The sequence below is a fragment of the Uloborus diversus genome, chromosome 8 (genome assembly GCF_026930045.1).
Source record: "Uloborus diversus isolate 005 chromosome 8, Udiv.v.3.1, whole genome shotgun sequence".
Lineage (NCBI taxonomy): Eukaryota > Metazoa > Arthropoda > Arachnida > Araneae > Uloboridae > Uloborus > Uloborus diversus.
The window spans coordinates 138,572,232-138,716,410 of NC_072738.1; the positions used below are offsets into that span (position 1 = coordinate 138,572,232).

Here is a 144,179-nt window from a genome sequence, read left to right on the forward strand (position 1 = left end):
AAATTCGATGCGGTTTTTTTTCTATTCCAATTTTAAGAACAAAATTATCATAAGATGGGCGAGTAAATTCTGAAATTATTATAATGTGGAACCGTAACTTGGGCACCATACATTATTTGTAAATATACAGGCGAACCAAAGGACCTTTTAATTTTTCTATTACGGGCAAAGCCGTGCGACCTACCACTAGTATATAATATTTTGAAATAGACTATTGTGAGCTGCGTACTCAAAATGTAGATTGGGGCAAAAAATGTTTTTATTTGAATTAGGAAACCTCTCATTGGAAAGAGTATTAACAATAAAGATATGAATCATATCGCATAGTGTTGAAATAAACTAGTACACAAACAGATGAAAAAAAAAAAGATTGTCATTGTAATGTATAGCATGGAGCACAGGAGAGGCAGTAGGGACATGATTCTTAAATTTGTCAAAGTGAAAGATGTTAATGGGTTAAATTTTTGCACAGAAAGCAGAACAAGGGGTCATTGTTTTAAGCTATTCAATTCTCATGCTAACCCACAAATTAGGAAAAACTACTACTTTAGAAGGGCTATGGGCACTTGGAACAGCTTACCGGAAGAGGCAGTGATGCGCAAGAGGGTGGATTGCTTTAAGAGAGTCATTGATCTTCATTGGGGACTAATGTATTGTCGAGGACCAGCCCCAGAGTCAGTTCCTGGTCTTAACATTTGTATTTGTAATAAAAGTAAAGAAAGTGGTAACTGGTGAAAGATGTACAGAAGTTATTCCTAAGATTTATACTTCAATTGTATGTATACTACAATTTGGAATATTAGTACAGTTGGTTCTCTGTTTAACGATGCTCTATTCAACGACTCTCTATACTTAAAGATGATTTATCACTGTCCTAAATGCTCCACTGTAGTTTCAGAAGCTTTCTATTAAAAGACACATTCTACTTAAGGACAATTTTATGTGGTCCCTTGAAAGTCGTTAAATAGAGAACCAACTGTATTAGTTATCATTTGTTAGCTTGAAAATAGTCAACATGTATAGACAAAAAAAAAAAAAAACTCAGCAACATTAGGAAATTGATTACACTTTCAGGAGATTGGGGTCAAATAATTTGACAAATGATCAATCTTAATCTGTTGAAAATAAGTATGATCAAAAAATTCAAGTAACACAGTTCTTATAAGTCTGCTCAGCTTTCATCTACTTTATCTGTATTAAAGGAGAATGTTTCAAGATAATATGCACAGGGAACCAACCATTCACGTCTATGTTTATCATAAAATAAATATAATCAACAGGCACCTTATGTGTTCATAAACAAGGAAAAAATTGTTTGTCAAGCAAAATAAAAAATTTTTACTAGTTCAAATTAACATTTTAACTTAAAAGTTAAAAAATATAACACTATACATATTTGCATCACTTACAGGCCAAAAATTATCTTTAGGATTGATCTGTTGCTTTTTTCGGCCACTATCTTGAAATCGATTGAGCTCTTGTTTTAAACCTAGTACAGCACTGAAGAATGAACCAAACTGAAAGAGAGAATAATAATTGAAAGTCAAACATATAAGTTATGCTTTCAAAAAGCTGAATAAAATGCTAGTAGGAACACAATAAAAAGATTTCAGCAGTTTTCGTTAAAGTCATGTAAATTAAAACCCACTAACTAAAATAACTACCATAAATAAGTAAGTATGATAAAATATTGTGGGAAATTAATTCATTTGCCACTTTTTTCTTACATTAATCACCCACTTAAAATATTATGAGTCTCTTACAATAATAACAGTTTTTAATGAAAATTATAAAGATACATAGGAACAGAATAATACAAAAACGTGCATGAAAACCACCTACCTTAGTAGCAGTGATATTAGAATTTCTAGCAGAGCCATACTGAAAGGGAAAAAAATTTTAAAAAATCCTTTTTAACAAAATGATTATTAATGTTAAATAAATATAAGAAATAAATACAATTTACAAGTGTTTTTTTTTTTTTTTTTTTCTGGTTGCTGAAACAAAACACTTACTTCATCAGGAATCTGTGGTGAACTATTAAATCCGTGTTTCACATTTAGGGCAGTTAGTTCATCCTAAAGGGGAAAAATATTTTTATGCATCAGGATTATTAAATTCAGATATGGATAGCATTTTTTGGAATATTTTATAAAATACAGCTAGGAGATGAAACATTCAAAGCTATGTCTAGGTTTGAACATGAGCACATTGAATATCTAATGGGTTAAATTTTTTTATGGAGAGGACATTTTTTAAGTTATTTGAATCTCAAGCAAAACTGGAGGTTAGGGCAAATTACTACTTCATTAGGGTTGGAAATAGAAAATTTTCTTACTCCAACACAAATTCCCACGCAGCAAAGCCGTAGCTAGCAGGAAGGGGGGGGGGGGGGAGGTATTACATGAAATACACTTGTAGAGATGTAAAAGTGTAGGTATCTGAGTATTCTGCCGTGCTAAGCACAGATGTGGTATCTGCAGTAGAGCTCAAAATGAGAAATTGATGATCAAAGTCTTACATCTCGTTTCTTTGATTTATGACTTAATTAAATGCTCAATTTGCGGTAGTTGTTTCGTAAATAACTTATCTAAAAACCGTAAGAGAGTATTTTTGTAAACATTTTAATTTAAAATTAATAAATGTAGCTACGACAAATTTTATTTTCAAAACCTTTTCATATACTAAGCTATTTTCACCGTAAGTGACAATTACTAGGCATTTTTAGGGGTATCTGCACAGATACGACAAAAATAGCTTAGTAAAACGTGCTCAATGTATCATTAAATAAAACTGAAAACATCTGCTTTCTTTAGACTTAGCTGTTTCGCTTTATTTTGTTAATGCAAATCTTTTGTTAATACAAAAATCTAACATAATCTACCTTCTGAAAGACACCATTTTCAAAACTCCGGACAGTTAAAACTGTAATCCATAACAATTTTCTGTTTTTTATATTCAAAGAATGTGTTTTCTTTATAACGTTTTATTTTTTAGATTCATTTTTAGCGAGCATGAAGATAATTTTGACAGCAGACGATACTTAAATAAAAATATTACTGGCCGTAGAATGAAATGCGTTTTTTTTTTTTGCATGAAAGAATTAGATATGAATATTTCACATGCATTTCATTTTTTAGAATTTGCATTTTAAATAAACATTCAAATAGCAAAAGCTGAATATTTACTTTAACAATTATGCAAAGTTGTATTAGTTTTTATTATCAACCTGTATCAACTGTTCAACAGTAAACTAATTTCAATATTCTGTGTTACAATAAACTGCTACATTATAAAATATGCTGCTTTACTAAGGTATAAAAGTCGTATCTACAAAAAATACTAAGGAAAAAAGTGGTAACTGCGCAGATACCACTTTAAAGGCTTAGTATTTGTCACTTACGTTCAAATTGCCTTAGCAAACTCCACAAACTGTGCAGTTACGACTTTTTTCTTAAAGCTTTTTTTAATATTTCGCGTTCACAAATCGCCAAAAAACTTGACATTTAGGTAAATTAAATTACTATCAACCACCTGATGATAATAACTCAATTTTGATAAAATGTGTAGATACCACATCTGTGCTTAGCACGGCAGTATTGTATCTCATAAAATTTGAATATAGTGATGGATATTAAGAACTGAGCAATCACTCAGATTAACAGTGTCCAGTTTGAAGAACAAAAAAGTTTAGGCATAGAAAAAATCTACTGCTACTTGTCTTCCAATCTCAGGGGTATCCATGTAGGGAGATCGAGGTCATGCCAAAAATTGCGGCATTGAAAGTTTTTGATGGTGTTGTTGTGAGGGATAATTTCTCCTTTCTTGGGGAAGGGAGGGGGTTGTCTTGCTTTGGGGAGGTGGGCTTTGCGATATTTAGGAGGGTGCACCTTTGCTCTTAGAGGAGTGGACACCCCTGCCAACAAGGATGAATACAAGGGATTGTCGATGGGAGCGATCACTCCTCCCTTGAGGGACAATTATAAAAATATATGACCGACAATTTTTCCGAATTGAAGTCCTAAAACGTAAGTGTAGAACATCTTTGATGATGTTAAGGAAAGGAATGCGGTTCAAATCTTACTGTTCAGAATTGATGTTTTAAGGCAGTTTTAGACTATCTTTGGCGATGTTAGGAGGAGGAATCTGGAGGTCTTCCCTACAAAATTTTGCAAAATTTAAGTCTTAAAAACGTGATTTTAGATATTTCAAATAGTGTTAGGGAAAATGATGGGTTCAGTGATTCTTTTAATATTTTTTCAAAACTGAAGGTTCAAAAAGTGCTACTTTAGACAAACTTTGGGGATGTTAGGTGCAGGGGGTTTTGAAAAATTCCTTCGGAATTACTACAAAATTGAAGTTTTAAAACGAAGATTTAGACTTTTCATGAAGGTTTGGGGACTGCCTTCTTATCCAGATCTCAATATTTTAGTTGTCACAAGATGAAATGCTGTATTAAGAGGAAAGTTAAAAAATTAACAACATCCTCCTTGAAACATTTCTAGATCTGTCCTTGCCTGCCAATCTAGATCCTGCTTAGGATCACAAAGATGGCAGAACCAGAAGTTTTAAGTCATTTGAAACCTGAGACAAATTTTAAAATTAAGAAAAATAGTATTTCAAAAAGGTAATTTGACAGAGGCTGAACTTTATACAGCCAGCTCTCTCAAGTTTGAAGTTTACAAGTGAAGCAAGAATTGGGTGGATCTTAGAATCGTGCAGATTTTAGTTGGTTCCTTCAAACATTTATATTGTAAAATTTGTTTTCTTTCAAAAAAGCAACTTATAAATAAATACATTACAATTACATTGTTATACAGTAGATCCTCCTTTTACATAGGGGTTATGTTCCATGGAAATGCCGCTTAAATTAAGACTTAATAGTAGTGTTAAAATAGGGGTTAGGTTCCACAGATAAAAAAATTTTATTCTAGTGATGACTAATTTTGTAATAAGTATATTTTGTACTTATATTGATACATATTATTTCGATAGAAGGTTGCGTGTTCATATCACGTCTGGGTCACCAATTTGTTGAAGATGGTAAAATTATTACACTACTGGCCATTAAAATTGCTATACCAGGAAGAAATGCAGACAACAAAATAATGATATTTATTGGACACATATATTATGTTGGAAATAACAAATGATTAAATTTTCAAGAAATTTGGGTGAATAGATCCTGAGAAATTAGTACTCGAAACCACCACCTCTGGCAGCAATAACAGCACTTATATGCCTGTGCATTGAGGCATACTGAGATTGGATGGTATGTACAGGTACAGACACCCATGCAGCTTCAACACAATGCCAGTTTCTGGACCATAGTGGCTGATGTTTGCTGACGAGTCAGTTGTTCAGCAACCATTGAACAAACATTTTCCATTGGTGAGAGATCTGGAGTACGTGCTGTTCAGGGCATCAGTCAAACATTTTCCGTATCGAGGAAAGTCTGCACATTACTGGCTACATGCGGTTGTGCATTACCCTGCTGAAATATCGAGTTTTGTAGGGCTTGAATAAAACATAGTGCTACGGGTCCTAACACATCAGAAATGTAACGCCGATTGTTCATAGTGCCGTCAATGCGAACAAAAGGGGATCGAGATGTGTATCCAATATCACCCCATACCATCACGCCAAGGAATGGGGCACTATGACGATCACAATTGCACGCTGCCAGTGTGCGTTCACCACAATGCCGCCAAACAAAGATGCGACCATCATGATGTTGTACAGAACCTAAATTCATCCCAAAAAATGACGTCTCGCCATGGGTACACACAGGTTCGTCTCTGATCACACCACTGAATGCGCTCCTGTTTGTGATGCAGGTTAATGGTAGCTGAAACCATGGTCTCCGAGCCGACAGTTCATGCTGCTGTAAACGTCACCGAAATGTTCGTGCAGACACTTGTTGTCTTGCAAACAACCCCATTTCTTGATTCAGGGCTGGGCAATTCTTTGAGAAACAGGACATGGGTAGCAAAAACTAAAATAGCTCGAATTTTTATCAAATTTTGGAGATTTGTAGCAAAAAGTATACACTTTTCATTTATTAGTATTTTTTTTACATTTATGGTTTTTGTAATACCAGACAGACAAGTTTAAACAGGCATCCAGAAGGGTGCAGTTTACATAAATACATATTGAGCAAACAGTTTAAGCTCATGCATAATAAAATATGCTTAATTTTTACTTGTTTGTTATCTGCTCAATACCAAAGAGATTACTTTTAGTAGAAATATTGTTGAAATTAAAAATATATATGTTCTAATTGTATTTATTAATAAATTATAATGATGGGAATTTTTAATGTAATTCCGTTACCATAATGATATTAAAGTTTTCCTTATTCTAAGAATAATGTAGTTAAAAACTAGATGTTCTGTTTTTTCTTAGTGGCACACTGAAGAAGTAAAGTGATGCAAAAAAATTTGTAATATGTTTTTAATTAGTGGTAAAATTAACGGTAAAGGAATTACAAAATAGGTAACGGAATTACGGTAACGGAATTACATTGAACTTTTTTATGCATTAATTAACTCCAGGTAGTTGTAATGTCATATATGTAAACAAATTTAGTTCATTTCTTGTTGTGGTTAAGTTTTTTTGTATCTGAAATAATTATTCAGTTTCATTTGTTCTTTCAAAAATAAAAATAAAACGGACATTATAAGTTGTGCAAACATAAAACTATATTTAGTTTAATATACAACTGCTTCTTGGGAAGTAAAATAAAGAACTAAACTTTAAAAAGTTAAGCTGTTTTAATAAAAAGTTGTTGCAAAACAACTCAACTTGTTTGTTTTTGTTTTGCAATAAAAAGAACACGCATGTTTTTTTAACAAGGTGAGCTTTGCCTGGATGTTGTTCTTAGTTATACAGTGTTTCAATTCTAAGTAAGTTTAGTATTATATTTTGTAAATCACAATAACTTGAAAATGACTTTAACTGCTAAGGAAAAGATGAAGAGGTACAGAGAAAAATTAAAAAGTAATCCTGAAAAATTGAAAGAATAAAATTTAAAGACAGACAAAGAAAGAAAATGGCAAAATTGAGAATGGGTAAGAAGAAATTGGCTAGTGAAAGAGTGAAAAACAATGCGTGTTCAAGAGCACAGAATGAGAAAGAAAAAATCTTCAGAAAATGACACAAACAATCCCAGTTCAGCAAAAATGTCTGTGACAAATTTGATGACACCTCAGTCAATAGGAGAAGCAAAACAGCGTGTCAAGATGCATTTACCAAGATCTCCAAGGAAAAAAATTATTGTAATAAAAGAACTTGCCTCTGATGTTGGATTACTTTGTAAGCAAAGGGAGACAAAACAAACAAATACTCTTGCATTAAGTTCTGAAATCAAAAGTAAAGTAAAAATGTTTTTTCTTGAAACATCATGGGTTTGTCCTGGGAAAAAAGACTATGTAACTGTACAAAATGATAAAAAGAAAATGAAAATGCAAAAACAATTCATGCTTTCAACTTTAAAAGAAGCACATAGTATGTTCCTGCAGCAAAATAATGATGTGAAAATAAGTTTTTCAAAATTTGCAATGTTACGCCCAAAGCAAGTTTTGCTACAGCAGGATGTTCCTCACAATACTTGCTTATGTAAGTACCACGAAAATGTAAGGTTGTTATTACTTGCTTTAGAAAAAGTTTTACCTCAAGTCCCAGTATCATTCAAAGAATTTTGTTCTGTTATTACTTGCAATCAAGACAATGAAAAATGTATGCTCTCTGAATGTAACAATTGCCCTCAGCTTTCCTTTATTAAAGCCTGTGATGCTTTTGAGGAAGTCAAAGATTTAAAAATAGAATGGTATCAGTGGACAACAGATAATGCCAAAGTGCTTAAGACAGTTGAAAACGGGACTGTTGAGAACTGCTTTGCTGCATTAGAAGAACAAGTGCCAAATTTTCTCCGTCACACATACATTAAGAGGAGACAAGCAAAATCTTTCAAATTTCAGAAACTAGATGTCCAAAACAACAGCTCCAAAGTAATTATCCAGGTTGATTTTGCAGAGAATTTTACAACAATAAATCAAAATGAGATTCAATCTTCTTATTGGTCCCACAATCAAGTTACTCTGTTTACTGTTTGTGCTTGGGAAGCAGAAAATGTACACTCCTTTGTTATCGTGTCCGATTATATGTCCCATGACAAATATGCAGTAATAACATTTTTAAAAATAATAATTAAGGAACTAGAAGTTAGACATAAACAACAATATGATGAGTTAGTATTTTTTTCCGATGGAGCATCAAGTCAATTCAAGCAGAAGTACTTGCTTTGTGCTCTCACCCATCTGAAGAGAAACATCGCTTGGGAGTTTTTCGCCACGAGCCATGGTAAGGGTGCTGTTGATGGGATTGGTGGGATTGTTAAAAGAACTGTGTCAACCGCAGTATTGTCCAAAGAAGAGCAAGTACAAAGTGCTGCAGATTTTTATCGTGTAGCTAAAGCAAAATGTGAAAAAATTACCGTGTTATACTGTGAAACAAAGGAAATAGAAAAAAATATGCAAGAGTATAATAAAATATGGGAAAATATTTTACCCATTCCTAATGTGCGTAATGTGCATTATGCTAAAGCTATGAGCGAAGGTGTCATGGAAATAAAAAATATGTCGCTTTCAAGTGATTATACCATATCACAATTTTAATCCCAAACGTTTCTGTGAGCCGACGAGTGAACTTAATCTACCAATTTGTAATGGCCAGTGAGTCTTAGTTAAATATACGCCTGCTTCTTCAAGCAAAAAAAAAAGGAAACTATACATCATTACGTAGGACAAGTGATGACCACAAAATCTTCTGGGCTACTTGTAAAATTTGTAAAGCGAAATGGGGACACTTTCATCTGGCCTTCACAAGATGACTATGATAATATTCAAGAAAAAGATGTTTTGATGACAATTTCTGAACCACAAATGGATCGCAGGGGTCATTTATCCTTCACAAATGATCAGTTTGTAAAATTATACAATGTAAAGTAAAATGTAATCAATATTTATGCTGCATATTTCTCATTAAAAATAAAATTCTGAATTAAAAAGTAAAAGCTTAATAAGATGTAATTCCGTTACTGTTGATGTAATTCCGTTACTTCCATTTAAATTCCAAATAAAAATATTAACTAATGAGTATATTTTCAACGACAAATATTTTTTATAATATCACATGTGGTCAATTGAACCACAGAAAAAATAAATAAAATCATGTTTTGAATTCACAGTAATTCAAGTTTGACTTAGCATCACTTTTAACTTTGTCTTTTTTCTGTAATTCCGTTACCAAGTATTAAAAAAATTCTAAAAAATGTATGGATTGTTTGTGAACTATTTCAAATGCAAATTTTGTTTACTGTGCATACACTTGTTATGCATGCATAGTATGATAAATTAAAAAAAATAATAACTTAGTCTAATTCCAATCAAAACTTATAAATTTGCTCTGATGTGTAATTCCGTTACCAAAGAATTGCCCGGCTCGTGACGTGGCTGTACAATCCATTAAGGTCATGCAGATAACATGCCTGTCCTCTCAGACGCTAGTGAATACTAGCCGTTGGGAACCAGCACGGCGATCTGTATTACCTTCCTGATCCCATCGAATTCATATTCTACTAACCGTCATTGGATCTCGACCGACGTGAGCAGCAACATAGAATAAACCGCAATCCCGGTAGGCTACAACTCGACCTCTATCAAAGGCCACTAGACCCAAAAAGCTTGGTGGCCACCAGTGTGGGAGAGGAGTTTTTACTACTTTCATGAAAAAACAAATAAATAGAATTTTACAGAATTACATTTTAAAAGCTATAAACATGCTTTTTTTTTTTCAAAATAAATAGAAAAATAAATCAATGAAAAGTTGGCGAAAAAACTGCATTTTAGATGAAATTTACAAAAAATACAATTTTGCTGATAAAATTTCACTTTTCTAGAAAATAACTATTTTTTTTAGACATAATTTCTGGCCCTTATTATGCTTTTTTCAGTAGTTTGCACTGAGATGGCATCCAATTCTGCTTTCTGGAAACTTAGGCAATTAAATTGTGTGCTTCCATTTTACTAACGACCAAACATGGCGAGATAATTTAAGATATGAAAGTAATTTTAATAATTAAAAACCCTCAAAAAACAATAATTTCGATGAAAGAGTCAGTTTTTAGCACATTAGCGTCTAAAGCAATATGGATTAAATAATATTCTGAAGATAAAATTTGAAGGGAAAAACTTTGCATTTTTCAAGAAAATAATTCATTATCCAGGATTGGGGGGGGGGGGGATACAGCACATTTTGTGGAACGTTCAATAGTTTGCATTGTATTGCAATACACATCCAATTCTATTTTTGGAAACTTAGGCACTTAAAGAATCTTGTCTACTTCCATCTTGGAAGTGACCGAATATGGCAACTGCGCTAAAAATATAGATTTAGGTTTTTGAATTTGTAGCATAAAAATAATTATAAAATGTAAAATCCTCATTAAACATCAATTTAATTGAACCGTTATAGCTATTAGCACATTACCGTCCAATGCAATAAGGATAAAATGAAATTTTGAATACAAAATTTTTCATTTCTTAAGAAAACTGTTTTAAATAAAAATATATAAATAAATGAAATGCTTTACAGCAAATTTTGCATCATTTTCATTAGTTTGCATTTGAATAAACATCAAATTCTGCTTTGTTTTTGCAAACTTAACCACGTAAGTACTTTGCTTACTTCCATCGCGTGAGTGACCAAATATGGCGTCTATGTTTCAAACGTAACTGAAAAGTATTGCCGTTCTGGTCAAAAAACGATCTTCCTTGATATGTTTATCCTCAGGTGCATGCTTCCAAAGCGATTTATTTTCTTCCACCCTCTTGAGTTTGTGCATAATTCCTGTTCATCCCAAGATTTTTTTTTTAAAGAACAACAGTGGGTGAAATGGCGACTGAGGACGTATTTTTAGGTCGCCACTTTTTCAAACTAGGTCGCCACATGGCGAGCGGCGACTGTGAATCTTGACCTTTACGGTATCCTCAATGGTTTTGCCACCTTTAAAAGCTTTTCTTCTAACTAATTCTGCATTATGTGAGTTTAATAACTTTACTTTTGGAAAGATGCATTCATGAATTGGAACCAATTGCATGAAATGTCTGCAGTGGGCCAGTGGTTCAAGCTCGATTATTAGCTCGCCAAAATGCAGTTATTATGTGTAATTTTGCAATCTCAGGAGTTAGGATTTTGAAAGAGAAGAAAATTTCATTTGTTGTATTGCCACATCAAATAAAGGTGTCAAATCTTAAACTGTGTATAATTAAAACCACATAAAATAAACCCTTGTAAAACGAGGGTCTACAGCATTTACATTTTAGAAGCAATTTTGCACATTTCTATGCAGCGGGGAAAAACTTCTTATTATCCAAGAACCACACCTGATATCAAAACGAATCTTTAGAGAGGGCTGGTATAACACTCAAATATAGTTAAGTTTTTTCTACATAATATCAGAAAGAAAATTACAAAATAAGAATTACTGTTATCATTACAATGAGCTTATTTTTCAAAATTTTTATACATTTTTAATTGTTGTTTTCTGCATAGAGCTTTTTTTTAATGAATCATTTTTTTTAACTTGTTCTTTTGAATGCTTTCAGATGCATCCACTCATATGAATAGGAGAAATCAAAAATTTGAAATGGTGTTTAAAACCATAGATAACTGATTGATGTGACAGTAAAAAGTAAACATTTAAATTTAAAAAAATGAAATTAAAAAAAAATAACAATAACAGCTATCATACAACTAACAAACAAAAATAAAAATATCAAACAGCATTCCTATTTGTTAAAATCAACCCTAAAATTAATTCTTTAGATAAAAATTATTGTGGGTTACTCCATCCCTGAAAGTCACTTTTTTAATCTTGGCAACTATATTTGATACAATATTATTGCTGCCATGTTTGGTCAAAATTATATAGAAACTACTTTTTAGGGGATATCATACATTATTTTGTCTTTTTAACACATATGAGCAAAACAAGCCTCTAAAAAAATTTTAAAAATCATTAAAAATAAAATAATCAGCTAAATTTAAAAAAAAAAAAGTTATCAAACACAACATAAAAAAAAAAACCCTATCAAAATAATTTGCCAAAATTAACTTTTAATACTTCATTTTACATGCCAAATTATCAGCTAAATACATGAAATACACCGCCAGCTCAGTCAATTCCAGCCGAGGACTGCAGTTTCGAACGAATTGCACGAAACTGCAGTCCTTGGCTGGAATTGACTGAGCTGGCGGTGTATTTCATGTATTTCCGCCTTACCCCTGGCTATAGGGCAGTAACTTACTGAATATCAGCGAAATGCTCATACATTGAGTCATAAACAAATATTATTAGTTCCTTTAAAATATAAAATTTAGAAAAAGTGGACCAAATATGCGAAGATGCACAAGTAATTTTTCAATTTTTGTGAAGGCAAAATATAAACAAGTCACCATGCCAAGTGATACCTCTGTAGTAGCTAGTAGTTAGTCTAAAAATAAAATAAATTAAATATAAAGATGCTTTAGATGTTACCAAATAAAATGCTGAATTAAATATAAGTCAACTTTGGATATATCAGGGGCAAGAAGATAATAAATACTCTTAAGATATTTGTTAATTTTACGAAAATACAAGTTTTTTTTTTTTTTTACTTTTCCGTGAGACGAGAAAGTTTAATGCTACCAAGTTAGAAACAGAGAATGTTGAAATAAATAACAATTGAAGGAGCATATTGAGATATTGGTTTGGACAAAAAAAATATTTGCCCTCATGTTTCCTTTATTGAGATATAAGGGCTATTCATTAATTACGTAAGGATGATTTTGGGAAATTTCGACCCCCCTCCCCTTATGTAAGGGTAAGTACGATTTTTCAAAGCCCCCTCCCCCCACCTATCTTACGTAAGTTTTCATTTCCTTTTTAAAAAAAAATAACGAATCTCACATCAGTGAAATCGTTATTAAATTCCCTATTATTAATTATTTTTTAAAAACCTTTTTGTGCCAAGAAATATTTACCAAAAGGAATCTAGATGGCATGTTTTATCAACAAATATTTTTTGCATATAAGGCGATACTAATTAAAAATAGTACATGCCATACACAGTGCGATTCTTTTATTATATTTTACACTATTCATTCTTTGAAAAACAAGTAAAAATCAGCTCATCCTAACATGTTTTTAATAAGTTTTTTACCTTCCAGTAGCCCATAAAATATGATCCCTGCTAAACCACTTGACTGCGTGATATCTTATATAAAATATCGACTTGGAAAATATTATGTAAGAATGGATCTGACCTCCCCCCCTCAAGTAAGGGTACATAGAGATTTTTCCACCCACCCCCCCCTCTCCCTCAGGACCCTTAGGTAATTAATGAATGGCTCCTAAGGTCTTCAAATCAGCTGAAACTTAAAGAAGCTTTGTAAAACTTCCGCCGATTTCTAAACCTCAAATTTCGATAATTGTGACACAAGGGAAGATAATTTAAGCATTCAAAAACATGCTTTACTGATACCCTTTTGAATGCTACTTATAAAAAAAAATCATTATAATACACTATTGTATGATTTCCCTTCCCAGAAGCTTACTGCTTAATAGAATTTATTCCTTACTACAAGAGAAGAAATATTGCACCAAATATAGCACTCATGCTGTGCTGGCAATATTCAATCAATCTTGCAAAATAACTGACATTCATAAAGTGCGCAATTTACAAATAAAAATTGGCTTTAATTCATTGTGAGAAAATTATTGATAGTTTTAGTGTTATTTTCACTTTAAAAATATATAGAAGCTCTGTCTAAAAAATTTTTTAAAATAAGAGTGGGGCTTTAAAAATGTTCAACTGTTAATAAACTGCCTGTCGAAGAATTGTCTAATCCGGCTATGTATGTCTATGTCATCAATGTATGTGTGTGGAAATCATATAAATATTAATTTAACAATTTGAGATACATTTTAATAAAATCATTGTTCAACAATGACCCTGATCAACAATTAATTTTCATTTGAATGCTTACATTACATTTTGGCATGAAAATAGTTATAAACAATTATAAATCATATTCTAATTACTTTGTAACATTGGAACAAATTTTACCCGATGCAGAAAAATCAGGGGCTTTTATCGATATATAATTCTAATTTTTGCGAGCATTTTTTGTCCTCATATTAGTGTTTATTGAAAAATATTGATTAAAATTAGAATAAACTAATAATTATTAGTTACTTAATCAGATCGAATATGGTATTGTCATTGGGTTTGAGGTCGCACGAAAATTTTTAAAAGAATCTGATTGAAGGAAGTGGGTGAAATTGGAGTTAGCAAGATACATAGGATGCGAAGTTAATAAAAAGTGTGTTAAAAATGAGCTTTAATGCATTGTGAGAAAATTACTGATAGTTTTCCCATTATTTTAACTTTAAAAAAAGTAGCCTCTGTCTAAAAAATTAACTAAATAATAAACTGTGCCAAGAGGATCCATTCCAGATTTGTGATCCATGAGATTTTCCCCCCTCCGGACAAGACTACCATTAATACATCCTAAAAGGCATTTATTCACAATTGGAAATCTAGCAAGGAAAGAAAAGTTTAGAAAAAGTAGGATAAAATTCAAGATTTTAATCAATTTAGTTGGATATGCACAGTACGATGTCATAATTTTGTAAAGAAGTAACACATCTTTGGTGATAATTAGAATGTCAACAAATGATGAAAATAAAATCATGTTTTTGATGAGAGCAAATAGTGTCAGAATGAGGTGAGCTTTATGATTGATCGTTTTAGAATTCAAAAAACGATTTCAAAACTCAGCGTATTTTCATGACACTACAGTATAAAACACATTCGGCGATCGCAGTTTTAAGAGTATACAGATGTTTTGGTTACATTAAATCTCTTCCAGTACCTCTTTTTGTTTAGGATCTTGGGGATAGACGTCCGGCGGTCCCAACTTGGCTCTTTTTAGAGGCCTTTTTTCGAAAAGCCAAGAAGACACAGCCATTCTGTCAAATTAATTAAAATATAGGGTATAAATTTTATAACCAATACTTGGTGGTGGCCATTTTTAATGGAAGTCACAGTTACAGTTACTAAGTTGAGAACATTTAAATACTGCAGTATGTGGCTTATCCTTTGTACAATTTTAATGGACAGTATTCACCTGACGTCACTGCGGGTCAAGATCGTCACTGCAGTGTATTGTGGGAACTGTAGCAGACGAAAATCCGGTTCTACAGCGTTTAATAACACTTGCTTTTGTGCGGCTTATAAACTCTTCTTTCTATTTGAAAATGAGAGATTTTTTAAGTTTTTAACTAAGAAACACATTGTAAAAGAATGATTAACAGTTCATTTGATACGAAATACTATCGTTATTATCGTATTTTCATGAGTCTAAAAGCCTCTTTGGTTCCTTATCAGAAGCATGATGAAAACTCGAACTGGAAAAAGATTAGAACCTAGTGAATGGCTAGGAACGCGATAGCTCAAGGCAGGGCTCCGAGTTCGGAGCCACCCGACGACGCCACCAAAATACTCACATAGGCTACATTCGGAAACAGACACCGGTCGCACCGGTGCCACGGCTAGCGTTCGGAAACGATCGATTCGCAGTACGTTTTCAATCAGGTACTCAACCATTTCGACCGCTTGCGGTGGCACCGGTGCGACCGGTGCCTGTTTCCGAATGTACCCATAGAGTACGCGTTGGGCATGTGCTCATTTAGCAGTAAGTCAAAGTCCTGAGGTCAGTCGCAAGCAGGTACGATGAGGACGGAGTTGGAGACTTTCCCTCCCTTTTACAGCATAGAACTTTGGAACAGCTTACCGGAAGAGGTGGTAATGAGCAAGGGAATAGATAGTTTTAAGAGGGCCATTGATCTTCACTTGGGATTGCAAATTGACTAGGACCAGCCTAACTGGGCCCAGAGCCTGTTGCTGGTCGTCACTTTTGTATTTGTATTGTAACTGTAGAGGTGGTGCTGCTATCTATCGTGATTAAAGTCTGACTCCTCCTCAATCGGGAGCTTCAATTTAACAAGAACCGTTCTACTTGCCTAGAATCTATGCTCACTACGCGTTTGGGGTTTATGGCATTAATAGCAACAATAGTAATAAAATTTATTTTCCTGCTCGAGTTGTATCGTAGACCGTTTTTTACTGATTCCGTAAGATAAAGTGTTAGAAAATAAACTCCTATAGAGTCAGATTTAGACTCGAAAAAAATTGGAGGAGGGTTGTACACAGTACCGATCCTAAGATAAAAAACAAAAGCTCCAAGACTACAGCCCAACCACGGATTGTATGGAATTGGCAAACGTCCAGTTAAGGCGAATCTATCTGGAAAAGGGGAAAAGGTAAAAATTTGATGCGCGTGTTCAGCTTATTTGAATGTGACTCTGATTAATTTAGAGGCTAACATACATCTGCAAAAGCTGACATTCCTAAAAATTTATAGATGCGTCCACTTCCGCCTGCAAACCGGATGTTTGCCTTATTTCCATACAACCCGTGGTCAGACAGTATCAAGGTTGAATTGGCATGGATTCTACCTTAAGATTATTTATTGGGAAACAATTTCAGAAATAAAGTATTTATATGTTTTATAAACTCTTAAATTAACTTAGGATGTCAACCCTATATGGATGGGTTTCACTCGAGCTGGGCAGCCCCCTAGTAAGAAATCTGTTGAACTTGAAAGGAAGCTTTTTTTAGCCTCCAAATTTGAAAGCACCAAATTTAATAGACGTCTATTTTGCTCAACATTACAGGGGAACAAATTAATCCTTTTTTAAAATTAAAAAAATGACATTTTTGGGTGGTCTTACTTCAAAAATCACAACTGTTTGAAAATTTGATTTTCAAATTGAATTTCTAAGGTTGTACGCATCCCTTGTTTGCAATAAAGTACGATAAAATTTCATAAAAGGAATTAATATTTTAATCTCTGTCGATCATTTTCCTTCCCACTCCGCCACAGTGCAGGGAACCACACAAATAGTTACACTGTAAAAAAATTCCGAAACGTTACTGAGTATTTCCGTGTCACGTTTCGCGATTTCAATGGTTTTTATCCACTTCCTGGAAATATCAAGTATCATTGTCAAAAAGTTTCCTGAATTGCTACAAGTTATCTGAATGCAGACTCCTCTCTGTTGTAAAAAAATATGCTTAGCTTCCAGTTTAAAGATTAACTGAGATTATTTATAAGGCGTATCGGCTTCAGTTCTGTTGCGGCACGTCTATGCCGATTAAATACCCCAAAGGGAGCGAATCAGTACGGACTACGTAGCTTTACAAGAATTGCAATCAAGTGAAATACTTACTTGCAACTCTGTCTTAGCTTTGGCCATGTTTGCTATACTGCATTCAGATAAGGAGCTGGAATTGTCTTGATAACTCAGGAAGGTGCCCAGCTGTTATGTTATGCCCACCTAAGATTACTCTGAAGTTCCAGAGACGCGACTGGCATTAAACGGAAAGATTTCTGGATTTTTCAGGAAGGTTACTGAATTTCAGCGGAAAATGTTCCTGGTTTTTGCAAGATATGTTACTGGAAAAAATTGGGCACATCAGCTGCCTATTAATTTCCAAGAATGTTTCTGAATCGTTTTTACAGTGTAGATAATGAAATAAATAAATAAATATTTCAAATGTATTAAAAAATAGGTAGAAAGTGAAAGAGTATATTGAGATATATTTTGACGCAAAAATGATTTTCCCTCATTATTGAGATGTAAGGACTTAAAATCTGCCGAAATTTTCCGAAAAGTGCCAAATTTCAATCTGCAAAGCGTGTGAAAGATATCTTCCCATTAGTCACCCAACCGGGCTTATTTGGCGACTTTTCTCAAAATTTTGGCAGACTTTCAGACTTTATGTTTCGATAACGGGGACATGGGGACAAATAATTTATGCGTCCAAAAACTTGATTTACACTTTTTTAGTGCGGCAAGAGCGATTTTTAGATAGCAAGTGCGGGCTGAAAGTGCTCATTCTCAACCTATCACCCCTTTTTGAAATGGGATCTGTCCTGAATGGTAATCTTTGCTTTCGAGAACGGACAGTACTATGCTCTTTTGATTTTTACTTTCTTCTATATCTAATATATAGAAGAAAGTATTGGATTCGTGCAAATTTTCGAATTTTGACGGATTCGAACGTTTTGAGGTGTGCTGAGTCCATTTCGACTATTTCTGGAAAATGTCTGTATGTGTGTGTGTGTGTGTGTGTGTGTGTGTGTGTGTGTATGTGTGTCACGTCTGTGTGTGACCAGTTTTTTGTGGCCGCTCTACAGCAAAAAACTACCGCATGAAATTGAACTAAATTTGGTACACATATGTGCCCCTATGTGAACTTGTGCCCATTGGTTTTTGGCGCGAATTCCTCCAAGGGGGTGGAGCAATGGGACGTTTTTTGAGTTACGCGTACTTGCTATTCCTCAGGAAGTAACTGGCGGAATCAAACAAAATTTAGTACACATGTTGCCCCTAACAGGAGCAGGTGCTGATTTAATTTTGGTGTCAGTAGCTCAAACGAGGGTTGAGTTATAGAACGTTTTTTGTCGTCAATTGTGACTGCTGTATCTCAAGAAATAACGAACGGAATCAAACAAAAATTTTTAGACAAGTAGCCCTTAGTGGGTATAAGAGCTGATTTTATTTTGGTGTCAACAGCTAAAAAGGGGGGTAGCGCAATCGCCCGCTCTTTTTTTCCATTGTGAGTGCCCTATCTCAAGAAGTAATGCTACGTTCAAGTTGAAATTTGGAATATATGTGAATCCATACGTAAACAGGCTTTGGTCCAATTTTGACGCCAATCGCTCCAAGCGGTGTTGATTTTTTTTTTTTTGAGCAATCACGATTGCTTATTGCTTTCATTTGACTGTCCTTGATGTTACGGTTCCTTTTTCAGCTTGGACCAGGGCTGCAGCACCACCGTCCACCGGCGGCGGCGCGGCTGGTCCTGAGCACTGTCCACCGGAATCCATTTTTGCTGGGCGGTGGCGTCCATGTCCTACACACGCATGGTCATATACACTCCCCTACGTGCGCACGCCTTTACACACATACACACGCCTACGTGCACACACGTAAGCCTACACACACAACTATACACACGTGACCACCCAGGAGGAGGGACATGCTTGGGGGGGGGGGAGCCGTTTCTAGAAACAATAACTCTAATCAGTAGGGTCTTGTCGCAACTCGTGATTGCGAAAAAACATAATTTGAATTCAAAGTTTTCGGAATTCAAATTAGAATTAATTGGGGGGAAGTAGGTCACAGATTTTTATTTATTTATTTATTTTTTGCGAATAAAAATAGCTTTATTAATGCAACAATAAGAAAGATAAATCGTAATAGATTGTCGTCTGCGTATTTCTCGTGATTTTAATTGTATGGAAATGATAGGAAATATTATCTCAATGATTTAAAAATTTTAACTGTTGCCATCTTATGTTTGTTAACAAATAAAATATTTGTAATTAATTCAAGCAAGGCTTTTAAAATAACTTTCAATTTTCGCTCTTTGCTTTGCTTTTGCAATAATTCAGACATTGGGATGGTCGTCAAGTTTTTGCATGTGTAATTTTGTTTTTGTTAGGAATATTGCTTCTTCGTCAAGCATGGGGAGGGATCAGAAAAAGGAAAAATATAGAAGAAAGTTTCGTGATGGCCACAACATACTAGTTTTGATTGTTTTCATCATTACACTATCGTACAGTTTCCTGCTGAGAGCAAGCTCTGACGGCATTTCTTTCACTTTGTGGTGTAGAGAAATATTTGAAAGGTATGTGTCCGTGTCCCTACTCCCAAGGACGTTATAGCTGAAATTTTAGTTGAATCAGATGAAAAAAATAATGAAGTGGTCAATGGTAACGACGAAGGTGAAGAATTTTAAGCGGATCCACCCCCAGCATGCTTGATGTCTTTTGAATGGGCATCAAGTATTTTTTCAGCAGAGGGATCTAGATTTACGATGAAAATGACGTTGCTTTTTGAGCCATGATTGGTCACTGAAAAGTAATAGCACAAGAAAGAGACAGTAAGGCAATTCTAAGCAAATTAACTAACTTCATCTGAACTAGAGGAGACTGAACAGTGAAAGAATCCTATTTTAGCGCAATTACGAAAAATTCGTCGCACCCTTAAAAAAATTGTACCATTTGGCCCATGACTCTGATGCAAGTAGATATTATTATTATTACTATTTTTAAATGGGAGATTTTTTATTCTTTTGCATCAGTTCTTCTTTTGGGGGAGGGGGGAGGGGAATTGAAGTGATAATAAAGTGCCCCAACCCAGTGAACAACCTCAACCAGTGGGCATCACATCATTTTCTAATCGTTTTCTTTCCAGAAATGTATAGAATTAAGTTACTACCGCCAATGTATATTTGAAAAAGGCTTTGAAACCCTTTTATTCATCAAAAAAAAAAAAAGCGAACTGTTTATTTTCTGGAGGGTGCTGATTCACTCGTCGGTCTACCCGACACGAAAAATTGAAAAAAAAAAAAAAAAAAAACTGAAGTACTGTCCAATATTTTAACGCGAAACCTTACTTGAATTTGCGCATGCGAAAGGTCTCTTCTGATTTTATCAAAACAGGGGTGATAGCAAGAAGGAAGTAACGATCAAGCAAAAACTGAATGCATCGGGAAGTGCGCTTCCTTAAACCATCACCCCTTTTTCAATTGGAACCGTTCGCAGCTGCTAGTCACGGAGTTCGAGAACAGACAGTAATTTCGCGTGAATGTTTATTATTTTTTTCACGAATCTGTTTTTTCGAGAACTTGGACACAACGAGCTACTGTTGATGTAACCTTCGCTCTCATTACAAGCGAGTTCGACTGAACAGTCTGCTCACAGTTGCCATGATATTGGTTAAACGTCCAAATAAGGCGAGTTTATTTGAATGAGGGGGGCAAAGTAAAAATTTGATAAGCGTGTTTCGTTCATTTCAACGTGACTGAGCTTAATTTAGATGCTAACACACATCTGCAAAAGCTGGCTTCCCTGAAAACTAGTTAGACACCTCCATTTCCCTCTTCAAACCTGATGTTAGCCTTTCCATCTCATCGGTGGTCAGACAGTAATTGAAGTGAGTATTGTTCCACGCTTGGTCTTTTTAATTGAACTTTCTAAATAGAAGTACATCCACGGATCTCACACGCATAAAAATGACATTAATATTTGCCGACAGGTGTTTTAAATGCGAACAGGTTTCAAGCATAGTGAGAAATCTCTAATCAATTTTTTCACTTTTTAAATTTAATTTAAAGTGTTCCGTTGCAGTTTTATATCTTAATAGCAGCACGCACACGGCGATGCCCGAGCTAAGAATTTAAAGGAAGTCTGTTGAATTAAAAAAAAAAAAAAAAAAAAAAGCCCCCCCCCCCCCCCCCCTTAGCCGCCCGGTATGAAATGATCATTTATTTTAAACTTAAATGCGTGCACACCTTTTCAACAAATCTATTAAAGTATCTTTGGAATTTAGAACTATTCGCCAAAACACACAAAAAGAGATTAACGTCGCTTTAAAAGTCAAAATGATCCTTCAAGTTCATCGCTTAACACGCCAAGCAGCCACGCTACCATAACCTTGCCATTTAGCGAGTGAAGCGGTTTTGTTTCTGCAATTTCAATTTAAAATGTTTCGCCAAATAAACAATTCGCAACTCCAATCAATAGGGGGCACTGCAGCCACTGTCTAGTCTAATGGCGGATGAAAATTATCAGTAGTTTAGACCACCGAAAGTTACTTAATAAACTTCACGATACAAACTCTCTCAATGAAATGAAAAGATTGCGAAATGTACCGTCTTATAATCACAATAACAAAGTCAATAAAAATTAATCAAAAGGTGTAAAATAAAAAATTATTAAATAAAAACCAAAAACCAGACTACGTAAAAACCAAAAAAAAAAAAAAAATAATAATAATAATAAGAAAAATGTATAAGCCCAGTAATCCAGTAGTTTAGAATGTTATTAAGTACTATTGAGTAACTACACTATTGAAATAGTTTTATAATCGTACACACATGAGACAAATCATAAATTCAAAAACAGAATAGAAGCATCAACAGTCGGGGCCCATTCAAATGTTACGGGGTTCCTTGATTCAGAAAGGAATGGGCCCCGACTGTTGATGCTTCTATTCTGCTTTTGAATTTATGATTTGTCTCATATGTGTACGATTATAAAACTATTTCAATAGTGTAGTTATTCAGTAGTACTTAATAATTTTTTGTGTAAAAACACCAGAAGAATATGCGTGCAATCAACATGTACTTTTAATTTATTAAAGAAAGAAAAAAACTTTAATGGAATATGCAAAATTAAAATTAAAACATTACAAAAATTCTTTTATGATTAAAAAATTAAAACAAATATCGAAGGTAAAACTTTGCTTGGAGACCTTATTTCGGGCAGAGTCGTCGCAAGGGCAAAAAACTGTTGTAAGTATGGGGGGGGGGGGTCTTTGTTGCCCCTTATTGTTTTCAAACGTATTTTTAAGTACAGAGAGGTTTTAGCTTCTGATTTAGGGAGGAGAAGGGAGTCATTACTAGATTACTAGATCTAGATCTAAGTATTTACGCAGTATACTAAGTATTTACAAATTACTAAGTACAGAATGCAGTTTTAGACGATCTTTCGCAATGTTAGGTGAAGGGGGAGGAGAGTTTTGGAAGCTCTCTCCCGGCTATTTTTTGCAATTGAAACTAAAAATACAATTGTAGATTAATCATCATCATCATCACTTTCAACCATTTTCAATCCACTGCTGGATGAAGGTCTTTTCCAACTGCTTCCAAATTTTTCTGTTTGTTGCTTGGGATTTCCATTTGATGCCTGCCAATTTTCGAATTTCATCATTCCATCTCGTTTGCGGGCGTTTTCTTGGTCGTTTCACAATTTTAGACTACCTTCAACTATTTTAGGGAGAGCAAGCTACGGAGGGTTCTCCCCCCAAAAAATTTCAGAATTAAAGTCCAAAACACGCAGCTTCAGACGATTTTAAGTGACTCGTGCCCTCTCCGAAAACTTATCAAAATTGAAGCTCCAAAATCGCAATCTTTTTATCAATTTTCTACGAGAAAACCATTTAATTATTTCACTTAAAAATTATAATATTTTTCGTAATAATTTTTTGCTCCCCTTTTGCAGTTGCGCCCCTATCACTTTCACCAACCCCAGACATGCCACTGATAGGCTACTCCCTTCTCCTTCTACCAAACATCAAAATACCGTTTGAAAAAGGATGAAAAAAAAGGAGTAATTTGAAAGGATGAAAACAAGTACACTTTGCAGCCAAGAATTATTATAAATTTTAGACTCGTTTGTCGATTACCTAAAAAATAAATTGAACGATATACGCGTGAATCACCGTTTATACGTTTCTCTTATATACGTTTTTAAAATTTGCCCCTGCAAAGTCTAATATACATTAACCTATACCTATTATACGTTTTTTCGTTTGTACGCTTTTTTCATATAGTCCCTTCAAAAACGTATAAACGGTGCTTCACTGCCGAAATTTCGAATCTGGTATATAGTCTTCCAATCAAGGTTTTGTATACCGAAAGCAAATTGGAAACAAATAATAAATTGAAAATTAAAAAAATAATTAAAAAAAAAAAAAAAAACTAAATCGGCGAATGTGCGACTAATGACTGTTGTAAATTCCTTGGAAATGAGTCTCCAATTTATTTCTTTTTATTCCTTTATTACTTTTTTTATGTTCTTCACTTTTAAGCAAATACGCAGTAAACACAAATAAAAAGAGAATATTTTTGTTACTTGCGACATTTACTGCGAAGTGCAAGGAAAATACAGCATTATGTTTCTTCAGCTGTATTCTAAGAAGGCTGCTTAATTTCCATCTCGTAAAATGTCATTGTACTTTTCACTAAGCTGACGTCTCTTCATAAAAATGCAATACTCTGTAGCATTCGTAAGTAGTGTTTAGTCTTTTATTTCTAGTATGAGTTTACAGTAGACCCTCGTTTTACGCAGGTTTATTTTACGCGGTTTCGACTATACGCGGTTTAAGATTTGACACCTTTATTTTATTTTACGCGGATGAGTTTCGGATTTACGCGGATGCGGCAATGCAAACAGATAAAATTTTCCCCTCTTTCAAAATCCGAACTCCTACAGATTGCAGATTACGAGCAATCAACTGCATTTTGGCGTGCTAAAATCGAGCTTGGGCCACTGGAGACATTTTGTGCAATTGGTTCCACAGTTCTTTCCATAAGTAAAGTTATTAAACTCACACAGTTCAGAACTCACTGGAAAAACAACTTTTAAGAGTGACAAAGGAGGCTAAAACCAACGAGGATATCGACGTCGCTGACGTTCAACCAAAAACGTTCACATTGAAAATTTTGAGCCATTCCTAAACAATAGAAATGATATTTCTGATTTGTTAGTGAAGGAAGATTCTATCATGGAAATGACGCAAGTGATTAATGCTCTACAAAGAATTACAGAGAAAACTTCTTAATAATTGCCAAAGACTATCATAGCCAGCTCCTCTTTATGAACGGGACACGAAATTAATTTATGTTTTCTTTATGCATGTTGTGCATAAAAGTCGATATAAGTACACATTAAACTTATTATACAATTAGTCATCGCTAGAAGGAAGTATTTTGTTATCTACGGAACCAAACCCCTATTTCAACACTAGTATTAGGTCTCAATTTACGCGGTTTCGATTTACGCGGCATTTCCGTGGAACGTAAGAACGTAACCCCCGCGTAAAACAAGGGTCTACTGTACTAAATACTTTCACAAATAAACTTAATGTAAACTAAATAAATTCTGCACCGAATATTAGAAGGTCTAAATCAATATTTAATATGTTAATAACAAGATTTTTATCATTTAATGATAGCAAAAATAATTTTAAACTTATAACAACATATTATAATATGAGTTACAATTTTTGAAAATTGCCTGTAGTATCATATGCTTTAATCTTTGACGGTGTTTTTTTTTTTTTTTTTGACTCTAATAGACTACATATCTTACTACATAGTTAAAATATCACCAGATAGGTGGCGTTGAAAGTTGAGTATCATTTAACATTGCCCCGCCATTTCATTTTGCCCTACATTTCCCTACTTTTACTTCAGAAAAAATAGTTAAAAATAAAAAAAAGCTAAACTCTAACAGATTATTTTTAGAAATATATGAAACTTAATTTTGGACCTTATATTGGAATTATTAGTTCCTTTCAACGCTCTAACGCAGCGGCTCCCTACCTGGGGGCTGGGGGGGGGGTGCCTCCCTAGTTGGGCATAGAAAAGTTTCAAGGGAAGCGAGAGTGTATGAAAGACAGAATAAAACGTAAAACGAAAAAGTAATTAACTCAAATTTTCGGTCACATGTGAATATTAAATAACAGTGCCAGCTCTCACATGTTGAGAAAGTGACTGATGTGCAGGTGCACACCAGACTCCTCTAGATCCAAGATTACATCCAAAAAAATTCTATTTCTCAACTTCTCGAATTTCTTATGTTCTAAATACAATATGTTCAAAATTAAGTTTAATGTAGCAATGTTGAATTTTGTGCATAAAATTATCAAGATTTTTACTCAATGACTTGCTTCAGTCATCTTAATCAGTTTCCTATTCTACTATAACAAAATTAACATATAAGGGGGGGGGGGGGGGTAGACTCGTTATTTTAGAACGTCAAGGGTGGTCAATTTCCCCCTCCCGGCTTTGAAAAATGAAAGTTTTTACATACAAAAAAGTGTGGTTTTTGTTGTTTTCCGCAAAATTTGCATTGCTCCCCCCCCCCCCTTCAGGAAAAAATCAAAATGTTCGAGCTATAGTATAGTATTTCGTATAGTAGGGGGGCGGCGGTTACATCAGCCTATAAAACTAAAATAATTCTATATAAAACATTGATAAGACTTGTTGTCCTGTATGGGAGTGAATGTTGGGCTCTCAACAGAGTAGAAGAAGAGCTTTTATTAATTTTTGAGAGAAAAATTTTAAGAAAGATTTTTGGACCAATGAAACAAGATAACTGTTGGAGCTTGTTTATGGCTCCTATGGTTATAATTGTCTTATAACCATGAAATCTACAAAAAGTATGGTGAACCTATCTTAAAGGCGTCTCGCATTATGTGGCTGGACCACATATTTCGATATGCAGATGCGTTCCCCACAAAAAGAGTCCCCTTCTCTAACATTGAAGGAAAACGCCGAAGAGGGAGACCCCCTGTCAGGTGGCTGGATGGGGTAGAAAAGGACTTAAAAGTACAGTGCAGAACCTTTTATCCGGGAACCAAAAAACCGGGAAACCAGAAAACCGGCAACCTTTTGCCGATTTTCCCGCCATTTTTTTAAAACTATGCATTTTCGGCAATTTTTGAAAAACTAAGCATTTTTTTTTTTTTTCAAATACCTAAAAGAAAATGAGCGGTTTCTTAATAAAAACCATATTACTTATCTATAACTCGGGAAAATGTTTACAAAAATGAACTTCAAAGGGTTGTCTTTAACGCAGGGGGAAAATTTCCGGAATATTTTCTTGAACTAAAAAGTACACACGTAAGTCTGAAATTTTTCTGTTTTATTCCAATTGAAAACTAAAGAAATGAATATTGTCACATTATAATGCAATATTTTATTGAATGGCCTATAATTGAAACCGTTTAGAGCGGAAGTGACGTCGCAAAAGCGCGTGAAACGCCGCAATTCTCGAATTTTCCGGATAGTTGATGGTGGAATCTAGAAATCGTTTAAAACGAAACTGTAATAAGGCTACAGGAACTCATAAGTTAAATTTCAATTGGTATTAACTTAATGCAAAAGCAATAGTTATCAATAATCGCTAACGCCAAACCTTTACAAAAACGTGAAAAAAAAAAAAAACGCTTTTATGAAAACAAATTCTCTCATACACTATAGTAGAAGAATCGCACATTTACGTTCAAAAACTTGTTTCTTGCCCTTCCCTTCATTCTCTTTCATTTTAAAACACCGAAAATTGGTGTTTTTCTTTCCTTTTCAAAATGAGTGTGAGGTTCTCAGGTCTTATTAAATAACTTAAGGTTTTTGGTGTTTAAATTATTCTTTCACCAGTAGTTTTTAATGTTTCGATATTGATAAGCATTTCTGAACTGTTTTATTCTTATTTTAATACGTATTGCTATTAATTATAGTAATTTAATTATTATAAACAATCGGCCAAAAGCTCTTTTTAGCGACCCAGAAAACCGGGAAATTCAGATATCCGGGATAGCTATGGTCCCGAACTTCCCGGATAATTGGTTCTCTACTCTGTAGTAAGAGTGAACCGATGGAGAGCCATTGCACGGGATAGGGCTAGGTGGGACGGTCTTCAAGAGACGGTCGTGGCCTGCAAGAGGCTGCTACTTTAGAGCAGGAATCAAAATGGAGGGAGTAAGTCCAATCATTGGCTTAGCAAAAGCTGACCCAAGGACCCCAAGTCACGCGACTCAACAACGACGAATGGTTGGCACGTTTTGAGTGAAGCAAGAGAAAGAAACCTGATTTTTTCCCATGCTTTGCTTTAAATTATATCACGTGACTTGGGGTGTGAGTTTCATGAAAGAAGGTCTTCACTCTCTCCATTTTATCTCTTCTCAATGGCTGCTACCTGTCATGGAGAAAGTTTTTTAAGTCTATACATTGAGTTATTTAAGACCAGGACGGGTTTTAAACACTTTTTTCTCATGAGTTCAAGTAGCCCCTGGAGTCTCAAGTTAAGTAGCCCCACTTTACGGTACCAATGAACTTATAATAAGTAAAGAGAGGGGGCGAGGGGGAGGGGCGGAATGCATAATCAAAACTTTAATTTGTTCAATAAATTGTTTTCTTCTCTTACAGATGTTTACATAATATAAAACCAATTGCAAAATTTTATAATCTGTTTTCGATTAAATCCTAATTCCAACTGATAATTAAGTATTCCAAGCATGATAAGAAGCACGGAGATTTTACCAGTATCTGCGCTTTGAATTCTATTTTGGTTACAGTCATTGTAAACTTCCGTGCAATACAACACATAATAATGGTGATAGCTCTTAATTTACAAGAATGATATTTTTTTTTGAGCAATCACGATTGCTTATTGCTTTTATTTGACTGTTTTGATGTGCTATCATTTTATTTTCCCGCCAGCACCCTCTGCAGCATCACCTTCGACCGGCTCCTCTCGATGCTGCTCTTCTAGCGAAAACCGTCTCCAGGTTGCGACACAAACACACATGCCTACACACACATACACATACCTCCTACACACAAAACACATACCCCCCCCCCACACACATAAACACACATGCCTACACAAACACACACACACACACATTCGTGATTGCGAAAAACATAATTTGAACTCAAGAGGTCAAAATTCAAATAATTTTTTCTTTCTTTCTTTTTTTTTTTTTTTTTGTATTAACCAAAAAGGTATACGCCCAAAATGTCGCGGTCAAAATGTCGCGGCCAAAATGTCGCCGTCCCAAAATGCCGCCGGTCCAAAATGTCGCTGGTCCAAAATGTCGCCGGCCCAAAATGTCGCCAGTCCAAAATGTCGCCAGTCCACAATGTCGCCGGCCCAAAATGTCGCCGGCCCAAAATGTCGCCAGTCCAAAATGTCGCCGGTCCAAAATGTCGCCGACCCAAAATGTCGCCAGTCCAAAATGTCGCCGGTCCAAAATGTCGCCGGTCCAAAATGTCGCCGGTCCAAAATTCGCTAGTTCAATTGGTACGAAAAATTTAAATGTACGTCGATGCTTTTCAGCATAAAAAATGCGAAAGAATATTAATTGCCCTTCAAAGTAAGTTCCTTCGAAAAATCCAAACGTTTTCTTCTGTCTTGATTCGTAAACATCAGACAAATTCCAGAAAATTAATAGTTTTCAGAAAAACATACGTTTTTCTGTATACTATTACAAACGTAAACATGCGAAAGGATGCTGCAACGGAATTCTCTTTCTCGTTTAATCTGATTAATAATAATACTCAAGATGTAACGCAAAGGATCAAGATGTAACGCAAGGATTCAGACAAAAAATTGGTATGGAAGTAAAACTAAACTGTCCTAAACGCGAATGAAAGAATAATGAGGCGCAATGTGAATACGGCAAGAGAATAGGCGGTTTGTATTTTTTGGAGTAACGAAGTAAAAACAAATAACTCCTTCACTCTAGCATATTATTACGGTAGCGACAGGTCAGCCATTTAGGGGATCAGGCGGAATAGCCTCCGACTTTGATTTTTTTTTTTATATATATACAAGTGGAAGTGGTTTTTATAGCAATCCTATGAAATTTGCATTGGTTATATGCCCGTTATCCTCCCTCTCCAGTTTCACTGGAAAAATTCGAAATCACGGGTCCGAGTGGAAATAAAGTAGAAAAGCATCTTAATGAAATTTAATTTTCTCATAGATTTATTATCATCACCCTAGGAACTGTAAAAAAAAAAAAAAAAACAACTGTACGTTTTCAGTAAGATATACGTTGGTTAAAGTAAGATCAAAACTATTCTGAGACTTTTTCTGGAAATGAAACTGAAGAAGTTTAACAAGACTGCTCGAGACCTTCCTCTGAGAGGACATTTGTATGTCCTTTGCGACCGGGATTTAGGGACAGGAAAACAAATGTTTAACAGAGATGACAGATTATTGCCGTGGGAACTCCCATCTCTTATGAGTAAAATTCTGAAATTACGTCGAAATGTTCACCGTCAAATCTTTTGAAATCAATGAAACCCATAACTGCTAAAAAAGATGTCTTTCACTCAGATTTTTGAAAAACGACTCTACGCGATGACAAATATTTTCAATTCGCAACATTCACGAAATTTATATATTCAATAGAACATCAAGAGACAATTTCAGAACAGGTATTTTATTGAAGGTTTTCAAGAGGATACTTTCATGCTTGCGAAGTAGCGCTTGTCAGCTAATCACATTTTCCAATTTTAAGTAGAAAAGAAAAAAATTTCATAATGTATGGTGAAATAACTGATATCAATGAGATTATTCAGATCAATTTTGACCTAGACTTATTTTTAAAATGAGTTTCAAAAAGTAATAGATCCAGCTCAATATAGCTTGGTGATTCAGAAAGAAAAGAATATTGATAATAATAATAATAAACAAATAAGTTTTTCTCTCTCAGAAAAAATTGCTATTTTAATTAGTGAATTTTTACTACGCAAAATTGTATAAGAATGCAAACTCAGTTTTTATTTAACACCCACGTTAGTTAAAGTGCTACAAAAATGAGAGGAATACACGGCTAATTTAGATTTTATTGATATCTTGCTCAACTTCTCATATTTAAATTCAGTATATTTTTCATTGTTTATTTAATTACACTGACTTACGTAAACGATTACGAAACAACTTAGAACGAAAATAAGGCTTGTTTTCGTTTAATTTCACTTGTATGCTACATTTTTGTATGAATCCTCGCATTACTTCTTGAGATATAGCAGTCACATAAAACGATAAAAATTATTCGGCGATCCATCCTTTTGGGATGACTAAAGCCAAAAATAAATGAGCAACTCGCCCTTTAAGATATACCTGCAGACCGAATTTTGTCTTAACCCTTGTACAGTAGACCCTCGTTTTACGCGGGTGTTATGTTCCACGGAAATGCTGCGTAAATCGAAACCGCGTAAATTGAGACCTAATATTAGTGTCAAAATAGGGATTAGGTTCCGTAGATAAAAAAATACTTCATTCTAGTGATGACTAATTGTATAATAAGTTTAATGTGTACTTATATCGATTTTTATGCATAATGTGCATAAAGAAAACAAACTAATTTCGTGTTCTGTTTATGAAGAAGAGCTGGCTATGATAGTCTTTTGGTAGTCATTAAGAATTTTTCCTCTAATTCTTTGCGGAGCATTAACGCATCCACGATCACTTGCGTCATTTCCTTGATAAAATCTTCCTTTACTAACAAATCAGAAAAAAAGATCATTTCTATTGTCTACGAATGGTTCAAAATCTTCAATGTGAGCGTTTTTGGTTGTGTGTCACCGGAGTCGGTATCCTCGTTGGTTTTGACCTCCTTTGTCACTCCTAAAAGCTCTTCTTCCAGTGAGTTCTGAACTGTGTGAGTTTAATCACTTTACTTCTGATGGAAAAAGCTCTAGAACCAATCGCATAAAATGTCTCCAAGGACCCAAGTTCGATTATTAGCACGCCAAAATGCGTTAGTTACGAGTAATCTGCAATCTATAGGAGCTTGGGTTTTGAAAGAGAGGAAAATGTTACCTGTTTGCATTGCCGCATCAGCGTAAAACCAAAACTCATCTGCTTAATAAACCCGCTGAAAACGAGGGTCTACTGTATTACTTTTTGAGATATATCAGTCACAGATAATAAAAAAGAAAGGAAAGAAAACATTCGATTGCTCCACCCTCTGGTGTTATTGGCCCCAAAATCTGTCCCCCTGCTGCTTCCTAACATTTTATTTGATTCCGTTCATCATTTTTTGAGCAATGACAGTCACGCATATCGATGAAAACGTTCAGTTACTCCACTGTCTTGAACGAATTGACGCAAAGAAACCACGCAGCCCTAAATCATATATGGGTACTTGCGGGTATCGTTCGAATTCTTACTACAGGTTTTGACGCAGAATGGCCCCAAAAAATCGGTCACATACAAACGCACACTATTCTTGAAGAAAAGTTTAAAATAATTTATCGAACGTCAGAACTGAACGCCGTCAGAACGTTTTACAGTTGGTAGATAGCGAGTAACAAGAAATAAGATAACGTAACGCTTGTAGGGCTCGACCGATGGCATTTTTTGGCCGATGGGCCGATGCCGATTGTTGGCCGATTGTTCAAAGATGGCCGATGGCCGATGGCCGATAGTTTTCCTCCAAATGGCCGATTGCCGATGGCCGATGCCGTTGGCCGATGGCAAAAAAATAAAAAAAGAATAAAAAGATTAATTTGAATTCTGATATTTTTAATTCAAATCATGTTTTTCGCAATCACGAGTTGCGACAGGACCCTACTTATTGGAATTATTGTTTTCAGAAACTGTTCCTGTCCCCCCAAACCTGCCCTTCTCCTGGGCGGTTACGTGTGTATAGTTGTGTGTGTGTGTGTGTGTGTAGGTGCGCATGCATATGTAGGCTTGTGTGTGCGTAGACCTGTGCACACACGTAGGCGTGTATGTCTCTCTGTGTGTAGGTGCTTGTGCATGTGTAGGCTCGTTTGTGCATAGACTTGTGTATGCACATAGGCGTGTGTGTGTGTGTGTGTGTGTGAGAGCGTGTGTAGGACATGGACGCCACTGACCAGGAGAAGCGGATTTCGGGGGACATTGCTCAGGATCGGAGGAGCCACGCCTGCAGAGGACAGTGGGCGGGAGTGCGGCAGAGGGAAGCGGGGGGGGGGGGGGGGGGGAATAAAATCAGCCTAACGTCAAGGACAGTCAAATGAAAACAATAAGCAATCGTGATTGCTCAAAAAATCTAACAGAAATAAATTGATAAGATTGTCAGGGATTTGAAGGATCATTTAAACAAGTATAAGAAATACGCAAAATGACATTTCTTAGATAAAATAAATAATCGCTAAATATTTAAGAAATGCTTGAAACGACGAGGGTGGGTTTGGGGGGACACCCTCTGATTTTGGAGTAACTCACAACATTAAACTTCGGCCCCAACTTCAGTCTCATTTTTTTAGTACAGAACCGCTACCACCAACGCCTCGGAAGAGTTTCTGAATTTACTTCAGCACTTCCGAAGAAAAAATTCAAAAGTGCCTTTGATTTCCGAATTATGTCACCATTTAAAACGTCTTTAATCAATTTCTTACATTAACCCCTTCAGACCTGGTGTCCGGTATACAGGACATACTTTTAAACAGCTGCTAATCATTTAATAATTGATTTAATTAGTTGATTTTTTTTTTTGTAGTTGACTCTTTACATTCTACTTATTATAATTTGAAGTAATTTTTCGTTTTTGGGTTGACAACACTGACATATAAGGATTGAGAGATAGAGAGTGGCTCATTTTTCCAACAATGGATTTTCATTTGAAAAGCGAGGTTTTTTCCTGATTTTTTTTAAAAATATACAATCTTTAATTAATAGTTTCAAACGCTTATATTATGTTTTATAATTATTTGTAGAACATTTTATAATGAAGTTTATTTGGTATTTTATCGTTTTTGTATATGAAATATTGATTTCAAAAATATAAGTCAGGAATATTGGACGTGCCATAACTTTTAATTTTTCTCTTACAAACTCAAAATTTTGTCATTAAGATACCCTTTACCATAGTACACTGTGTACGAAATATCAACATTTTTGGTCCAATATTTCATAATTCCGACTGAAGGGGTTAATGCTCTAAATTCTTCCTAAACAATATATAAAGCTTGAAAAAAAAATCTCTAATTTTAAGAATGGTGTTAGTTTTAAACAACTAAGAAGTACAAACTATAGTTTAATTTCAGAAATTGAGGGAGTGGGAGGAGGGGCACGCAAGTGTTCTCGGAAATACAAAAAATAGTCATAAAAATAGAGTTCAAAACAATCATAAACATTGAGCAGAAAAACCCTTTTAAAACTTGCACCCGAGTTTGTTTTGACGTGCAGTGGCGGATTTAAAAAATAGCAAATGTTGCAATTGCGCGAGAGGCCCATAACCATAGGGGCACCGTAGGAGTTACAAAAATGCTTATGATAAATGTTTTACAACTTCTGTGATAGGGAAATAGGGACCCAAAATGTATTTCGACGGGCCCCAAACTTGTAGCTCCGCCGAAGCGATACAGAAAAGACTGCATTACTGTGATTCATATTACAAATATCGAAAAATTAAAAATTACCGTCGGTTTAACGGGAGTCTAACAAAATGAAACTAAACCGGTTTCGCCATCTCATATTTTTTCCATGGCCTCCAATTCGGCAATACATCACCAAATGATCGTCAGTCTGAGACGCTATATTAATTTTCCATTGAAATAAGTAATTAATAGCCACAAAAAATGAGTAAATAGGCTTTTTAGAACACCCGATCGAAAACAAAAAGGGAAGTGCTCAACTGGAACGTACGCACATCCCATATGCGAAAATTTAGCCTTCTGCAGCTTACCATTTTTGAGTTATGAGTTATGAGAGATACATACATACATCCAGCCGCAAGAAACAACGCAATAATTAACTTGTTTGGTACCTGAATGCAGTATTAAAAACTCTTTCAGGGGTGATTAAAATAGAAATTCATGCTGAAATTTAAGTAGACAATTTTATATGAAAACAATAACTCCCTTTACTTTGTATTAAAAAGTAAAACAACAAAGGTCCTTTTTTTTCAAATACATCGGCCAATTCCATCGGCTTTTCGATGTTTTTTAAGTCCGATGGGCCGATGTTTCCTGCAAGTTAGCATCGGCCGCCGATGCCGATGCCGATGGCTAAATTGTTGAACCATCGGCGCCGATGCATCGGCCAGGCCGATGCATCGGTCGAGTCCTTACGCTTGTATTCTATTTGTTTGCTGAAAAACAGCCGAGAGTTGCGAATCAAAACGGAATAATCTTTTTAGAATTTATCAAGAAACTCAGTTAGTCCAGTCCCATTTTTAACGGAGACATTCATTAAAGGCAGTAATCATTTATTCTGCAAATTTGGTGTTAAACAGCATTTTTGTACATTTGCATTTTTCTTACCAACTGAATGAGCGAATTTTGGATCTACGACATTTTGGACAGGCGACATTTTGGCCCGGCGACATTTTGGTTCGGCGACATTTTGAACAGGCGACATTTTGGCCCGGCGACATTTTGAACAGGCGACATTTTGAACCGGCGACATTTCGGCCTGGCGACATTTTGGATCGGCAATATTTTGGCCCGGCGACATTTTGGACAGGCGACATTTTGGACCGGCGACATTTTGGACCGGCGACATTTTGGGCCGGCGACATTTTGGCCTGGCGACATTTTGGACAAGCGACATTTTGGACCGGCGACATTTTGTCCCGCGACATTGCGGTGGCGACATTTTGACCCCAAACCAAAAAAAAAGCTTCAAAGCATTCCATTAAAGAAAGAAATTGCTACTGAAACTTTCGTTTTAATATAAGTGTATTGTGCATAAAAAAAAGAGTAACTTGTATTTACTTTTAATCTACTCTAATTATTGCAAGTTTGTATGCTTGAATTTGGACACAATTTTGAACAAGCATACAGTAAAAACAAAAGCTTTTGAAAACGCTTTTGAACTGATTTTGAACTGATGAGTTAGTTTGAATGAAATAAAAGCTTCGAAAAACTGTATTATTTGAATAAACTGAAGTATCCGAAATTCCCAAATATATGCTTGCTTAAGCACAGTCTTGAAATTAGTATGATTAATTTAATATCAAAATTAACTTTTATAAGATTAATTTCAAGATTAATTTCGTAAATTTACAATGGGGTTGTTTAAATTTTAAAAGTATTTTTTCGTTTCTGAATTATCATAACCTGAAAACGCGGTAGACAACAAGCGTAAACATTCAGCGGACCAGTTTAATGCATACCAAAGTACATCGCTTGTGACTTCATAAAGACCACTCCTTGTTTGAAGAATCGGACATTTAAAAAATTAATTAAAAATTAAATGTTGGGAAAATGAAAGTATTTTCTGGGTCCATGTTTTTTTTTGAGCAATCACTATTGCTTATTGCTTTCATTTGACTGTTTTTGGCGTGCTATCATTTTATTTTCCCACCGCCACCCTCCACACCATCACCGTCGACCGGCTCCTCACGATGCTGCTCCTATAGCGAAAGCCCTCTCCAGGTTGCATCCATGTCCTACACACACGCGCATACATACACAACCGCACACACACACGCACACACACATACACACACATGCACATACACCTACACACACATATACCTACACACACATATACCTACACACATACACAAACACATACACACACGCATACATACAGACACCTACACATACACACACACTAAAAAGTCGCCCGTCATGGTATGACGGTGAAAATTGCTTCTACATTTGAACGAAGCCATTGCCTGTTTGGTAATATTTTCATAGTTCTTTGAAATTATAACCCTAACTCCAGAGGATTAAACCTAAACTCCAGTAGGTAGCGTTCATTGTTGACCGTTTCTTCGTTTCTTCATTCCCCTGAAATGACAGTCTTACCAGTAAAACAGTTAAGTGACCGGATTGAGTGCAGCCTTGTCATGATAAATCCTTTCCTTGCATGTTAAACATTACCAAAACATATATCAAATTATCATGCCGTGGCGTGAGTTTCATTGTTGAAACACGCGCGTTACTCAATCATCGGCTATTATTTATATGAGGATTCTTTTTGCCAACAATTAAAAAGCAGAAGTAGTTAGCTGGTATTCTGGCATTATCACAAAGAAAATAACTTAAGAAACAGTCTTTAAAAAAGTCACGTCAAAGAAGTTGTGAAAGGATGTCTATTTCCCACACTCCTAAACAATATTTGTCATTCGAAAGAATTTTTTTCCCTGCACCAGACTAAACTTGTTCTAATTTTCTGAATTAATTACAACAGCAGACACAAAATTTTATGTTTCAGCGAAATCCTTAGCTAAAATCAACGTAATCCAAGAGCTGAAGCGCTAAAGGTTACTGGAGACGACAAACTTGAAAAGGACTTTTCAAACGTACGAAACGGTCGCTTTGCCATGCACACGACATCCCTTAGCGTTTATAGCTATGAAACTCGGTACATGTTAGTTTGGAATCATTGGAGGGGTGCTCTTTGAAGCGCTCGGTTTTATTAAAAAATAACTTTGTTAATCGTACTTTCATCAAGTTTTTCTTTTCTTCGGGTGGGGGAGCGTGATTTTAATATTGTTCTTATTGTAATGAGCTCTTTAGTTAAATTTATAACTTTCGAAATTTAATGGTTATTCCCACTGAAATGGTGTCAAAAAGTTAAAAAAAAAAAAAAAACTTGAATTTTAACATTTTGAATTTAAATTATGTTTTTCGCAATCACGAGTGTGTATATATGTAGGCGTGTGTGTTTGCGTGGGTATGTGTGTGAGTGTGTATGTGTGTGTAGGCGTGTGTGTTTGTGTCTGTGTACAGGCATGAGTGTGTGGGTGTGTCTATGTGTGTATATGTAGGCGTGCGTGTTTGTATGGGTATGTGTGTGTATGTGTAGGTGCGTGTATGTATGCGTGTGTGTTTGTGTAGGTATGTGTGTGAGTGTGTATGTGTGTAGGCGTGTGTGTTTGTGTCTGTGTACAGGCATGAGTGTGTGGGTGGGTCTGTGTGTGTATATGTAGGCGTGTGTGTTTGTATGGGTATGTGTGTGTATATGTGTGCTTGCGTGCGTGTGTGTAGGATATGGACGCACCCTGAAGACGGTTCTCGCTAGAGGAGCAGCATCGGGAGGAGCCGGTCGACGGTGGTGCTGCAGAGGGAGGCGGGGGGAAAATAAAATCAGAGCGTAACGCCAAGGACAGTCAAGTGAGAACAATAAGCAATGTGATTGCTCAAAGAAAAAACGTTCTTAGGTCAATCAAGAACTTGACAGCACAAGAGAGGGGACACATTGATATTGCAGTACATTTCAAAAACATATTTAACATTTTCTCTAATTATGACTATCAAATGCTCAAATTGAAGTTGCTTTTTCTTAAGCAACTTTACTATTTACCAAGGACGCTCAGAGCTTCAACTTTTGGGAAGGCGAACTTTTTAATTTGCCAAATGGAACTAAAAAATTGCCGAATGAAAAAGTACGAGTTGCATATACAAGTACATGGAATGAAAAGGGACATTCGGGTAGTTAAAAATTTCAAATTGTTCCCAAATTAGCCGAGTCGTCTGACGAAAATAAACGAGTATTTTTGAGTGGTCACAGTAACCTCCCGTGACCTTCTATTAGGGTGCTCCTGAGAAGAATGGTATATAATGACCTTAAGTAAGAAACTCATATTGATACGCTCTAGCACAACCAGAATTTACCTTCTGGGAAGAAGTGGTGGGTGCGTAACAGAACTTAAATGTGGATATATTGCTATATTGCCATATAAAGATCTTCATTACATGTCGCACCAGTGACGCAACTCACAATTCGCGAAAAGAGTTATATTGATTTAAACTAAACTACTTATATTGATTGAACAATGTTGACTAAAAACTAACTATTGATTTAAAACCTAAATTTAATGCTCTTTCTTGCCACAAAACTCGCTCAAAATTATCTGAAATAACTAAGGTAAACACACCAATAGTGGTCAGTGCTTAATAGTGCTTCAGTAGTGGCCATTTCAAGGTTTATATATGAAAAAATAGGATTGCAGGTTTCCTAATAGATTCAAACTGCACGTTTGATGCACTTTTGAATCCATTGGGAGACCTGGAATCCCATTTTTTCTAATATAAACCTTGAAGTGGCCACTATACAGAACACGGGCCACTACTGATGTGTTTACCTTAGTGAATGGCGGCGTAAAAACAATATAATCAATAGTGGTATATCATTAACATTTCAAAATTTAGAAGAACCATTTTCTAACATTTTAAGTGTTCATTGTTAATAAGATAACAAATTTTAGATAACAAAAACTAATAGTAAACCTCACCGCATAACCTTTTTGCGGTGAAAATATGATTTGAGACTAAATCACCTAAAAGTACTAATGAGTAAAACCTTGGTTTTCTCCTCAGTGCTGTTTTTTTTAAAAAAATTGAGTCACTTTCTTTGCCTGGGTGCGATGTATGCAAACTAACGTTTATGTTGACCCCCCCCCCCCATCTCTATGTGTCTGTCCATATGCAGCAAATTGAAGAAAAAAATGCTCGTATCAGCAAGAAAACAAATACTACACATAGACCTTTTCCTTCAGTACACATAAACCCACTGCCAAAAATACACCATCTCCCATTTCTCACTTATCTGACTTCAACTGAACCCGTCCGTATCGGTAATCATGTCACAAACCGAACAGCTGAAAATGGTTATTTCTTCACAGGGCTCTACGCAGAATTATCAATTTCTTTTCCCCTCTGCTTTTGTTTATATCAGTGCTAACGCCCAATTACCTATCAAAAACAATCCGAACGTCGTCGGCTTTTCATGGCCAAAGTCTGCTAATTCGTTCTTTCTGGCGCAATTTCAGATCCTTTCGAGATTAGGTGGTTCGTAATTCGGAATCCGTTCACTTCTGGGGAAGAATGTTTGCCGGATGTTTTGTATTTACCGATGCAAAATGCTGTTTTTAGTGCGACCGCAGACAAAGGGGATTACTCTTACGTGTTGTGAAAAGTGAAATTTTAAATATAATATTTTGTGTGTGTTTTGTTGCCATGTCCAGAATGAAAGCCAGAAGCGATCCCCAAGTAAGTGCATATTTTCCTTCCTCTTGATTGTTTTCATTAGAAACTTTAATGTCATTTGTTATGCTTGTCGATTGTTTGTCTATTAATCGATTCCCATACACAGGGGGCGAGGGGCGCCCTTTTGGGAAGTCACGCGAGGTCGCTGTGACCTCCCAAAAATTTCCTTATTCGACAAATTCTGTCTGAAGATTCGGAAAATTTCGAGACATAATTAAGAAATTGCAATTTTAAAACGCCCGAATGTCCCTTTTAGATAGATGTACGTATAGATGTACGTATTAATGAATACATTTATTTTATTATTCGGCAAAATTTGGAGTTCCATTTGGCAAATTGAGAATTTTCCCCCACCGAAAAGTTAAGTTCGGGTTACTCCTGCTCATGCAAAGGTTTTTACTGCAATTCTTTCTTATTAAATTATTGTAAATGAAATAAAAGCAATAAATCAGTATGAAATGAATACGTACCTTTTTGCAACAAAGTAGCAATAGCAAACAACATATGTTAAGCACAAATTAACAAATTGATGGCAGACACAAGTTGTAAGGGGGGGGGGGGTCTTGAAACTTAGAATCACGTGTGTGTAATTAGTTTATCAATTTGTGTGTGACACACCTTCGTTGCTTACTATTATTACGAATAAATTAGAAAGTTGAAAAGCTATTAAACGTGCATTTAATTCTAAATTTGCTTCTAATTTAAGTATAAAATCATGTAGAAAACAAATTGAAAGCTATTTTAGATTTCAAAACGCAACGATTGGGGAGATTTCCAGAAGTTAGAGTGAATCTCTTTGAACCTTAAGCAATAAGATTATGTTCATACACACACGCGCGTATTTTTAACGCATCTACAAGCGTATTTCATGTATTGAAAATTGGAAATAAGTCTGAAAGTTTAATTTAGTGTAATTTCAATCTTAGTATTTATTTTCAATAAAAATTTAGCATCGTGTAATAGAAAAAAAAAATTGGATTTTTTAAGATGATACATTTGAATGTTTTACTTTTAAAACATAAGGTGCAAAACACTCTCAATCAATATATTGCCCATATGACTACTTTTATGGTGGTTCCTCAGTAGGAGTATATCCATTACTTGAAATTAAAATAATAATAATAATAATTTTTTAAAAACATAGCTCTATGCACACTCATATAAGGAATGTTGCTTACGGGTGATTTTCAAATGCAGTGACACATTTTGGTTCGAAACACTTTGAAAATTTTGTTGTTATAAACATTAAAATTTTCCTATGGATAAATTCCTTACAATTTATAGCAATCAAAAAAGATAATTAGTTGTGACTTAATTTGCCTAGATTTTAGAAAGTGCAAAAAACTTCTTGGCAAGTCACCTTTTTCTCATGAGTGTTACTTTTATTAAACATTGTAATTTCCTTTCTAAAAATAAATAATCTAATAAATTCTGATGAAACTATCTTAAATACTCAGTAATAAGTCAAAATGATATAAATATTTATTTATTTAAGAAATTTCAAGTATTTGGATAGCTGTTTTTCTCATGAGTGTTACTTTGTTTCCTAAATAAAGAGTAAATTTTACGATAAAATCATATTAAATTAAGCATGAAATGTTTTCACTGCAATTACGATGAACATCTAAACAATTTCAGTATTGAAATCAATTTTTAAAGATTAAAGGAAAAGTTTATTAATACAAATGATGAATTTTAGCTATAGGGTCATTCCATAGTGACGAACGTAACATTCAGACACTCTGTTTTGTTGCATATCACGAGTTTAAAACGTCTAATAATCAGTTACTTGTGGTTTTGTAGAATTTTGTGAAAGAATAAAACTTATGTGTAAAATTCATGAAATAAGTCACAGTATAATTAACATAAATCGGTTTTTGAAACTAAATTACTGTAGTGTGACGAACGTAACATTTTTACAACCTTGAATTTGCTACATGAAATTCAGCTCTCAATTCCTCTAAAGTTTAGGTAGATATTATAGTAAAAACAGTGCAATGCATTATTTTCATTCCTTAACTTTATTTTTCATGCAGAATTATACTAATTTTTCTTATAATATAACAAAAATGAATATCTCATCAAAATATGACGTGTGACGAACGTAACATTGAAGAGCATAACTCTGAAGTTACGTTCGTCACGCTGATGACTCGTGTAGTTTTTTAGACCGTAGTGTGGCTAAATATTAATTAATAAGCAAGCACTGACACTTTGTCTTAAAAGTAACACTTATATCAAAAAATTTTCAACATGGATTAAATAAATGCTTTTTTATTGGCTATGTGGAAAATTTATTTTTTTCTCCTTTGTTTTGAAGTGAAACTTTTTATGCGAGAGCTTTGCTTTTCTGATCCCCAACATTTTTGTGTGACGGAAGTAACGTAGTTGTTTTTTTAATTGTTTCCAAAAAAAGAAAAATGATAGTGTTTAAATTTAATTTTTTAAATAAAATTGACGATTTAATTTCAAGGCTTAAGTAAGCATATATTTGTGGATTTTAGTCACTTTAAACGTTTCAAATAATGCAGGTTTTAGAGGATTTCTTTGATTCAAGTTCAAGGGCGTAATCCACATTGCTAAGGTTTAGCCTTGAATTTAGTTTATTAACTTTTATTATCAAAATTAACTCTATTATTACTATTATTTTTTACTGTTTTTGGCAACAGCTAAAAGATGGAGTTTGAGTAATTTTTAGTTTTCTCACTGTTTATAATCTATTTTCTTCATTAAAATATACAATCATACTGTGAAGATGCCTAAGTCAGACGCAGAAAGAACAAGAGCTTGGCGTGACAGAAAACGTACGGGTGAAATGGTAGTTTAGAATGTAAAAATAAGAAAACCTAAAACTTTTTTTTTCCAGAAAGCTATCAAGAAATGTAATCTTCTTTACGAAAACAATATCCATTGTAAGGATTGTTTTTTCAAGAAAGGAACTTTTTGACTTTCATTTCTGCCACAGTAATTCCAATATTATTATTATTATTTAGCAAGATAACATTTAAAAGCATATTTTTTCCTGGGACTACATGGAAGAGCGTGCTTTTTAAATCTTTCCGTAAACTTAAGTTAGCATGTTGAGAAAGGCGAAGTTGCATTGTTTCACAACTCTATACAAAGCTAGTTTACTAGCTTCTTCACAATCGATTCTCATCTCCTGACTCCTAACTTCTCATTTTTGATTCCTCAGTCTTCTTGATTTTTTTTATCGTTGTGTGTGTGTGTGTGTTTTTTCTTGTGCCGTAATATTCGCATACGCTCTGCTGCTTTTTTTCTCTCGTCATTTTCTCTTTATTTACCTGCCATTCTTACTCTCTGCTTTAACCCCCCCTCTCTCTCTCTCTCTTTTTTTTTTTTTGAGCTGCCGATTTTTCCATAAAATGCAACTTAAGAAAATTCCACAAATATGTGTTGAAAATCAAGTTAATTGTTGCAAAAGTTAGAAAATTTTATACAGTGACATTGAAAAAAAAAAAAAAAACAACTATTTCCAAATGTACATGTCATTCATTTTTTATTGAACTAAACGTTTGAAGGATGCAGTGTTTGTTTCAAGCGATTGCGCTCGTCACAATCAATATGTTATACAAATACAAATACAAAAGTGACGACCAGCAACAGGCGCTGGGCCGAGCTAGACTGGTCCTAGTCAATTTACAATCCCCAGTGAAGATCAATGGCCCTCTTAAAACTATCTACTCCCTTGCTCATTACCACCTCTTCCGGTAAACTGTTCCAAGGTTCTACTACCCTGCTAAAATAATAATTTTTCCTAACATCCATGTTGGCCTGAGATTTAAATAGCTTAAAACAATGACCCCTTGTCCTGTTTTCAGTGCTAAACTTCAGCCCCGTAACATCTTTCATTTTAATAAATTTAAACAACTGAATCATGTCCCCTCGGTCTCTTCTTTGCTCAAGACTGTACATTTTTAGCCTTCTAAGCCTGGAATCATAGTCTAAGTGAGAAAGTCCATTTATTAGCCTTGTAGCTCGCCTTTGAACCCTTTCCAATACATTAATGTCTTTCTTAAGATAAGGAGACCAAAACTGAACAGCATACTCCAAATGAGGTCTTACCAAACTTCTATATAAGGGCAGAAGAACTTCTTTAGATTTGTTTGAAATAGATCTATTGATAAACCCAAGCATCTTATTGGCCTTGTTACTAGCAATGCTGCACTGTTGGCTAAACTTTAAATCCTGACTTATTAAGACCCCCAGATCAGTAACTTTGTCTGCCTGACTAATGACTGAACCTTGCAAATAACAACTTGTACACTTATTTCCATGCCCTAAATGTAGCACTTGACATTTCCCAACATTAACAGCCATACCCCATTTATCAGCCCACTCCGTAATATGATCTAGATCCTCTTGCAGCTGTTTTGCTTGTTCTTCATTTTCTACAGTCCCCATAACTTTGACATCATCAGCAAAACAATTCATGTTCCCAGAAATATTTTTGTGAATATCGTTCATAAAAACAATGAACAAAACAGGCCCTAACACTGATCCTTGAGGAACCCCGCTTAAAACCTCACTCCAATTAGAATAATTTCCCCTTACAACTACCCTTTGTTTCCTTCCGGTCAGCCAGTTTTTTACTCAAATGAAAGTTTTCCCTCCTATTCCTATATCAGCTAATTTGCTAAGTAGAGCAACATGCGGTACTTTATCCAAAGGTTTTTGAAAATCAATGTAAAAAACATCTACAGGCTTCTTATTGTCCAAAGTCATGGTAACTTTGTCATAGAAATGTAATAAATTAGTTGCACAAGATTTACTTTTCCTGAAACCGTACTGAAAACTAGTCAATAGATTATTAGTCTCTAGAAAATTTACTATCTTAATTTTTATCAATGTTTCAAAAATTTTGCAAACCACCGAAGTTAGACTCACAGGTCTATAATTTCCCGCACTCCCTTTAGATCCATTCTTGAAGAGCGGTGTAATGTTAGCCAGCTTCCAGTCCTCTGGCACTGTCCCCGAGTTATAAGAAGCACTGAAAATATTTACGATTACATCTGCTAATTCCTCCGCACATTCAACTAAAATTTTTGGATAAATATTATCAGGTCCCGGAGCCTTAGTCTCTTTAATTTTTTTCAAATGAAGTAAAACGTCATCCCTGGAAAATACAAAGTCCTCAAGCTGTACTATAGCTTGTGTCTTGTTGGTGTCAAGTGTTGAGATACAGTTATCGTTAAAAACACTCGAAAAAAAATTATTAAGAACATTAGCAATATCACTATCGTCCTGAATTAAAATTCCGTGCTCATCAACCAGTGGCCCAATATGACTATTTCGAACTTTCCCCGAATTAGCGTATGCAAAAAACCTCTTGGGATTCCTGTTTATGTTATCTGCCAGTCTTTGCTCCAACTCTCTTTTCTGAATCCGTACCAAATACTTAAATTTACGCCTTGCCTTACAATATTGGAGCCTATCTGCACTGTGACCAGTTTCTCTAAACCTACGAAAAGCAGCTTGCTTGTAAACGTTCGTTACGTTCGTCACGCTGATAGCTAATTGTGTAAATAATTTAATGAAAATTCAACATTTTAAATACATTCTAGGAAGCTCTTGGGAAGAAAATAAAGCAAAATTTTTCTTTTTATAATCATATAAAAAGTGTGGATGGGACAATACGACGTTTTATGACAAACGTAACAGGCCGTTTAGCAGAGAATTCAAATTAGGCTCAACGAGGGAAAAAAAAAAAAATGAAAGAAATTAAAGAAACTGAAATGTCAAAATGTAAGCAATAACTGAAAAAAAAATATTTACATCGAATGTATGCGTAAAAAATGACAGGTCGCGTTTCTTGAATGCTTTATGGTTAAAATTTACATGTTGTTGTTGAAGGTCTTCAAGCAGTAATTATTCTACGCACGGCATCCATCTTGAAAAACCTTTTACGAGATTCGAAAATTAAGAATATTATCTCTAAAATGATGTATAACACATTAATATTGATTGAGTTTGAAATTTTGGCCTGCAGGTTAACATTTTCGTGGAATGACCCTATAGTAACACTCTTGAAAGACGGTAACACTCATTGTAGAGTTTTGGCTGTAATTCCTCTGAAATATTTAGTTATTTTAGAGTTTTTTCCTAAACAACGCGCACAAATTTCATTTTTGCAAACATTAGCTTTGTGTCAGTGTTCACTCTTCAATTTTTTAAAAATGCGAATTAATTATATTTATACGTGTGAAAAAAAAATGTTTCTTCGATAAAGGTATGAGTTATATGAAGGTAATACAATATCCCCATAACTATGGATCTACTCATTATTTGGGGCTCTTTTATCATGAGTGTTACTCCCTTCTCATGAATATTACCTGTTCGAAGTAACACTCATGAGATTTATAGACGAACTAGCAAAAATACCCGGCGTTGCCTGGGTCAGTAATAATTATTAGAAAAAATCGTTACTTGCTTTTGTTTTCTGTTTTAAGTAAAAGAATTTAAAACACATCTTTTTGACGTGATTAAAAATAGAGTTTCTTCCTTACCCATAAAACTAAAATAGCAATAAGTATAAAAACAAAGTAGTATTGATTTAGAAACGAAAGCACTATATTTAAGCATATACAAATTTAAAAAACATGAAATTAATCTTCTCATGTTTAAAAAGATTAATCTGTTGATACTTTTTTTTTTTTAACATGGAGTCTAAAACCTTCTCTGTATGGCTAATGAAGTACGAAGTGATTAAAAAAAAGTAGCTGCGCTCGTAATCCCCTTATACTTGCTTTAGTTATTTCGGGAAATTTCAATCATTGTGGCTCTTGGTGCGATTTTACCGAATTTGCGAAAGTCGTTTCGAGGTATCTTCGATGATGCTCCCCCATTCTTTCCTTACTTTGTAAAACGATATGATATTAATTTTCGTTACAGAGATATCGTCGCCAGATGCTGAGACATTTTTGGTCACCATAAAATGGCGCTAAACAGTTTCATCCGAAATGTTACCAAAATAAGTAATAAAATTTGGTGATTGTTTGAAATTGTGCAAAAAGGAAAATTAATGGAAGTTTTTGTGCTGTTTATGGATTTGCCTAATTTAGTTGCTGGATTATTTAACACAGTAAAAAAAGTCTTTTGAAAATTCTTTGATTGGCGATATTTTGTTTACATGGTGAAAGCTGAGAAACATTATGACGTAGTCTTCGGCTTCAAAAACAGCAACGTTGAAAAAACTGCCAAATGCATCAGCTACGGAAATCTTTCTGCAAAAATTTTGGCGATCTGCTGGTTGTTTGGATAATGAGTAAGTGTTCAATTAGCATAAATAATAATAAAAACCATTAATTACTTTAAAGTTCCGTTTAAATGGAAAATCATCAGCCAAATCATGTATTATTTGCCAATCTTGTGCAAAAATCTTACTTCAAGATTTGACTTGAGAAAAGCCTTGAACAATCACGAAAAGCAAAGAAAGTCAACAATACAACAATTGTCGCTATCGACAGGGAGTTGAGATGATACACTAAATACTGTATTGAGTTGAGGAAAGCCTTCGAACATGGATCTAAAAAGCTCATAACTCGTTTTTTATTCTACTTAGAAATTTCGAACAGGTGCCATCTTCAGCAGAAAAATCAGAGCTTTCGATGGACATATAATGTAAATATGTGCAAGTATTTATTCATCCCAATATTAGAGAATTTATACAAAAATTGTGTTCTATTGCCCCCCTAAGGGGGTTTTGCCCCCCATAACGGGACGAAAACTACCCTATGTGTTATTCTGATGCATAAGCTATATTATTGTAAAGTTTCATCAAAATCCGTTCAATAGTTTTTGCGTGAAAGAGTAACAAACATCCATACATCCATCCATACATCCATACATCCATCCATACAGACAAACTTTCGCATATATAATATTAGTAAGATTCTTCGCTAAAATAAATTCTGTCGGTGTTTTGGTAAATTTAACTAGGTCTCTTGTTTCCTTTAAAAAAAAAATACATTACTGCCTAACTTTATGCTTCTATACTTTAAATATATTACAAAGTAAACGGGTGACACTCATGAAGGATGATACTCTTCACCTTGAATTGTACATCTCAATATACAACATATAAGGAATAAATATATCCGTTTTCAGACTTGCACATTCTAAGAAGAAACAAATGTGCCTTCTCTAACTACGATAAAGAAATATTTTGCACATAAAAAATATTTAACTCCCTGGGGTAACACTCATGAGTTGCACTTAAGGACAAAAACTGCCTTGACATTTTAAAATGTTACACGAACAATTTAATAAAATCTATTTCAGCTGTGTTGGACTAACAAATATTACTTCTTATTTTAATGCACAAAAAATAAAAAAGCTGATTGAAAGCGTACAAAAAAGAAAGAAAACGCGTGAAAAGTTTATACGAATTTTCTAGTTAGGACAAGGAAATTTCTATTACTAGCTAACTAAGGAAATAGAAAAGGCTTATTAATTTACATCCATGAAAGGCACTGAATACAATGAATTTAAAGTAAAACAATGCCTCACTACATGTTTACACAATGCCAATATATATATATACTAGTGGTACCCGCACGGCTTTGCCCGTAATAGAAAATTAAAAGGTCTTTTGGTTTGCCTGTATATTTACAAATATAATGTATGGTGAATTTTCTCGTCAATTGGCTTGTACCCATGTTACGGTTCCACGTTATGATAATTTCGTTATTTACTCGTTCATCTTACGATATTTTTGTTCTTAAAATTGGATTGGAAAAAGAACCACAACGAATTTTCGAAAAATCGCTTCGAGGTGCACACCCTCATGGTACAAACTAACTTTGTGCCAAATTTCATGAAAATCGACCGAACGGTCTGGGCGCTATGCGCGTCACAGAGATCCTGACAGACAGAGGGACATTCAGCTTTATTATTAGTAATAATAATAATAATAATAATATATATATATATATATATATATATATATATATATATATATATATATATATATATATATATATATATATATATATATTAGGGTGGTCCTTATTTTTGAAGTTGCAGATATTTTACGCGACGCCCCCTCAATTTGTTCCATTGTACAAATAAATGATCCTTTCAAAATTTAAAGTCAATCCATGAATATTAACACGTGCCCCTAGGGCCCCCTTTTTTGAGTTTCGAAGAAAAAATTGCGGATTTTCTCATTTTTAGTAAAAATATTCTAACATTTTATGTTTAAAGTAATTTTGAACCTCAATAGGTGCTGCTACTTCCAGATCGACCATTCTCTCATTTTCATTCTGTAAAATTTAACATGTTACAGAGAATAAAATGTACACCAATGGCCTTGGGTCAAGCGTACCGCTCTTCTGCGCTTGTTCCATCCAAGCGGCAGGGGAACGTTTCTTCCCATCAAGATGGACACGAGGGATTCTATAGTCCATTAATGAATGACCTTGGCCATTAATGAACGATCTTTGACAACAACAAATTGCCTCCTCTAGGCTTTGGGGGTGTTGATTTACAAAATTCCCTGTGTATGTAATAGGTGTGTCAAATAGAGTCGCAAGGTTTCAATGCTATAAATATAAGTAATTGCAATTATATTTTAATTCGCTGTTCTTTAGTTATAAACATACCTAAATGCTTATGCAATTTTTAATTTTTAAAATATAAATTTCGAAAAATCCTTGATTACTGCTAACATAAAAATATACTGTATTTTCCATAGCTAAAATATAAATAAAAAATTATCCAGACCGGAACGAAGTAGAAATCTATACTTTAAATTAATTTTCTTCTATTTCAGTACATATTCTTTTATTATCATCATATTCTTGCGATTCACAAGACTTAGAAACCGAAATGGGTATCTATCCTAACCTGTTGAACTTTTGTTTTCTCCAGCTGGTTTACCACAATGCAAAAAAGCTTGACAACTATTGATATCTGCTCGCCTTTCATCACTGTTAGACAAATGCCATATTAGGGTTAAAGATGTTGTTCATTTATTTACAACCTATGTAGATGCAATAAGTTTAAATCCAAATGACCTAGTGATTAATCGTACATTCCTTAAGAGAGCAAAAGAAAATCTTCGAGAGGTAAATTTAAATTTCATGAATTTAAGTTTAGATTTTGTAGTTATTCACTGGGATACAAAGTTACATCCAGATGTAACTGGATAAAGAACGCCGACAGGATTACCGTGATAGCTTCAGGTCTAATATTGAACAGCTACTCGGAATTCCTTAGATGTTTCTTCAGTTGTATATGATATCTTAGATGAAAGTTCTTTATTGCTAACTGTTCTAGCTGTAGTGTTTGATACAACTATTTGCAATACCAACCGTATAAATTGTGCATGCAATTTTTTACAGCAAAAACTGAACGTTGATATATTACATTTGAATTGCCATTATCATGCACTTGAAATCGTACTGCAGAGTGTGTCCTTAAAGAAGTTCTTGCCTTTCTTATTTCTAGATCAGATATTCAATTATTTAAGCGCTTCAAAATTTTGTGGAAAGATCTCCACCATTCAGAACTTATAACATTTCAATCAAGTACACATACCACTTAAATTCAAAAAATAACGAAGTGGATGACATATTATTGTTCGTAAAAAGCGGAATTGAGAAAGATTACAGATAATTCTCATAACTTGTAATAATATTTCCTGGTGAATTTCCTCCTACAGGGATATGTTTTCGGCAACCTGGAGCTTATTCCTGAGCCACATGTGTGGCAAAAGGAACTTTTGTTTGAAAATTTTTATGTTTAGGAAACAATTTAAATTGAACTTACATGAAAAGAAAGCCCTTTAATGCTGTTTTACAAAGCTGTTTTACAATTAAATGCTGTATGAAGATATGGTTTTTCGCAGCAACCCAATCGAGGCTCCTTTGAATAAAATAATATGTCTGAAAAACTAGCAGCGTACAAAATGACGACAAACATGTTGCAGAAGCAGTGATTGGAAAATTCATAAATCACTTATGTATTTATGGGATAAACTAGTAGCTTTGTCCGAATTGGATGAAGGAATTAACTTTGAATGTAGGAAAAGACTAGTCCAAAAAATGCTTGTGATGAGGAAGACGTGTCTGATGACTGTTTAACAAATTTCAGATAACAGTAGCTGATTTAGAATACTTTCTTAGTAAAGCTCTTCCTCTTTATAGAATCAATTACGAGTCAATAAAATTGTTTCATAAGTTGCAAATACTAAAAGATTTTTTTCTATTTGATCCGGATTCACGACAAAATGTTTAAGCTATTTAAAGGGAAGAGAGATTGTTAAAATACTGAAAATTGTGAATGATACACCTGAAAGAGGAGCACAATATTAATCGAAGAATTTCGCAACTAATTTATCAAATATGAGTCACAAAGCAATTTATTTTACAGACCGTCCAAGACTATCGGGAAAAAATACACACTATCGAGACACATTGAGGTACGATTAAGGAAAGTTTCTAAAGCATTATTTCATTCTTATTCAAAGTAAAATCTTTAGATGATATAAAGTAATTAAAAAGGTTAATTTTAGTGCTACCTCACTGGAAAAATATTTTGCAAACCTAGGAGAAACGATGTACTGGGTCTGAAGTAAAAACTCGGAAGATTTGTGAGAAAATTATCAAAAGTGTTAAAGTTCAACGGCCTAGGGGCACGTGTTATTATTGACCGATCGAGTTCAAATTTTACACACGTTACTTTTTTATTATAGTGTCACAAAACTAGGGGGCGTCACTTGCTGAATTCCGAAAAAAAAATTTCGCATATAAATAAGGACCACCCTAATATATATATATACATATATATCAACATTAAATTGAACGGAAAAAGCCTGGACACCAAATTGTCAATCGTTTTGAAAATCATCCTTACATATCGTCGGTTGAGTACTGCAACTAGTTAACTGCAAATTTTGAAAAAAAAAAAAAAAAAAAAAAAAATAGAATGCTTCAGTTTTGCTGAAAATTTTGTTCGAAAAAATCCAGAAATCTTCCTATTCAAATACAATATTATAAATACTTGTTAAATGACATTTAAATCGAGTATTCACATTAACCCAAAAATATGAACAAACATTCTTTTGTAGAGTTTTCCTTAAAGCAGTACAGTCAAGTACCCATACTTGGGACAGTTTTGAACTTCTACCTTTAGTAGTATATCAATCATATGTTTTCCATTCGACCGAAGTACTCTATTTTTAGGATGTGCCTTTATACTTCACCTCAGGACAAGGTATAGATGTGTTATGTCCTTAAAAGATTTAAAAAAAAATCATTGTCCCATGTTAGGGATCTCCATCCCTAACTTGGGACACTTAACATTTTGATCTTTCTTTCATGTATATAGCAATAGATATTAGTTTGGGACACCAATTGTTATTTTAAAGAAGTTTATTTTACAACTTAATGAAGAAAAAATATCATTAGATAGAAATAATATAATCTTGTAAACGTTCAAAGATTTCAGAATGTACACTGTGGTTGGATGACATGGCGTATTGCCATCCATAAAAACATAATTAAACTAATTCGCGGCTTAAATTTTCGGGCACCCGAAAATAGCGAAAATTAAAGCGTCGCAAAAGTATATGCTCTTGCAGTAGTTAGCGATCAAAAGTTAATGAAGTGACATGTTTTGCAGGGGTGCCCACCTGGGGGGGGAGGGGGGAAAGGGTCATGGCCCAGACTGCGCCATTAAAATTTTTATGGGGGTTGTTTTGATGGGTATTTTTCTCATTTGGGGGGGGGCTCTTGCTTTTTGGGGGGAACTCCGCGATATTGAGGGGGGTGCGTCCTTGCTGTTAGGGAGGGCACCCATGTGTTTTGGAACTAATCTAAGAAAGCTTTGCGCTTGCATTTGTTCTGTGTTCTTTTCGGGTATTTCTGATAAAATTTTGTAAAGAGAAGCAAATTTGTTCAAAACTCGTACTTCTTAATGAAATATTTGTTTCCTATCCGATTAAACTGTTGAATAATGACAGATAACGATTGTTTTCCTTGCATTGTCAAAACGAGATAAACACGGTAGAAATGGAGATAATTGTAAAAAGATAATTATGTAGCTCTCTGAAGCGAAGCTTCTATATGTACAACAAGGATATTTTTAATTCGCACGTAATGGCTGCATTGTAAAATGATAGAAGCATGGATCTTAACATTTACACGATTCCAGAGAGATCTTCGGTTTCGGTAAGAACCATTTATTTTTAAAATAACGTTTTTATAGAACATTAAATAAATGAAATGATATAAAATAAGTACTATTTAATAAAATGTGTATGTACGAAAAGTTCAGAACATTATAACAACGTTAAAAATACACAAAATAGCAGTACGAACTGTAAATCCCTGTTTCGGGATTATAAGGAACCCCCTTTCAGTTCGAAAAAATGAGTTAATGGAAGTAAATATCTTTTGTCATTGGTTTTTCATTCACAAGCTCTTTTTTTTTTTTTTTTTTTTTTGCATTGAAAAAAATTATTGCAGCCTCGAAACTCGTGTCTGCAATTCCCATTGCTATCAGCGAGAACGGCATGCAATGTCGTTTTTGCACTTTATTTCTTCCAAGCTTTTGATCTTCTAAGAAAATACGCTAACTGTCCTCCATTATAAGTTTTAACCCTATTTAGTTTATAATTACAGATAGGTATTTTGTCCGTAATTTCTTATTTAAAGGCAGTTTATTAAAATATTGTGTTTCAGTAAAGTTTCACTAGATGTTTATTTCAAAATATACTAGTACTTTACTATGTTGTTTTGCTGTCGTTAATTTCCATTTGGTAAAAACTAAGTTATACAAATTATGCTTTAAATATTAATATTTTAAAGTGTTATTTTTAATAACATACATGAGGTGTCACGTGCGGCACAAAATGACCGTTTTCCGGGGATTGTCCCTCAAGTACAATCTATACAATTAACATCTGTGCGCGTCTGTTTGTGTGTGTGCCTGTAACCCTATCTCCTCTGAGCTGACAATGGTTACCAAATGAATGCGGTATCGTTGGATATTGGACACCCAGGGGAAGCCATTCCGTCCTGTCTCACCCCTCTAAACCTTAAGCGGCCGGAAATCAAGTTCTGAGGATATCCAGGGCTGTCCTGACATCCCTGAAATCATCGATTGTCACCCGCCGCAGGCGGCATTGAGCCACCACAGTTGGTAAACGGGGGTTGGCGAGCGAAGCCAGTGGAGGCAGAGTCCTCTTTTAATAGCAAAAGAAACTAACTTCAGGGCTTTTGATTTACTACCCCAAAATTTACTAATATTTTTACAGCTCAAAATATTACTAGATTGTTACACTTCGGCAGTACTGTTAGTGAATTTTTGCCTTGATTGCTCGATCATAGGCAAATGCAATATAACGAGTGCCAGCTTGCGAGGTTCCTAAGAAAATGGCGACTCGTTCTTCCGGGTTTTCCTGCAGACCAGTAGTATAAATATACCGTTTTAGTGGCGCTATGTATGAAATAACTAACTTAACTAGCGCTAGATCATTTAATGCCTCAGAAAATTATTTGTATTCCTTTCTCTGTCTTTAGCTCGCGACCGAGCGTTCCAGCCCCCAGTTTTCGGGCGTGGAGATCCGGGACCGAATCATGATGTCCCTGACGGAGGACGACTTCCAACGGAAGTCGACGTACGGCAGCATCCAGGACGAGAGGAGGACGTCGTGCTGCTTCGCCGGGGACCATTTCCTCACCTCCAACAGCCAGGAGTTCGTGCGACGAAGTCTCAGCATGGACAGCGTTGTCCACGTCGACGTGAGTACCACCTGTCTCAGTATTTTATCGAATACATGGATGGGAGGGCGCCGTGGTTGGAAAAACTACATTTTTTTTGTAGCGAACTACAACTACTTTTTTCAAAATGTAGCAGCTGTAAACTACTTTTGAAATGTAGTCGCTACTTTGCTACTTTTTAAAAAATAAAAATAAATAAAAATATATACAGTGGCTCCCAAAAGTCTTCGTACACCTACGACTTTCAACGAAATAGGCCCCAATCCATTGGTTAGAATTAATATTTCGGAATAGGTATTTAATTATAAGATCTATGATCAACTTTTAACAAAACTACATGAAAAGTTTTTGAAAAATATTAAAACTTAATTTTTAAAAAATCGAAAACCAAAAAGTGCCGGAAATTTTATCTCACAAAAGTCTTCGTACACTTTATAAAATGTCTATATATTATTGAATAATCTAACTTTTTATTAGGTTATTAATTAGTAAAATATCATACAGTATTCATAACACCTTTTAAACGTCTGGGAATAGATTTTATTCTTTTTCTTTCCTTTTTTTGCGTAATTTCGGAGTAAGTGTTCAACCACACTTCGAGTCTTACTGTTTCTAGCTCTATTTTCGTTTTAAAGCCGTATTTTCGTAATCTAACCTCCAGATATCTCTAAATACGTTACATTAAGTTCAAATCTGGAGATTGAGGGGTATTTTCTAAACTTTAGGACAATTTTCGAAGCACTAGACGCAAACTTTGAAAACCGTGTGCTTCTTATCGTTATTTTGATAAAAAACAAAGTTGTTTCCAATAACCAAATTTTTGGCTAAGAGTTCAAAATTGGGTTTTAAAATATTTACAGCATGATTCATTATTTCATCAAAAAATTCCAAGCCACCAAGTCCTGAAGCTGATATGCACCCTCACACTAAAACACCTCCACCGTCCTGATTAACTGATCCAACTAAGTTCTTAAGATTAAGTCCCTATTTTTTTCTTATACTTACAATTATACAACAATTTAACCAAAAATGTTGAATTCATTTTTATCTGTAAGTAAGACGTAATTCTAAAACGCTTTGAGCTTATTTATCATTGATTTTGAGACGAAAAGCGTAAGTTTTCTGTTTTTCGTACGGGACCAAGAAAATTTCTGCGGGAAGAGGTCCCATTCAATACAGCTAATCAGAAAACTTGGCGAAAAATTTTAGGTGAAAATTAAACGTAAAGTGTTTCTTTTAACTCTGTTGAAACTTTTACAGCACTCAAATGCGTATTTTTCATAATTTTTTTAACTTTAAATCTCCGATCACGTTTTGTCAACTTTGCCGGTTGACCTTTTCTTACCTTGTTTTCGGTCCGATTCCTTTCTTTAAAGCATTTTATCAAGCACTTTACTATACAAACAAAAAAATTAACTAATCTAGAGACATTTTAATCCAATTTACCACTACTGTGGGCAAAAAAATCAAATTTTGTATTTTTTTTGCGGTTTTTTTACGAATACCAGCGATTTTATAGTAATAAGCACAATATTAAGGAATAAATAAACAAAAAATTAAAGCCAAATGACTTATAAGGGTCAACACAATGCAAAAACATTAATAAAACGGCATATGATAATTTTAATCATGAATTTATTCGAAAATATTCGATCTATACGATGACTTTTGTGGCGTGTTATTTCTTTGTCTCTTCGTTTTTTAACCCATTACAAAAAGAAGATCCGTCAATATTTTTAAGAAACCAATGGGTTGGATTTAGAATGACATAGGAATGATTTGAAAAAATATTGGACTTCATATTCGAATTCAGTTTCCAGTTATTTTGGTTTTACTAAAAAATTTCAAAGTGTACGAAAACTTTTGGGAGCCACTGTACATACATACCGTTTGAGGCGAATATTGGGGAAATGTGAAAGTTTTTATGCCAAACAAACTTAGGGTATCAAACAGATAGAACGTATGACGTCAAAATAATGCATCTAAGGTAAGCTCGTACTTTTCAGTCTTACGAATCTGATTGGTGTAAGTTTTACTCGCGTTAAGACTTGCATCAGTAAGATTCTTTGAAAACGCGTTTTATTTTTTTTTTTTTTTGAAACTTTATTCAAAAGTAGTTTCTAGAAATCGTTACAAACTACTTTTTTTAGAAGCGAACTACACGCTATTTAAAAAGTAGTGCGCTACACTACAAACTACTAAAAAATGTAGCTACTACAGTAGCGTCGCTATTTGTAGCGCGCTACTTCCAACCACTGGGAGGGCGCATTTCTAATGCGGCGATGTGAAAGTCGTTTGATAGTCATATAAAAGTACCTGCTGCGTGATGAAGCATCAAAATACATTCTCAAAAATGTACACTAGAACCTCGTTTATCCAATCCCCCTTTATCCGCATCTCCGGTTAATCCGAATGAAATTTCTCGTATAAAAAAATGTAATCACTTAAATATTAATTTGATTTATGATACAGTCGACTTTGCTTATAACGAGCACAAAGGAACCGCTTTACATATTTGCTCGCTTTAACCGAGTGCTTGTAAAAAGCGAGTTCGTGAAAAAAATTATAAAAATTCATCATACTTGCTTTTTTTTTCTTCTTTATAATCACTGTACAGTACCAAAGCAATTGGTTACTTTGCTTTGAACTGTCTGAATGTCTTTTTCTTATGTCATTGTTTTTGGGGAATACACATATGCACACATAATACGATTTTAAGAAATTTTCTTTGCTTCACAAAATTAAAATTGTCATCGCTTGTCAACTGACTTTGGAATGTTAAAGTCAATAAAAGCTAAAAGTCAATAAAAATTGCATGAATCAAAAAAATATTGCTCACTTTGAGCGGAGTTTGCTCTTAAAAGCGAGTTATGCTTCCATAGACTTAACATTGTACTAACCAAGTAGTTCTGATTTTCTCGCTAAATCCGGGTTCTCTTTAAAACAGGTCTCGCTATAAGCGAGTTCGACTGTAGTAAGAACGGAACCAAGCCGAACATTGTTTTAATTTTTATTAAATGCACAACTCCTACATAGATCGTACAATAAATTATCTTAATCTAACAACATGGAGAACTGAAGAACTATAACAACTCCAAACATATGTACTTATTCGGTCAACTTTTCATCATCTGGCAAAATTTGGAATTCTCTCTGGCAAAAGAATCATTATTTGGGCAAAATTTGGAGCTCCATTCGGAAGATTCCAGAATTTCTACCCTCCAAAAAAATCTAGTTTGGAGCACCCGTGCTTTGGAGCGTCAGGCCGACACCACTGCAGCGCAACTATAAATGATAAAATGTTTATACGAAACAATCCTGTGTGATTTTGTTACAAAGCAATGTTTTTAACTGTAATAAATTATAAATCTATTATTTAAGAAACTAGAAACTCGCCCATCAAGGTATGAGGGGTAAAAATTTCTTCTCTTACTCTACATTTCAACGAAGCAATTACCTGTTTGGAGATATTTTGATACTTGAAATTTGAATCCAAACTCCAGTGAATTAACCCTAAACTCCTGTAGGTAGCGTTCATAGTTGACCGCTTTTTCATTTTCTTCATTTCCCTGAAATGACAGTCGGTACCGGATCGAGTTCAGCCTTGTCAAAATAAAACCTTTTCCTGCATGTTAAACATTACCAAAATATATTATCAAATGATCATGCCGTGACGCGAGTTTCATTGTTGAAACACGCGAGTTACGATTCAAGAACTTTCGAAATTGAGCATTTAGTATTTAAGAGTGAAGTCATCGCAAGTTGCCGTAATTTAGGAATGTCAGTTGACACGTCACAACTGTCACTTTTTTAAAGCTTAATTTATATATACAGTGGCTCCCAAAAGCGTTCGTACACCTTGAAATTTTGTAGTAAAACCAAAATAACGCAAAACTGAATTCGAATATGAAGTCCAATTTTTTTTCACACCATTCCTATGCCATTCTAAATAAAACCCAGTAGTTTTTTTTCAAAATATTGAAAGATTTTATTCTTGAAATTTGTCAAAAAACGAAGAGACAGAGAAAAAATACGTCACAAAAGTCATCGTACACTGAAATAGTTTCGAATAAATTCATGATTAAAATTATCATATGTGGTTTTTTTTTATTATTTTTGCATTGTAATGACACTCTAAAGTCATTTGTCTTTAATTTTTTGTTTATTTATTTCCTAATATTCTGCTTATTATTTTAAAATGGCAGGTATGCGCAGAAAACAACAAACGCGATGCGAAATTTGGTTTTTTCCCCTCACAGTAGCCGTAAATTGGTTTGAAATGTCTCTAAATTAGTTAATTTATACCATTCTATAGTAAAGTGCTTGATAAAATGCTTTAAAGACAAGAATCGGATCTAAAACAAGGTAAGAAAAGGTCAACTGGCAAAGTTAACAAAGCGTGATCGGAGGTTTACAGTTTAAAAAAAATATGAAAAATACACATTTGAGTACTGAAAACGTTTCTGCAGAATTGAATGAAACATTTTACATTTAATTTTCACCTAAAATTAATCGCTAAGTTCTCTGATTAGCTGGATTAAAGGGGACCTCTTCCCGCAGAAATTTTCTTGTTCGTGCAAAAAACAGTAAGCTTACCTTTCCGTCGTAAAATCAAAGATAAATAAGCTCAAAACGTTTTGGAACAACGTCTTACTTATGGATGACAATAAGTTCAACATTTTGGGTTAAATTGTTGTATAATTGTACATAGAAGAAAAAATGAGGAATTTAACCTTAAGAACTTAGTTGGATCAGTTAATCAGGACAGTGAAGGTGTTCTTGTGTGAGGGTGCATATCAACATCAGGCCTAGGAAATTTTAAATTTTTTGATGAAATAATGAATCATGCTGTTAATTTAAATATTTCAAAAAATAATTTCAAACTATTAGCCCAAAATTTGGTAATAGGAAACAATTTTGTTTTTTTTTTCAAGATGACGACAAGAAGCACACGTTTGCGTTTGGTGCCTCAAAATTTGAACTTAATCTTAGAAATATCTCCTCAATCGCCAGATTTAAACTTAATGGAACATATTTGGAGATATCTGGTGGCTAGATTACGAAAATACAACATTGAAACGAAAAGCGAACTAGAAACAGTAAGACTCGAAGTACGGCTGGACACTTACTCAGAAATTGCACAGAAAAAGCAAGAAAAAACAAATGAAATCTATTTCCAGGCGTTTAAAAGCTGTTGTTGATACTGCATGATATTCTACTAAATAATGACTTAGTAAAATGTTAGATTATTTACTAATTTTTTTGACATTTCTTCAAAGTGTAAGAAGACTTTTGTGAGATAAAATTTCCGGCACTTTTTGGTTTTTAATTTTTCAAAAATTAAGTTTTAATGTTTTATTAAAAATTTTCATATAGTTCTGTTAAAAATAGATCACAGATCTTATATTAAAATACCTATTCCGAAATATTAATTCTAACCAATTGAGAATGTTCTGTTTCATTGAAAGTCGTAGGTGTACGAACACTTTTGGGAGCCACTGTATATCAAATGATGTCACTGTCTCATATTGCCTTTGTATTTTACTAATTTTACACTTTATTAATTGTAGAATTTACTTTTCTCTTGATTCGTTTCCAGATTTCGGACATTAATGGAGAAGGAGATATTTCTTACGTCCCCCTCTCTCTAAGAAAGTGCAAGAAAACTGTCATCGCACCCTATTCCTTTATTTTATCTTTCGTAAGTACTAGTTTAATTCGATTTTAACTATAGTGAGTCCGTCTTTTTATTTACTTTAATTATACTTGGCCTGATTGTCACGGAAAAATCTGAGGCCTACTTTTGCTAATATCTCAGCAACTAGACCACTTAGAGGCTTCGGAATTTCACTAAATGATTTTCTTAATCTTAAGTTACAACTTAACACTAAAAAATAAAATTCTAAAATAAAATTTTGTTTGAAAATGAAAAACTTTGAAATACCAGAATTAAAAAAAAATTACTAAGCACTTTTCATAGTGCACTCAAATAGACAAAATAACTTTTCTGGGTCGGAAAGGACAATTTGAGTATTCCTGTAGTTTTCAATTATTCCAAGAAAAAGACTTCACTAACGAAGAAAAGTGCGCCCAAGTCATTTCAAACCAAACTTTCCCATTAAGAAAAATATGCGTATTTCAACACTCAAATTTATGGTCGAAAGCTAGATAATGATAAAACATTCTCTACATGACTTGATCCGCACTTTTCTTCGTTTGTGAAGCCTTTTTCTTGGAATAATCGGAAACTACAGGAATACTCAAATTGTCCTTTCTGACCCAGAAAAGATATTTTGTCCATCTGAGTGCATTATGAAAAGTGCTTAGGATTTTTTAAAAATTCTGTCATTAAGGTCTTTTATTATACTTGGCCTAATTGCCACGGAAAAATCTGAGACCTACTTTTGCTTATATCTCAGAAACTAGACCACTTAAAGACTTCGGGATTTCACTAAATGACTTGCTTAATCTTAAGGTACAACTTCACGCTGAAAAATTAAAATTCTAAAATAAAATTATTATTTCGTTTAAGATGGGAAACAGTGAAATTCATGTAATTTTCCCATTAAGTATTTAAATATAAAAACCATTGTTACCTTGCCAAAGTCATTTCAAACCAAACTTTTCAAATAAGAAAAATATGCATGTTTCAACACTCAAAATTATGATTGAAAGCTAGATAATGATAAGAAATTCTCTTCATGCCTTAGACGCACATTTCTTCGTTTGTGGTGTCATTTTCTTGGAATTTTCGGAAACTACAGGAATTTTTAAATTGTCCTTGATGACCCAGAAAAATTATTTTGTCCTTTCGAGTGCATAATGAAAAGTGCTTAGTATTTTTTTAAAAATTCTGTTATTTCAGCGATTAATCTGTGGATATTTAATTTGCTAAATATCAAAGATGTAAGCAATGAAAGTTAAACATTGACCACGGAATGGATATGGTCCATTTCATTTTTGCGTTTTGCGTATTATTTACATTCTTGCAAGTGTTAATGAATGGCGTTATAGAGTTAAAGTATAGCGTTTGTCTAATAATAACTAACATCTGTACCCATAATGAACACCCATAAGTTTTACACGCTATTTTATGAGAAGAACGGTGAGGATTGTAAATTTGAGATTTCAAATATTCCCATGGGGTGTCCAATAGGAATTACATTAAGAAAATACGATTGAAAAAGGTTTTTCTTCCAAATGGAAATGGGGTTGTTTCCTTCATTCAAAAGTAGTACTTTTAGTCATTGCAATTGAGAGAATAAGCAAAAGAAATAACATGGACCCAGAAAATACTTTCATTTTCCCAACAGTTATATTTTAATTAATTTTTTAAAATGTCCGATTTTTCAAACAAGGCGTGGTCTAGATGACGCCACAAATGATGCTTTTTGGCTCATCTTTGTACCGCGTTTTCACGCTATGATAATAAAGAAGATTTTTTATATGAAAAGACGGAGTTTACATGCAGTAAAAATATAGTCCAGCTCATGATAGTTGGCATTTGTCTTCAGATGCGTCTACGCAAAAAGCGATTGATAAAAAGAGAAGCAAAGGGTTGCAAAAATCAAGCTTAGTTGGAACAAGTTTTCCTCGTGAAGTATCTTGGTTTGCAATTTTGCAAGTGACTAGCAGGGTCAGTTGGGATAGATAGAACAAGAATAGACATCCCGATCTAAACGGGAGATATATGCTGCTTCCGTTTACAGAGCACCACTAAGGTAGAAGTTCGATTTAGTTCAGACAGCACACGATAGATGGAAGCACCTTCTATCAATATTTCGACAATTTTCATCCGAACCAAAAGCAGGACAACTCCTGGTTCAGCACCGTCAGAAATATTGATTCACTTGGAGAACTTTAAGACTATGACAATTTAACGTGCCCCAACCATAACTAGAGAACACAAATGACTTTAAAGTATATTTAATCTAGCGAATTTCAACGGAAATAGAACTTAATATTTGCGGGAGGGGCCGATTACATATGAGTTTAGGACAAATTTTATTTCAAAATTGTCTTTTAGTGCAAAATTTCGTTGCACCACATAAATCAACACACAATGAGGTTGACTCATGCTAGGAACGCCACTGCCATTTTCTTACTTTCCTATTTTTGAAATCCGCCGGCCCATTTTGTACCATCCTGTATTTCAGTGTTTCCCTGCTTCGTGGGCTCACGTGAACGACGTTTTTCTGCATTAATTTCGATTTCAGAAACACTTTGTGTCTTCCAGATTGGTTGGCGGCCGTGGTGTCAAGATTCATTGAGCAGGAGGAGTCGCTTCTGGAAGTACTTCAACTGCGTCTATCCTATCGTTGTGGTGCTATTTATTGTGTGTCATTATGTCTTTCAAGTGTTGGGTTGTCAGGGGAAATTCAACATTCACTTGGATGTGCAGGTAATTGGATTTAAAAAGTTTTTTTTTTTTTTTTTTCGCTTTTATTGATTTTAAGTTTGATGCAAAATAATTTTTTTTTTTTTTCAAGTTTTATACTTAGTTTTCAAAGAAACATTTAAAAAACACAGAAGATTGAATAATTTAAATGTAAAGAAAATGATTTTCCTAATCGCATGTTAGTTAACATCAGAGCCCGATCGTTCTGATATTGGACATGGAGCAGTATTCTATTTCAGGGCCCCTCTAGGACCCGACTAAGATTTTTAAACACACTGGGTATAAAATTCATTTTGTGCCTCCCTTCGTATTCCCGATTATTCTATATAATGAAGCTATACTTCCGTATTAACTCAACCGCACAAAATTTGGTGGCACCTCATATCACGTAATATCATACATTTAAAAAGTAGAAGAGATGTAGTATACAATAATTATATAAGATGTGGTTAAACTTTGCCCGTTGTAGTAAACTGAAAACATCGATTTTGTATAACTCTTAATAGTAAATACAGATGAAATTTGGAGGGGGTTTTGGGATTTGCAAAGAGATCAAATTTTAAAGGGAATTTTTATCAACAAATAAGAGATTTTTTCCTTGTCTTGGCAGTTATTAAAATATCAATGATATCATTGCCTTCTAGATTCTGAGTGAAATCATTACTTATTTCTAATTAGCATGATAAATTAAGGGGATTTTGAGCTCCTTGAAATTTATGAGGAGGGGCCTGTCCCCTACCTGCCCTAAAGCCCTCGATCCGTCTCTTAAGTGGCGACACGCTCCAGCGTCCGCCATTTTGTGTCGTTCCGCAACTTTCTCCCTATCTGAATAGTAGAAAAATACAGTTTCGCTCATTGAAAAGTATCTATTTATCAACGAATGTTTACAGATTTTTAATCGTAACTTATGTAACTGAGAATAAACACACAAAAATGTTGAATTTTACCTTAGTAAAATATTTTTTTATTTTTTATTATTAAACCGAATATTAGTAAAAAGGTGTTTTGAAGAAATGTTCGACCATTTTTAAGAGTAATTTCTTTTTTTCCCCAATATAGACCTTCTGAGTTACAAATTACTTGAAGTGTTTTAAATATGTGTTTTATTATTAGAAAGTTGGTGTAGTAGGACCAGGGGCAGATACAGAAAAATCTCCCGGAGGGGGCCCGGGAAATTGAATAGCACCTCCTCCTTCCCCCTGCCACATACGATGTTTCATAACAAAGTTTTCATTACTTTATTTTAAAATGTCTTTTTTTTTTAAATTTTTTTAGGATCCCTTATAAACTAATGATCCACCTCTAAGTACATACATATTATGTACCAATATACTTTGAATGTGGACGTAAACATCTTTATCGTTTCAAGCCAATTAAATATTAAACCATAATAATGTTACCGAAATGCTATACAATTAGCGGTTTTAATTTTAGACAATGTCGTAATGATCATAACACGAGGGCAAGGTTATTCAATAAAAAAATATACCCATACCTCATTTGAGTTTTTAATATTATTTTATAGTGTTTTAACTATAAAATATTATTTAATTAAGAAAATCATAGCTATTAAACATATAAGTTTTACTGAAAAATTCAGGACAATTTCTGTGTGGATTTCAAAGCAGTTGCTTATTGTTCTTGAAGCCATGATACAGTTGAGATAACATATTCATATTACATACTGCCTCCATTAATATCATGGTTTTCTCAAGAAACTACGATATGATTTCTTTCATTTTGCATTTTTTATAAGCTTAAAAAAAAAAGCTATTATTTAGCAAATAGCTTCCTGGATCAAAATAATTCTTTTAGGCACGCCTGCACACCTTTTGAAGAATGTTAGTTATTGATTCCATCAAAGAAAAATTAATGGACGAACCGCGATATTACGTTCCCTTGAATTCAAAACCAGCGAGTTAAATGTATAAATGTATTCTGCCACTCTAGGATTCCAGTATGATTTCTTTAGCAAACAAAAATGCTATTATTCAAAATATGCTCTATGTGCGTTTTGTGTTCTGTTTAATTAACTATATAAAAAATGCTATGGAGAAGTCGATTAAAAAATAGTGAATAAAATAGTTAAATAAATTCATCCTTTTGGGAGGGGCATGGGCCTCCTGCCCCCCCCCCCCTAAATCCACTACTGAGTAGAGCAGTAGTGAGCTAAATTAATTATGTCATACATTATTTGTGGGAAACAGTTTGAACTTATTCAAGCAAAGCAGTATCATTTATATTTCTAATGTGTGTAGTTTTCTTATGGAAAATTATTCACTTCTAAAAATTGCAAAATTTCTTTTTGTTTTAACTAATAAGGTTTTATTTTCGGCAGGACTCTTCCATGTTTTTTTTCTTTCTTTTTTTACATTTTACCAACATTTTCTTGCTTCTCATGACGATTTTACATTTAAAAATGCCTTTCATTTAAACCTGATTTTGAAGGATGCTACTAGTTCTTAAAAATTCAACGAACTGATAATAAAATGTAACCAGTTTTAAATCAATATTAAAATAATAATAATAATTGAATTATTTGATACCAATAGGAATTCAAATAAAAGAGTGCAGATTACATCTGTGACGATTTGTTATAAATAGCAATAATGAATTTATAAATTAAGATACTGAGATAAATCATATATATATATATATATATATATATATATATATATATATATATATATATATATATATATATATATATATATATATATATATATATATATATATATATTTATTAAAAAGGTTTTTCATCAAAATAAAAGTTAAACGAAAACAGATTTTTTCTGGGCAAAAAAAGAAAAAAAAGTCACGTAATTATATAAATTGGCTTGAGTTACATGTTACTATAATCTCAAAAACGCTTAATTTTTTTTTTAATGAATAATTTCATACTTTTAATATCTTAATTTTTTTGCGCAAAATAGATAAATAATTAACTTAGCAACACACTGAAACTCATGGCTATGACACAATTAAAAGCGAAACGACGTGTTCTTAAAATAATTTCGCTACAGTTATTGAGACATTTTGAGACTAACTAAACAATAGAAAATTTACATTAAAAATAAATAAAATAATTAGTATATTTAAATTTTGACGGATTTGTTATCTTAAACTCAGAAAAATCAGTTTTAAAATCAGGGCAAATATTTTACTACTGCTATCAATTTATTAGGCGCCGTTACATAGTTGAGCTTTACAAAATTTGAAGGAATTATTTATGATGATTTTAGTGAATGTCCTTATTATCCGATGAAAATTTACAAACCATCAGACAGTTTCATGAAAAGTAAAAAATATTACAATTTCAACAAGAGTTTCAAAAAGTATCTGAAATTGCACAGCAGTATTGATGAAAATATTTAAAATACATAAATAATCTTTCAATGTATTTCGATATAGTAATTTTGAACTGTTAGAACATCTTAATGCACTACACCAAGGCATCTTCTCATTAAAGATAGCGTTTGATGAAAAATACGAATAGCAAAGAGAAAATATCTAGTATTCCGCACAGTGAAATCACACAGGCAACGACACAAAATGGCGGACTGAACCCACGTGATTGCCAGCCTCCAATCGCAGTCGAAAGCGGCGCGCAGTGCATGGATCAAAGTGTGTCGCCCCTTAAGAGACGGATCGAGGGCTTTAACCTGCCCCTGCGGTAATCAGGCTCTGGTTAACATCATGTTCTGAAAAATTCTCTGAGTAATTTTTGAACTGTATAATGTCGGCAGCAAGAGGGCAGGGCTGCGGAGTCGGAAGAAAAAAAACCGATTCTCAAACTCCGGGAACTTTAGAACCTTCGACTCCTGCTCCGACTCCGCAAGCACTGACAGAGTTTTGGACTTGGGAAAATGACCGACTCCGACTCTAGAAAACAATAGAGTAATTTCACATCTCTCACCGTTGAAAGGGGGTAAATATTAAATCGAGAAAAAAAATTCTTCTGAAAATTTTAATCTTTTTCTCAATCAAAGTTACTTCAGATCCTATATTTACATTGTTGTTTTGTTTTCTTTTGATATGTACAACCTATTACAATCGGGCACAATTTGGCGCCATCTTAAGTTTCAATGTATTATTTATCACGATAATACAGTATATTGTCCTGTAAGCCAGTGGTTCCCAAAGTGCGTGCCGCGGCACCATAGGGGTACCGCAGAGAGAGGCGAATGGTGCCGCGAAGTGACCACTGTATCAATATATTTACATAAAACGAGCTGATGTGTGCATCACATGACTTCCTTTTACGCCAATTTAATGATAATAGTACCTTGGAGTAGCAAAGAAAGACTTTATATATTTTTACCCCAAGTTTGTTGCAAACTGAAGCAAAAAAAACATTTGATACAGATTAATTTTCCCAATATTGGACATTGTAATGTGATTCAATCAACCAAAAGAGGAGGTGTAAGACTAGACCCCACTAGGAGTCTACGAGCCAAATTTCAACTTCCTAGGACATACCGTTTTTGAATTATGCGAGATACATACGCACGTACATACGGATGTCACGAGAAAACTCGTTGTAATTAATTCGGGGATCGTCAAAATGGATATTGCGGGTGTCTATACGTTCTTAGGCACATATCCACCTGTGGTCGGATTGAAAAAAACTCAATATTCATTCGGGGGCGAGCAAAATGGAAATTAAGGCCGTTTTTTGGGTGAAAATGTTTTCGCGAATACAATACTTCCTTTACTTTGTAAAAGGAAGTATTGTAAAAGGAAGTACTTATTTGTAAAAGGAAGTACTTTGTAAAAGGATGGACAGCGGTGCCGTGGAAAAAATTTAATTCTTCAAAGGATGACGCGAAACGGAAAAATTTGGGAACCCCTGATAAATGACATCGCAAAATTTGATCTGATTGCAATAATGCGTAAGCACAAAAATATTTTATTTCTTCCTTCACTACACAATATAAGCAAAGAAGTGAAATTTAGCACCATAAAAAGATGTCCAGTGTATTCCAGAGTCATAGTCGGTTGTTGGGCATTCAAATCAGTATGAAAGAAATGCGTTGAAACTGAATCAGTGTATGAGAAGTGGGTCATTTACAAATCCGGTAGATGAGGAAATATTTTGGTTTTGATGCATGGTTCAAGCACGTTTTGCTCATACAGAACCCAACACTTTCATTAAAAGTACAGAAAAAAAAGTTCTAATTTGGTTTATAGTGTTATTTCTCTATTCGAAGTTAAGAATGCAAGATATACAACATTTCAGTTATATCTTGGTTTGGAGTGACTGAGCTGGCGGTGTATTTCATGTATTCCAGTTAATTATATCTCAGTGCACAGTTCTGTTTTTTTTTTTTTTTTTTTTTTTTTTTTCCTTTTTTTTTTTTTTTTTTTTTTTTTTTTTTTTTTTTTTTTTTTTTAGCCGTCGAAACCTCCTCCCACACCCAAGGAATTCAACATGGAGGGCAATTGTACATGGGGCTTGGTGACCTTCGCCTGCCATGCCAAATACGTGATGGCTGCCGTGGAGGTGGCCGCCACGGCGCAGAAATCGAAATATTGCCAGCACATCATCCCAACGTATATAGTGCCCAGTTGCGTGCACTTCTTGGCCTACGCCTATGGACTTTATCATTTTCGGCTCGTAAAATGCGAGCAACTTTACTCTTTAATGGAGAGGGTAAGTAATGTCAAAGCTTATATTTTTGAATGAGACGGAAAAAGAAATTGTAAACCTAATGGCACAGTAACTGAAATGAGTCCTTAGGGACTGTCTATAAATGCCTTCACACATTTTTTTTTCTTCAATATTTTTGACCCCCTCAACCCCTTTGTCACCCTAGATACTACCCCGTCTCCTTGTTTGTCACATGTCACACTATCTTCCTTAAACATGTTCTTATGAAAAATGTGTGACGTGGCACTTTTGGTTCCTTCCTCTTCCTTGTCAAATTCACAATTTTGCGAACCTATACAGCTACTAATATAACTTTTTTAAAGTACACTAAAACCTGCGAAGTTGACCACCCTTGTAGGTTGACCACCTGTCTAAGTTGACCGCTTTTTTCAGGCACGGAATCAGCCTTTATCATATAAATCAACCTTTGTAAGTTGACCACCTGTTTAAGTTGACCACTAAAGTAGTTCACCGCGAGCGGTCAACTTACATAGGTTTCACTGTATCAGTTAAGTCATGCCTAAAATAAAGCTTGATTCTAGCAATAAATCACTTAATTGAAATGTTACGGCTCAGCGAGATCCCCTAAACCTCTCTTAAATAATTGAGACAGACTGAATATTCATATACTTGATTATACCAGTTTTAAATAAAACAGAAATGATTGCTAAGTTGTCCCGTCAAAAATAGTTGGTAGCAGACGAATATTTCTCAATTGATGGGGAATAATTATTATCGGTATAATTTTAGATAAAATAATGTATAAACCTTATTACCAGGGTTGGCAAGGTTTTGGACACTACGGTAAAAACCACGGTAAAAACCCTGGTTTTTACCGTCCTGTCCAAAACCCTTGTGTCCAAAACTGTCCGAAAGTGTCCAAAACTATATTTTTAGAAAAATTGTATTCTGTGAGAAAACATCAAAAACAGAATAAAATTTATCAAAGTAATGTTTTATATTGAACATTTATTCAATGGAGAACATTGAATTTTTTTTTATGCAGCTGATTTTAATCTAGTCACATAAGAAGTAGAATTCTTGATTAAAATTTCAATTTGTATGCATTAGTTTATTATTATTATTATTATTATTTTGATAATAGTAAACAAATGTCCCTATGTTTATGCATGTGTGCAAATGAAAGCAGGGTTAGCAAGGTTTTTACCATTCTGTTCAAAACCCTTGAGTCCGAAAGCGTCCAAAACTATTTTTTGAGAAACTATATTTTGTAGAAAACAATAAAAAACAGAAAAAAAGTGTAAAAATCATTATTTTTGACTATTTAATATTTATTCAATGTGAACATTCAAGTATAAATACATATGTAAGTTATTTATGTAAAGAATTTTAATCTAGTTATGTAGAAATTAAATTCTTCATTAAAAATTTCATTTTGTATGCAGAAGTGTTCAAAATATAGTGCAATAATTGACTTAAATGCAATAAATTACAATTGTTTGTAGTTACAGAATGTAACTATATTAAAAATATGAACAAAGAAAAGAATAGCACAAGTTATAGAAGTGTTTAATCGTTGATTTCTTGTTCTGTAATCTATGATTTGAAAAACAATTTTCGTTAAAACATCATGTAAAATTTATTTTCAAAAAACCATTTAAAAAATAAAGCTTTTTTTTTTTGGCACCTAAATATTTCATATTTAAGAACATTCCTTTGAGTTATAAATGGAACTAAAATTAGCTGTCTTGGTAGTGTTTTGAATTTCCTCTCATAACTCTACCAACTGTTACATATAAGGAAGTTTTTAGTAATATTATTGCCAATTTTTTAAATAAAATATTTTTTTAATGACAAATAATGGAGAAAATATTATAAAATACTCATTAATTAAGCCTCAATAATGTCAGTATTTATGCATTACAAACATTGCAGTAAATACGGATTGATTAGATTACACCCCTTTAGCTTTAGCATAGTTTTGGACAGTTTAAGACAGTTTTGGACACTTTTAGATAGTTTTAGACGGTAAAAACCACCTGTCCTGTCCTAAACCAGTTTTGAACAGTCCAAAACCCAACCCTGCTTATTACATATATGATACATTCTCTTTATCATTTTACATCCTAAGATTTCTGAAAATATGTTAGCATCTTAACTTTCAAATGCATGTCCCATCCCTCGCTTACGTAATGGAAAAATGGGGGATTATATTGCTTTATATTTTAATTTTTTAACTAATAGTGTAATAATTTCAACAATTATCTATTTTTAAACAAACTAAATGCCTTAATTTGTAGTTCTGAAAACTAATATGGTGTAGCATTAGTTGATGGTGGTGGAAAGTAATTTGTAAGAAATACTTTTGTTCAAATTGTGCCATCCTTCCTCACTCTTCCCTACAATGATTCTCAGTATTTTTGATAATAAATGAATTAACTGATCGAAATCGGCAGTAAGTTACTGCCACTAACACAATGCTAAGTCAGAAGTACATGTAATTCACCAGACAGCGCGGCTATCACATTCAAATAGTATAGTTTCACCCTTGTTAGTACTCATCAGTCTATCTTCTATCTAGCCGACCTTATAGCCGAGCTGGACCAGCACGGTTGTTCAAATTCCAGACTGATGAGTTCTAACAAGAACGACACTGCAGACTCTGGATAAAATGATCGAATCAGTCTACCTTCTATTTAGCCGACCTTATAGCCGAGCTGGACTAGCACGGTTGCTCAAATTCCAGACTGATGAGTTCTAACAAGAACGACACTGCAGACTCTGGATAAAATGATCGAATCAGTCTACCTTCTATCTAGCCGATCTCATAGCCGAGCTGGACTAGCACGGTTGCTCAAATTCCAGACTGATGAGTTCTAACAAGAACGACACTGCAGACTCTGGATAAAATGATCGAATCAGTCTACCTTCTATCTAGCCGACCTTATAGCCGAGCTAGACCAGCACGGTTGCTCAAATTCCAGACTGATGAGTTCTAACAAGAACGACACTGCAGACTCTGGATAAAATGATCGAATCAGTCTACCTTCTATCTAGCCGACCTTATAGTCGAGTTGGACCAGCACGGTTGCTCAAATTCCAGATTGATGAGTTCTAACAAGAACGACACTGCAGACTCTGATAACCAGGCTGTCTGGTACATTGCATGTAGTTCTGCCTCACCCCTGTGTTAAGGACAGTAACTTACTGCCATATATCCCCAAGCTTTGCTTTCAACTTTCTAGTTGAACAACACCACGCTGCGGACACTCGCTGGTGATATAAATCTACTTTATCTACCAGTTTGTTGGTGCTCTCAGCTTCAATGAGCTGACATCTGCCTTCAGCTCGATTATTAACTATTCCAGACTGATGAGCTCTAACAAGAACGAGACTACAGTCTCTGGATGTGATAACCGGGCTGTCTGGTATATTTGCATGCTGATCGAAGTTGGTTTGAAATGCTTGTTCTTTTACTTATTATTTTTTCTTTACCCCCAGGTGTTTTTACAAACCCACTCTACTCACGGTCTTCAGAACGCATTAGTGCGAAATTCAAGGTAATTTTCCACATTTATATATAATTAAGAGTTTTTACTAATTATCAATATTTTATTTTGTAAGCCAATGAAATAATGCTTTATTTTGATGACAATGTTTAAAATCTTTTTCTCCAAACCAAAATTAATATGTTACATCTTTTAAAGATTATTAAATTTTATCGAATAATAATCATAACTATACAATTGCAAAGAAAAATATGCTGATTTTTTCCTCAACAATATTAGGTTAGAAAACGAATCCGCATTTTTAAATACGTATCTAGACCATGTCGCCCTCCGGAAACTGAAGTAACACAGTTCTCAAATGTTAAAAAATGTACTAATTATGGATTTGCAACTTAAATTTGCTTCTCTTTCTTGCCACAAAACTTACATGAAGTGTGAGTTTACATAAATGGTGCGTGATGGCGTATGAACTGTAATCAGCAGTGGAAGATCATCAAAAATTCTCAATTTAGAAGAACAGTTTTCCAACTTTAACAAAACACTTTTAATTTAAACTATAAAAATCAACCTGTAAAATATAACGTAATAAATGTTTTGTGCTCATTGTATGTGTATACATATAAATAAAAAAAAGAATGCATGCGTATGTATGTTTGTTCCCTGTACAAACCTACAGTATCCGTCGGATCTCGACCAAATTTGGCAGGGAGCTACTTGGGCACCCAAGAAGGAACATACGGAGGGGGAGGGGGGGGGGGGGGTAAAAGCCAAAAAAGTGCCGAACCGTTCGAGTTTTAATTTCAGAACCCAAAAATGGCATTAAATAGCTATTTCTATCCGAAATAATTATCCGATTGTCCTGATTTCAGTCTCATTCGAAAGCTCATGAAAAATAACCCTGGAGAATTTCCAAAAAACCAAGGCTGTAAAATCACAAGGAGAAAAGTTATAAGAATTTTTAACCAGAGGAAGAGCAATATTGAATCGTAAGTATATCGTCTGCCACGAGCTCAGTTTTAATTAGTGTGAATAAAATCATTGAGAAAAAGGATCTGTTGACATTTGTTTCTCGAGTGTGAACAAATAAAATTCTTCATTTTGCTTTGAGGCTTTTACTGCAGTCGGGGAATTAAAATTTTTTCCTTTCCCTTCGAGAAAATGTACAGATTTTTTTTTTTTTTTTTTTTTCGTTTTGTTTTCAAGTCTGGTTGTTGAACACACATAATTTCTATTTTCGAGGTAGACCGTGCAATGCAAAGTCGGTCGTTGCAGCTTCTATTGCCGGTGTACGATGTGATCAAATATTATATTGAATCAAAAGATCGGCAAATAAACTAAAAAGCGGAAGAAGTAATAAACGAATGAATTACGATATCAATACTATATACAATAGAACGTCAAAAATCCGCACGTTAGAAATCCAAAACATCAAAAACCGAACGTATAAAATCCGAAACATCAGAAATCCAAACACATTCCTATAAAGTTTTAATAAATTGTTCTTTGTTTTCAGTTTAAAATGAGAGCTAATTTTTGTTTTACTTAGCTTAAAAAAATGTAATTACATGTTCTATCTTTATGTATACTGTACTGTATGTTATATACATACATATTATACAACCACATTATTTGATTAAACGGCATACTTTTTTCCTAAATGGTATTATTTTGATTATAAATATGGTCACAATTAGTTCGGATTTTCATCGTTCTACTACATTTAATTTGGCCCCAATGTTCAAATGCCTTAACGTTTTTCATTAAAGTAATGCCTTGTTTTATTCATTTTCAGACTTTTTTTCACAACTGCGATACTGTGGTTGCTTTGCCAAGTAGGTCTGGAAGTTTTATATAATTTTACATTCAGTCAAACTAGGTTGGAAATGTAAGTAATCTTGTTTTCTGCCCTCGAATTGTCAATACAATTTAGTTTGATCATTTTGAATTTTAAGGAAAAGCAATAAGTAAATACAACCAGCACCAAATTACTAGATCATAGGAAGTAGGTAAATATAACCAACACCAAATTGCTAGAGCATAGGAAGCGGGTAAATATGACCAACACCAGGGGCGTAAATGAGGAAGGGGCTGAGAGGGCCCGGGCCCCCTCCAAAATCTGGAAAAAAAAAATAACGGTAGCTATTTTTTGGTTTTATTTTGCTGTATTCGAACTTATAGCTGCAAAAAATAAATAAATAAATAAATAAATAAATAAATAAATAAAATAAAATAAATAATGATAGGGATAATAACAATTATAATACGTTAAATCAGGGATTTACGAACGGGGTGCCGCAAGAAAAGGTGAGGGGTGCCGCGAAGTGTCCATAGTAGCAATAATATGTATATAAAACTAGACTAGGATGCCGTGAGAAAATTCAAATTCTTCAAACTGTGCCCCGAATCGTTAAAGTTTAGGAACCCTGCGTACTTGCGTCAGGGAGCACTAGGCAATGGTGTTCAGAAGGGATCAGGGGATCCCTAACGATTACTCAAGAAAAGAACGTGTCTTGGGAAGGCGAAGTTATTTTTTAAAAACGAAAAGTAAATAATGTTGGAAAAAAAATTAAATATTTTTTTCAAAAGGAAAACCTTAAAAATTTTTAACAGATGCAGATTATTGCTTAGCAAGTTCGCCTCTCATTATTTCTTTCACTATTCCCACCTCCCACCTTTTTTTTTTTTACTAGTCAATCTGAAAAGAAGGGTCTTCAAAATGTTTCTCCCTTTTACTCTTGTCCCTTGCGAGAAATTTAAAATACGTTTTAGTTGTTCGGTTCGCGTAATATTGGAAAATTGATGTCCTAAAAACGCATTTATTTAGGCGTTTTTCAGACATCAATTTCAAAACATTTCTGGTGGAGAGTCCTCTTTCCAAAGATTGCGTAATGTTGGTAAGAAATCTGAATTGCTTTTGAAAAGAACCTTAAAATAAAAAATTGCAAAAGTTGCTGACTATTAATCAGGTATTTACACCCAGCACATTCTATTTCTTTCATCCCCCAGTCCCGTTTTTTTTCTTTTTTCCTAGTCGGTCCTAAAACTAAAAAAGTCTTCAAAAATGCTACACTTTGTAAGCCCCCCCCCCTCCACCAAAACCATAAAAGAACGTCTCAAATCTCGCTCTCAAAGCTTCAGAGTCGAAAAACTTTCAGGGGACAGTTACTAAACGCATTGCTTTCTAATAGCATCGGAAATCGTTCAAGATTGCTTTTCTGGAGCTTCAGTTTGAAAAATGGCCGAACCCCTAACATTTACAAATATGATCCACAGTCGCGTTAAGACTTAAATTACGAAAAAATTTTGGACGAGGGCCTGTTTGCTCCCATATGGAATCTGAAAATGAAAAAACGACAATTTCTAAAAATTTCCTGCCCGTAACGAAGTTAAGGGCGAAGTTAGTCTAAAACCATCGAAGTTAGCCTGCGTTTTTAGAACTTCAATTTTGAAAAATCGGGTGAAGGGATGATCGATTTAGCTCTTTTTTTTTAAACAGCCGAAAATAGCGTTTTTAAGGTTTCGATTTCTAAAAATTTCCGCAGAAGTGCCCCAGAATTTTTTCTTCCCGCGCGCGTATCATCATCATTGACCGTCAAAAACTGCGTTCTTAGGATTACAATTTCAAAAGATTTCCGGGGGAGAACCCCCCGGACCCCCCTTCCTTATCAGAAGCGAGAATTTTTTAAGAGTGTCCTCTTGCAACTATTTTTTGGTTGTGCCCTTGGGGGACGGAATGAAGTCCTAACGCCACCTCGAAAAAAAATGAGAAGATCAGAGAGGGCACTGCTGCCCCCTCCCCTCACCACCAAAAAAAAAATGAAACTACAAAAAAAGTGGGGGGGGGGAGCTAATATCGGTTTTATGGGCCCCCTCCAAAATAAAAACATATATACGCCACTGACCAGCTCCAAATCGCTAGAGCATAGGAAGTGAGTAAATATAACCAGGATCAAATTGCTTGATCATAGGAAGCTCCCAGTGAATAACTTGACCCTGTCGTCACCCTAAACTCATAGGAGGCTCTAATTCAACATCATATATTTGTGTTAAACACATAATATAGACCTTAAAATGGTTTCAAGAATAATCTTTAAATAGCTCTGCGGATTCCAATATCTGAACTCATGCGAAACCATAACATATTTTATAGCAATCAGCATAGAATAGGAAAGAGAAAAAAAGACCTTCACAGAAAATAATTTAAAAAAAAAAAAACTTTCAAAAATTCCGTTTTTGGTTGCGAAAACTTTAGTTAGTCAAAAGTAAAGTCTATATTTATTTATTTATTCTTATTTATTTATTTATTGTGATTTTACTACCCTTTTTAATTTTTCTTAGCTTAGGTATGACATACAAGTATGTATTCCTGGGCATTAAATTCGTTGGTATGATCCTGGTTCACGCAGTAAATGTAGCAGTAGTCATCAATTACTGCGTACAGTGTGAAACTTTGATTCTCTACATCAAAGGTGTCTGTCTGCGCCTCCATGAAAAATCCATGGAGATAAAATCGGCCATGCACGTAAGTGATACACTTTTAGTGCTTTATATAGAAATTATTTAATTCTTAGATACGCATAGTACAGAAAACGGTCCTGATAACGACGTTTCCTGATAAGCGAAAAACAATGGGGTTGTTTCCGTCAACCAAAAGTACTACTTTTAGTCACTGAAATTGATAGATAAAGCAAAAAAAAAAAAAAAAAATGAAGCGAGAAAAAACTTTTATTTTTACAAAGCCTAGTTTTTAATTATTTTTTTTTAAACGTCCGATTTTGAGAATAAGGCGTGGTCTTTATGATGTCACAAATGATGTACTTTGGCGCATCTGTCTACCGCGTTTCCACGTTATGATTACCAAGAAGCAAATTAAATATTGTGCTCTACGCTTGCTATCAACCATATCGTTGCCAACACAGGTGAGTAAAGAAGCGAATTAAATATTCATATTGTGCTCTGTGAATGGCATCAGTGAATGGCATTTCATCATTTCTGATGTCATCAGCAGAAGCGTAAACAATGAAAGAACACCGATTAAAGTATTTTTTTAATATTAAACTTAGTCAAATTATTTTAAAAATGGTCAGATCCTATGTTTTTAAGCGTGCTCTTTCAGAAAAAAATACTTTTACAATTTCGGAAACGACCCCATTATCCATTCTACTAGGTATTCCAAAATGATATTTGCAACTGTGATCGCGTTTATTTCAGAATTGGACATTGGTAGGTAGGTGCAGTTTGGAAATTAATTATCACACTCCTCTGAAATTCTGTTTTTGGCATGTTAGATAAGTGACGAAAATAGCCATCCCCCAGCAGATTGCTAGCTTTCCTGCGTCCAGGATAGTAAACCTCACAAAGTGAGGATCTACAGATCTAATAACCCCTGCCTTAACGTTAAAATTCCGGGAAGTTTGTGTAAAAGTGAAGTAGATACGGGACCTCCGTAGCTCTGTGGAAAAAACTTCTCTTTTTATGTCGGAAGTCGTGAGTTCAATTCCCACCGGTGACCTGGGTATTATTTCATCTCTTTAGGCAGTAAATATTAATTATGCTGCCGTATTTTTAAATAAATAAATGAGTTTATCCTCTTGAGGCAGTGGCATGCAAACTTTCCTTGGGGTTCATTCACTGTGGACGCGTCAACAACAAAAGTGAATGTGTAGTGTGTTCTGCCTTCGTGATCCATGTGAGGGATCCATTCTTCTTCTCAGAGTCATCAAAACCTTCGACCGTTAATTAGGACGTGTTGCTGCTGCAACCCTTTTGTATTGTCACAGATCAAACGAGCTGATGTGTGCATCACATGACTTCCTTTTACGCCAATTTAATGATAATAGCGCCTTGGAGTAAGCAAGGAAACACTAAATATTTTCACCTCTAGTTTCTTGCGAACCGAGGCAAAAAAACGTTTTACACAGATTTATTTACCCATTATTGGCAATTTTAAAGTAATTCAGTGGTTAACTCTTTAAATATCACCAACATTGGCCAAATTAAAACCAGTCTTAAAAATTAAAAAAAAATAGAAAAGAAAATTCGCCAAATTTTTCGCCAAGTTGGCGACTAAACTTGACGGCTAAAAGCTTGGCGGTATATTGGCAAGTGTTTGACAAATTATAACACCACTTGAGTTAGCATTGAAATTAACAATGATTTCCCCCCAAAAAAGTGTAAAAGACCCCCTTAGGAACATCCAAATACAACCAAAAGGGAAGGCGCACAACTAGATCCCACTAGCAGTCTACGTAACTAATTTCCCCTTTCTAGGACATACCGTTTTTGAGTTATGCGAGATACATACGCACATACACACATACGCACATACATACGGACGTCATGGGAAAACTCGTTGTAATTAACTCGGGGATCGTCAAAATGGATATTTCGAGTGTCTGTACGTTATTAGGCACATATCCACGTGTGGTCGGGTGAAAAAAAAAACTCAACATTCATTCGGGGGTGAGCAAAATGGAAATTAAGGCCGATTTTTGAGTGAAAATTTTTTTGCGAATACAATACTTCTTTTTTTTGTAAAAGGAAGTAAAAACAGTAAACTGCCATCATTCCTCAGATGGTGTCCTTTCTCATAGGTCTTGATCGTTAAGCGCGCTTTGGGAGACATATTTTCACGTCTCTGGATTGGCAAAGGTAAAGCCATTTCCTGGCCTGCAAGCTGCAAGATCTCCAGATATAGTCCCCTCTAAGTTTTCTTTGGGTATTTTTGAGGTATACGGTGATGAGTCGTATAGTTTCAGAGCTCGTCCAGGAACGTGCAGAAACTGAGATTGTCTCACTGCAACAATGGGGTTGTTTCCTTCAGTCAATAGTACTACTTTTAGTCACTGAAATTGATAGAATAAAAAAAAAACATGGAGCTAGAAAAAACTTTTATTTTTCCCAACAGTTATTTTTATTTAGTTTTTTTAAATGTCCGATTTTGGAAATAAGGCGTGGTCTTTATGACGTCACGAGGGATTTACTTTGGCGCGCTAAATGTTTACACTTTGCTGTCAGTCGCGTTGCCAGGACATGATAGTTTGTGCTGTGCGCTAATGGCATCAGTGAATGGCATTTTATCACTAGTGATGTCATGTGCAGATGCGTACAAAAATAATTTTAATCTGCGCACCGATTTAAATATGTAATGGGGTCGTTCCCAAAATTTTTAAAGTATTTTTTTCTGATAGAGCATGCTTAAAAACATAGGATCTGACCATTTTTTAAATAATTTATTTAAGTTTAATATTTTTAAAAAATTACTCAAATCGTTGCGCTTTCATTGTTTGCACTTCTGTCGTGTGACATCACAAATGATGAAATGCCATTCAATGTTGCCATTCGCAGAACAAAATATTTAATTCGCATCTTTACTCACGTGTATTGGCGACGATAGGGTTGATAGCAAGCGTCGAGCGCAATTTTAATTCGCTGCTTGATTATCATAACGTGGAAACGTAGTAGAAAGATGAGCCGAATTGCATTATTTGTGACGTCATAAAGACCTCGCCTTGTTTGAAAAATCGGACATTTTAAAAAATTAATTGAAAAAAACTGTTGGGAAAATGAAAGTATTTTCTGGGTACATGTAACTTTTTTTTTGCTCATTCTATGTATTTCAATGACTAAAAGTAGTACTTTTGAGTGAAGGAAACCACCCCATCGTTAAAAAAATATTAAACTTTGTCAAACTTAAAAAAATTGTTAAACCCTATGCATGCTCATTCAGAAAAAATACTTTTAATATTTCGGAAACCCAATTGCACATACTGATGAGACTATTCAAGGCCGTACATGGGAGGAACTTAGATATCGGTCAGATATACACTGCGTATTGCAAGTCGCGCATACATTTAACTCTGTTAAATGGCTGCTAAAGTTTTTGATTTGTGTGCGTATTTTGCTCCCAAACGTGCCCCTTTCGTTCTATTCCATTTGTGAAACATGCCTGGTCAAATTTGTAAAAATTATTTTGAAACACCTTGTGGAGCAGTTTTTGTAAAACTCGAGACGAAATCATATTATTTTCCACACTCAATTGCTTTTCAAAATATTTCTTTTTTCTACTTTTTTGGCATCGAGTTTTGCGAGAACACTCCAAACGTTGACAACCTTTCGAGCCTAATAAATAACTCTAGATTTTAATAGAATATTCTCCTGGGTCTCCAATCACTGTTCGCTCAGTCCGATTCACTTCAGTCCGTGTGAGTCAGAGGCTTAATTTAAATAAAAAACGGTCATCTCTGCCCGCGTGGAACTAAGGTGATGATTTACTTGGAGTGAAGTGAATTGAACTGAGTGAAGACATGTTATGATAGCAGGCTTTTAAAAATATTTCTTTCTTTTTTTGGCATCAAATTTGATGAAGCCCTCCAAGTATCACCAATCTCGTCGACTTTTCGAATCTAATAAAAAAACTAGATTTTACTTAGGATATTGATATTCTCCTGAATCCCTAATTCCCTCAATCCGATTGTGTTCACTCGGCGTAAATCAAAGCCTCAGTTCACTTGGTAACAAAAACGGTCATTTCCGTTCACTTGTAAGATTTGAACTAACATACCGTCAACCTAAGGTCCTTCTTTGGCCCAAATTGAGAAAAAGATATAACGTTCTGTGTAAACTTTCAGGAGGCAACTTTTAAACATATTTTGATAGAATCCGTTACAGAGCAACCCCAAGCATTCAGTAATGTATACCAAGTAGTTTGATGGTTCTCCACAAGGAGCAAAACTTGTGGTTTTGTTTTCCTTGTACTAACATGTGTCTTTATAACCTCTCAGACTTTTACATGCAGAAGCAGTTCTATATCACTAAGAGTTTCGTTAAATACCTATTTAAGAACACTATTCAATACTTTATGTAGTAGTGTAGCACTCCGAATATAAAATAACAGTGTAAAAATAAAACATTTTATTCAAACATTCTAAATTGCTAAACACTGATAAAAGGTTAAAATTGAAACTTGTAAAATCTAAAAGCGAGTCACAGCTTCACAATTCCATCGCAGCTGATAACTATCACATCTCGGCAAGGTCTGTTGGAAATCGTTTTTCACTCGTGTTTAAACTTGGGTTTGCCTTATTTTAACCGTCGCCAACTGGCGGCCGAATGGTAGCAGTTCGCTGGACTGGGCTTCTTCTCGCTGCGTCCGGCGGTTGGTCGCTGCACACTCCCCCCACAGTTCCATCGAATATACCGTATCTAGACGGTTGCCGAACTGTTCTTCCAAAGCGTGTAGTCACAACATTAGACGCAGATTGTTCACCCCTATTCTTAACCACAGGTAAACAGTCTGTAGACATAAAAGCTGGTTTCAGCCTGTCGATAGATATCGTCTGTTTCCTTCCTTTAATTTCCAGATCAAAAGTTTTCTCTTTTTTTGATATCACTCTATACGGTCCATCGTATGGTGCCTGCAGGGGTTTTCTTACTCCGTCGTGGCGAACAAAGACGTGAGAACAGTCTTTTAGGTGTGGATGTACAAACACGGACTTATGTCCGTGGCAACTCGTTGGGATAGGTCGCATGTTGTCAAAATGTGTCTTGAGTTCCTCCACCAGCTCCTTTGGGGTACCTTCAATACCCGTCTTTACGAAGCTCTCCTGGCAGTCGGAGTGTCCTCCCATATACAAGCTCTGCTGTTGTTGCGCCCAAATCTTCCTTAAACGCAGCCCGGAATCCAAGAAGAACTGTGGGCAGTGCATTTGCCCACTCTTGAGTGTTATATGCCTTTAAAGAGGCCTTTAACGGTCTGTGAAATTCTTCCACTAAGCCATTTGCTTGTGGGTGGTATGGAGAGGATCGAATTCTCTTTAACACCCAGAAAGCAAGAGAGAGCGTGAAACAGTGCACTTTCAAACTGTCTACCCTGGTCGGTAGTTATACGAGCAGGGCATCCGAAACGAGCAATCCAGTTAACAAAAAAACACCTTGCTACCGTCTGTGCCGATATATCAGGCATCGGCACAGCCTCTGGCCAACGTGTGCACCTATCTATCATAGTTAAACAATAATAGTTTCCCTGCGACGGGGGTAGAGGACCTACGAGGTCGAGATGCACATGTTCAAATCTCTGTGACTGGTCCGAAAATTTCCCTATTGGTGCTTTTGTATGTCAAGATGTTATCTTTGATCTCTGGCAAGGAATGCAACATCTAGCCCATTTAACGCAATCTTTTCGAATAGAAGGCCATACAAATCTTGATCTTATTAATTGTGATGTACTGCGGATACCCAAATGTGATAAATTGTGCAGGGCGGAAAAAACTATCTCGCGAAACTCCTGGGGTACAAACGGCCGAGGCGTACCGGTTGCTATATCGCAAAAAATAGGTATTTCACATTCTGGTATGGTAATTTTGTCTAATTTTAATACTTCCGATTTTTCCATCAACAGTTTTAGCTCTGGATCGCTTTGTTGTGCTTGAGCGAGTTCTGTGTAATTAATGGGGTTCGGCATGACTATAGCGTCTATCCGAGAAAGTGCATCTGCAACAATATTATCAGGTCCCCTTATATGTCGTATATCTGTGGTGAATTGGGATATAAAATCTAACTGCCTCGCCTGTCTTGGGCTACATTTATCCGAACTTTGCTGGAAGGCAAACGTTAACGGCTTATGATCAGTAAACAAGGAAACCTTTCTCGCCTCGACCATATGCCGAAAATGTTTTATGTTGGCATAAGCTGCCAACAGTTCCCTATCATAAGCGCTATATTTTCTTTCTGCCGGTGACAGCTTCCTAGAGAAAAAAGCAAGCGGTTGTAAGTGCTTGTTTACTATTTGCGATAATGATCCCCCAATTGCGAAATCCGATGCGTCGACTTGTAATATCAACTCTGCATCCGGCTTTGGGTGTGCCAAAAGAACCGCATCTGCAATCAATTTTTTGCAATGTTGAAACTCTTCATTTGCTTTATCTGACCAATCGAGCTTAGTCTTATCGTTTTTCTTGGCCCCTCTTAAATACGCCGTTAAATACACCTGATGCCGGGCTATTTGTGGCAAGAATCTACGAAAAAAATTCAAGAATCCCAAAAATCTTTGCAGTTCCTTAACATTTCTTGGCTGTGGGTACTTTAAAATTGCCTCGACCTTATCCGGCAGGGGCCTTGTGCCACTACTCGTAATTAAGTGTCCTAAGAAAGAAATCTCTGCGACCCCGAATATACATTTTGACACATTTATAGTTAGCCCATAATCGTTTAGTCTTTCCAAAACCGCTCTTACATGAATTTTGTGTTTTTCCTCACTATTACTAAATATCAAAATGTCATCCAAATAAACATAACAAAAATCAAGGTCACCGAGAATACTGTTCATAAATCTCTGGAATGTTTGAGCAGCTCCACACAAACCAAAATTTAAAAAAGGAAACTCGAAAAGTCCGAACGGAGTGCAAATAGCAGTTTTTTGTATGTGCTCTGGGTGCACAGGTATATGAAAATAAGCTCGCACTATATCAAGCAGGGGCGGCTCGTCGCTATGGGCAGGGTGGGCCCGGCCCACCCAAAAAATTGTAATTGATAAAATACATTATTAACAAAAATATCGTTTTGTGTTTCAGTTAAAAAAAAGTAAAAAGTAAGGCGCACAACAGATTTCAAACATCTAGCCCGCCCCCCTCTCCGCATATCTCTAAACATAACCAGAAAGTTTTTAAATCCCATTAATTTTAGCGCTGTGCACAGTTTTGGGAGCTGCGGGCTTGCGTGAAGCTGCCCCCGAAACTAAGAGTCACGCCTCTGCCCTTAGCCAATCGCAATGACTGAATCAGAAAGCGAAAAACGGCGGGTGATAACACCCGAAGGAATTCATTGCAACTCAAGGGTGGGCAAAATTCGCCGAGCCCAAACGAAATCGTAGTTGTCTATAGCGGTTTGGAGGGAAGAGTGGAGGTCAGCGGAGAAGAGTCTAGAAACGTCGCTCACTAGAATAACATGTAAAAGGGCAGAGAATCGGCTGCCCATGCCCATGTGTCAGGGAAAACCTTTTATCATACCGTTCCGCTTCTGTTTTTTTCTTTTTTTTTTTTTTTTTTGTATTAATTTTTTCCTCTTCAACAGCTATTACTATATATATATATATATAAGGCATGGAGATTGCCGGTTTCATGAGATTCCGTACATTTGTTTTACAACGCATGCATAATTTTTTTAGTTATTTGTTTGTTTTTGGAGTTAGAGATGCTTATTCTCAAAATTTCTGTGTAAGGACTTTCTTTTCGAATAGTAGAGCAGCCCGGTGTCTGACGCACCGGCGAAAAAAAAAAAGGCTGATCCTCAGATTTTTTTGGTCGTCCACGCAAAAAATAAAAAAATAGGAGAAGAAAGGAAACTCCATATTACCTAATGATAATATTATCCAACACTTGATCTTTTACGTCAGTTTTAAGATTAATTTTCGTAATTTTCTATGATTTCTCAGTAGTTTTTTTAAAAATTGTGTCCATTTTTTTGACCATAGTTACTTCTTGTCTTAATATTTAAATACTTGTGTAGCAGTTATTTAATAGAGTTTTATTTATATATTTACTTATTCATTTATTATTATTATTACTTTGTAAAAAAGGAAGGGGGGAAAAATTTCAGGGGTTCGTAATTTTTTTTTTTTTTCATTAGTTTTTAATGGTTCGCGAACATTTTTTTTTTTACAAGTTAACAAGAAAACAGCACAAGTCCGCGTGAATTTTTTTGAAAAGCTTTTGCAGGCCCGCATGTCAAAAAAGGTCGAGAGACACTAGAAATTACATTACTCTTTTTCATCAGATCGCAGTTCTATTGGTACGTACCTTAGCTTTTTTTTCTATCATATAGGATAGGTATAGTTTTGACATTAATTGAAATATTTAAGATCCTTTCAAGCTAATGTGCCTATAACTAGTCGATTAAATATTTTGTTAAGGGTATATGTGTGACCGTAATTAATTTTTCAACCACTCTTACTCAAAATTATTATTTAATAATGATGATAAAACATAAGTTAAATTTGAAAGTCGATTAGTAAAAAATGCAGCAATAGAAATATTATGTTTATTTCTTTTATTTCATTTACTTATTTTTGTTGTTGTTCAGACGGACCTTTTAGATGCTATTTGTCAGTTATCCATGTTTTAATTTTAAAGTTGCTTGAATTGTTATGTCAAGATGCGTATACTGTAATTAAAGTATTTTTTTTTTTTTTAATATTGTTGAATACCTTTTTATGCCTGTCCTGAAAATAATTTAATTCACCAAGCAAAACCATTTTTCATGGGGGTGTTTTTAGTGGTAAGGGGTCTTTCTCTTTTTGAGAGTCTGGTTCCTTAATGTTTCACGGTATGCCACCCCTCTTGGAGGGAGGGGAATGGCACAGTTCATGAGATTAATATTTTTATTACAACATATTATTATTATTACTGCTGTTAATATTATTATCAATTCGATCGCTTAAGGGAAGCCGAGTGTTTCATTTAAAATATGCAGGGTGTTCCGTTTTAACCAATAAGACCTTCATTTTCGCAACTGTTTGTTCAAGGTGCATACTTCCAATTGCAGAAATGTTCAAAATCAGATGCTGAGTTAAGATACTAAAAGTTTAAAGCGAAAAAAAAAAAAAAGAGTCAAAAACTAAACATAACTTTTTATACTGACCCTAGGTCTCCTAACTTACATTTAGGGAAATAATCTCAATTGAAATATATTACTAACAGAAACAATTTGACATTTATGCGAGCAAAACTCAAGGAGATATTCGAGTTTAAAGTTTTAAGGGACCAGATAGGAATGAGATAGGAACTTATCGTCCTTTCAGAAGAATGATAGGTTGTCAAAGTTAAAAAACAAAGTATTTATGTTTTTTAATGCTATTCAAAAACAAATGCAAATTTTATGCTGTGATACGCGAAAACACTACAAAACATTAATCAATTTGAAAAACCAGATTTGCACACAAAAATTTTAAGCCTTTTTAAACTGCTATATTTTCCCTCAAAAGGTGTTATTGACAGTGAGTGTGAAGTGGTGTAAGTCACGAAACGCTGCGTTTCATATCTGGGTGAACATTGGTCGTACTAATGTCAAACTTTTTGTGTTGGAATTACATTTTAATGGTGATGACTTCCCTGAATATAAGTTGGAGAACCTAGGGCCCGTATAAAAAAATTGAATTTTGTATCATTTGACTCATTCTTATTTTTGCTTCAAACTTTCAATTCCTTAACCTTGCACCTGACTTTGAACATTTTTGCAATTATAAGTATGCATCTTGGACAAACAGTTGCAAAAAAGAAGGTCTTGTTGGTTAAAACGAAACACCCTGTATAATCTATGTACACACAAACCTGTTTTTGTGCGGTCTTTCTTTTTGTACAATTTTTTTGTGTGATTTCTTTTTCCTGCGATATATGAAAATTTCAATCAGATTGGGACTCAATTGACGAAATTATTTATGAAACAGACAAAATGTTTTTAAAAATGAACGAAGTTATCTTTAAAACGAACAATTTGTTTTTATGAGGTTCTTATCCACCGCACAAAAACAGGTTTGGGAGTATTAAATCAAGTGGTATAATTTTGTAGGGCTATCTGAAGTTTGTATTAACTGATTTAAGTATCATTTTATGTTCCTCAGCATTAGTTTACCAACCATTGTTTTCATCATTTTATCTGTGTAAACATATAATATAAGGGTCATTCTCCAGAAAACGTAACTTTTGAACGCAAATATTTTTCAATTTCGAAACCTTTTGTTTTCTTTTTTTTTCATTCTTACAAGAAAGTGTTACCTTCTAGAAATAACCAAAACAATGGCCCAGCTAAGTTCCAATTATTTTACTCATAAATAACAAAATTAAAAATCATAAATTTTCATATTATGACATATTATGTATATGTTCACGTTACACAAATTGTACTTAGTAGATTACTGGGAGTATACCCTCAGGAAAATTGATGGGAACATCACTGCTTTTAAATAAACAAGTTATTAAGCAACAAAAACAGTCACACAAGGTGTATGACACGCCACAAAGGTTGTGAACCAAAAATTTTCTAAAAAAAATAAATAAAAAAATTGTTGTCAGGTTTAAATAGATATATTTTTGATGACATTAAAAATCATCGTTAAATGAATTGTTCCCTAAAGTTTTTACTGTAAAAGCCGTGTGACAGAAACGTTACACTTTTTGAAGAATGACCCATAAACATAACTGCGGGCCCACCCACTAAATTAAGGCACGAGCCGCCACTGATATCAAGCTTTGAAAAAATAATACTACCGTAAAGTGCGTTAGAAAAGTCTTGTATGTGCGGTATGGGGTATCGATCTGGTATAGTTTGAGCATTTAACCTCCTATAGTCTCCAACTGGTCGAATACCCCCTAAAGCCTTCGAAACAACATGAAGGGGTGATGACCAAGGAGATTTTGATGGCCGGCAGATGCCTTGATTAACCATAAGCTGAAACTCCTTTTTCACTGACTCATGTAATTCTGGATTAAGTCTCCTAGGTTTGCTATGTATTGGCGGACCGGTAGTTTCAATATAATGTACCGTATCATGTTTAACCAACTTTGCCCCGGGGGCCAATTTCGTGAGTTCTGGAAATTCTGCAAGGATACGGTGATACATTGAATCGTTTGAAATAAGTTTTACTGAAAAATAGTTAGCTGATTTGTAAATTATACCTGCTTGAGTATAGTGACTGGTATTATCAATGAGTTTGCGTCGTTTGAGGTCTATTAAAAGATCAAAATGTCTCAAAAAATCGGCCCCTATAATAGGAACAGGAACGTTAGCAATTAAAAATTTCCAAGTGAAAACTCTCTTCAGCCCCAAATCCACGTTAATTGTTTTAGATCCGTAAGTGAATATTTTTGAATTATTAGCGGCCACTAGTTGGAGGGGATCAGGTTTGCGGATTTTCCAATTACTTGGAGGGGGCAAGCAGGATACATCGCTACCAGAATCAATAAGAAACCTATAATTGTACTTTCTATCATAGACATGCAAACGAGGCGACTGAGCGGCTGACGTCGAAATACTTCGATCGGCAGCCGCTACTGCAAGTTTCCCTGCCTGCAACCAGCATAAGAACAGGGGGGTTGGCATTTTCGTGCCCTATTTCCAAATCGCGCGTGGTAAAAACAATAATTCTCATCTCTGTTATAATTCTCCCGTGACAGAACACGCCGCTTGTAAGGAACTCCTTCAGCGGAAGGGTCTCGTTTCCCCCCATTAGTCAGTCCTTCCATCTGTTTTCTCAAAGCCGTGACCTCATTTCGTAGCTTACAAAAATCCTCCTCCGCGGTGACACTCTGTACCACACAAGTGGCTGCAGTCGATTGCCCGACGCCAAAAATACCACTGTCCGATGAGGCAGCACGCACCTCTGCAATCCTATCTGCCCTTTCAACCAACTTGTCCAACGTCTCTGAGCTAATTGCTAAAATAGCATGCATTTCCGACGGTAGTTTTTGAAGCCACAAGTTTTTTATAAAATTATCGGTAACATCTGCACCCCCCAATTCTCGCATCTTTCGCAGCAAATAAGATGGTTTGTTATCTCCTAATTGCAGGCCTGAGACCAATTGACGAGTCTGTTCCCCCTCGGACTCTGAATATTCCGCTATTAACCGAGATTTTAATGCACCGTATTTATCTGCTGCCGGCGGTGCGAACAAAATATCTGATACGACTGATAAAGTTTCTGGATCAATAGCCGCAACAATGTAGTTATATTTAGTTGTGTCATTCGTGATTTTCGCGAGTTCAAAATTACTTTCGGCCTGAATAAACCACAACTTAATTCCAGTTTTCCATATTGGTGGAATCTTCACTGCTAAATGTGATATTTGCGTCGTCACGCCGACACTATTGTTGTCTTCAACACTCATGTTAACCAATTTGTGCGACCGAACTCTATCTTAACTAAATACAATTGAAAAAGGTTTTGGGGCCTGAGGAATATCCTACAACAACACAAACAAACAGCACCAGAACTTAAAACAACATTTGCTAAACTCCTGCATTTCCTCTAATTGTACCAAACAGGTTGACCAATCACAGAGAATCGAACAAAAAAGAATCTCAACCGCATACGTACCTCTTTAAGAAAAACTCCAAATTTATATCATATTTCTCAATTAGCTTCTGTCCGGGTCACCAGTTTGTAGCACTCCGAATATAAAATAACAGTGTACAAATAAAACATTTTATTCAAACATTCTAAATTGCTAAACACTGATAAAAGGTTAAAATTGAAACTTGTAAAATCTAAAAGCGAGTCACAGCTTCACAATTCCATCGCAGCTGATAACTATCACATCTCGGCAAGGTCTGTTGGAAATCGTTTTTCACTCGTGTTTAAACTTGGGTTTGCCTTATTTTCCCCGTCGCCAACTGGCGGCCGAATGGTAGCAGTTCGCTGGACTGGGCTTCTTCTCGCTGCGTCCGGCGGTTGGTCGCTGCAGTAGTATAGCTGTACTTCTCATTTCTATTACAGTTTTTATTTAAAAATTTCACAATGACAACATATCTCCCAATCTAAAAATAGGGTTGTTCCCAAAATTTTAAAAGAATTTTTTTCTGAAAGAGCATGCTTCGAAACATAAGATCTGACCCTTTTTTTTTTAAATAATTTATTTAAGTTTACTATTTTTAAAAAAATACTTAAATCGTTGCGCTTTCATTGTTTACGCTTCTGTCGTGTGACATCACAATTGATGAAATGCCTTTCAATGTTGCCATTCACAGAACAAAATATTTAATTCGCATCTTTACTCACGTGTATTGGCAACGATATAGTTGATAGCAAGCGTAGAGCGCAATTTTAATTCGCTGCTTGATTATCATAACGTGGAAACGTAGTAGAAAGATGCGGCAAAGTGCATCATTTGTGACGTCATAAAGACCACGCCTTGTTTGAAAAATCGGACATTTAAAAAAATTAAAAAAAAAAAAACTGTTTGGAAAATGAAAGTATTTTCTGGGTCCATGTATTTTATTTTTTTGCTCATTCTATCCATTTCAATGACTAAAAGTAGTACTTTTGACTGAAGGAAACCACCCCATTGCGACCTACTTTGACGCAGAATAAAACTTGGAAAAATTCGTCCGAGAGATTTGAAAAGAAAAATAAAAGCTAAAAGTAAAACTCTAAATAGGAAAACCAAAATAAAATCCCTGGAATTCTCTGCAACGGATGAAAAGAGCGATTGCAGACTCAAATCATCAGGGCTCAGTTACATGGCTTTTATTATGGAAGATGAAGAGGAGCTAAAAGTTGTAGGAGATTTAGAAAAAGTTGACCCAACTGCATCTACTTCTTACAAATTTTGTAAAATGTGTTGGAAAGTTTACGGAATTTTGTTATTGTAGAATGGAATGAGCTCAGGTTTCCAGGAATAGCTGTTCATGCAATAGAAGAAGGAGTTGATGTTATAAGAGCATGGAACGCACCAACAAGTTATTGAAAGTGACCGATAATTTAGGAGCCTTAGTTTTACGAATTATGGTATCTCACTGAAATTATTCAACCTCCAAAACTAATGAAAAGACGACTGTTTTCCGTCGGTAATGTTTGAGTCAATAACTAGGTATAGACACACATATTTAAAAATTTAATTTTCCTTAAAACAAATACGTGTGGCTCACACTTCTTGCAAAAAAAATTTATTTTGCTTTCAAATAAATAGTCTTTCCTATGAAGACACGTGTTTCTCTGGCTCTAGTTAGTTCTACAATGATTTTAAATAGGGAAACCCCCATTTTTTGGGCCAAAGTAACCCAAATATAAGGGTAACATGGGTCCAAATAAAAAACAGTTAAAATGGGTAATAATACTTTGAAACAAAGTGATCAGTATTCAACAATTAAATTTAAAAAATTCTAGATGCGTGAGAAAGGCTTCCACTTCTCGGAAATATGAATAGTTACAAAATTATTGAGAAAAGATGAGAAAAGTTCCAAAATATGGGCCAAAGTAGCCGCGTTTACTGTCCAACCACGGATTGCATGGAATTTTCAAACGTCCAAATAAGACGAATCTATGTGAATAAGGGAGAAAAGTAAAAATTTGATGAGCGTATTCCGCTCATTTGAATGAGACTGCTTTCGCAAAAGCTGGCATCGGTAAAAAATAATAGATTCGTCCATTTCTGGCTGTAAAACGAATGTTTGTCTTTCCATACAATCCGTGGTAAGACAGTACGATACTGATTCATTTGGAGTGAAGTGAATCTAGCTTTGTCAAGGGATGGTGCCAGGTATATTTGAGCATGACACGACGATAGATTCAATGCTTTTGTTTCGTTTCCTTGCAGGAAATTTTAGGTGTTAGAGAGTATATCAGTTCACTGAATGGAAGCGTTGCCAAGATGATGAGTCTCTGCATCGTGAATTTTACCGAATTGACAGTATTAGGTAAGCCTTTTCACTTACTTCATTCGGAAAATTTTCGAACATCTTGAAAGTTAATTACTAGAGAGAAAACGAGCTGATGTGTGCATCACATGACTTCCTTTTACTCCAATTTAATGTCATTTCCCCATTATTGGCAATTTTAATGTGATTCAATTGTTTTCTCTCCAAATATCACCAACAGTGGCCAAATTGAAACCAAATTTAAAAAAAACACCAAATTTGCCGCCAAGTTGGCGACAAAACTTGGCGACGAAAATACTGGCGATATATTGCCAAGTGTCCGACAAATTATAACAACATGAGTTTACATCGAAATTAACAATGATTTCTCCCCAAAAAGGGGCAAAAGACCCCTTCCGAATGCAACCAAAAGGGAAGGTGCACAACTAGACCCCACTAGGAGTCTATATGTACCAAATTTCAACTTTCTAGGACATACCGTTCTTGAGTTATGCGACATACATTAGCACATACGTACATACGTACGTCACGAGAAAAGTCGTTGTAATTAACTCGTGGAATGTCAAAATGGATATTTCAGGTGTTTATACGTTCTTTGGCACTTATCTGCGTGTGGTTTCTAGAAAATTCATAGTAATTAACTCGGGTGTCGTCAAAATGGATATTTCGGGTGTCTGTACGTTCCTACGCATATATCCACGTGTGGTCGGGTCGAAAAAAAAAATTCAGCATTCATTCGGGGGTGAGAAAAATGGAAATTAAGGCCGATTTTTGAGTGAAATTTTTTTTGTGAATACAATACTTCCTTTTTTGTAAAAGGAAGTAAAAAACCATAACTAATCCCTAAATTAAGTGTCTTTTACGACATAAATACGGCAATGTTCCGTTATAAATACTATTATCGCCTCCACCCCCTAAAGCGTGCCATCATTTATGGACAGCCCCTTAGAAGTCACTAAATCTAAAATTGCACATCCTAGTGCTCAATATCTATGGGGAACAGGACAAATAAACTTAAGCAATGTTTTCATTCTTGAGAATTCGGGAGAAGTGGAAACGCAAAGGTTAAAGAACAAAACTGAATATTTGTTCTGTGATAAGAATTGAAATTAGGAAATTTTCGAATGAAACGTGGCGGAATTTTTTCTAGAAAGTTTATGGGTGACTCAAAGTACTTGTTGAAATTTACGAGAAATTTTAGTTTGAAGTTCGAAAATTTTTTGAACAGTGTCATTCTAATTCACAACTGCAATTAGTTTTAAAAGTCCGTGAGATTTGTTGGACATTAAAACTTTCTACGAGTTGTTCGGTTTCTTTTGATGTTATATGAATTGCTGTTCATATTTTCTGAATTGAGTCCGTTCCATATTTCTTATAGAACAAAGTAAATGCACAACATAAGGCCACTCTAAGGTTCATGGCCTAGTATCTCGCTCAGTTATGATTCAATCGGCTCCAAATTTTGCACATTCAGCACATGATTCATAAAAATTAGAAAAATATTCGCAATGTGAAAATTTAGGTTTCATCAGTCCAGCAGTTTTAACAAATAAAGGTGATTTGGCCTTATTTCGGGACATGAGTCCCCAATAAAGTCAAATCTAAGTACTATAAAAAAAAATAAAATTCTTCGTTGTCAATATAAAAACATATTAAATGCATTTTTAAGAAATATCCATGAAAGCATATAATGCATTGAGTAGCTGAAACGTGTTTCTAGCAAAAGAAAGCGATGAACACTCATTAAATAAATATACACTTAAAAAGTGAGCGTAAAAGTGAATGTAAAATATCAAGGAATTTCCTTGTGAACATCATGCAGCCACACCACTTTGCACGGGCCTCTCCTATTGGACATACCATCGTTAACACAAGTATGAAATATTTAGCCTATATGAGGAAATGTCTTCTTTAGTTAAAATTAACCATGGTTGTCTATCAGCTTTTTATGTTCCGAAAAGGCTGGGAAATACTTCATGAATTTCTGAGTCATCATCCAAATAACGAAAAACCCTTTTTCTTGTCTGGGAATGTGTCGAGTTTCATAAAATAGTTACTGAGAACCAGAGAGATTTCTTTTTATTGAACATTTATTTCCGACTTGCATAAATTAAATTCACCCATTTTCTATCATTCTGCTCAAAAAATTTGGGGGTGCGACCGCCCCCTCTTGACCCCCTATTTGCCGCCCCTGGTGGGAGGTCATAACCTCAATGACTCCCCCCCCCCCTCCATTAAGCAAATATATTATATATATGAAACACACCGCCAGCATTCATGTATTTCTGCATTTTCATATATTTCTGCCATAGCTCTGGCTATAGGGCGGTAACTTACTGAACTAGTATGTTGTGGCCATCACGAAACTTTCTTCTATACTTTTCTTTTTTCTTTTTCTGATCCCTCCCCATGCTTGACAATATGCAATATTCCCAACAAAAACAAAATTACAAATGCAAAAACTAGACGACCATCCCAATGTCTGAATTATTGCAAAAACAAAGCAAAGAGCGAAAATTGAAAGTTATTTTAAAAGCCTTGCTTGAATTAATTACAAATATTTTATTTGTTAACAAACATAAGATGGCAACAGTTAAAAATTTTAAATCATTGAGATAATATTTCCTATCATTTCCATACAATTAAAATCACGAGAAATACGCAGACGACAATCTATTACGATTTATCTTTCTTATTGTTGCATTAATAAAGCTATTTTTATTCGCAAAAAAAAAAAAAAAAAAATCAACACCTCTTGGAGCGATTGGCGTCAAAATTGAACCAAAGCCTGTTTACATATGGATTAACATATATTCCAAATTTCAACCAGAACGTAGTATTACTTCTTGAGATAGGGCACTCACAATGGAAAAAAAGAACGGGCGATTGCGCTACTCCCTTTCTAGCTGTTGACACCAAAATAAAATCAGCTCTTATACCCACTAAGGGCTGCTTGCCGATAAATTTTCCTTTCATTCCGTTCATTATTTCTTGAGATATATACAGCAGTCACAATTGACGACAAAAAAACGTTCTATAGCTCAACCCCCGTTTGAGTTATTGACACCAAAATTGAATCAGCACCTGTTCCTGTTGATGGCAACATATGGACCAAATTTTGTTTGATTCCGCCAGTTACTTCCTGAGGAATAGCAAGCACGCGTAACTCAAAAAACGTCCCATTGCTCCACCCCCCTTGGAGGAATTCGCGCCAAAAAGCAATGGGCACAAGTTCACATAGGGGCACATATGTGTACCAAATTTCGTTCGATTTCATGCGGTAGTTTTTGTTGTAGAGCGGCCACAAAAAACTGGTCACACACAGACGTGACACACACACATACACACACACACATACACACACACACATACACACACACATACACACACAGACAGACAGGCATTTTCCAAAAAATAGTCGAAATGGACTCAGCACACCTCAAAACGTTCGAATCCGTCAAAATTCGAAATTCGAAAATTTGCACGAATCCAATACTTTCTTCTATATATTAGATATAGCGGAAAGTAATAAAAAAAATTATATGCTTCACTTTCTCGCTCGGCCACTTTAAAAACTCATGCCGGACCTAACGTTCATTTCTGACTGCGGGGCTGCATGCCTAGTGTACTGATGCTGAACAAATATCAACTCCAATACATGCATGATGAAACATTGACATGGTTTGAAAACAATAACTTTGGTGTTGCATCACTGATGGAATAGTGCCTTAACATGTATCTCATCGGTGACAGTAATAGCAAGTCTCAAAAACTAGAAAAAAACGCAATTTAATGCTCTTTTTTGCCAAAATACTAGAACAAAGTTAGTCAACGTTACTGGTGCGTAACGATATCTGAACGATATAATCAATGACTGCACATCATTGAAATTTCTCAGTTTAGAAGAAAAATTTTAACTACACACTACTCATTTGGAATTCGCAACTCCAACGAACTATAGGGGGCACTGAAGTCACTATCTAATGGCGGACTTAAAAACTAAAACAAACGCACATGGTAACGAAGAAAATGCTAAAAGTGTCGTGATTTTTGTTCGTACGTATGATTTTTTCGCTTTATTCTTTTTAAATTAATTTTCAAAGTCTTGTGGATATTCTGGCCCACGTAGAAAGAAATGAGAATTCAAGAAGCATTACTAAACGTCAAAGATTAATGCAAACTACGTAATTCGTAGTTCTAAGCAGCTATTTCCACGATGTTGAATTCGATATTTATCAATTCTTGATAAAACTAAATAATAATTGTGGTCTGACAAGAATAACAATTAATGCTAGAAAATTCAATATGACATTACGAATTGTTATCGAAAGAAGATGATACTTTTTTGCCTTGCTTGGCTAGCGCTTATTGTTTTCCATTTGTAGCTGAGTTATTTCTCTCGAATTCCCGAATCGGTTAATTTAAAAATTTTCTGTTTCGATTTTTCTAATTTCAGAGTTACGATTTAATTGTGTCATGTTATGCAAATCATCAACAAAATTCTCACGGATATATGGTGGTAGTTTTCTTTTCAGTTGATTGACCATTATTTCTTTTCACTTATCGAATTCTGTAATCTTACTACCATTTTATTCCACTCATGATAAAAATTAAAAATGGTTTAACTAAAAACGCGAAATCTCGCCAAGGCTACTTTGCTCGCACTATACTAAACTATAACCCTAAACAAATTTGGCGAAACCTTTCAGCTGAGAATAAAAGGAATAAAGTAAATTCTTTCTCGGTTATTCATTTTGTTCTACGATAATATATTCAAGAAAATATTTTGCATACTGTCCATTCCAACTAAATGTTGCTGTAAAATATGGTAAGTTTAATTAATTTAAGATTAAAAGAACCCCCATATTCTTACAAATTCATACAAAACAATAAAAAATTTTTACCTTGTATAACGTTATCCAAGTTTGTTAATCCAGAATTTTCGCTTTCACCAATTATTAAGGAAATAATGAAAACTAACATTATTTTGAGAAGCTCGAGAATACTACTAAGGGACGAATTAATTTCTGTAGCTGAAAGCAAACTAAGACACATCGATTGCGTTAATAAATACTCAGAACAAACTGCCTGTGTTTACGTCAACAGACACACGTGGAACGCAACGTGGCAATGTTTTAGTTTCATTTGCAGTTCTGTAAATCACCGCAAGGTAGCGTATTCGAGCGCTGGAGTTCCGAATAGAAAAATGAACCAGAATTTCTCCGATTTTTTTTTTTTTTTTTTAATTATTATTGAGCTGTCGCGGACGAGATTTACATAAGAAACGAAAATTACGTCTTTTTATTATTTGACCTGCTTCTAGGTACAGCGTTGCTGTTTTTCAACAAGGATCCTCGAAAAGAAGTTCTCAGTTACAGAGTGATTTTTCCTCTTCTTTGGTTCATAGCACTAATGGTACCACTGATACAGGTAAGAAATTCTTATACATTCGGCCTATTTTAGGGTTCTGGCAGTGCATGAAATCTGAAAACTATTAGCATCTGTATATAAAATTGTTCACCACACTCTCCGAATTTTTTTTTTGTTATTATGGGGTTCCGGGACACATTAAAAAAAAAAGGAAACATGTTAGAGTTTTGAAATTTTTTATGAAAAAAATATTTATTTCTTTTTTTCAATTTAATTTTTATTAAATGGGGTTTTTGAAAATCGCTAAAATTCAAAATATTCTTGTTCTAGTATATTCTACTATATTCTAGTTTTCAAATTTTTTTCAAAAAATTATGCACAAATATGTAAGCTTTAATTTTTATTCGGCGATTTAAAAAATATTAATTCAATAAAAAAAAGCAAATATTTGAAGAAAAATTTTGAAAAATTCGGAGATACTTTTCTTTTTTAATCATATTAAAAAAAAAAATTAAATTTGTCGAAAAAATTAAAGTAAACTGCTTGAAAAAGATATGCTTTAAATTTCATTACTTTAACTTTATCAGTTCTTGACTTATAAGAGTTTGAATGGAAAAAGATGGGAAAAATTGCATCATGGAGAAAAACGGGTTTAAAGTTTTAAAGTTAGATATAGTGTTAGTCAAATGCATGCAACAAAAAAAATTATATCTTTCGCTCTTATTAAGATAAAAACAAGATTCAAACGTCCTTTTAAGCAGAAAAAAACGGAGAAATTCTTTAAATGATTTTAAAAAATTGCAAAATTTGACGATTTTTGTGTCCCGGACCCCCTAACTTAAAGTGTGAAAATTTTATAGTTACAATGAGCTACTGATGAGTGATAATAATGAATACATATTGCATGAGATGTTGGAAGGGGGGGGGGATGAAAATACAAAATACTTTTAGAAAGTATGTTTGACATTCAAACGCATTCTCTAAATAAATAAAAATACCATTTAGTTATTTTCACAATATCTATGTAGTTTTATGATTTTGTTTTTACGAAAATTGCGCACAAGAACATAAGAATTTTGAACTTATTACGACAGAAAGAAGACATTTATTTGTTTCAAGTGTAACAAAGCTACTTTTTTTGCAAAATAATTTACAAATAATTAGAGAGAAATAAATTGACCTTGGAAAAGAAACTTCACAAAAGGGTCAATAAAGTTCTAGTCTGTAAGTGCTTAAGTAATACAAAAACGGTTTACAACACCACTTTAAACCATCTACAATAACAATAGTTACACAAAATTATTTACAAATTTGGACAAAATCATAGTATACTGTATTAATATTAACAATTTGAAGACTTTTAGAATGCTTCACAAGCAAACGCAAGTTAATCACAAATCAGTTCCTACCTGATCACATTTTTCTCTGGCAGATTGCTTTTATTTTTGACGCCAAACAGCTTCTTAGATTCTAGGAAAAAAAAGCAGTTGAAGCTAGAAAAGTTCTAGAATCTCTCTCGTTATTTTGTAACACATTAAGGTTTCATCGTAGGTGATCAATTATTTTGACATGCATCTTGCATGTAAATTGCCAACAAAAAGGACATGAATTCCGTAGAACCTGTTTCTCTGCCGGTGCAGTATTAGCACAGAGAAAACAACTTACCCTCATTTCAGTGCATATGTATATTATGCGTCAATGTGTGGGGTCGTTAAAAAAAATTTTAAAAGTATTTTTTTTTTGGAAGAGCATGCTTAAAAACATAGAATCTGACCATTTTTTAAATAACTTCTTTAAGTTTAATATTTTTAAAAAATTACTTAAATCGGTGCTCTTTCATCGTTTAACGCTTCTGCCGATGACATCACAAATGATGAAATGCCATTTTCACGGTCCAAAATATTTAATTCGCATCTTTACTCACGTGTATTGGCAACGATATGGTTGATAGCAAGCGTAGAGCGCAATTTTTATTCGCTGCTTGATTATTGTAACGTGGAAACGTAGTAAAAAGATGCGGCAAAGTACATCATTTGCGACGTCATAAAGACCACGCCTTGTTTGAGAAATCGGACATTTAAAAAAAAAAAACTGTTGGGAAAATGAATGTATTTTCAGGGTCAATGTTTTTTTTTTTTTTTTTGCTCATTCTATCTATTCATTTCAATGACTAAAAGTACTTTTGACTGAAGGAAATCACCCCATCCCATTGCGCTAAGTACAATACGCGACGCGAAATTGGGGTCTTCAATCAAAAGTGCTACTTTTAGTCACTGAAATTTGTAGAATGAGCAAAAAAAAAAAAAAACATGGAGTCAGATTTTTTTTTTCCAACAGTTATTTTTTATTTATTTATTGGGGTGAAAACTTCTTTAGGCGCGTTGAACACTTTTGAGGTGGGAAAAAATCATCCATTTCACGACACCCGAAAAGCCGTCACCTCACCAACACCGGAATACAGCGCATGCATGGGTTCTCTGCTCCTTTACCGGCAGCGCATCAGTCTCAAGAATCGAAAAAGCTACTCATCGGGAGTTCGGTCCACACCCTCAAAAAAATTTCTGAAAAGCAAACTTCTTTTGGCCCTGGGTATTTTTTGAGATGAGAAAAGAATTTTTCTGATATCAGTGAGACATTGTGTTTGCCGCTGCCACTCTGAAAATGGGCAGCTAATAATTGTAATGGTTGCGGTTTATATTTCACCGGATAAGTCTTCAAGTGCAATACGAGAATTTCTGTATGAAAATTTATTTATTTATTCTAAAGACTCTTTTGTATTACTTCAAGATAAATTTGGGAAGAGCTTTGATGATTTGCTAATGATTTTGAGTGGGGATTTCAACTTTGCATATGTTAAAAATATACCATTGACTGAATTTTTAAATGGAGAATTTAATTTAACCTTGTTCAATGTTTCAATCTTAGCACTACGAGATATAAAAGTGCAGTTGATGCAGTCTTTAAACGATATTTAAACAGATTCGAATCAAAGTTTTTTGGTTACAATAAATTATTAGTATCAGTTTGGAATTTAATAATGATGATGATGATGATGATCATCACTTAAAAAAATCATAATATTGAATATGAATAATATATGTAAATTTGAAAAAACAAAAAAAAATTGAATTTTTGTTAAAATCATATTTTTTAAATTTAAGTCTGATTTTTTTTTTTGAAATGAACCCCGAATTATCTGGAATGCTTCAAAATTCGAATTTTCCGGCATGCTGGTCAATCTCACGGCATATCGGCTTTTCCACCAAGTCTGCTAAAGAGGGATAATGCAGTGAATTGATTGTGTAGAAAGTTCAATGTGTGTATTGTTTGTTATTTTTATGCATAGAAAACTGAATAACACAAACTAAGATTTTTTTTCCTAATATTTCCTACATTTGCATCAATATTTACTTTATAAACGAACAAAAATAGACCAACTAAAATGTACATAATTGATGCTCGCATTGCTGATAAACGTTAAAACTAAACTGTAGCTGATATTTTGAATCTACAAATTATAAAACTTTAATTTTTGAAACTACAATTAGTTTTAAACGAAAATTAAACACGCCACACACACGCGCCATACAAACATACCAAATTTCTTTTGTATTATCAAGTTTTCACTTATGTCGGCAGTCCCATGACTGCCTATTTTAAATGTCCGATTTTGGAAATAAGGAGTGGTCTTTTCTTTATGACGTCACAAGTGATGTACTTTGTCAAACTGCTCAATTGGCACGCTAAATGTTTACACTTCGGTGTCAACCACGTTTCCAGGTCATGATAATTTGCGCTGTGCGCTAATGGCATCAGTGAATGCATTTCATGACCTGTGATGTCATGTGCAGAAGCGTAAAAAGTGAATTTCAATCTGCGCACCGATTAAAATAATTGTTAAAAAATATTAAACTTTGTCAAACTATTAAAAAAATGGTCAAATCCTATGTTTTTAAGTATGCTCTTTCAGAAAAAATTTAATGTTTCGGAAACAACCCAATTACTTCTGAGACTATTTCTGCTGATTCTTATAAAAAACCACCTCTTGAATTCAATTATAGCCACCGTTTTCAACTGTCTCCTTCCACTTTTTGAAGACCGCTTCGCCTCCCTCCCTCCCCACCCCCTATGATTTTCCTTTTCCGATAATTTAATGGACATGACTTTGATTTTCCAGGCTGAGGAGTATTATTTTCGTAGTTAACTTTCTTCTGAAAATCCAGAGTGGAGAAAACATGGGGTGATAGTGGACTCGAGTAAAGTTTCTGTAGACATTGAAATTTTCGGAAAGTGTGAGGAAGCTCAATACCCCCCCCCCCGTCCCCCGCCTTAAAATCTCTTCAAACATGCATACAAACATCGTTGAAAAAAAAACATTATATATATATATATATATATATATATATATATATATATATATATATATATATATATATATTTAATTTAATTTTTTAGTTTTAGAATGCGTTGTCAGTCCAGAGTTTTCGGAAATGGCAGCCGTAAATTTTCGGAACTTTTGGATCAGAAACGCCCACAGCGTTCAGAAATCATGCCCATCTGTAGAGAAAAAGAGAAAGACTTGGAGGAATTTCTCCTTTAAATTGTAAAACAAATCTTCAAAAATGATCGTTTTTTTCCCTCTTCGCATTTTTTCACTTACTTTTTGGTATAAAAACAAGAGTATCGACTTCACTCAAGTCCGAAATTATACCTGCCACGGCTTTGCCTGTGGTAAAATTTAAAGGAAGATACCTTGATCCTACCGTCACTGTTTTCATAATTTAGAAATTGAAAAAGTAAGATATACAGCAGATAATGTTTAACTGAAGCGTAATCTTATCAAACTATAAATGATATTGTGAAAAAAAACTTCAATAAATATTACATTTGAATTATTTTCTGACGAATTCTAATTCTATTTTTTGCAATTAAGATTGAGATTAATAACTTAAAAACATGGTCGCTTGGCGAGAACATTTTAAGTGAAATTGATTTTATTTAATGGCTCGTTTTATTCACTTGGTGATTTATCTACAGTCTTGATGGAACGTTTTGAGAAATTATCATAAGATAAACTTGCCATATTGGCATAATACGTTTTTTTTTTTTTTTTGAAAAATTTCTTCAAAATATGAACATATTTTCAGAAATACGGTTGATACGACTGAGAATGATACTCGGATTTTACCCCGAAAAATAACTGAAAAAAGAAGAAAAAAAAAACATAAAAAATAATAGTTTTTTCCGTTTTTGATACCCTCCTTGCAACAAATGTTCCTGTTCTTGAACTTTTCACCTCTTAAGCCAATCAGAAGATGGTTTACGGTTAATATAAAGCTCCCTTTCCTTCCAAATCAAAATAATGGCTATTAAACAGTCGAAAACTGAAATAAATGGGGAAGAGCGATATCCAGAAAACAGTTGGTGTGAGAGGGGAGGGGGACCGTGATCTTATCTGGGTTCTGGAAGGTCAAGGTCATTTTACATATGAATCAGAAAGAAATAAAAGGGGGGGATGATTTCCGTAAAACCTGCTACTCTGCCTGCGCAGTGTCAATGCAGAGAAAACAACTTGTCTTTTCGTATACAGTACACCTCAGCGGTTTCCAAACTTCTTATGCCAGGGAACTCTTTTAGGGATTCGCTATCACTTTAAGGAACCCCATTGCTATTTAGGACTGGAAAACGAAATGTTAACGATCTTAGGGTTAAATGATAAAGATGAAAAATGATCGTCATTCGATTACTTTCTTCCGTATACAGTGCTATGGTCCAATAGCAATAAATATTGAAATCATCAACGATCAATCATTTTAGAAACATTTTATTGAATCCATTTACAAACAAACTAATTAATAATCGCTAAAGGAAATACATGAGTAGTATTTCTAGAATAGTTAGTCACAGAAAAAGAGGATTATTAGTGAAATTTTGCTGCTGAATCTGTTTATGCTTTGCTTAAGCCATGTAGAAGATATCTACGTTTTTTTTAAATAAATTGAACTGCTCATAATTGCCATAGCGTTAAATACATTTTTAATTAAATGTGTATTTATCATGTGCCAGTCTCGTTCCATAAAAAAAATCAATTATATTTCAGCTAAATTCAGGCATCCAGTAAAGATTCGGATACATTTTAATGTACCATTATGTAGAATACGTTTGCATGACTAACTTCTTACAGGCAAGGGTGCCCACCTAGGAAGGGAGTGGGGTCATGGCTCAGACTGCGCCTTTGAAATTATTAAGGGGTGTTTTAAGGGGTATTTTTCTCATTCGGGGGGAGGAGGGGCTCGTGCTTTTGGGTGAGCAATCTCGTGATATTTAGGGGGGGGGAGGGACTTGTGCTTTTGGAGGAGGGGTCTTAGTAATATTTAAGAGGGCGGGGTACGCCCTCGATCTTGGGGGGGGGGGGGGTTGGCCCACCTGTTAAAGGGAACAATTATATCCAACCTGTTTAATAACAGTCAAATCAAGGCATACAGTTTTCTTTAATGCAAATTATTCAATCACTCCTTTTTGTATCATCTCGATATTTCAAAAACTCAGTAAATTCAATTTGAGTCGAGTGGACGAAGGATTAAACAAATTTATTCATTGGAAGTCGGTTTGCTTTGCCAATAATGTAATTTGATTGGATAATACTTAGTCTTGTGATCTTTCCAAGTAGAAATAAAATCATCCCAGATCAGATGTTTTGCTTCCATAAGCATAATAAAGCTTTGACTTTTCTGCATTCATGCTCTTGAGCGAAAAGAGTGGAGCGAACGTTGTAGTAATACTAGTATAGGGTTGTTTTTGATAAAATGTACTTTCTTTTTTTACTTAAATGTGTCAAGCGCGCTATTTTCATATTTACTAGTGTTTTTCCTCAATTGACTTTAAAATGCTTTTTTGTTTCAGTTTATTCGTCGAAAAAATTTCGTGGGAATGCACTTCACCTTTTGGGGGTAACCTAAATTTCTACACACAAAGTATAGTAATATACTTCCAATTTTAAATCACTCTATGCATTTATTTCGTAGCATTTTTTGAATGAGAGTGTGATGGAGGCACAATGATGCAATTTTTTGAAATTGGCAATAAATCGGCAATAGGTATTCATGCCTAACGAGAACGTTTCATTAGGTTCTGACTTAATCGTTATTAATGCAGATAAATTATTACAACCAGTTCATAAACTAGATGTTTTGCAGCAATCAGAGCATTAAAAAAAAATACTGTAGCAAAAAACTAATGAAAAAATACATAAAAATAATTTTGCTTTTACTCTATAACTGCTAATTTTTCACTTAAGAAATCAAGAAAAAAAGTTATTTAAGTTTTGAGCCATCTACCTATGTAGTTAGCCACTCAATTCCTAGATGTCGCCAGTGATAAATTACATCGGAATCAATTCATTTCAGTGGAAAACTGAAGAATTGCTAATGTAGATCACCTTTGTATATACCAAACATATTTTACGCACCACTCAGATACAAAATGCTTTACAGAGCAGTTAAAAAAAGGGGGAGGGGGCGGAGCTCCCTTGATATTTTTCATTTGTCATTTGTCATGAAGAATTTGTCTTGAGCAAAGAAGAGACCGAGGGGACATGATTCAGTTGCTTAAATTTATTAAAATGAAAGATGTTACGGGGCTGTCGTTTAGCACTGAAAACAGGACAAGGGGTCATTGTTTTAAGCTATTTAAATCTCAGGCTAACATGGATATTAGGAAAAATTATTATTTTAGCATGGTAGTGGAACCTTGGAACAGCTTACTGGAAGAGGTGGTAATAAAGAAGGGAGTAGTTAGTTTTAAGAGGGCCATTGATATTCACTTGGGATTGTAAATTGACTAGGACCAGCCTAGCTGGGCCCAGAGCCTGTTGCTGGTTGTCACTTTTGTATTTGTATTTGAAAGAGTTAAGAGTATTTAGTCGCGATCTGGTGATTTTTTCAACATTCTTTTTTCTTCAGGCAGCAAGATTAACGCGCATAGGGAGCAAATTACGCCAGATATCATTCGAAATGCGAGTCTTCGGTTACCAGGCGTCATCCATGTTAGAGCTGGACTCTTTCGTACTGTTTGTCAGCGGCGCTACACTTAGAGTAAGTATTCTCATCATCTCTATACATTGTAAAAACGATTCAGAAACGTTCCTGAAAAGTAATGGGCAGCTCATGTGCCCAATTTCTACCAGTAACATATCTTGCAAAAACTAGGGACGTTTTCCTCTAATATTCAGTAAATTTCCTGAAATTATCTCGGAAACCTCCTTAAAAATTTAGAAATCTTCCCGTTTGAAGCCAGTCGTGTCTCTGGAACTGTAGAGTAAACTTTGGAAGGTATAATATAATTGCTTGGCCCCTTCCTGATTTATTAAGAATGTTCCATTAGCAGTATTGAAAGCATGGCCAAAGCTAAGCCAAAATTGCAAGCAGATATCGAGAATTTTACTCGCCTGCAACTCTTGCAAAGCAGTGTAGTCCATACTTATTCGCTCCCTTTGGGAGCTTAATCAGCATGGACGGGCCGTAAGTAACCTGAAGCCGATTCACTTTATAAATACTCTCAGTTAATCTTTAAACTGGGAGCTAAAAATATTTTTTACACCAGTGAGAAGTGTGCATTTGTGCAACTTGTAGCAATGCAGGAAACTTTTTGACAATGATACTTGATTTTTCCAGGAAGTGGATAAAAACCGTTGAAATCCCGACACGTTACACGGAAATACTCAGTAATGTTTCGGATTTTTTTTTTTACAGTGTAGTATAGGATGTCTATAAAATATTGTTGGCCTACTTTGTAAGTTCAGAACTTCCGAAAACCTAACCTGGCAGCATTGTGAAGGCTACGGAGATCCTAATCGCAGCATTACGAAGAATATTTTGAATCGATGACATTCTGGAATAGAGATATTTTTCCTGAATACCAAGTTAACTTACACTCGGCCACTTCATGTATACATTTCTGTACTAAAATTTGGAATTTTTACTTCAACTAATTTGAGCAAAAGAAACTTGCTGACAAATTTGTAGCAAGAACAGAGTTACCAATGGGATATTTGCAGATAAAAGAAAGGAAATCACATCGAATATTAAGTGATAGTAGTAAACTTATGACTATTTCTCTATCTCGTAACAGTATTTACTTTCATTTTCCCCCCTTGTATTGTAAATTATTTTAACAAATAATTTTGACCAACTAATTTGTAGACACCTTGTACATCAAATAGTTTTGTCAAAAAATTGTCTCTGTCTGTGTAACTATGCGTTTAACAGGAAACCCAATTTGGTGTAAAATTACCTTGACACTTTTATCATGGAAGCGGCTAGTTAAGACGGTTCTATTTGAATGAGGGGGAAAAGAAAAAATTTGATTTGCGTGTTTCGTTTATTACAATGTGGATCTGCTCAATTTAGGCGATATCAAATATCTGTAACGGGAAACTGGCATCCCTGTAAAATAATAGGTGCGTCCATTTCCGTTTGTAAATTGGATGTTTGTCTTTCAATATCATCGGTGGTCAAATAGAGCTTTGGAACCTTGGATGTACCCCTCCGCACTTTTTTTACGTGGGGGGGGGGAGGTAGTTTTTTAATCTTAAAGTTGACATAGGTTAACTAATAAAGGAGCAAGGGAGGAATTTGTTTGAATTTGCTGGCAAATTTTGGCAAAAAATTTTCTTACGGGCAGAGGGGATTTTTATTTTGCTGAAATTTTAATGCATATTTTAATGTAATTCAAAGTAAGTTTTTCCTTTTTTTCAAATTGTGTTATGTTCATCAAAGACAGGCTTATGCCATTTTCAGAAAAGTAAACATGTTTATTGCTTCAATTGAAAATTTTTCGGGTTTATGAATATAGTTCCAAAAATGGCAAATTATCATAAATTATAAAGTCGTAAAATTCGAGACTTTTAACCTGTATTACTAGTCCAATATATATTTTAATGAATTTATTTATAATTATTATATAAAATATGCTTGCATAATAGACATACAACTGTTTTATATATTTTTTACAGTCAAAACTATTTGGATTTACCATTCGTTCATCAACTGTGATTATGACCTTTGGACTCTCAGTATTTGTTCTCGTCACTTTAATGGTGGTCGACCTAATTACAGTATCCGGATATTCCGAGATGTTCTAAACAGCAATTGCATCTGTGATATTCCCATGTGATAGACCTATGTCACCAAAGTAAGGAATTCTTACTTATGTAAATACTTTTAAGAGTCTCAACTTCTATGTGACTTAACTATCAACTTCATCTGTAATTAAATTCTTTACAAAAATCTTACATTCATTCTTGAGTGTGGCACAGACCTCAGAGATCAAATAAATTGCCTGTGGTATTTTGTTGAGTTGTTTTCATTCATATACAACAGAGCTTTAAATAAGGTACAGTGCAACCTTGTTTATCCGGGATAGCTGGATAATCCGGGGTAATATCTATGCTAATATTATAAAAAGCTGAAAAGTTTGTTTGAATGCGTTAATCTCAGGAACTACTGGTTCGAATCGAAAAATTCTTTTTTATATTGAATAGTCCGTTCATTGAGAAAAGCTAGTGGCTTTAATTAACATTGATATTTTAATTAGAAAAAAAAATATTCACTGTTTTATGTGATTTTTAGCATTTTTTTTAGTATTTTTTTACCTCACGGACCCCAAACTAATCACGCCAGAAAAATATTTTTTGGTACTAAAATGTAGGAAATTTAATTTTAAGTATGATAAAAAAAGTTTTTGCAAATAGCACAATTTTTGTAATTTTTATGAATTTTTCAAAAAAACCTTTATTTTGCATTTTTGCCTGGGTTTAATTTTTTCTAAACTCGTCCAGCAAAAAGTATAAAGGCCTCTTTTCTGAAATTTAACTATGTAATAGTAAAAACATTTCACCTTTTTTCAGATAAAAAAAAAGTTTTCAAAAATATCGCAATAGTTTTTTGTTTTTTTTTTACATTTTTACTTTCTTCTATATCTAATATATAGAAGAAAAGTATTGGATTCGTGCAAATTTTCGAATTTCGAATTTTGACGGATTCGAACGTTTTGAGGTGTGCTGAGTCCATTTCGACTATTTTTGGAAAATGTCTGTCTGTCTGTGTGTGGTGTATGTGTGTGTGTATGTATGTGTGTGTGTATGTGTGTGTGTCACGTCTGTGTAGTGACCAGTTTTTTGTGGCCGCTCTACAGCAAAAACTACCGCATGAAATCGAACGAAACTTGGTACACATATGTGCCCCTATGTGAACTTGTGCCCATTGGGTTTTTGGCGCGAATTCCTCCAAGGGGGGTGGAGCAATGGGACGTTTTTTGAGTTACGCGTGATTGCTATTCCTCAGGAAGTAACTGGCGGAATCAAACACAATTTGGTCCATATGTTGCCATTAACAGGAACAGGTGCTGATTCAATTTTGGTGTCAATAACTCAAACGGGGGTTGAGCTATGGAACGTTTTTTGTCGTCAATTGTGACTGCTGTATCTCAAGAAATAATAAACGGAATGAAAGAAAAATTTATCGGCAAGTAGCCCTTAGTGGGTATAAGAACTGATTTTATTTTTGTGTCAACAGCTAAAAAGGGGGGTAGCGCAATCACCCGTTCTTTTTTTCCATTGTGAGTGCCCTATCTCAAGAAGTAATGCTACGTTCTGGTTGAAATTTGGAATATATGTGAATCCATATGTAAACAGGCTTTGGTTCAATTTTGGCGCCAATCGCGCCAAGAGGTGCTGATTTATTTTTATTATCATTATTTTTTAGCGAATAAAAATAGCGTTATTAATGCAACAATAAGAAAGATAAATCGTAATAGATTGTCGTCTGCGTATTTTTCGTGATTTTAATTGTATGGAAATGATCGGAAATATTATCTCAATGATTTAAAATTTTTAACTGTTGCCATCTTATATTTGTTAACCAATAAAATATTTGTAATTAATTCAATCAAGGCTTTTAAAATAACTTTCAATTTTCGCTCTTTGCTTTGCTTTTTACTTTCTTCTATATCTAATATATAGAAGAAAGTATTGGATTCGTGCAAATTTTCGAATTTCGAATTTTGACGGATTCGAACGTTTTGAGGTGTGCTGAGTCCATTTCGACCATTTTTGGAAAATGTCTGTCTGTCTGTGTGTGTGTGTATGTATGTATGTGTGTGTGTGTGTGTGTGTATGTATGTGTGTCACGTCTGTGTGTGACCAGTTTTTTGTGGCCGCTCTACAACAAAAACTACCGCATGAAATCGAACGAAATTTAGTACACATATGTGCCCCTATGTGAACTTGTGCCCATTAGTTTTTGGCGCGAATTCCTCCAAGGGGGGTGGAGCAATGGGACGTTTTTCGAGTTACGCGTGCTTGCTATTCCTCAGGAAGTTACTGGCGGAATCAAACAAAATTTGGTCCATATGTTGGTATTAACAGGAACAGGTGCTGATTCAATTTTGGTGTCAATAACTCAAACGGGGGTTGAGCTGTAGAACGTTTTTTTGTCGTCAATTGTGACTGCTGTATCTCAAGAAATAATGAACGGAATGAAAGAAAAATTTATCGGCAAGTAGCCCTTAGTGGGTATAAGAACTGATTTTATTTTTGTGTCAACAGCTAAAAGGGGGGGTAGCGCAATCACCCGTTCTTTTTTTCCATTTTGAGTGCCCTATCTCAAGAAGTAATGCTACGTTTCTGGTTGAAATTTGGAATATATGTGAATCCATATGTAAACAGGCTTTGGTTCTATTTTGACGCCGATCGCTCCAAGAGGTGTTGATTTTTTTTTTTTTTTGCGAATAAAAATATTTTTATTAATGCAACAATAAGAAAGATAAATCGTAATAGATTGTCGTCTGCGTATTTCTCGTGATTTTAATTGTATGGAAATGATAGGAAATATTATCTCAATGATTTAAAATTTTGAACTGTTGCCATCTTATGTTTGTTAACAAATAAAATATTTGTAATTCATTCAAGCAAGGCTTTTAAAATAACTTTCAATTTTCGCTCTTTGCTTTGCTTTTGCAATAATTCAGACATTGGGATAGTCGTCAAGTTTTTTGCATGTGTCATTTTGTTTTTGTTGGGAATATTGCTTCCTCGTCAAGCATGGGGAGGGATCAGAAAAAAAAGAAAAATATAGAAGAAAGTTTCGTGATGGCCACAACATACTAGTTGGAAAATGTCTGTTTGTGTGTGTGTATGTGTGTCACGTCTGTGTGTGACCAGTTTTTTGTGACCGCTCTACAGCAAAAGCTACCGCATGAAATCGAACGAAATTTGGTAAACATATGTGCCCCTATGTGAACTTGTGCCCATTGGTTTTTGGCGCGAATTCCTGTAAGGGGGGTGGAGCAATGGGACGTTTTTTTGAGTTACACGTGCTTGCTATTTCTCAGGAAGTAACTGGCGGAATCAAACAAAATTTGGTCCATATGTTGTCATTAACAGGAACAGGTGCTGATTCAATTTTGGTGTCAATAACTCAAACGGGGGTTGAGCTATAGAACGTTTTTTGTTGTCAATTGTGACTGCTGTATCTCAAGAAATAATGAACGGAATGAAAGAAAAATTTATCGGCAAATAGCCCAGAGTGGGTATAAGAGCTGATTTTATTTTGGTGTCAACAGCTAAAAAGGGGGTAGCGCAATCGCCCGTTCTTTTTTTCCATTTTGAGTGCCCTATCTCAAGAAGTAATGCTACGTTCTGGTTGAAATTTGGAATATATGTGAATCCATATGTAAACAGGCTTTGGTTCTATTTTGACGCCGATCGCTCCAAGAGGTGTTGATTTTTTTTTTTTTTTTTTTTTTTGCGAATAAAAATATTTTTATTAATGCAACAATAAGAAAGATAAATCGTAATAGATTGTCGTCTGCGTATTTCTCGTGATTTTAATTGTATGGAAATGATAGGAAATATTATCTCAATGATTTAAAATTTTGAACTGTTGCCATCTTATGTTTGTTAACAAATAAAATATTTGTAATTAATTCAAGCAAGGCTTTTAAAATAACTTTCAATTTTCGCTCTTTGCTTTGCTTTTGCAATAATTCAGACATTGGGATGGTCGTCAAGTTTTTGCATGTGTAATTTTGTTTTTGTTGGGAATATTGCTTCCTCGTCAAGCATGGGGAGGGATCAGAAAAAACAAAAAAACAAAAAAAAAATTAATTTGAATGTTTGGCATCTTGAATTCAAATTATGTTTTTCGCAATCACGAGCGTGTGTGTTTGTGTAGGCGCATGTGTGTGGGTGCGTAAGTGTATGTATGCATGTGTGTGAGTGAGTGTTGTGTACGTGCGTGTGCGTGTAGGTGTTCGTGTGTGTGTGTGTAGGCGTTCGTGTGTGTGTGTAGGCGTTCGTGTGTGTGTGTGTGTGTAGGCGTTCGTGTGTGTGTGTGTGTGTGTAGGCGTTCGTGTGTGTGGGACATGGACGCCACCGCCCAGAAAAAGTGGATTCCGGGGGACAGTGCTCAGGACCAGCCGCGCCGCCGCCGGTGGACGGTGGTGCTGCAGACCTGGTCCAAGCTGAAAAAAGCACGGACGCCAAAAACGGTCAAGTGAGAACAATAAGCAATCGTGATTGCTCAAAAAAAAAAAAAGAAAAGAAAAATATATAGAAGAAAGTTTCGTGATGGCCACAACATACTAGTTATTAATGCAGAGCACGGCACGACTTACAAGCATAGCCGAAGTTGTAGCAATCTTCAATTTACGATGGTTCATTACGTCATGGCAATGACGTGATGGCCAGGTGATTCAACTTTTGCTTCTTTTTTTCCATTTAGCAATTTATTCATTTCTCTCCCCCCCCCCGCCCCCAGACATCTTGCTGTTATTTAACGTTACATATTTGTGTGCATTTTTTAATTAAATTAATAAAGCGTGCTGTTTTTTGCATCTTTGTTTTATATACATACATAAAAAAAGATTGTTAACTACCATCAGAGGTATATATGCATGGATTGTATAGACAGATCGATAGATAAATATATAGGTCGATATAAGTAGATGGTCAGTGACAGATAGATAGTCTCGTATTTAAGGAACTTCAACGCGTGATTCCCCCCCCCCCCCGACTTTGAAAAAAAAAAAGCATTCTCATGAAAGTGAACTTTTTTTTTTGTTATTTCCGACAAAACGAACAATGAGAGTACACCTCCCCACCCCCTCTCCTTTGGGGCTGCTATTCTATTCTATTCAAGAGTCACAACTGACTACAACTGTATTTATGTCGAGGACTGCATACTAAGTGCCTTGCCTCCATTATTTTATATACCGATAGATGGCAGCACCATCACCGGATCGAACAGTTAATGAGAATTTAGAACTAGTCCAAGAGCTAATAGCTACCTGGTGCTAGCACCCCCAGAGGTATCGTTTCACTTGGAGGACATTGAGACCACGAGCATATTTAACGTCGCCCAGTCCCCTTTAATGACGACGGTGGGTCTTCGACCAGCGGGGATCGAACCCGAGACCCTCCGGCCCCTTTGGGGCTGCTTGCATAAGAAAGGCGAATCAGCTGGGATACCTTTTTATGTGTTTTGGGGAATAGTGTTTTAATTCCAAAGCGACTTAATTAGGTTTTTTGAAAAGGTGAGTACATATTTTAGTTGAAGAAAAATGATCATTTCACATCAAAAGTGGGAGGGGGGAGGGGGGAGGGTGGAATTTTTATTCAACGGACTTCCTTCAAATTCTTATCTCGGACATCGCCGTGCGGCTACTGCTTGTGGTAAAAAGCAAAACAAATCCTCAAATAAGGAGACTTACCTCTCATTGCGAAAAAAAACTGTCGTTTGCAACAAAATTGGATAGAATTGTCTACCAAGGCATTAAAGAATATAAAACATTTTTTTTTCACAGCATTTCTTAACACTAAAAGTTGGTTCAGTGTTCTGGTTGAAACACGTGAGGCGGTTGCATAAAGCTTGGGCACACAAACGCTTTAATCGATAAAATCAATAAACGCAAGCATATTATGCAACAACTTCATATACAAGCTATATAAAATTAAAAGAAAAAACCTGACTGAATCTCAAATGTGGAATCAAGAGGGAAAATTGAAAATCGTTTTAAAAGCCCCATACTATTAATAATTAATTACAAACATTTTAATTGTTGACAAATAGAACCTGGCAACAGATAAAAATTTTAAATCATTGCGTTTAATTTCCTTGTCGGCCAACAATGAATTCGGTGCTCAATCGCGTAAATAAAGGCTTAGCCGTTATTAAAATCTGCGTTGAAAAAACGTTATAATTCGAATTGTATGTAACATGGAAGTTCCAAATACATTCTATCTGACGCGGGAAAAAAATCTCTTTATTTTGATGTTAAACTTTTTAAATGTTTTCACTGCAAAAATCACGAAAAACCTTTTGGATGTTTTTAAATAATATCTTCGTTAATTAATTTCATCCAAAGACGCAACCTAGCTAAGAACATTCTTGATCAACTATCCTTTCGAACATTTTTTTTTCCAAAATCGGTCCATCCGTTTAGGCGCTAAAGCGCCAGACAGACAGATACACATACACACAGATACGTTAAACTTATGACGCCCTTCCTTTCTATGCTGGGGGGTTAAAAGATAATGTATTGCGTACAAATAGTTAAGTTTTTGCCATCAAGTTTCAAAATTAGCAATGTTAACGTAACTTTTTTAAAGTCCACAAATTTGATCTGGATAAACGAGGTTATTCTGCGTTTTATTTACAGGCTACACTTTTTGTGCAAGATAGTGGAAAAGTATTCAAAACACAAATGTAAAACGTCGAGAACCCTCGTTTTCGAAAAAAATAACTGTCACGTGGGGTTTCATGAAAATAAAGGCTATAAATCTGCTCACAGATTAAATGGAATTGGCAAATGTCCAGTTAAGACGAGTCTATCTGAATAAGGAGGAAAAGTAAAAATTTAATGCTTGTGTTCCACTCATTTGAATGTGACTCGACCTAATTTAGCAGTTAGCATCTCTGAAAATGCCCTGTCCATTTCCGCCTGTAAACCGGAAGTTTGCCTTTCCATTTAATCGGTGGTCAGACTGTAGGTAACACATTGTAGAGAAATTTATTTGGTAAACAAAATTAAAGACTCAAAATATATTGTTTTTGTTCTTTCATTACTCTATTTAGCATTTTTTAAATAAAACAAACTTGAAAAATAGAAGTAAATTCTAAATTCAGTATAATTCAATTTAATTTAGAGTTTTACACAATTAAAAAAATGTGGAACTTTAATATTTTATCCTTTTGTGAAACCTGGACAGAAGTATAAATTCAAAGGTCAAAACTGCCATTGAAAGGTAACTGGCAGTATATGCAAATTTTTCTCTTTTGTCATGTATTATACTTGAGCTTTATTGTGCAAACTTGCTTATTCGGTTCTCGCTGTAAATAAATCATGAAAAAAACGTCAAGCTTCAACACTTCACTCTTGTTAGTGAGAAATCCAAAATGGGTTTCTTTAAATAGCTTAAAAACTAATTTCTGAAGGTACTACTGCTCTTGACCTTTCCACGAGAGAAAAATACTGGATTACAGAAAAGTTTCGATTCAATACATAAATTTCAAGCCAGAAAATGAACTATTTTTGCTATTAGTGATTGTTAGTTGCTTCGTTTTCAAAATTTAAGAAATTCTGCTTTTTATTTCCTTTCTGAAGAGATGATTTTATCGTTGCATTAGAATTTGAAACAGTGAATTTTTCAGTTTTCCTTTCAAGATAGCTACATGGTTTTTAGATATACACTCCTGTTTGTGAAAATTGCAACACCATGAAGGAAGCATCATAGTTGAATGAAATTTAATACACAGTTGAGTGGTAATGGTATAAATAAATGATTACATTTTCAAACCAAACAAACAATGAAAAGAGATAAAAATTAGTATTTTGTGGGGCCACTACGCGCCTCAATAAGAGCTGCTACACTACTCGGCATGGAGTAAAACGAAGTTTGAATGTCTGCCTGCGGAAGAGTATTCCATATTGTTTGTATGCGCAACCAAAGTTTGTTTGTCGAAGCAACAGGACGAGGATCACGAGCGAGACGCCGTCCAACGAAATCCCCCACATGTTCAATCGGTGACATATCCAGGGAATATGCAGGCCAAGGAAAAAGCTGTACCTGCTGCGAATCAAGGTAGGATTTGATAGTCCTGGCGACATGTGGACGGGCATTATCCTGGAAATCCATTGGAATACAGCCCCTGGCAATCCTTGCAGGAAAGAAATAGCTTGGGGCTGTAAAACTTCGTTTATGTATCGGGTACTGTTCAAATTGCCCACAATTTGTAGCAATTGTGATCGTCCATGATATGCTATGGCACCCCAGATCATAACTCCGGGTGTTCGTCCACTGTGCCGTTCGATCATGCACTCCGGGATGTGCCGTTCACCGGCATAGCGCCTGACACGAATTCGGCCATCATGGTGCCACAAATTGAAGCAGGATTCGTCAGAAAAGACGACCTGCTGCCAATCAGCACGCCAGCTCCTATGCAAATTGGCCCATTGTAGCCTCAGGTGGCGATGGTTTTGCATGAGAGGAATCCTGTATAAAGGAATCCTTGCGCGCAGCCCACGCTGCAGCAGATGTCCCCGAATTGATGAAGCACACAATGAAACACTTGTAGCTGTTGACCACTGTGCTGCCAATTATCTAGAAGAAGATGTGCGGTCTGTCAGCTCCATATGCACCAGGTGTCTGTCATCGCGAGCTGACATAACATTTCGGGGTCCACTCCCTGATTTTCGAGCTGTCCGACCCTCGTCCGTCCACTGCTTCCAAACACGCTTGATTGTGCTGCTGTTACGCTGCACACGAGCGGCTACTGTACAATAAGACAATCCAGCTTCACGAAGGCCGACGATTCTGTCCCGTTCAAACTCCAAAATTTGCTCAAATTTCGCTTTCTTTCGTCGATGAGGCATAGTAAAGATTCAGTTAACGTTTACTCTAACATATACCCACCGCTCAGCATACGCATGCACTATAGGTCTGCAATTCTAATCATTTGCATATCATGCCCTATTTTACATTTCCTGCAATTCTCAGCTCACTCGCGTAAGTCCTTCGTGGTGTTGCAATTTTCACACACAAGAGTAGAAATTTGAAAGAATTTCCCTAACTAATTGCTCTTATGAATCCAATTTCACATTAAATCCTGCTTCAACATACAAGGCAAATTTTGCTTACTGTAACGGGAATTTATTGTAATTTAACTCAAGCAACCTAATGACATTTAAAACAGATCTAAACATTTATTTCATTGAGAAGGATATTTTGTTGTATTGGTACTAGGGGGCACTGCCCCTTGCACGCCAACCCCCGTTCACCACCTGTGGTTGCTCAATTGATTTTAATGCTTTTACTCTTGAATATCCCCAGGACTGGCTCTCGGCCCTCTTAAGATTTGGAAGGGGGGGGGGAGAGCCAAACAGCTTCCTGGACGTATACATGGGAGGGGCGATCTCCCCTCCATTGAGGGACCCATCATCAACAAATTTTTATAAATTGAAGTTCTAAAAACAAGTGCAGGTCAGCTTTGACGACATTGAGGGAAGAAATGGGTTCAGTGACTTTCCTCCTGTAATTTTTCAAAATTGAAGTTCAAAAAATTTTAGAGGATTTTCAATTATATTAGGGAAAGGGTAGGGGTTGAAACATTGCCCTTGAATCACTATGAAGTTGAAGTTTCAAACTCAATTTTAGAATAACTTTCAACGGAAAAGGAAAAGAATAGGTTCGGAGACCTCCTAGGACAGATCTCTATATTTTAGACGAGTCAGATAAAAATGTGGCGCCCCCCCCCCCCTCCCAGGCATGTGTTAATTAAATACGTAGTAAAGATAAACTAAAGAATCAATCTCCACCTCCTTGAATAATGTCTGGATCCGTCCATGCTGGGTGTTCTATCTAACGGTACCAGCAGGGGCGGAGTGGCCAGGTCGGCTAGTCGGGGATCCCCGACTGGGCCAACTGCTTATGGGGCCAACTTATAATAGTTGACTTTTTTGTGAAGCAATTTTTCTTTATAAAATAACTTAATTTCTTGCCTCTCAAATTCAAGTCGAAATTGTGCATAAAGTAAAAAATGGGAAAAGTTCTACAGAACTGAGATTGATGCTATGAATCCAGTGGTGCCCAACCTTTTTTATTTTTACCTCGGGCCAAACCTCATATCGCGGGTCAGAATAAATGTAATTTTTTTCCTACACTGCTTGACAATTGCTAAGGAACAAGTGATTAATGCAAATTTGCACCTCAATCACCTGGCCAATGGAAATAAATTCAAGTTCAGATGAGGGTGGTAGACCAAGACTCTTTATCTGTATAAAAGACAGTGCATACACGCTCAAGATTCGTACGAAAATTCACGCTGTTTGGTTTTTAACAAAAATACTGCTATATGTTAAAAAAGGTTTTTCTATAAAATTCTGTTTGGTTCTTGAAATACTTAAGAGTAAAAGATCATCAAGACATTATTTGAGTATTTATGGACGTGGACGAACGGTTGGACGACTGGAAGTAAGTCAAAGTGTCATCACTGTGGCTGCTGCAATGGGTGTATCAAAGAGGGCCATCTCCCGATTAAAGACGGCCGCTGAAGGTGGAAATGTTTTGCAAAAGCATGCCGGGGTCGTGGTAGTAGCACCACTCCTTCAGAGACTCGCTTTGTAGCCCTCGTGGCAAAAAGGAACAGAAATTTCACTCTTGGGCAGATAGCTGCAAATCTAACAACCGCTACTGGTGCGCATATGTTTCTGCAAGAACCATCTCACGGCGAGTAAATAATGTCGGTTTGTATGCACAGAAGCCCGTGCGGTGCATCCAAGTTTAACCACGCCATCGTCGAGAGAGATTACGCTGGTGTAAGGAACATGTTGGTGGGATCATCAAAATTGGTCTAGAGTGATGTTCTCTGACGAATCTCGTTTCAGTGTGACAAGTGATTCTGGTCACCAACTACTGTGGAGAGAGCGTGGAACACGTTATGCACAAAAATTTGTTTGCGAACGTGATCGGTACGGCCCAAGCGTCATGGTGTGGGCAGGCATCATGCACAATGGCAGAACACCGCTTCACATTGTTGAATAAGAAAGCGATAAATTACAAATGTATTGCAGAGATGTTATGCTGGGCCATGTTCATCTTTTTTAGGGAGGCTGTAGGTCCAGACTTTCTCTTTACGGACGATGATACACGGCCACGTTGGAGCATTGAAGTGTCAGACACACTGCAAAGTAAAAACATTCTCCGTATGCAGTGGCCTGCTTACTTTTCCGACTTAAATCCAATTGAACTTGCCTGGGAGGCTCTTTTCAGACGTGTTGCGCAAAGAACCGTCCTTCCCAGAACAGTACAAGAACTCAAATCCGCATTGAGAGAGGAGTCGTAAAACATCCCCCAAGCACTCTTCAATAATTAATGGGGAGTATGGACAGCAGATGTAAATTGTGCATCAGTGTCCCTGGTAATCATACATCATATTAAAGTACTCATGTCTTCATCATTCTGACCGAGATTATTTTTTTGGTGTTGTATGAAAATCATCTAAGTAGGATCATTTTTTTATTTTTAAGTTTTTACTTCATTGATGCAATAATATCTGTATTATTTTGTACTTATAATAAAGGCACATCCTCCCTACTAACTATATATTTCGTTCTGTTTCTTTAATCATTATCTATTCTTAACTATTCCAAAAAACGTAATTGTTCCTTAGCAATTGTTAAGCAGTGTAAATAGAATGGGAAACCAAAGAAAATAAAAGACAATTATAAACCCCAAAATTTGCTTCCATTATTACTGCATTGTTATTTTATTGATACGAACTTTGGATGTTTTTTTTTTTTTTTTTTTCAAACCAATACCTATATGACTACTTGGCTTCAAATTTTGCATCTATCATTCCTAAGACCGAATAAAGATGATTAGTGCGTTTGAAATTTTTCAGAATATATTTTACGTTTCACATAACATTGAATACAACGGGTCACATAGATCAGCTTCGTGGGCCCATGTGGTCCGCAGGCTGTAGGTCGGGCACCACTGCGGTACATGATATTTCAGTCTCTCTCTCTCTCTCTCTCGTAGACCAGCTATCTTTATGCTTCCATTTCATGGTGAAATGAATTTAAGGCAAGAATAACTTTTGAGAGAAATCAAAAACTTGCTCTGTGCAGCCACGAAAATTGTTGACTGCCAATTTAGAATTGAGGCAACAAATATAAGAGGACAATATCCTGAATTGCAGGCCAATTGGAAAAAGACAACTGTAATATTCACTATGTACTCAGCTGGTTGTAACAGATTCAACTAAATGCTGAAAGTTGGCAAGAGATTTCATTGGTCAATTGTAAATTATCGTTACGAGTACTTTCATCTCAGAATCGTATACGGGGAAGCAAGTCTGGATTACGATAAACTGAATCTGAAACAGGACAAAATTTCAACTCAAAAGGGAGAGCTCCTAAATCTACCATTGCTTCTCCAAAATATTTTTGAAGCCTCGAAGTGGATAAATTTCTTAGGAAAGTCTCAGAATCCTCCCATGTACGTCATCAAACCATATCGTAGAAAACGTTTTTAGGTCTTCAATTTTGAAAAATTTCCTAGGGAGTGTACACGTCCTTAAGACTGTGAATACTGTAATGTACATACAGTCGTAGCGTGCACTATGCAGCCAAAAATTGCATTTTTAAATCTTCAATGACAAAAAAGCTCTGGGGACTTCCTGACACTTCTACGTCTTCAAAGATAGCCTACATAAGACTTTCAATCTTAAAAAAACATCCTTGAACCCTTTAATACCCTAAAAGATTTGAAATTGACTTAAAATTGAAAAGGTTTTATGATTAAAGATTCGAGGAGGACGAACCTCGTACCCCTTCTCCCATCGTTTCCAAATGAAGCCTTAAGTCGAGGTTTTAGAAAGTCAAATTCGAAAAACTTCGGAATAGAGTCTCCTGACTCAACTTTTGGTAACGTCAAAGCTTTCTTCTAAAATCACCAACGATAGTCTATAATTGAGGGCTTTGATGCAAGAACCAGGTAAGTCCTTGTTTTTTCTTCTTAAATTTATTTTAGCGTGTGGACAATATAGATGTTCCGATTGGTGCAACAACTGAACACAAATGTAAGATCAGACCTCCTGCTTTGTTGTAAATAATGAAGGAAAGAAAATAGTTTCTATTGGACACTGGTGTGTTATTTGTTGGTCTTACCAACAATGAGTAAGTCTGGACTTACCTGGTTCTTGCATCAATGCCCTCAATTGTGTTTTTTTAGACTTAAATATCGAAACATTTCCAGACAATGTCTTCCAACCTTCACAATTCCCTTAAAATCACTAAAGATAGCTTTTGAAGTTTCACATTTAGAAATTTCCATGGGAGAGTTACGTAACCTTTTTATTTGCTCAATAGCCTAAAATTGATTTCAGTTTCAGAAAAAAAGTTTCCCCTAAGACCAAAAAAGGGGCAATGCGCTTTCAGATAAGAGCACTTTTTGATAGAAGTTTTGTCACATAAAAAAGGTACCTTTTTTGCTTTTTGGTATACTAGATACATACAATATCCAAGTGTTTTCGATAGTAGTTATTTTGAAAATATTGAAAAGCTTTTTAATGTTTAGTTTCAAAAATAATGCTAAAAACATCAGATATATTCTAATCAGATTCTTGTGGATAAGTGATTGAAACGAGGGAGTGGTGTTTCAAGGACAGGCTTGTGTGAATCTTTTCCTTTCAAAAAAAATTTGCTTTTGTTAAGTTATGTTGAAACTTTTAAGGGGCAAGGAGAGTTAAGTTCAGTGTCAAAGGTTAGCTGAAAAGCGGAAGGGCATGGCACCCTCTTAAAAATCTTGACAAGGGAAACCTGTCTCCTTTCCTTTTAATCTTTCCAAACATATTATAAGATTATGTTTTTAAAATTTCAATGTTGAAAAATTCCGAAACAGAGTCGCTGGATTTCGTATAGAAACTGAATGTACTTGAAAATTGGGTAGAGTAGACTTCAGTTTTGAAATGTTTCCAAATGAGATCACCGAGCCTCGTTCTCTTTCTAACGTGACCAAAGATAGTTTTGCGTTTCTTTAATAGTTCAACGTGGAAAAGTTCTTGTAGAAAGTCCCGGGAACAGGAAAGCCGATATGCTTTCCTGTTCCATTAAATTTACCAAGAGTAGCCTAAAATGGCATGTCCAAAACATCACATTTCGGAGAATTTCCGATAATAGTCCCCGACATTCTATTGTAAACAAAGATAGACTAATAAGGACTTTGAAAGAAAAAAAATGGAATTAAAACAAAATCGTGGGGGAACCTTCTTTTCCTTCTCCTCTAAGGTTACCGAAAATTGCAAAATCTACCTTTTTGACATCAATTTTGAAAATATAGCTTAGAAGGGAACTAGAACTTCCTCGCCGATTCTTTTCTCCTTCCTATATAGATCAACCAATTTCGAAAAATTTCCAGGGGAGTTTACCTGATTCCTACCTTTCCTCTTGTTTTTCCTATGTTGTCGTGTTGTCAGTATAGAAGTCTTAAGATGTGTCTTTTAAGACTTGTAACCATTAGTATCCTTCTTTCAAGGCATATAAAAAATGTGCCAGTGTTAGCTTTATTTTACGTTTCACAATTTTCTTTTTTTAGAACTTTAAAACGTGATTTAGAAACTTGATGGAAAATATGAACTAGCAGTACTTTAATGTCTTTGCTTGACCTCGGAAGAATCGAGATCCAGCATTGCTTAATTTCACTTTTTTAATTCACAAAGGTGGGCCAAAATATTCCTTTGACGACTGAGTCAAAATCAGCCAGTCCGCCCCTGGGTACCAGTATTGACCAGGTAGACATTGACAGTTCGCAGAATGTAGGGTAACAGAGTCTACAGATGTGAACATGTTTTAATAGTATAAATACAAATGTGACGACCAGCAACAGGCTCTGGACGACAGCTAGGCTAGTCAATTTAATGATGATCAATGGCCCTCTTAAAGCTATCCGCCCCCTTGCTCATTACCACCTCTTCCGATAAGCTGTTCCAAGTGCCCACAATCCTACTAAAGGAGTAATTTTCCTAATTTCCAGGTTAGCCTGAGATTTGAATAGCTTAAAACAATGGCCCCTCGACCTGCTATCCGTATAGAAATTTAATCCATTAACATCTTTCATTTTGATAAATTTAAACAACTGAATCATGTCCCCTCTGACTCTCCTTTGCTCCAGGCTCTACATATTAATCCTATTACGTCTGGTAACACAATCTAAATCTGAAAGCCCGCGAACTAGTCCAGTTACTCTTCTTTGAACCCTTTCCAATACAGAAATATCAGGAAAATTTTTAAACATTTCAAATTTCTGCTTAGGCCAGCTACTGAGAAGAATCTCAGATGAGATCCTCGAGTTCAAAAAGGTCGGGCACACACAGATTCACAGTAAAATATATTACCCAAGTACCTAATCATGTATTGGAACTGCCCTGTTCTTGCTCCGAATACCAATTGGATTTTTAACAAAAACACTAGTCTTGTGATAAATTAAACTTAGGTTTCAAATAGTTTTTAATGTTCTCCCCTGAAACATAAGCCTGTTAATATCTTACAGAATTTTGATTGGAAATATCCTGTTCTTGTTGTACAGTATGATTCTTTTTTTTCATAGTTACAAATTCCGTAAATAGTAATTATTTTTGTGATTAATTTGTTGTAATCTGGCTAAATTAGGCCTTTTTCCCATTATTTTGCAACTAAAGTTACTTTAGTAATGTAACCTGTAAGTAGTTTCTTGTAATGTACATACAACCCCCAAACATTTGACTGAAGTATACGGTCCCCCTATTTTTCATTGATAAGATTCGTGAATGAGTAAAAAGAAAATATGAGAAGCATTTCGAATTTTGCGGAAACTTCTCTTTCGAGATTTATAAATAGCCATGGCCGACGGCCTCTAGTTTTTGCTTGTGAATCGTGTCAGGGATGCACTGGAGAGCATGTATTAGCTCTATTTTGTGAAGCCTTTGAGCTGTACTTTTGCGTATTTGGATGTAAATACGTGTGTAACCGTTGAGTTTACAGTGTTAATTGATATTTGCTTAATTGCTGATGATTGATTTGGCAGTTGTAACTACGCTTCCTATACATAGCTGTAAATAAATATCCTGTGTTTTCTCAAGAACTGTGTTGTCATTTAAAGAAAGTTTGAAGTAGTATCACAAACTTTTAACAATATATTTCAATGTAAAACACAAAACTGCCAAAGGAGATGTACCCCTTCTTGCTCTGGTCTTTAATCGTTCACTTATAGAAACTTTCAAGAATTTAAAAAAAATTGCAAACCCTTTCTTGTGTCTATATTTATTTTTAAAAAATCAAGTCATAACAACTACTTGAGGGTAAAAGGTTTTATTATTTTTTTTTATGAAACTATAACATAGAAGGAACAATAAAAGGAAAAACAAGATATGTATAAATTATATACATATATACATATACATTTCTCAGAAAGCTCTGAAAACGGTCAAATAAAACAATAAATAAAAACAAAAACGGTCGACTTTTAAGGTAGTTCTAAATACTTTGCCCACTGTTATACAGCCAAATCCAGAAAACACTCCAGGAGCAAAGTTTGAAAAACCGGCAGATAGAGAGGTTTAAGCAGGTGCCATAAAAAATGTTCTATGGGCTCTAAATCATTTGGATTGTGCTTGGATGGATGGAAGCTCCACTGTTCAGATCAATACAGCCTCTTCATCTGTTCATACATTATAAAAAACTAGATCTCAGTCAAGGACTTTACTTATGAGCTTTTCTTTCTAAACAAATTCTGAATAATAACATTTAAAGAGACCAATTATATCTTTGTGTTAAAATCTTTGATTACTTTCTCTTAAAATTTAAAATGTTAATGGACTTTATTGAACATTGTAAGGTAAGTTGCTCCTGTGCATGAAAGTTGCTCCACTGTCAACATTGAAAAATAAAAATTCGGGAGACTTGGGCATAAAATTATGGTGGCTATATAATAAATCTAGCGACAAAGTTGAGTGAATAAAGAATTTTTAAAACATAAGTAGGGTTCTCTTAAATTGAGCATGCGTAGGGCTCTAAATTCGATGTTCAAGTATCCAAAGGAGGTTTGGAAAGTAAATTTTAACTTTAAAAAAAAACTTGTTTTTAAACTTTTTTTTTTCAAACGCAAGTTTCTTTTCTTTTGTTTTTTAAAAAACATAAATATCTTTTCTCTTATAACTAACTAACCACCTGTGGCGACTAGCTGGTTCACCTATGTACGCCAAGGTTGCTCCCTTTGGCGGCTGCTTGAATAAATTTGGCAATGGTATAGATCAATCTATATCTCTCTATATCAATATTATCATTCGCCTTTTTACGCCGAGATTGCCGCCTTTGGCGGCAGCTCACATAATTTTGGCGAGGGTATTAAACAATCTATATCTGTTTATATCAATATTAATTTGAATAAAATATTTTCTAAATCTATCTCCAGTTTTCAAAAAACTGTGCAGTATATTCTTTTAATTAAATAGCTCCAAAAAAAAAAAAAAAAAACCTCTCTCCTTGTTCCCTGTAGTGTGCAAAAAGTAGCATTTGCAAAAAAAAAAAAACCCTCACTAAACTAGATACAGCGAAACATCCAATCTAAATCCAGGCATAACATCAGTTTCTCCCAGTCATGATGTCACAGAAGGAGGAAAGCTTTTTTTCTCATGATCGATACGATGGTGGAAGATAAAATGAGTCACTTTTAAATTAAAAAATGTAAAAAAAAAAGCTATTGCATATTTTTAAAAAAAATTCTATCTGAAGAAGGTGAAATGTTTTGACTATTACATTCTAAATTTTCAGGAAGAAATCTGATACTTTTTGTGGGATGGCTTTGGAAAGAATTAAACCCAGGAAAAAGCAAAAAATAAGTTTTTTTTTTTTTTTAATTTCATAAAACAATTTTAAAAATATACTATCGCATATTATTAAAAACTTTTTTTTTCTGAAAAGGGAGAAATGTTTTGACTACTGCATACTTAATTTCTCAGAAAGAAATCTCTCATACTTTTGGCGGATGGGTTTAGAAAAATGTTAAACACGAAAAAAAATGCAAAATAAAGGTTTTTCAAAAATTCATAAAAAAATTAAAAACCGGTCAAGAGAATGGTTCGAGAGAATGCACTGAAATTCCGGCGCTGGGGGGGGGGGGGAGGAACCTTAGGAGGGGACGGGGTTCAGGAACTTTCCTCCCAAATATTTTAAAAACCGCACTCCTAGGCTAACTTTGGTGAGGTAAAAGAGAAGCTTTGGGGGATGCTCTTCTCCCCCTTTTTGGCTTTATCTCTATCTCTTTTATTTCAATTATTGATAAAAAAGTTGTGGTACTGGTTCTGCTAGGTTAAACTCAGGGGTAGCATCAGAAGCTATCTAAGGATAGATCAATGTTTGTTGACTTGTAACAAGCCTCTTTTGGAGGCGTGAATAAAAAATTGCCAACACCTGACCTAGTAGTTTTACTGTAGGTAATAAAATAATATGAAGCTGAGGCTATGTCAGGTGAGGTGAATAGCAGAGCATGTTTTTTTCTTTTTCTTTTCTTCAAATGCAAATAAACAAGTACAGCATATATATATTAACTTGAAGAGGGGGGGGGGGACCTCCAGTATAGTCAAGATACGCACACATAACAAAACATAAGTTTGAAATAATAAAATTTAAAAGGATACTATAATATTCCAAGGGCCAAGTCTTACCCATGTAGGTACAAAACCTTTATAAAGAGCTAAAAATCCTTCTGTTTGTACAGTCTGGAGGAGGAAAAAAGATACACAATTAAATCAAAGTCAAATATAAAGGAATGCTAAAAACGTAATGAAATAAAGATTTTTCAACTTGATGTTTTTTAAATTTATTTTCAAAATAAATTGTCCAAAGTAGTAAGTTTTTTCCATTTGAGGAGATCGACTGAACTAATTGAAGGAATATATCAATCATTCACTGTATTAAACAATTCAGTAATTAAGTGAATAAATTATTTATTTATTCAACTAATCAATATATTGACCCAGTCATACAATCGACAATTGATCTAAGAATCACTCATTCTTTTAATCATCCTTCAATGGATTACTCACTCATGCATTCACTTATTGATTCAATCAATTACTTATAATCAATCGATGGATCAATCATTCAAATACTTATTTAGTGTCATTTAATTTTTATTCTTCCATTCATTCCTTTAACCATTTACGTTTTCATACATTCAAACTTGAACTGGCAAGGTGATTCTTTTTTTAAACATGAAAGCAGAGAGGTTGAGTGCAAGTAACGGTAACCCAAATATTGTATTTCTTGTGCACTCCACAAAATTTGGCTAATCAAAAAAGCAAAGTTTCCAATGATTTTTGTTTTATTTAGTTACATAAATACAACTGAGATCGCCCCTTAAGTGATACATAAACATATAAAACCATATATGTAGACTTAGATAAAATGAAAAGCTTTCTGCAAACACAAATCCAAACTGGAAAATTTTCTGCAAATAATTATTTTGCCTAATTCACCCTTGTGTGAACAAAGAATTAAATTTATACTCAAATATGAAAGAGACAAAAAAAAAAGTGCTTTAAATCATTTTATTTTATTTTATTTTTACAATAACATAGTTTGTGCTTATTTTTCACCAACTGAAGAAAACTGTCAAAACCATCATTTTTTTCACACATGTGCTTTAAAAGGCTTTTAAAAATAGGCTTCAACAGAAATAAACTGGGATTTTTTAAAATTTTTCCTTAAAAAGAATAAAAAATAATTTATTTTTTTAATTAATGTTAGCAGTTTAAAAAAATTTCTGCACAGCCAAAAATTTTCTGCAAACGCCGTTCGCAGAACTTATATTATGGAAGACTGCATATATGCAAACATCACAAAACGTTTGAATGGATAAGGCCAATTCTCCTGAAGAGACCCTCATTTACCAGGGTTTGAAACATTTTTTGTAAATTAAAAATCAAAAAAAAAAAAAATAAATAAATAAATAAATAAATATTTTTTTTTTTACAATCTTCAAAAATTTGTATGTATTAATTGGATGCTTCACTTGCTAAATCGATTAACTCCATAAAACAAAAAGTCGATAAAAGTGATGAAGAAGATCGTGTTTTCCATAGGAGTGAATGGGCCCTCATGTTACATTTTCTGTCATTGCAGGATCAGAAATGTACTGAACCAAAACTTTAATATAAATTTACACAGGGGTAGAAGTGATCGACTTGTCACATATAGGACATTTTCCACAAAAAATATAGGACAAATATAGGACACATTATATGAATAGTTTCGCTATGAAAAAAGAAATAATACATACATATTATTTATTTATTCTTATGAATGATTTTATTTTAAAAAAACCCTCAAACAAAATTATAACTTACACCTGAATTTACTTTCCTGTAGTTGAAAGAATAATTTTTGAAAAAAGTGTACTTTGTAGACAAAAAAAAAAAAGAACAAAGTGAAATTTATTGATAATTAACACAGCAACTCACAATTTTTGCAGGGATAGAAGTTTCACAAACATAGCTTATATAAATAAATAAAAACCGTCTTTGTGTTGAGAACTAACAGGAAATAACCAATGCTTTGTAGCACAAACATACAGATATTTTGTTCTAAAAAATTCCACAAAAAGAAAAGATTTCAAAAAGACTATTATAACATTCCGATCAGAAAATGAACTGAACACAAAAATATACCCGCGAAAACAAAAACCAAAAAAAAACACGAAAACAAAACCAAAAAAAAAACGCTGGAAAACAAAACAAACTGCTGTTGCCAAACGCGAAATTCTAAAAACAACTTCAGAATTCTTCTCGAAACTCCACCCACTACAGTGACGTCATATTGCTGTGGCCAATGAGAGAAGATGCCTGTTGCAGGATTTAGCGAGTTGTGTTTTTTAATTTGAAATTCGTTTGCACACGTACTTTCGACGAAAAATCCGAAGTCAGATAGTTTGTTTACTGTTGTTTTAAAGAAATAAATTGGATAAAAACAGGAATATAGGAAATATAGGACATTTTCCAAAAATATAGGAAATATAGGACGATTTTCATACTTTTTTTTAAAATATAGGAAATATAGGATATATAGGACCACTTCGACCCCTGTTTACATGCTAAGCATAGATTAAGCACTATTAAAGCAAAAATAAGGATTTTTTCAAAAAGTGAAGAATCGATTTGGCAACTGAAGCATCCAATTACTTCACATTTATAAACATAATGTATTTCATACATTAGATGAAAAAGCAACTTTTTAGCTATTTCCATTTCATGGCCGCAGTTACTTTTTAGTAATAGATATAAGTACACCAGAGCTTTAGAGTTGACTAAAGTTCTGAAATAGATTCAATTGGGGTAAAGAAGGCAATTGTTAAAACTTGATAATGAAGCAATCTGAACTAATGAATCCATTCAACTTACTCTTAAAATACTCTTCTCTAAATATTGAATAATTTTGAAGATTAAAAAATCATTAATGTGTTGAGATAAGATGTAATTTTGTTTATGCTTAGCTCAAAGATGAGGTTTCCATCCTCATGTATGTTTTCAGTGTAAAACAATATGTTGAACAATTGCTTTTTCTTAACAATATTAATCATAGCATACAAGAAAAACTGCAAATTTAAATTCTGTTTTGAACTGTAATTTTGAGTCAAAGCAATATTGTAAGAGTCAAAAAATCTGTGACACACAAAGAGAGAGGGCTTTATGTAGTTTTGCCAGTTGAAGTTCAAATTGTATCATGCAGTGTAGTTAAACTTGGAGCAACACATTCTAAAAATGCTAAATTAATTTTAAGATAAAATCAACCGATTTTAGTCGATGATTTTGTTAAAGAAACTACTTGATTCAAATCAAGCTGATCTAACTTACCGAACCCTGCTATTTACCAATAAAGGGTTATTAAAAAAAAAATCATTTAAACTTAACTCAATTATAGTTTTTGCTCAATCAGATGAAATTTAGTTCAACAAATTTTAAATCTTGAAAATAACAGATACAGCATGTCAGAAATACTTGCAACAGCATTAAACAGAAGTAGCAAGGCTCACAATACCTTAGGGGGGAAAGTCAACTAAATCCAAACTTGAAACTTTTAATGAAAAAGCCTACATAGAAATTAGTATTGAAAAAATATATGTAAATGTTTGCATTATACTCTGAGAATAAGGTCTGGAAAGATATGCAATTTCTTTATGCAAAGATTTTATATGATTTTTAATGAAAAGGAATGGATTCAAGTTTTTATAAAATATGATTATGCAAACAAATGAAAATAAAAATTTTAAAAATCTTATTTTCTAGTAAGTTTACTTCTTTAATACAGTATAACTACGATTTAACAATTTCTTCTATTTAATGATACATTTCACTGGTTCGGATTTGACTGCATTGAATGTCTATGCTTCTCGATTTAATGATATCCCTGATGTAACAGCAACTTTTTCCAATCGTTAAATCAGGGTTATACTGTATTAATTTTTATTCTTCTCATAACTGCCGTAACACATCAACTTACGAAACTCGTAAAAATATCTATTATATGATACAATGACTTACATGTAATGCACAATGGAAGGAACCTGTGTATAATACTTCAACACGAGCACCATCTAAAATTGCTGTACGTAGTTTCTTTTGGTTCATTAACCTCGTCTGCAAAAAGAAATTTTTTTTATTTTGAATAAATGAAGCAAAGTACTATAGTTGATGGAAAAACTAACCTGGCAGCATTGCGAAGGCAATTCAAATCCTAATAACTGCATTATGACACTGCTAGGTTAGGTTTACCCCAATTATATTTAAAAATATTAAGATATATGAAGGCTGACCACAAAAGAACTACGGATTTTTGAAAAATCATATCAAGTTAACAGTATGAGTTAGGCAATAAACATTCTTATAATAACCTTATTATACTTATTAATAACTATTTCCATTTCATTTTTTTATTTTGTCAAAATACAATGACAACTTAGATTGATAGAAAAGTGACAGATAGCAGATAAATGAAGTATTCATGAAAAGTTATTTTAATAAATAATAAAAAAAGGCAGCAAACATACAATTTGAATGTCACTTTTTTTTTTAATTTCTTTTTGCACTTACCCTTACAACATCAATAGGTGTAGATGCTACTGCTCCAGCTAAACCAGCAGTTAAACTAGCTCTAAAACAAAATAATGCTCATAAGTAACCCATTTCAAAGCTATACATACAAGCTAATTAACACACATGCATAAACATGGAAGAATGAGAGGATTTAAAGAAAAACAGATCTTAACTAAATCAATTACACTGTAAGGGGAAAAAAAAAAAAAACCCTTCAAAATGCTTCTGGCATTTGGTCGGCTGATTCTTATGTAAAATGACCCCCTCAATCCGAATATGACTTCCGTTTTCCCCCTATACGTACCAATTTTTTTTAAGGCCTCCCAAGATTTTTCAAATTTTCCTTCGTTTCAGAGCTTTTTTTTTTTTTTTTTTGAAGGTTAAAGGAGCTTTATATTAATTGCTAACATAGTTTTGGCGGGCAAGAGAGGTTCAAAGTTCAAGATCATGGACACTGATAGCAAAACGGGGACTTGGGAGTATACCCCCCCACCCCCCAAATATTAGAAAAATCACGAAAAACGACCTTTTCATTCTGCTTTTTTAAAAAAGATGTTTGTAAAAAAAATTTTGTGCAGAATGAGAGAATAAGACTCGACTCATCCAAAAAAATTCAATGTAAAAATTTTTTTAAAAAAAATATGAGAATGTTGATGTTGCATACGAGTTGAATCAATCGCAGGTCTTGATTCAAAAAGATTCTTTTGCTGATTCTTATGTAAAATGATCCCTTGTTCCCAAATACGACCACCTTTAACTCCATCACGCCCCCTGTTTAGAACCTCCCCATCCTCTGATTCAGAGCCATTTTTTTTTTTAATTTGGAGGGGAAAAAAGAGCATTACAATAACTGTAAACATTATTCTGAATGACTAAAGATGTGCAAAGCTCAAAATCTTGTGCATATATAGCAAAAAGGAAAACTTGGAGGGCACCCCTCCCTCCAAACACACTGTGCAACCGCCCAATAGGAGGGACACGCCTGGAGGGACAGGAGTCGTTTCTAGAAACAAGCGAGTAGCGTAGTAACTATCGAGTAGGATCCTGTCGCAACTCGCGATTGCAAAAAACATAACTTGAATTCAAAATTTCAGAATTTAAATTAATTTTTATTTTGATCCTAATGTTATTTACCTTTTTAATTTTCTTTCATTTTAGATCATTTTTTTTCCTTTTGGGGAGAAAGGAGTATTATAGTAACCGCTAACATTGTTTTGGAGGGTAAGAAAGGCTCAATGTTAAAAATCATGAACACTGATAACAAAAGGGGAGACTTGGAAAGATTATTTGGGGGGGGGGGATATCCACCCCACCCCCCCAATATTGTAAAAGAGGGCGTGATGGGGGGAAGGTGGGGTCGTATTTGGAAACAAGGGGTCATAAGAATCAGCCAGAAGAATGTATTTCTGAATGAAGACCTGCAATACAACTCTCATGCAACGTGCAACATTGAGAAGATAGTTTTTTTTTAAATATTTCTTTACATTGCGAAAATGTTTTTGGACATGGGAGTCATAGAAGCGAGTTTTACACTCTCATTCTGCACCAAATTGTTTTTTAAAACATCTTTTTTAAAAAAGCAGAATAAAAAGATTGTTTTTTGTGATTTTTCTAATATTTGGGGGGGGGCATGTACCCCCTTCCCCCCTTTTGCTATTGGTGTTCATGATCTTGAACCTCTCTTGCCTGCCAAAGCTATGTTAGCAGTTAATATAAAGCTCCAGCTTCTTTAACCTCAGGGCTCCCAACACATTTTAGCTTTAGAAAAGGGTAAAAGAGGACCATTTTCAATCAAAAAGAGGACCAGTTAGGACTAAAAGAGGACCTTGGGAGGACCATTCATTTAAACCCAAGGAAGCACCAAAAGGAAAATTAGCTGCCTGCTGGCTAAACCCGTGAAGATAATTTGTTAATTAACCATAATAATGATTTTTAATGATACAATTCCTTTATCACCTTCTGCACAACTAATCTTTCTATCCATTGAATAATAATATTATTTACACAAACATTTGGATGGGAGGGAGGGGAGGAACTTAGCTCAGCACTTAAGGCAGCCTCCTTAGAACTAAATAGGCTTGATGATACATTTTGAATTGAACCAAGTCTCACTGAAGGATAGATGAAGCTGTAAAGTAAGAAAAACCACGTTAAAAAAAGCACAAATTTGCCAATTACATCAGATAAGTGTTTCGGCGTTACAGGGAACGCCTTTTTCAATGCAAAAAGTAATGAGCTTATGCATGTTGTCGGATGTCTTTTCATCCATAAGCTCATTACTTTTTGCATTGAAAAAGGCGTTCCCTGTAACGCCGAAACACGTATCTGCTGTAATTGGCAAATTTGTGCTTTTTTTTAATGTTGTTTTTCTTACTTTAGTGTTCAGCACAAAGGTATTTGTTTATTTAGATTAAGCTGTGCTTCATCTTTCTTTAGTTTAAAATTATTTTAGTGTTTTTCTGTCTTGTACTGCTTAATAGCATTATATCCCTTCTCAACCGATATGAATTTATCACACACCAAACAGATCTACTGTATTGAAAGTTTTCCTAAAAAATGTCTGAAATGCTCAATCACAAGAAGAAGCAGATCACATGAGGCTTAGTTTTGCAATTTAAAAAAAATACTCCATGAATGAAGGGCCATGAGTGCTTTGAACTTTCATGGGAGGAAAAAACAAATTCCCCCCTTTAGCAGGCATCATGACAATGAAATGATGAACACAAATTCAACTTCATAAAATTACATAATTCAACTTTGTTTCATATACAAACGCTACTTTAAAATGCTATGTGCTCAATTGTTTAAATTTAATGTCCCCCTACCCCACCCACAAAAAAACAGTAATAACCGAAAATAAGCTAATAATAACCAAAATTAAGTTTGGAAAACTAAATAAATTTGAATTAAACACAAAAATAATTAATTTTTTAGTTATTTAATAAAAATTTAATCGAGTTAATCTGAAGTAGCATGTCAAAATAACGTCTAATTCCCATAAATATAAAAATATCAATAAGATGCAAAACAATTGAAAGCTCAGAGAAGCAAATTTTCACGAACCAAGTTCAATGTCGGCATGTTTCCTATAAAATAAATTTATTTATTTTCTACTAAATTTAAACATAAAACATGCTAGTCTAAGGTGGCATATGGGAAAATAACATTCGATTGGGCAAAATACTTTAATATTTACATGATTCAAAAAGATTGAAATTTCAAACACTAAAAGCAATTTTACGCAAAGTCCGAGTAAGTTCAATGTTACCATGGTTTCCAAAATAATTCTTTCGTTAATTATTGAAATTAAATGAAAAATAAGATAATCTAAAGTAGCATATGTCAAAATAACTTCTAATTGTCAAAAACATCAAAATGTTTACAAGGTGCAAAAGGATTGAAATTTCAAACGCGAGAAGCAATTTTCCGCGAAGTATGAATAAGCTCAATGTTGTTATGGTTTTCAAAATATTTCCTTCGTTAATTATTGAAATTAAACAAAAAATAAGCTAAACTAAGGTAGCATATGTCAAATTAACTTCCAATTGCGGAAAACATCAAAATATTTACAAGTTGCAAAAGGATTGAAATTTCAAACGCGAGAAGCATTTTTTCGTGAAGTTCGAGTAAGTTCAATGTTGCCATGGTTTCCAAAATATTTCCTTCATCAATTATCGAAATTAAACGAAAAATGAGCTAAACTAAGGCAGCATATGTTAAAATAACTTCGAATTGTGGAAAACATCAACATATTTACAAGATGCAAAAGGATTGAAATTTCAAACGGGAGAAGCATTTTTCCGCGAAGTCCGAGTAAGTTCAATGTTGACATGGTTCCAAAATAATTCCTTCGTTAATTATTGAAATTAAACGAATAATAAGCTAAGCTAAGGTAAGCACATGTCAAAATCACTTTGGATTGTAAAAAGCATCAAAATATCAACAAGATGCAAAAAGATTGAAACCTCAAACACGAAAGCAATTTTTCGCGATAAATCATATTGAATATATATGTTCAGATAATTGCACTAATGAAATATTTTTAAAAGAATTACAAGCACAATATAATGATTTTTGAAAGAATTCAAGTAATAAAGAAACTTTTCATACTTTTTTAAGGTTTTCAAGCACTTGAAAATGACCTCCCCCCCCCCCCCCCCAAGAACTTTTCAAGGTTTTTCATGGGCGTACGAACCTTGTTTAACACGTGCTGCGGCGGCGTGTTTGGATGTACAGTAATTTTTAATGAAATGAAAAACTTTTACAATCTGATATTCAAGTAAAAACAATATGAAAGCGGACTAATCGGACCAAAATGTTAAAAAGCGGTCTAAAGCGGACTTCACCATAAAAAACGGACTTTGGCAGGAAAAGCGGACCATTTGGGAGCCCTGTAACCTCCAAAAAAATATAATTACTCTGAAACTAAGGAAAATTAAAAAAAACTTGAAAGGCCTTTTTAAAAAAAAAAAAAAATTGGTACATATAGGGTGAAACAGAGGGCATATTCGGATTCAGGAAGTCATTTTACATAAGAATCAGCCAAAGAAATGTCAGAAGCATTTTGAAGGTTTTTTTTTTTTTTTTTTGCCACACAGTGTTATTAACACCTGTCGCGACAAGTTCCAATAATCGGCGTTCAACTGAACATAATTTCATCACCAAATACAATATCATTAATGCAAGAAAAAAAAACATGCAATATTTCACTAATTTTGGAAAATCTTACAAGAAATGAGTTGAAACATTATCTGCCATGGCACCAGACAAGATGAGATTTCTTTTTGTAATATCATACACAGGTAGTTCGACACCAGCACATACAGCAGCACGTTGTGCTGTAGGACAGACACCCTAGAATGAGGTAACAGAATATACATAGGGCAATATTTGATACTCTTAATGAGAATGTATATAGGTTTGGAAACATACATATAGAGAAATCATCTGTATATTAACTAATATTACAGTAGACATATTTTAACAAACTGCTGGTTCAGTTGCAAAAGCTCTTGCCATAGTGAGAAGATTAAAACAGGGTTCACAGTCGAATTGAACATGTTAAATAGTAGAAATAAGAAAATAATTTTAGAAATAATTGAAATTCAAGAAAATTTTAACCATTACAAATATGAATACAATGGAGTAAAAGAAATCCGAGGAAATTGGGGCTCACTTCACCTCGGATTACTGAAAACTGGGATTATCTCGAAAAAATTTCTACGTTTAAAATTTACCCAATATGGAAGACATAAGGAGGAATGCCATTTACTTCCTTGCATAAGAAAAAGAACTAATCATCTTCACGAAAAAAGTTATCACTCAAACTTTAACCATAAATTTTTTTTCAATTGCTTTTACACAATTTTTAACCTAATTTTTTTCTCTATATCTGTACGCATTTATATGTGCAAAGCAACCAAAACATCATAATCAACTTCTCATTGTATTTGTCAATAAGTTTTACGGCTGAAAAATATTTCTATTTTCAGATTTTAATGAAAATCAAATTTTTAGCTACTAAAAAATATAACTTAAAATATAAATGAAGCACATTGGATTAAGCGGAAGCTCGAACTTTCAAGAGACCACTGTAGTTACAAATATAAGAAATGCATTTTAATGATTCTGAAACTATAGATTTTATAAATTTCTATATTTACCCTCCATAAGCCTTTAATGCCTTCACTACCATAAATATCTAAAAAGCAGCGGAACATGCCTTTTTGTGAATAGGCTTCTTTATGAGCTTGTAATCTCACCTAAAAGAAGATTCAATTATAATTATTTAAAGTTTCTTTCAATAAAAGTTTTAGCCAAATCATAATTTTAGTACATACTAACATACCTTAAGTACATCTGTTGGATTCGCTATGGCTGAGCCAATTACGCCTGCTGTTATTCCACACAAAACGCTTGTAAATAATGTTTCATCTAAAAATAAATATAATTATCACTCATGCAACATGTTTTTCACAGAAATAAAACTTACAAAATCATATTCCAATTTATTTCTAAATACAAGAAGTTAGTAACATTTTAGTGCAAAAGTTTAAAAAATATAACAACTGAAAAGTGGGGGGGGGGGGGGGGACGCTAAGGTAAGGATACATTTTAAGATAAAAATGAGATGAGGAAGATTGAAATAACTCGATGTAAATTTTGAAAAGGTTTAAAATATAAACAAATTTGTATCATGATTTAAAAGGAAATATGATTTTTTAATAATAAAGGAATTTTTAGAATAGTTTTTACAAAACAATATAATTAATTTTACCTGATTGAAGTACAAATGTTTATGAAGATTTAAACAAAATGTTTTTCAATGAATCCATTTTTGTGTATGACACAATACCATTTTGATTCAACAAAAATTAAAATGAAAATAGTAAATAACAGACATGCAAAATTAGGAAGGCTAAAAGGAAGTTGCTGCATTATTAAATACATTAGTTTCAAAGTTTTTATTTAATTACATTTATAGAATATACTTTCAACCTATGAAAAAAATCCATTGAAGCTTTCTCTTACCATGTGGATTTTTGATCAGAGCATTTTTTAAAGAGTAATAAATGCCAATCTTGATTGTCCCATAAGTAGCTTGCCTCAAAAGAGCAGGTTTTATGCTGAAAAAAGGAAACTAATATAAAATTCTAAACTTGAGTGAGAAAGTAATAATGCATTCAATACATTGACTAGCAAAACTTGATAAAAGATTTTAAAATTTCTGCTTCAAAATTTTTATAAGTTTCAAAATTTATTTTAGCTGGCAACTTAACATTCAAATTAAATAATTAAAGTAAAATAAATAAGTAAATAAATGAAGTCAAAAAATAAATAAATAAATAAATAAAATGATTGAATACTTAAACAAAAACAAATAAAAATTAAACATTAAAAATATCTTAGAAAAAGCTTAGTCAAAATATTTAAAAATAATGTTAATATTATCACAATATTTTCTTTCATTTAAACATTAAAAGTTCAGTTACAAAAAATTCAGGATAGTTTTATATTTAAATATCAGAAAATTAAATTTGATTTACATAATACATTCTGTATAACTTACCACGTTCAATTACCTGAGAGGGAAAATGTGTAGAAATGGAACTTGTACCGCGAGTTCGGGTAAGATACATTTCTGTACAACAAAACGTCACTTAGAAAAAACACTATTTTTTATAAAAACACTCTTTTATATCTCTTTTAGTCATAAGGTCTTACATATTTAAGATGAATTACAATTACCATGCTTAAATATCTACAAACAATCAGTAAAATAATTAACCCTCAAATTTTAATGTGAGCAATAATTATTAAATGAGTTTACTACTAGCTTTTAACAATTTTAAAGGAAATTCTTGTTTTTTTTATTAACATTTCACATATCATTTTCAGATATTAAAATCTTATTCGACATAATCAATTACAATTAAAGGCACGTGCAAAGGTAAAAAGTGCAATGTTTCTTAGTTATTTTTTGATTTCAATAATTACATGAATATTATTTAATAGTGAATACATATTCGTTGTATCAATAAAAAAACCATGTTATGTCAACAAAATTCTTAAGCAAGAACATATCACAGCAATATGAATTTTACTTAATATTTGTCATTGAAAATATTAAGGATTAAAGTGTTTCATTAAAACTTTGCCCGTTAGTCACAATGAACAGAAATAAAGAGCATTTGATGAAAAACATATGAGCAAAATATTTTAATTGCTTTATACAGAAAAAAAAAACATTTTAACTTATTCGCAAAATTTTCATCATTACTTATACTATCCCAATTCTGAACATAAACCCGAGTTGTGACAAGTTACTTGCTTTGAAAAATAAACAAAAGCGTACAAGAAAAATCAAGCAGATACCTATTGCAACAAATATGCATTTTCCTACTTATTAGCACAACAGATGAATACTCCCTTCCCCATAACATATTATGAGCTCTTAAAAAAAATTAAAGATATTCATTCATATTTTAATTTAATTACTTATATATTAGCCTTGCGTCCAAATGTAGATAACATTGAAGTTCCTTACACTCTAAATCATATCTCTTATTACTCTTGAAATATTGAATAAATATTTGTGGTTCTTTTGTAAATAAAAAAATTTATCAGCATTGTCATTTTACAGAAATTATTTTTAGTGATTAAACAAATTCCTAAAAAGCAGTATGCATTAAAAATGAAAATTTTTACTGTAACAGTATTTGAAAACATTTATCATAAATAACATTTCAATAGAAAAATTAAAGTATTGAACAAAGAATGAACAATTCGTTTAAAATATTGCTTTCTCAAAAAAACTAACCACTATCATCCAAGGCTCAAGTTATATGAATTGTCACTGAAGTATTGAAACTATTAACAGCAAAATATATTAATTTATGAAGCATTACGACTTCAGTAACTGAAATATAAGAATATTTTTGAGTGAAAATTCGTTACTTTAACATTTAAAAATAATATCCGGCTTTTCTTTTAAATTACATCTTTTGAAAAATTGAAAAGTTTTAAAATGAAATAGAGCACAAAAAAAAAAAAAAAAGAAAGAAAGAAATTAATTACTAAAACTTGCAAAAATATATCTTCTCCATTTGTAATTTTTTGCTAACAAAAACAACTAGTACAGAAAAATAGAGGTACTTATTTTTAAAACAAAGAAGATTTTAGAAAGAGTTTTCTATGGAATTCTTACAGAGTAATAAATTATAGTGAAGCAGGGTTGCCAACCTTGGGGGAAACGATTTGAGGAGCATCTGTGGTGATTTTGAGGATAATTTTGAAGTTTTGCGAAGCGGATCGGTATTTTGTATAAAATTTAATTAAAAAACTAAAACCACTTGTTTAAAATTGTTTTTGAGCTTTGATAAGCATTTTAGGCACTCGCATAAAAATATAAAACAGCTTTAAACACTATGTCATGCTTGAAAACGCTTGGCCGTGAAATGCAGAGCAGTTGGCAACCCTGGTGAAGTAAATTAGTGTTGTTTAAATTAAATCTATTTTGAGAAAATATTAATTTGGTTACATTCACAAAATTTCTTTTACAGAACTATATAATCATAGCGTCATTTTCATCGTTCCCTTTTGCTTAAAAGTTCTTTTACAAAATTATATTGATAAAAATAATTTTAAAAAACTGTACTCAAAGTGAAAATCCTTTTTTCTATGTCATATCATTGCACTAAATAGTATGTATATATTTTACACCAATATTAATTCTGAGATGATTGTATATCTGCAAACTAAATGAAAAACATTTTATGAAATTTTAACTAAAAACTTAGTTCAAAATCATTGTCATTATTACTACTTTTCTTTTTTTTGGCTTTGGACAATGTTACGATTATGTTACACTAATTATGCCCTATATGAATGTGTAATTTATATACAATTTTCAAAAACATTTGTTCATTAATTTTTGAGTTAAAATTTGAAAGCAATAGTTAAACAACTGAATAAAAATCTTTTGCCACATAGAAAAGTCTCAATAAACTGAGAGAAAATTAATTTTTAGCTAACATGCAAGTGAAACTTTTCTACAATACAATTGAATCCTTTAGGGGAAAAAACAAACAAGGTCCGAGTTTGTTCATGGGGTCTGTTTCATAAGTATTTTAACTAAAACATTCAGAGTATTACTAAGTTTAAAACGCTTAAAAGTTTAGTTTTCAACAGCACTAACGTTGAGCAAAAGATGTACCAGTATTTAAGAATATAATAGCTGCCAGGGCGACTACATTAGCTGTCTAAACCTTGCCGCCCACAGCTGCTTGTGCAACTTGCCTTTTCAGAGGCTTTGCCTCTTCTTGCTGCCTGCAGCGGTACATTAATTAATGAACAGTAACTTAATTTTCAGCATGGTGCACCTCTAGAACCCTTCCACAAATCGTCAGTCTACCTCTTAACCCTTAACAAGCACCATTTAAAGAACGAAACACTCCAGTCTTAAGCAGAAAAAGGGAGAGAAATTATTAGCCACAGGAAAGAAAAGCCATAATTTTGCAGAGGTTAGAGGCAGCCTTGGGAAAGAAGATCTGAGGAGGGAAGCACAGGCATTCTGCCAATAACCGACAGTAGAAAACTCTTAGAGAATTGACGTTTTAATTAATTCTCTGGCATTTGGAAGAAGCGAGAGTGACATATATAGATAGATACATAGATACTCTTCGATTTTAATATTTAAGATGAAAATAATGGAGTTAAATGAGTATTTTTATACATTAGCTGTATTATAGTAGATTAAATGTATTAGTATAAATTTCCATCTTATTAAGATCAGTCAATTATGCAGCAAGTTAATTTATGGCACATGTTTTAAAGACAGGAAATTTTCAGAAATGAAGTCAATTCACAAACAGTACAGAACCAAAAGAAATATTTTTGTATAATTCTACAAAAGTTATAGACTTCAGAAACAATAAAATATTATATTTATATTAAAACATTAAAAATGAGCATTAATTCAGAATAAAGTATGAACCATGCTTCACTATAGCCAGCAGTCATTAGTTAAAAGTAGGTGATTAGTAATTCACCAGTGTCTAAACAAACATGTTAAAATATTTTTGCAATGGGGAAAATATTCAAATGTTTCACGCATGCTAAAAAAAAAAAAACGAGCAAAAACGATTAACTCGAAGCAAATGTATTAATTTGTAAATAAACATTCTAAATAAGAATGCAAATTGAACTCAAAAGCACATGAAAACCAATCAAGCATAATAGTAGCTTTAGATTGTTAATCTAATAGTTTTTATTTAGGAAAATGTAACTTTAAATAAAATTTGATGTTTGTTTTCAAATAGTGCTTAATTACTCTTCATTAAAACAAACTGTTTAAAACATTTCAAAATTTTGAGTTAAAATATTTTTAGGTGCATATGTATGATGTTTTCCCTACTTTAATAAATGTTTTCAACCATCAAATAAAAAAATTGAAAGTACTTCAAAAGGATGTAAGATTTAAAAAAAAGAAATCTTAAAAAAACTATAACAATTACAGCAAGATTAAATTATAAATATTACAATTGAAAATTATTATACTTTAGATTACAGCATAAAGCAATTCATTAAAATAGGAAAACCTTTCATATGCACTATTACATATTGTTCCATAAAACTTACTAAAATTTTTAGACTCAAAAATTTCAGTCAATTTACCCTAGCACAGTTACAAGAAAAATGTTGACGTGTTCACTTAACTGGACACTTTCTCCAAGATCAGGTAACACATGGCAAACAGTATGAAGGCCGCATGTGATGACCTAACCTAGCAGATATAAGACAGCACTAGGTGGTAATCAAAAATAAGCAAGAGGAGCCTTTTGGAGACTTACGAATTACAAAAACATACATTACAGAAATAAACCTAAGCATTCATATTAATGACAAAAAATACAAAAATAAATATGAACTAAATTTATTAATAGCTGGTTAGAAATGTTTTTAATCATTCATATTATGTTTATGCTGGAAAGATCATTAATTTAACAAATCAAAACATTTAAATTTATTTCCACTTCCTAACCAAGCTGATAAAATATTAAAAAATATAGCCATGATAAGAAATATAGTTTTAATTTTGCTTTTAATTGCATAAAAATACATAATATAAAGGTGTTTTGTCGTATAAAAAAAGTACATTTAGATCAATATTTTGCTACTGCAAAGTACCTAAGAAGCTCTACAGACTGAAAAGCATCAGATTATGGATAAAGTTTTACTGTACTACAAGAAAATTACATTTCAAAGCTATAATTTACCATGTGGTATATAATGGCATACATTATGGCTTTGAAGTTATTCTTTTTACTCTCAACTATTCATACACAGATTATTCGGTTTGTGGATTATCTATTTGCTGTTGGTATGCGTAAAAAGTACTCCTTAGTAAAAAAATGCTTCATAAAAACAACAAAAAATCTGGTTTAAGTAAAGATTGGAAATTTTTGTTGGATTTAAAAAAATAAAAAAAGAACATAAAAGATATGTGCTGCCAATAATTGTAACACAATAGTTAAATAGTTTTTTTTTTTTCAAGCCTAAATTACGATTATTTATCATGTTTAAATTTATCTCATATTACAACGCAAAATAATTTTATTCATATGTAACATATTTAACAGTGAAATAAACTTTTGGATTATGCATGTTTCCTGATATTCCACTTCGTTATTCTCAGTGCCAGGCCCCAGCCGGGATAATTAGGAGTATGCTGCATACATGCTTGTAAAGAATTCAAACTGTTTTTTTTTATTATTATTTTAGTATTTTGCTATGCTTTTATCAATATATGGGGGCCTGTTTACCAGTTGGTAGTTACAAAAACAGACTTATTGGAAACTGGGTCAATATTTGTTTTCTCTAATATTCTCTATTAATTTATCATAATTAATCATTTTTTCACACAAAAAGAAACAAACTTTATAAAATACTCATTTTTTAAAAGCGACTCGCAAAAGTAATGTAAGATTTTCTAGGCTTGTGCTAGCAATTAATTGCTCAACTATAAAAAGAGAAAAAAAAAAGTGAAAGGCATAATTTGTATTCAAAGATTTCATGTCATCTCAGCTTGAGATGCTGCAAATTTAGCCCAAAACATGGCATTTTAGCTTTACTTGAACTATAATGAGGTACGATACGCAATGAAACCTGAGTAGATATCAAATTCAAATATCAGAATAAAACTATATGAACATGATTGGTAACGTTTTTAATTCTGAAGAAAATACCAGTGTTATTAGTTCAATGTAATCACAGTGTACGAAATGATATTAACATCAAAAAAAAAATATTGGATTTACCCAGTGACAAAAATAAAATTATTTCTTCCTTTTCATGCATTAAATTTATGAATTTCAGTGTTCATAATTTATAGTTCATGCTATGTAATTTATTACTATTCAGCATTAAAAAGCTGTTCCAAGTTCTACATAAGCTTTCTGGTTTTTTGGTAAAAGCAAGATAAGATCTTGGAATTCTCCAGATTGTCCCAGTAATATATGAAAGAAAAATATATTCTCAACTTAGATCAGTCTAAAAAAATCATTTAAAAGCATTTTTCTTTTCTATTAAATTCTAAAGCTAATAGAAAAGTTTTAGCATTTTCTATTATCTTTAGATAATAGAAAACAATAAAACTTTTCTTCATACAATAAGAAATCTTTCAAAAAAAAAAGAAAGAAAGAAAATGATCATATAAAACTTCAGAGCTTAATATAAAAAGAAAGCAATGATAATTCATCAAACACTATAACAATAAAATTGAAAACTTAAAAGCTGTCAATATTTTAATGGTTTCTTGAAGAAACATAATAAATATATATACTTCAAAAATAAATATGCTTTAAATCTGAAGCCTTTGATTTTGATAGAATACAAAACTTTAAACCTTAGCAGCTGCATAAAAAAACAATGAAAAACTCACAAAACTTATATTGTTGCACTACTTTTACTGCAAAAAGAATTCAGCGGGGGGGGGGGGGATCTGATCAACAGAATAATGATTATGTATTCAGTTTTGAATACAAAATCAAGTTTCAATAAAACCCATTAAAATTTATTAATTCAAAAAGTTGAAAATCAATATTTTGAATTCATTAATATAAAGAAATTTGTCTGAAATCAATATATGTGACAAATCGAAAAGCTCTATGAATTTAAATTCCTTTAAGTTTGTTACATACTAATAACAGAAAACAATGGAGATGAAAGACTTGGAGCTTATTCAGATTTTTTTTTTTTTTTTTTTTGTCTAATTTAATTTTTGGTTTAACTCGATTTTACCCTATTTAATTTCATTTTTTAAATTCTTTTTCAATTACATGCAGAAATCACCTTGTTTTCTTAAAAACAACAAGCATTAGTTTAATAATTAAAAGGTTTAAATGTTCTCTTTTGACATTGAATATTTATTATCATTGACAATAATTATACAGCTTGCATATGCATAGCTTATGATAGTGGCCTAACAGATTAAGATCAGAGACCACTAAGTAATAGAATGGTTTTGGCCACTTACTGACCGCATAGTGTTTGGCAAATGGAACCTTTTCAAAAGTTGCACAGTTGGTGAAAGTAAATTATCCAATAATAAGAAATATGTCAAAAAAAAGAAATCCAGAACAATTTGTTACAGCATCCAGAAACTAGTTTTGCCCTTCTTTGAGCTTGTCAATCTGGAATAGCCATAACAAGAGTTGAAGGCAAAAAACGTCTCAAAAACAGGGAGTATATCTTCACATTGAAAGTGCAAGTACTGTACACCTTTGAGAAGTTGAGCTATGGCCTTGTGAGCAATTCCATATCTTTCAAGGGAAAGCAATCAGTATGAAGGGGCATTGTTAGACGCTAAGTTGGGCTACAATTGCAATGGCAACCCATCTATTGGTGAGAAAATACTACACTGCTTGTTACTTTTTACCTCAATTATATTGTTTGCCAACTGAGCAATAACACTGCAAACTAAAGCCACAAGTTCATAAGCCGTTTTTCCTCACCCCTATTTCAACAATTG

At 34.1% G+C, this 144,179-nt stretch overlaps 2 protein-coding genes across 2 annotated transcripts in view; one reads left to right on the forward strand and one right to left on the reverse strand.

Moving 5' to 3' along the window:
- The first annotated feature begins 39,320 nt into the window (after window positions 1-39,320).
- LOC129227779 (uncharacterized) lies at window positions 39,321-106,802 on the forward strand. Its single transcript, XM_054862387.1, has 12 exons — window positions 39,321-39,473; window positions 54,014-54,235; window positions 59,814-59,915; window positions 62,451-62,615; window positions 68,008-68,265; window positions 71,725-71,783; window positions 73,525-73,617; window positions 76,071-76,254; window positions 91,037-91,136; window positions 96,421-96,527; window positions 104,429-104,560; window positions 106,480-106,802. Exons 1-12 carry the CDS (start codon window positions 39,441-39,443, stop codon window positions 106,606-106,608), a joined length of 1,584 nt encoding a protein of 527 aa, XP_054718362.1. The 5' UTR covers window positions 39,321-39,440; the 3' UTR covers window positions 106,609-106,802.
- Window positions 106,803-122,854: 16,052 nt separating this feature from the next.
- The window catches only part of LOC129227404 (kidney mitochondrial carrier protein 1-like), a gene marked incomplete at its 5' end in the record, with an annotated part of 27,602 nt that continues 6,277 nt past the window's right edge, over window positions 122,855-144,179 (reverse strand). The window contains 8 exon segments of the mRNA XM_054861956.1: window positions 122,855-123,240; window positions 125,198-125,278; window positions 129,098-129,193; window positions 129,647-129,707; window positions 134,379-134,503; window positions 135,313-135,411; window positions 135,498-135,583; window positions 136,181-136,275. Of these exon segments, the coding sequence (XP_054717931.1) occupies window positions 123,202-123,240; window positions 125,198-125,278; window positions 129,098-129,193; window positions 129,647-129,707; window positions 134,379-134,503; window positions 135,313-135,411; window positions 135,498-135,583; window positions 136,181-136,275 (682 nt within the window). The 3' untranslated portion in view covers window positions 122,855-123,201.

Bases quoted from the DNA above. Each gene is read 5' to 3' on its own strand.
- LOC129227779 (XM_054862387.1), top strand. From the start codon at position 39,441: ATGTCCAGAATGAAAGCCAGAAGCGATCCCCAA. The intron at 73,618-76,070 runs GTAAGTAATCTT...AATTTTTCTTAG, and splicing joins AGTCAAACTAGGTTGGAAAT to CTTAGGTATGACATACAAGT. The intron at 104,561-106,479 runs GTAAGTATTCTC...TATTTTTTACAG, and splicing joins TCAGCGGCGCTACACTTAGA to TCAAAACTATTTGGATTTAC.